Below are 142566 nucleotides of genomic sequence, written 5' to 3'. Positions count from 1 at the left end.
TAATAATTATATAATAATAACATAATATTGCAAGTTAATGACAGTAGACTAGACCATGTTTTTAAGTTCACTAAAAAAACACAATATCTTGTGAGAGCATCTATGTTGATTGGGCAAGTTGGAAAGAAGCGTTATTCGGCATAAATAGCGTATGCCTAACATTTGCCTTAATCTCTAGTTATGATATAACATCGACCAGTCTCTGTCTGCTTTGAAGAAGCGCACAGTCTAAATCTTGATATTTGTTGTTTAACATTTTTATAGGTATACGAGCTAAACATATTGCAGTACGCGAATTTCGTATTAACATTGTATAGACAAATAAAAACGATTGATTATTATGTGTCTGCAGCCAATTTTGGTAATCTCATACATGATTGAATCAAGCGTGATGAAATCTGAAACATTATGTTTTTCTTAAAAAGAATAATCCATGTTTAAATCAGGCTTATGTAGGTCAAACACTAGGGCTGCTGGTGCAATCTTTAAAAACTCTTCATATCACTTAAGGCCACATTCATGACTCAATCTTGCAGAAACTTCGTCTAAATGTTTATCTTCAATCTTGAAGTGATCTACGACGACTTTGAATCTGCATCATATACGTCAAAAGATCACCCGGTCAGTTCATATAAATCAATGGTACAATATAACAAGTGTATGACTCAATCTTGACGAGCATTGGTCGGGATGTGTATATTTTGACATTATCTTGGGTGTATTTAAATTTGTTTGAAGTTCGTCCATAACGAAGGTACACCAAATCATACTTAAGAAAAAAGATTGGTATCAATCTAGAAGCGACATTCATGGTTTGATTTGCATTAAAGTTCGTCAGAGTGCATAGCTTTGTGATTAAATGGTGAGTTCAAATCTGGGTGTGTCCAGCAATTACATAACTATGTCAAACCTTATAAACAATTGTAACCACTCGTAGAGCCATTAGTATGACCCAATCATGATGAAACATTGTCAGAATGTTTATCTTGGCGATTCTAAATGTAGGCCACATGCGTCGATACACTAGTTCGTCAGGTAAAATCTTGTGCCCACTCTATAAACAACAATAATATGAATGCCAAAGTGTATAAATGTGTATTTTGATAATACCCAGGTCAAATTTGAACCGCGTAACATTCATCCAAAAACTAGACCTAATGACATCATATTAGAACGACGTTGTTAAGACTCTTAAAGTCAACTTTATCAAAACATCGCGATTTATCTTGGTCAGAATGTATATCTTGATATTAAATACGCTAATTTCAAATAAAGACCACGTCTGTCAAGAATATAGTTTATCAATTTTAATCTAAGAATAACCGTGTTACCACTTAGAACCTAATTGAATGTCTAAATCTTGTTGAAAGTTGGTCAGAATATTTATCTTGTCAACATCTTGATCCAGGTCAGATCTTATGCACGTGCAACCAAAACACTGATTCCCCAGATTTCGAATAATACAACTCCTGGGAGCATATGTTTCACTCAATCATGATAAATAATCACCAATTGCTTATTTTACAGGGTCCATGGGATGTTTGACAATTGATCAAGTATTGTAAAAACAATATCGCCATGTCAAGTCCTTCATTTGGTTAACCATATACTTAGCTGAGCGGTTTAATGTCATCAAGGTTATCTTGATTTGTTTTGCAACATCTTAACTGCGATTCAAAACATGTCTCTTCGTTTACTTTGTGATTGTATTAGTGAATATACACGTAATCACGATCTATGAACTTGGACAGGGATGAACTTGTAAAAGCTATACAACTAAATAATTATTGTTCATAATAGAGTGAACATGAAAATTAATGTAAACATATTGAATCATATATTGTTTATCTATTGCTGTTTTAGCATTCGGAGTGGCATTGAACAAGACCTGTTACAATGACACAAACTGTACCGGGACACCCAATTCTAGCACGTGTGTTGACACGGATGGTAAAAATGGACCAGACACCTGCGTGTGCAGTACAGGATTTAGCCCAAATGCCCAAAACACTTCGTGCATAGGTGCTTTGTATTTTTAAACGTTATTATGCACAAATGTTTAAAAAAACATGAAATCGATGGCATTTGTTTAAAAGTTCGTTCCATGTATATTCGATCACACAATTAAAAGTGAAAATTAAAAAAAAGGATCAGATGCGGATAAAATAATTCATTTGTTGTTATAAAAGCTGTTTCTATCTTTTGTGTTTCATTCGTTCTCCTAATAGGTGCTTTGCGGACATGTTTGTTTACATCAAGTTGTGTTTCCATACATACTGGCCTAGATTTCAAACAATTAATTGTTTATTTAAATGAACAAGGTTAACGCAATTGAATCTTATATTTTTATTGCGATGAACTTGAACAGGCAGGCTTAATTCTACAAAACTATTGTATATTTTTTGCTGATTGTTGGCAGATAATTATTCACCAGAGACTTATAAATATATGAAGGCGAACGAATTCCAATGACATCGCTAAACGATATTCTTTTGAAAAGTTTTGCCTATGTTTTGTCTATAGCACACGGTTATCTCAACGGGGCGTGTGCAAGTCATGCCGATTGTGTCGGATCCGCGCACGCTGGCACATGCACATCCGGTACTTGTGAGTGTGACGTTGGGTATGCAGTAAAGACTGGCAGATCAACATGCGAAAGTATATAAGTGTCTATTAAAATAGTTATACTTTTAAACAATGTATATCGTGTTTGGTCTATTTTTGTTTTCTTTGTGAATTATAGTTTTCATATTATCATTTGTGTATTAAATGAATCAAAACATGTTATTAAAATAAACAAATTGAACTATTGGGAATAAAGTATGCAAGTGAAGAGTTTTGAGTTACTTTATATTTATGTTTTTCTTAGGAAATAAATGGCTACTCAGACAAAGACTCAAAGAGTAATACATTAATTAACATAAACCATTATTTACAAATTATCATCAAATAACAACACATATCAATGTAGTAACTGGAATCTCAGTTGCAGTTGGATATCTGGAAGGTGGATGCGCTTACAATACATCATGTACATATACAGAGAATGCTGATATGTGTGTAGACCACAAGTGTAAATGCAACCCTGGGTATACGGCTAGGGCTGGAAACACATCCTGCGTTGGTAATGTACTTGAAAACTGACGTGTGTTCTTTAAACATCCAAATCAAATTAATTGAATTGGTAATACGGTAAACAAAAAACATGTTACAAATAAACTGGTTATTTCTTATATAAACTTAATACGAACTTTCGCTAAATGGTCTCATAGCTTAAACTACGATTTGTTTGTGTGTTGTCTGTTAAGAGAACAGGAATAGTTGATCTCTCGTTGCACATCGCATTTTCATATATATAACGATTAACTTATACTATATTTGAATAAACATGTAAATAAAACAAATAAATTTTTGGTCCAATGCGTGTCTGGCGTTATGTTGTACAAGATAATTTATTGTATTATGATTATTACTCTTCAGTAGGATTACTTTTGTTAAAACCCTTGAAGGCCATCATCAATCGTGTTATTAAAAATTACATATAATATGTTTTCTTTTTAAGTGTTAACAAGTTGTTTCTGACTGATGCTAAAAATTTAAAAATAATTCTGGCTGTGTTTCATTGTGTTTTCTTAAAAACATAAACTTTTCATACCTTTTTTTTGAAAAGGGATTTAGCGCCATTAATAATTAAAAATGAGTTTATGTCATATTAAACTTGTTGCAGCTGACGGCGCTCTTGGCGGAGTTTGTGCGGACCATGCCAACTGCACAAAGACAGCTAAAGCAGGCATCTGCATGTGTGGGAAATGTGTTTGTAACCCTGGATACACCGTAAACGCCCACGAAACAGAATGCAATGCAGGTAAACGGTTGGATTGGTTAGATTTTTGTTAAACCAATGTATTTGGTATTAATTAATCAATAACCCATTTATTAATAAATGTTGATGTTATTTTTTGTAAATTGATTCTACCTTTTTTAAAAGACTGTCACGAGATTGTTTTTAATTTTGATTAAAACTAACCAATTTGTATCATATGCTCTATTTGCCTTGCAACAATACAAATATATCATATGGTTTAGGAAAATATTGTGATTTTTGTACTTTTTTATCTCACTTTAGCAACCGGGTCGTCTTTGATATTTTTTGCAATTTCATCAAGTCCTTAAAAAATTTAATACTGACATGTATAACTGTTTGTAGTTGGTTTGTTTTCATTTGCTTAAGTTTTATAATAACGAATATCCCTTATGTATTCCAAACATTCTTTTACAGGGGGAGTGGCTATGGCGTCAGCTTGGATAGTGCTGTTAACTGTGATGTTTGAAATATTCACTACTCTGTAATGCGTCAAGAAAGCAGCATAGACGATTCTTATGGGCTAACTTTTTTCTATAGACATATTTGTGCGTTGACTTTTTATTGTATCATTTATTAAATTGTAATGAAAACTGTTTGATATAAATTAATCAGCTGATTGATTTGAGTATTTATTGATTCAATCTTTGCTTTAGAAGTAGTTAAAAATCAACGCGTTTATTAAAACATCGTGGTTGTTTTTTGTATGATAGTATGCTTTGACTCATACTTAATTAACCATTTAAAAATCGGAAACCACTTGCTGGTTTGGAAAGTAATTTTCCAGATGTAAATGCTCCTTGTATCTGTTATCTGAATGTCCTTCGTATTTCCCATTTCTTTACTTTGTTTCCGACGCCTTGTTATCCTAGGGGATACCATGATTTATCCAAATAGATAAAAGGCGTACTGAATAGACCGAGCGTATTTCCTTTTGAAGTGTATGAGACCTCTACAGAAAAGAGGATGAACGAACGTGATTCAAATATAGGGTCAAACAAGATTTCAACATCTCTATACATATCGTAATTATAGCAAAGTCATGTGTGCTGACATTTTTTTAAAAATCGATAAATTTTTATTAAGGTGTAATGACATTGTATATGATAGAATTTAAGCGTTACTATTCTATGCCACGTTCTTTCATTGCAACCGCATTGATGAGTATTTGTAACAAGAGGACCAAAATGGCTTAGTTGAAAAATTAGTACTTTAGAGCATATTAGATTGGTTCTCTTCTGTTTACTTTGCAGTGTGAGCATAGGATTAATTCTTATTGAGTACTGTCCATTTGCATGGGTTTTTTGCAATGCAAACATTAGCAAGTAATGCTAATTCTACATGCATGTACAAGGTTTTTGTAAGATTTGGACCTTGTGACCAAGATTATGACCCCAAATGACCCAATGTTAAACTTTGCCTAGATATCATAAAGAAAAAAAATCCTGGTCAAGTATCATCATTATTTGACCAAAACTATGGCGTATGGAGTGTTTACGAGATTTTTTGTAAGATTTGACCTGGTGACCTATATTTTGACCCCTCATGACCAAACATCAAACTTTGCTTACGAAAATGAATATAATGACCAAGGTTCATAAAATCTGAAACAAACTTGTGACCTCGAGAGTGTTTACAAAGATTTTGTATAATATAATGAAAAAAGAGGGCAATTATTCTGGCATTTGGTATGCGAATTATCTCATTATCAAACTTGACTGAGATCTTGTGGCCATATAGCTTCTCAGCAACTTAGATAAAGAATGCTTGAGGAATGCGAATGTGAGTGTTTAAAAACAAAATGTGGACGGACGGACTACGGACAAAGACCGATCCTTAAACCTCACCTGAGCAATCAGGTGAGATAAAAAGTTTTTTTTTCACCGATCTGAGCCATTTTCCATCCGAGATATCAATAAAACCAATGTCTTGACTAAGTTTCACGATGATTAGGCAAAAAGTGACTTCTAGAGTGTTCACAAGGTTTCTCTATAGTCATATAAGGAAAACTGCAACGCCCCCAACCCTGTCGGCCATGTTTTTAGACAGATCGGGACCATTTTCAAACTCATCTGAGAAATAAATAAAACCAATGTTTAAACCAATGTTCTGACCAAATTTCATGACAATTGGGCCAAATATGTTACTTCAAGAGTGTTCACATGTTTTCACTATATACACATAGAGAAAACTGCCCCGCCCAATGGCGGCCATGTTTTTTCACTGATCTGGACCATTTTCGAACTCGTCCGAGATATCAATAAAACAAATGGTTTGAGCAAGTTTCATACTGATTGGACAAAAAGTGTGACCTCTTGACTGTTTACTAACTGTTTTACTATATCAATATAAAGAAAACAGCCCCGTCCCTCTGGCAGCCATTTTTTTGCAACAGACCGGAACCATTTTCAAAACTTAACTCACGTATCTAGCAAACAAATGTTCTGACCAAATTTTATGAAGATTTGACCAAAAATTTGACCTCAAGTGTTCACATATTCTCACTATATAGAGATAGAGAAAACCGCCCCGCCCCCTGGTGGCCATGTTTTTTCACCGATCTGGACCATTTTTGAACTCGTCCGAGATATCAATAAAACCAATGTTTTGACGAAGTTCCATGATGACTTGGCAAACATTGTGACTTCAAGAGTGTTCGCAGGGTTTTTCTATAGCTAAATATAAATGGCGGCCATGTTTTTTAACGGACCGGAACCACTTTTCAACTCAACCAACATATTATTAAGACAAACATTTTGACAAAGTTACATGAAGATAGGGCATAAAATGTGACATAGACAGTGTTTTCAAGGTTTTTCTTTTTTGACCTAGTGACCTAGTTTTGTAACCCAGCATGACCCAGTTTCAAACTCGATCGAGTTATCATTGGAACAAATCTTCTGACCAAGATTCATGAAGATCGGACAAGAAATGTGGCCTCTTGAGTGTTTACAAGGTTTCTCTATAGCAAAATAAAGACAACTGTCCCGCCCACAGGCGGCCATGTTTTTCAACGGACCAGAATTACTTTTGAACTCAACTTACATATCATTAAGCCAAACATTTTGACAAAGTTACATGAATAATGGGCATGAAATGTGACTTCTACAGTGTTTACAATGTGTTTTTTTGCCTAGTGACCTAGTTTTTGACCTAGCATGACCCAGTTTCGAAGTCTGTGGAGGAATCATTGCGAAAAATCTTCTGACTATGTTTCATGAAGATCGGACAAGAAATGTGGCCTCTAGAGTGTTTACAAGGTATCTCTATAGCCAAATAAAAACAACTCCCGCCCACTGCCGACCATGTTTTTCAACGGACCGGAACCACTTTTGAACTCAACCAACATATCATTAAGACATACATTTTGACAAAGTTGCATGAAGATTGGACATTAAATGTGCCTTTTACAGTGTTAACATTTTTTTCTTATTTTACCTAGTGACCTAGTTTTTGACCCAGCATGACCCAGTTTCAAACTCGATCGAGGTATCATTGCGACAAATCTTCTGACCAAGTTTCATGAAGGCCTACTGGCGGCCATGTTTTTCAATGGACCGGAACCACTTTTAAACTCAACCAACATATCATTAAGACAAACATTTTGAAAAAATGTACATGAAGATTGGGCATGAAATGTGACTTCTACAGTGTATACAAGGCTTTTCCTGATCTTTTGATCTAGTGACCTAGTGTTTGACCCAGCATAACCCAGTTTCGAACTCGATCGAGGTATCATTGGGACAAATCTTCTGACCAAGTTTCATGAAGATCAGACAAGAAATGTGGCCTCTAGAGTGTTTACAAACTAAAAGTGGACGACGGACAAAGACCGCTCATAAAGTCTCACCTGAGCAATCAGGTGAGCTAAAAATTAAAATTGTCGGCATTAGATGGAAAAGATCTCATGTATAACGTATTCAATTGTAAGACTCAAACGTTCGTGCGTTAGTCACAGAGTTGCGTATCTAGCTTTTTAAAATGCGCCGTAATGTGTACCTGTATACATGTGTGGGTTTTACAATTCACAACACAAACAATATGTACAAAATCAGATATAAATAAAATTATTCTCATACATAAATTTGCTTATGTTGATTTAAATTTAATATATTTTCAAATTTATTTTTTGGTCAAAGATTTGTTTTCCAGCTGATTAATCAATATTGATTTTAACAACGAAAATCTGTCCAATTATTGGATTTGGATGCATATATACTAATCTTGCAAAATGTATCGTCACTTATTGTATTACAATACAATGTATTACCTACTCACCCGGGATCAATAAAGTTGATACTTTGGGTCAATATGATCAAATGCCAGGTGGCATTACATTACTAACAATTAATCATTGACAGAGGAGTGATTAGTGAATGACACTAGGTTCATTATTAAAATGTATTAACGTACAAATTTGTTTTAAATGGAATTTACTTAAGTATCTTGTTCTTTTGTTTCTAGCGATGTATAGAAATATGAATTTAAAAAAAGAATACTAAATAATTATCTATTATTTAAACAATATATTAACTATATTTAATTCGTTCATTAATCATTCAGTTTATTTGCTACCCAATATATATTTTTTTTTTCCCTCAATACATTCAGTTATCATTTATGAATGTATTTATTTGTTGATTTATTCATGTTTGATCCGCATATTTGTTCACTCGAATATCCTTATTTATTTATGTTTCAATGTATTTATGTGTGTATAATATTGGTTTATATATGGCGTATTGAAATGAAGTTCCGAAAGAGTGCAAGAGAGCAGGTTAGTCTACTGAATATTAAAAGAAGAGAGAGAAAAAGAAGAATGGGATGAAGGCGCGATTAAGAATCGATAGAACGAGTGAATGAATTAAAAACTAGTACAGATAAACACTATAAATAAAATTTACATCCATGTCGGTTCGTTTATGACTCGCTTAATCAATTAAAATTGCATTTATTATCATACCCAAAATGAATTTTAGTGAATATCGATGGGAGAATGTAAAATTGTAGATTGTCTTTTAAATGAAATCAACTAAGAAACGAAGAAATGGTACCAGGAACAAAAAAAGACAAAGGAATCAAGAAGGTCAAGCTAGGTATACTTTGTAATGCTTTGTAACAATAATATAAATGCCATAGAGCGTACAATATGAAGCAATTGGTCTGCAATATAATAAGACAAAAATTCTCATACGTGCAATTAATTCGAACTATTTTTTTTCAACTTTTTATTATAACACAGTTTCCTACTTGCTTGACATTAATAATCGGTTTACAATGTTTTAATGATAGTAAGCATGAAAGAAAATATGCATTATAACGAATATTAAATTGGATAGGACGGTTGTGAATGACACTTCATGCCTTGTTTAATCCTTCGTTGAGTCGTGGACTTCATTTGTTTGGAACCCTGCCATAATTTAGTCCGTAATTTATGCAAACGTTACACGTTTCAACTATAGAGGAGATCTTTGATGAAATGGACCAGAACCATGATGTGCGAATCTCCGTGCACGCAGCTCGTCTACTTGGCCTTAACCCTACCCTCAAGGGGTGAGAACAGATGAGACTGCAACCCGCGCGGTATGTGCTTTCAGAGCCTTAGGAAGTTTTGTTGTGTTTATGTTTTGCTATACGCGTCGTTATCTTAATTGATTGTTGAATTTTGCCACTTTGTTTGCAGTGGCCCCTAGGTCAACATCATCGTCACATGAGGTGTGTATTCAAACTGTGCGTGTATATAGGCTTATTTAAAAAATGTAGTTCTTGATAACCTGGTATTAATAGTTTTCCCGAAAATTTCATACTTGTGTAGCACATACACAATTTAGTTGTTTAACTTCCAACAACAAACGCTGCAGACCATTTTCCTATTTAGACATAACAATTGCCATTTACCGTGATTTTTCACCTGTCTTATTAACCTAACATGCTTCCTTTAATGTTGTGTCGTTTCTTGGTACAGTTATTTCAAACGGTATAAGTTTCATATATATTTTGTTTTTCTGCCACAAATTAAGTCGGCCTCATTTGTTGCGACATATAGCAACGCACCAGGGACTTTTTCTGTTATCTGATTAAACTTCAAACATCCTACTCTACTGATACAAGTGTGGTATAAATACACCATAAGAAGATAATATATGTGTTCACCTTATCACCTGGGAAGTGGTACCTTTTTCAGAAAAGGGGTATGTGGCTCGCGCGGAGTTCCGGAAGCTGTTCGAAAGTTAAGAGAGGGACATGGGCATGTAGATCGAGCAGATAACGGCGAACTTCAAAGTCTTCAACAAAGATAACATGTACAAGATGTAGTGGTATTTAGAAATTAAAGAGTTTTTTTCTAATCCCGTATGATGGAGAAAATGTGTCCTATGGTTGAACAAATGTGCTTGTTGTAAAACTCTCTTAGATAAAATGAAACAAAATAAGTATTGTGTACACAGTAAGTAATACTTTAATCAATGTGTTTTACAATTGCGATGATTGAAAATTAATTCCTTCGTAGTTTTTTAGAATTATTTTCATGAGTCACTTTGTTAACCATGCAATCAACAAATACATTAAGTGTGGCAATTGTAGAGACTGTGAAGGCGTATGCACATTTCTCTTTGTTGTGTTAAGGAAATATTACTAAAATGGGAGATAACTATGTAAACTAATTTCAATTTTCATTTTACGTTCAGCTGAATACTTTTCATAGAATATCTTTCCTGCCTTTCTGTATGTAAATTAAAAAAATATCACCCATATAATTTTATTAACAAATTCGCAGTATGAAGAGTACCAGCATCATTACCAAAATTCTTCATCACAAATATCATCATCATTTACATTCGTCAACACCCATTCTGTCATTACAAATAATACTCTGCAACATCGATTTTCAATGTAATATCCATTATAGTATACTATACAATATACACCAAACTTGTTCCAGTGGAACACTCACCTGCGACGAAATGTTATCAGTGCTGATGCTAGCGGGGGACAAGGCAGATGACACCGAGTTTGATACTTTCATTGCTAGGATCGACGTGGATGGTGAAGGAAATAGCTCTATTAATGATGCGTAAGTGACGTCACAGACGTCTTTGTTTTAAATAGTTTAAAAAACCAATCATGGAAGTTATTTAAGGATTATCCTTTCTAAATGGTTTACCAGTACACATAACACACATGTTTTCCAATAGCTGACACGTGTCCTTCTTGAATCAGAGTTTGAAGAGAATAAGGCTGAGAAAATATCAAGCCTTTGTTTCTGACAACAATGCTTAATGCATGTGCGTAAAGTATATTCCGAGATAAGCTTGTTGAGTCCGCATCCGATATTTATTGATGACACTTTCGCCTAGACTGGACTTTCGGATGAAAGTTTCATTGAAATTGGCCAAATTTATGTATACAGTATACTTCTATTCTATCTCTATTTAAGGAATAAAATAGTTCTAGTATAACCATGTAAATGTCTTAAGTATATACGTAATCATGAGTAACAAACCCAAATGCTCATATGCTGTGTATTCTCGGTTGATTTTCTCACATATATATATATATATATATATATATATATATATATATATATATATATATATATATATATATATATATATATATATATGCGAAAAATGTCACAACAGTTGAATGACGACTTCAAGTCAAGCCACTTGTGTGTAGCGATTTGCAATAGCCAGTCAAGTGTCCGAAAACTTAGAATTACCTTTTGCTCATCTTTTGCTCATAAATAATTGCTGTTTGTCGCAAAACTTTTGCAACGCATTTATAGTATTATGTTTGCAATTACAAATAATCAATTCTAATTGTGTAGTATGTTAATCAATTCTTAAACTTATGTATACACTTGTATAACAACTTATTTAAATTACAACATTTACCACTGCTTATGTTGGTATTAAATATATAGTATATATGTATGTATATTTGCTGTATACTAGTATATATTCAGGCAAATATTTGGGTGTAATATAGCGTTTATGAAACATATAAATATGTATATGCTAACAATATAATAAGAGCTACATGTTTTGCTTAAAACATTTATCTATGCAAGTTGATATTAGCTATCTTGAGTTATTAATTTTGTCCGGATATTTTTTGTGTGATATACGTTATCTAATGGCCTTCTAATTGCTTGCATTTGAACTTTGTTGTTGTTGACGACTTGCTACCTACGTTATTAAATTTATGATGAAAATTAACAGGATGAGCATGAATACATCGCAAGTATTTTCTTTTGAACTAAATACTTGTTAAATACCGACAAGGGAATGAACGTAAAAGGCTTACACACAAATTATTTCAATATATATGTACAATGACGAAATGCTTTAATATATTTTATGACATAGACGATGATAAAATTTCATGGTTAAGGAACAAATATTTGTTGATGGTGCGTACGTGAGGGACAAAGGGATAAAATAACAGAAAATGGATGTGTATATCGTTGTAAATTTATTGTTATAAGCAATGGATTAAAGTTGTCATTAAGGTAAATACAATTTATTTTTTGTTTTGCTGCTGCATTTATTTTTTCATTTTAACCAAGAAAAATATCAGATTTTCGATTCGTTTTTTATTTCTTCTCATATTTTAAATAGGAAAGTACTAAAAGGAACAGTTTAAAGTGGAACATTTTTTTACGTGACACAATCGGTAGTTATTCGATCGTCAGGAATGTTGTGTACATGTAGGAGGCCTGACAAGAGTAATTATATTGTTATGTCAATTAATCATTTGTCTTTGATAGAGTGTGTCAACGGCATGAAGCAGGATAAATCAAATACATGGTTGGTGCCGAGATGGAGAAAGTTTATCCTTTTCGGCACGAAAAAGTAAAATAGGGCTCGCTACAGATCGACTATTTTCTTTTTCTAAGCCTCATCGGATAAACTAATAAATTGGTGATAATTCTTGATGGTCTGAAGTTTGATGGAGTGTTGGCTGATTTAAACAGTATTTAAGGCAAATCAAGGTAGTCTGTAAAATTTCCCCGGATACGCTGTAAGATGAGATATACATGATTTACCAGTACAAAAAAACACGTATTCAAATAAATGATGACTGCCATACTTATTACACAGGGTGTGGATATTAAGGTCAATAAAGGATAGTGTCATAGTCTATGTCCGCATCGTTAGTTAAGCTCTGTCCAATTAGAATGTCTGCAGATAACTGTATTCATGTCTTTGTGCAGAAACAATAGGTGTCGTAATAACGGTTGAGGATATACACATGGATATAACGCGAAAATATCACGTCTAGGGTTACATGTATATTGATGTAAGTATGCCATGCCTCAATCTTTTTTTGGCGTTAAAATTCGGGTGATAATGACTACATCACAGGTTTACATTGTACAAAGCCTTACTTTATTCATCATTATATGTTCCAGGAACGATAAATCTATTTGATTATGTACGTTAACAATGAGGGCGCTACACAAATGTTGAATCGGCTAAGCCCTCGTGTGTATTATACTCTCTTTTTAAGGCGTAGAATTCTAAGTATACCAGTGTCAATGTATCACTCGTAATTACTGGTTCATTTGGCCTATATTCTTGGTTATTATACCTCAAGAAACGAATTTTAGGGGGATATATAGGAGTGAACTTGTCTGTCGGTCGGTGTGTCTGTCTGTCTGACTTTCTGTCTGTCTGTCGGTCGGTCGGTCCGTATTAAGAGTCCGCTCTCTAATTCAAGTTGTTTTCATCTGATCTTCACCAAACGTGGTCAGATGTTGTACCTAGATGATATCTAGATCACGGTTGAATATGGGTCATGCCGGTTCATAAACTAGGTCATGGGGCCACTTAGTGCGTTTTTAACATTGATCATGTCGCCCGCTCTCTCATTCAAGTATTTTTCATCCGAGCTTAACCAAACTTGGTCAGAGGTTGTATCTAGATGATGTCCAGGCCAAGTTCGAACATGGGTCATGGCTGATCGAAAACTAAGTCACGGGGTCACTTAGTGCATTTAAACATTTTTGTGAAGACAACATGCACAATATTCTGTGTCAATGTAGCATGTGTGGGTATTCGTCACGTTTGTGAAAAAGCTCTAGTTATTATTTGGAAATAAATCCAATCTGATACCCACCCGAACTTACACACATTCAAACAACTGTCAAAACATTTGACATGTCACTTACTTTAAGAACACTTTCCCGATTCCTAGTTGCCGAATGTTATATCAATTCTTCTAGTGTATTTGGTATTGAAATGCACAAAAACAAGTAAACAAGCCTTCTTTGTTGCAATCTCTTCGAAGATGGTCATATATTTGACTCGAGTCATATGTTAACGATAAAGTCCGTGTGCGTACAATTCTACAATTGTTGTATGACAACATATGCTAAGCGATTTGTAATACAGTGTCTTCTATTTCTCAGATTTTACAGCAGAGATATATGATATATGAGGTATGAGAACTTAGAATACCGTCATGATCATGTGCAATCTCGCAATAATGGGAAACTAAATTAACATGTTATACTATGAAATACGATAAACGTGGGTACAATGTTGGGTTTATACAGCTGTTTTCAATCATTTTACATGCACATGCTAACAATATGATAAAATCTACATATTTCTTTGTTTTATACGTGTATGTATACAAGTTGATGTTAGCTATGTTGATTCAATCAAGTTGCCAAGATTTTAATGGTTCTTGTTCGACTTCCTTTATTTTGTGTCATTATTTATGCTTTTCTATGTACTTTGTTACCGACTTCATTAAACCTACGTCGTTGGATGTATGATAAATTATTAAGAGTATGAGAACTTAATAGATCACAAGTTTTTCCTTTCGAAATTAAACAAACTTAAATACAAGAAGGTGAGCGTTTGTAATTCCATTTGTAATTCTTTTGTAGGCTCAAACATGAGCATACATATGTGTTCAAGTAACAAAGTTTCGTAAGAAACCTATTAAAACGGACCTTCACACAGAAATCGGCAGGTATATTAATATCAAACGCAATAGTTACAATGTGTGCGAAGTGAAAGATGAATAAACATATTCTAGAATTTAAATCTGTGCGTTTTGTTAAATAAGTATGTTTTATAGTTTGTATCAACGCGTAAGTTATGTTGTCAATACGATCATTAAACATACATATGCTAATATGTATGTTATTTGGATTTTTGCATACATTTAACGCTTGCTATATGTACAAAAACGTATTGAAACTGTTCTACCGTGATCAATTAAGTATATACTACAGGGCCATAGGGTAATTTAAATCAAATGCCAGATGACATCACGAACTATAAATCAATCATTGACAGAGACGTGATCAGTGAATGACAATGGATACATTATTATAAATTAATCGCTTATACAAACAATCGCGTTTGCTATTTTGATTAAATCAATATTTTGGCTACGAGCTGATAAGTATTACGCACAGTCGAGTTTGTCATAAAAAACAGAACAGAACAAAACAGAACAGATAGGTGTTAAAGGTACACTGATAATCAAATGCATACAAAACAATAAGTTCGCACAGTCGAGTTTGTCATACAAAACAGAACAGAAACGAGTTTAAGGTACACTGATAATCAAATGCATGCATAACAATAAGTACGCACAGTCGAGTTTGTCATACAAAACAGAACAGAAACGTGTTAAAGGTACACTGATAATCAAACGCATACAGAATAATAAGTAAATATCAATACCATTTGATAAATGTATTTATAACATATGTTTTCGCCTAAACTTGATGTTCGGTAAGGAGGGACTTCCTTGAAACTAAACATACAAAAAAGCGGAAAGTGTCGTCCCTGATAAGCCTGTGCGGACTGCACCGGCTTATCTGGGATGACACTTTACGCACATGCATTAAGCCCAGTTTTCTCAGAACAAGGCTCATATTCATTTCAAATGACTTTCATATAACATATTTCATCTTTAATTCCGATGTCTTAACGTGCAAAATAAAAAACGACTTCATAATAATTATTGGTATAAAATGCCTAACAGTTGTCCTTTAGGTTTATTAACTTGAAGACATCGAAGACTAAAACAATAAAATATGTATATGTCAATCGTCATATATAGAGTGGAAAATTTATTCGGACACAGTTTGGATTTTTTTTATTGTTTAGTGTCTTTTTATGTGATAAGATTTGTTGAGTTTACATTCGTTTTATTTTGTTTAGTAAGATTTTATTGAGTATCCTGTTTTTCTTTGCTGGCGAATGCTAAATCGTGATCTCTTAAAGTATTTATGTATATATTACTGGATTCATTCATTCAGGTTATTAAATACCCTTTATGTTTATACATCAACCCATTTATTCAGTCATCATCTATATATGTATTCGTTCATTCATTTATTCGTTCGTTCGTTTATTCATTCATTTATTCATGTGTTTATGTATTAATGTATGCTTATATTTGTCTATAAAATGTATATAATGCGTGTTGAAATGAAGGTACAAGTAAGTGTTAAGGAGTGACCAAGTAAGTTGACTGATATGTATGTTGGTCCATCATTAGCTTAATAATTTAAATTTTATTTCTTTTCATACACGAATGGCATAAAAAGTTAATACGTGGATGAATCTTGATTGGTAGATAATCTTTAAAATGGCATCAACCGAGAAACGGAAAAATGTCACACGGAATAAAAAAGAAAAAGGAATACAGAAGGTCAAACCAGGTAAAATTGTTAAGTTATTGATTATAATCATGTCAATGCGCTGAAGTGTTAAAAGCATACCAATTGGTCTGCAGTTTAGTATTATAAAACATAAGAGTAGTTAATCAACACAAGTTCCGCTGTTTGTTATTACAATTCAACATTAAAGCAAAATGTACAAGAACTGAGTTGGATCGGATGTTTGAATGGCACAATATTTCTTGTTTAATTCATCTATGAGTTTTGTACTTAAATTGTTGAAATGTTAAATTGAACCCTGATATATCGACATTACTGCTGCAAATGACACGAATCATTTTGTCTGAAGTCGATTAAGTACTGCAGCAAAAACAGCTGCGAAATCGAATATAGATACATGTATAAGAGTGCATGATTAAAACATGCATAAAAAGGAATATACTCTCAAACATCGTATATAATGATGCGTGATGTCTTATGAAATATTTATAACTTTATTATATTGTTTCCCATTAAGAAGTCCACTAAATTAATTTCCTTTGATTTTTATGTATGTTACCTGATTTACTATTGCAAATAACTTTCACGACCAAAAATTTCCAAATGATTATACCTCGGATGGTGTTGCCGATCCTTGTTATACTGACAGTCGAATTGTGCTGGTTCATAGGAAAGATCAGATGCTTTTCTGGTGCTGTGAATAATTACCATGAGCATGCCATTCTGTTATTGTTAATGATTGTTGACCTTACTCAATCAATAATCGTGTTAAGATGATAATTTTGTTGATAAGAAGGAAATTATAGACAACTTCGACATTTACGATGGTGTTAATGATGACGATGGTTACGACGTCGATGAGAATAATATATCTACATATTGCTATTCATTATTAAGATGAAAAAAAAGGAGAAGAAAAAAGATGATGATGAATATGATTATGAAGATAACTATACCATTTATTTTGAGTACAAGTTCACTTAAGTTACGAATGATATGATGTTAATCTTGAGGCAATAACATGACAGAAATCTAAGTAAACATCCGTTTGTCTTATTTAATGTAATATATCCAATGGCCTAAAGGATACCGAGCAATTCCTATCCAATTAAAAAAAAAGATTTGGGCACCGTCTTTTATATAGATCTTCGTCCCAAAGGTCACGTTATAATATGCATGATAACCTGCATCATCATGTCGTCAAAGATTACAATGCACCTCTAAAGCAGTGATACATATTTAGATGCAGGTAAGATGTTAATGTGGGATGAATACAGTGCGCGAAATACCACAGAAAGTGACCACACTGTCTTTTATTATCCCTAAACGACGGTAACACTCAAAATATGACGCTCACGTTTCAGCTATAGATGAGATCTTTGATCAGATGGACCAGAACCATGATGGGCGGATCTCCGTGCACGAGCTCAAAAAGGCAGCTCGTCTACTTGGCTTAAACCCTACCCTCAAAGAAGCTGAGCAGATGATTGAAGACTGCAATCCGCGCGGTATGTGCTGGGCGTAGGAAGGTTGCTGTGTTTTGTTATACTCATCGTTATCCTGATTGCTGGCTGTCTTTTGTCGTCTTGTTTGCAGTTGTTGCTTGATTTCTCTGTAGTGATAGCCGCATGATATTTCTGTATACAGACTTTACCTAAAAATTACATTTTGTAATAACGTGTCGTTCTTGATTACTTGTAAGCGTTATTTTTACATGTGCGTATATGTGTACATAACAAACGTAATTGGGTTCCAAAATTCAAATAAAAACCGCTTAAAACCAGATTCCGATTCAGATTTAAGAATTAATTTATATTGCCATTGTTTGTTTACTTCTGTCGTTCCCCTGACGTGCTAAATATATTGTGGTGTAATTCCTTGGCAACAGATTTCCACACAGTATAGGTTAAATGATTTTCGGCCACTAATTTATTCTACAACATTTGTTGTGGCAAGAAGCATACTACCAGAGTCGTGCCTATTATCTGATTATATTTGAAACGTTTACTGATACACATTTTGAATAGTTGCACATACGAGGATAATTTTGTTTTTCCCCTTATTACCTGAGAAGTGGTACTGTTTTCAGAAAAGGGTTATGTGGCTCGCGCGGAGTTCCGGAAGCTGTTCGAAAGCAAAGAGAAGGACATGGGCATGCAGGTCGAGCAGATAAAGGCGGCATTCAAAGTCTTCGACAAGGATAATAGGTTTGATATACAGTTGCAATACGAACTTGTTGTGTTTTATTGTGAATGCAATATTATGTAGAACATGTATCCAGTTCGATTCACTATGACAGTATACAATGAATGTGTGCCGAAAATATTACTTTATATGCTACTTCAGAGTCTTTGACAATTACAACATATCAATGTTTTTTTTGGATATCAGCGATAATGTGTGTGTTGTAAAATACATTTAGCTAGATATGGTTTTAGTATTGAATGTTGAATATAAGTTAGTTGTGTTTACACTTTAAGAAACATATAACACTGTATTTTACATGTGCGATTATTAAAATTTAATCCCTTCGTCAATATGCCATTTTTAATACTGTTTTGTATGTCACTATGCTGATCATGAAATCAACAAATAGCTTCATTGTGGCAATCGGTTAGGCTGTGCATGTGTCATTTAAAAGAATACTCTGCAACGTGGATTTCTATTATAAACAGCATAGTATACTATACAATAATGCAAATATAATTGCCGTATGCATTTTTGTTGTTTTGAAAAATCAAACTTGTCCCATTTAATTGTATTACCGTTTTTCTGCGTATGTTTTTTCCTCAGTGGCGCACTTACCCGTGATGAGATCTTGTCTGTGCTGAGGCTAGCGGGGGACAAGGTAGATGACGCAGAGTTAGATGATATGATTTCAAGAGTGGACGTCGATGGGGACGGAAAGATCTCTATTGAAGGTGCGTTAGTGACGTCACTGACTTTATGGAGTTAACATGTTGTATTTGAAAAATATTTCCAACCGCGGTTAGGGTGTCAGCATATTGTATAGGATTTATTTCCAGTGAATGGTTTCTTATTACTTGAGTAGTGGAATACACAATTCTTGCGAGAATGGACTTATATAGTGACGTGTCAATCTTTCTTTATAAATGTATGTAATGTTGTTAGGGATATGACGTCATGTTTTATTGACTTCATTTCTTTCCAATAGCGGTTTTAACATCTTCATGATGCACGGGCTAGACATATGTTTGAAAATATGACGTGACATCATCATGAGGTACAGGGACAAATACATCGAAGCTAAGAATTGATATTACCATGTTGTATTAGGCTATATAGTGTTATTTGACAAACTAATGGTATGACGTAAAATGTTATATGAGAACAGTACTCACCGTTGTAATATTGTTCAGGGAAAATATAATCAAATAAGGTTATGAAGTTATTATGCTGTGTTGGGTAAATATGTTCAACCGAGATTATGTCGTTATTATTGTGTTTTATTGTGTATGGTGAATATTTCGATGAATATGTCCTGATATATTTCGAGGAGAGTACGTTCTTTTAGGGATAAAGAAGGATGTGCTGTGGCAGTTTATTATGTTTAAGTGATATGACGTCAGTGATGTAAATATATTAAACATTTACTGTGTTCCTTGATGGTCCTAAGTTCGAAAGGTTTTACATATTCCCGGGTGAGAATTTCATATCTACATTGATTACCAGTACAAAGTGCAAACACTTATTCCAATACCTGACAAATATTCCACGTTAATCAAAGTTAAAAGAGATAACGTTGGGGAAAATAATCAAGCCTGTGTCTTTGACAACCGGGCTTTATATATGTACGTAAGGTATCGTCCGAGATTAGCTTGTTGGGTCCGCATCCGATAGATCTTGACGGCTCGTTCGCCCAGACTGGAATTATGGGTCGCAAACATTTTATTGAAATTTGCAAATCTGTGTGCACAGCATACTATTGACCTCTCGATTCACGGGATGAAATTGTCTAGTATAACAGTGCCAATGTCATATAAACGTACTCATGGGTTACGCAATCAATTCAAAATCAAATGTGTATATGCTGTGGTTTTTTTCGGTTCGTTAAGATGTTCAATTAAATCTGCCTGATACCCACCCGTTTTTCGGACATTTAAACAATTGTCGAAACATTTTACAAATGTTCCTTATTTGTATCTCATTTTCTCAAGACCGAGTTGGTATCAGTAATGCTGTTAGAGCTCGTAGTTGAGCTGTCATTCCATACATATAAAATGTGTATATTTTGCATTATTGCAGACATGATCAGCACTAGGCCATATACTAACGGTAAAGATCATGCGCGGAAAATATCACACCTGTTTTATGAAAACTTGTGTTAAGCGATTTGAAATACAGTTTTTCTTACATTTCAGAATTTGCAGAGTTGGTGTGTAATACATGAGCCAGGCAAGACAATTGTACGAGAACTTATAACAACCTTTTGCTCAATATATAATTGTTGTTTGTCTCAAATTGTGCGGAACCCATTAAGTATGGTGCGTTTTTATGCAATTACCAATTACCAATACTAATTGTACAGTATTTAAATTATCATACTATGACTAGTGTAATTACCTATATATGTATTGCCTTCATTAACCACTGATTATGTTATTATTTAACAAAGTAATTAACATATATGTATGTAGTTTTGCAATTATTTAGGTTTGATATGGCGTGTATGAATATATACATTTCAATATGTAAATGCTAACAATATATAAAACAATCTTCATGTTGATTTGTTAAAAACATATATGTATTCAGGTTCATATTAACTTTGTTGAGTCATATATGTTGCTTGACCTAATTAAAAAATATATTGTGTGATTATCAGTTATCGTATGTCTTTTAAATTGCTTTGTTGAACTAAGATGTCCACAACTTGCTACGTATGTCGTTAAACATGTTACAAGTTAACGTGTTGAGCATTTAATACATCGCACGTATTTCCGTTTGAACTTGATGCATTTTGAATACCGACAAGAGGGTGAACGTACATGATGCATACAATATTTATATGCACAAGTGTTAATTATTTCCGACTCTTTTGTGTTTACATTTAAAATCAAAGCGCCGTGGGCGCTGAAGGGCTGGGGCTAGATTTAGGGTGCTTGGAAAGAAGTGTAGTGACTAAACTGAAGTAAATGTAAACGGATCCACGCTATTTTGCTGCCAGATACAGTGTACATGTATGCTGAGGTTATGAAGTTGAAGGTTTAATATGTTACTCGTGCTTAATATGTCTATCTAGTTTTAAACACTTCGACCTTTAAGCTAAGGTCATTCAATGGTCAAGGTCATCATAAAATAGGTCAGTGGGAAGGTCTTGTCCAAAGGGGAGTTATGGACAAAAATAAAGTAAATCCAATCATGAACCACAAAGTTATGGTGAATGTTAAGTTATTGGGTGCTTTGACTTTTGAATTCAAGGGCCAAGGTCATCAAGAAATATGTCCGTGGGAAGGTGTTGATCAAAGAAGAGTTATGTACAAATATCAAGTGAAAAAATTATTCTGTAGTATGGAAGTTATGGCAAAAGTATAATTTTTCGGACAGACAGTTCAGAAACCATATGCCTGCCTTTGGGGCATAAAAACAATGTATGTATGAACAGAACAAGTTTATTAGATTTATGGTTGTATTTAACAGACAAACATTTTCAAGAGATGAAGAGGAAGATTCATAAGTAAGGCTAGGTTTCTTTAACTGAAGTGTTAATCGGATGTCAAGCTTTTCATTTATACTCTGGACAAGCAGTATCAAGTGTTGACAAGAGCACTGCCAACAGGTGCAGGACGCTGGAATACAAGTGCTTGACACAGACTAAGTTTCAAATCCAACAAGATGTTTTTGTGAAACACAATGTCCCCCTATATGACGTTTGACCTTGAAGAATGACCTTGACCTTTTGAAGGATGACCTTGACCTTTCACCACTGAAAATGTGCAGCTCCATGAGATACACATGCATGCCAAATATCAAGTTTCTATCTTCAATATTGCAAAAGTATTAATAAAATAAGCGATTTGAGCCACATATATTTGACCTCTGACCTTGAAGGATGACATTGAACTTGGCCTTTCACCACTCAAAATGTGCAGCTCCATGAGATGCACATGCATGCCAAATAACAAGTTGCTATCTTCAATATTGCAAAAGTATTCATAAAATAAGCGATTTGGGCCACATATATTTGACCTCTGACCTTGAAGGATGACCTTGACCTTTCACCACTCAAAATGTGCAGCTTCATGAGATGCATATGCATGCCAAATATCAAGTTGCTATCTTCAATATTGCAAAAGTATTCATAAAATGAGCGATTTTGGCCACATATATTTGACCTCTGACCTTGAAGGATGACCTTGACCTTTCACCACTCAAAATGTGCAGCTTCACGAGATACACATGCATGCCAAATATGAAGTTGCAGCGTTTTTTTTTACCTGTTTGGTAACAGGTCCTGTCCCCTAGAAATTGGGAATTTTTGAGTCGCGAAATCCTTCAAATTGGGAATTTTCGCGTCGTGAAATCCATCAAATTGAGAAATATCAAAAATCATACAAATACATCAACTGGAATCTATTTTATGTAGTAAACAATGCTTTTATACACTATTAATGGCATTCTGGGATAGGGTAGATCATAAGTCTGTATAACAAATACCAGTTTATAAAAAAAAAATAAGAACTGGTTTTCCAGATAGAATTAATGGGTATTGCCGCAATATAACTGAAAATTGTTTAAAATGGCATAAAGCCCAATTAAACAATTACTTTGTGTGGCAATTTGAGATAACTTGTCTAAATTAAAAGGACCAGCAGATGACCATTGTTATAATGTCTTGATGTGCAAGGCGAGTCAATGTGATAACTAGCCGAGGGCAGTACCGCTTTACCAACTGGCTCGGCTGAAAATTCTTGAAGGGTAACATCATCGGACCTCACGGAGAATTTAATTTTCTTTGGTTCAGGACGAAACCCAAAGTCTTCAAGACTTTTATGCTTGGCTGATTTCGTTTTGTTCACTTTCTTCAAGTAGTATTTTGAATTGTGACTCATTTTCTTGCTATTTATATAAAAACCACGATGCGAGTGTGCAAAATCGTCGGAAGTAGTTGACAATTTAACTTCGCCGCGAGTATTTGAAGAGTAAAACGAGATTTCGGATTTCCATATTTGGGTTTGTTTACTACGTAAAGACGTCGCTACGAATAAAACCAAAACCCGGGAAAATATTTTGTCAAAGTCGGCATTTAGAAATATCTATCATTCTTTTCGGATAAGGGTTTTATTTTGTATATTGAATCTGTATTTAACGAAAACGTCTTGAGACAGACCAACAGACAGGGCAAAAACATTATGTCCCCCACTACTATAGTGGGGGACATAAAAAGAGGAATAGTTTCCTTATGTCAATAGAAGAAGGTCATCACATAATCATTCTACAAGAGTGTTGAATTTCAAGTTGAAAGCTTTTAATGATTGAGAAATTGAAGTCGGAAAAGGGGAATAACTCTTACAAAATGGTGAATAGTTGTCTTCTGTTGTCAGTAGATGAAGGTGTTGATATTCTACAAGTGCATAGACTTCGAAGTTGAAAGCTTCGATAGTGTTTGAGAAATTGTAAGTCGGTAATAACAAGGGCTGTTTGTAAAACATGCAAGCCCCCCATATGGGCTGTCCGTTGTAGTGGTAGCCATTGTGTGAATACTTTTTTTGTCACTGTGACCTTGACCTCTGACCAAGTGACCTCAAAATCAATAGGGGTCATCTGCGAGTCATGATCAATGTATCTATGAAGTGTCATGATCCTAGGCAAAAGCGTTCTTGAGTTATCATCCGGAAACAATTTTACTGTTTCGGGTCACCGTGACCTTGAACTTTGACCTAGTGACCTGAAAATCAATATGGGTCATCTGCGAGTCATGATCAATGTACCTATAAAGTTTCATGATCCTAGGCGTAAGTGTTCTTGAGTTATCATCCAGAAACCATTTTTACTATTTCGGGTCACTGTGACCTTGACCTCTGACCTAGTGACCTGAAAATCAAAATGGGTCATCTGCAAGTCATGATCAATCTACCTTTCAAGTTTCATGATCCTAGGCCTAAGCATTCTTGAGTTATCATCGGGAAACCATTTTACTATTACGGGTCACTGTGACCTTGACCTTTGACCTAGTGACCTCAAAATCAATAGGGGTCATCTGCGAGTCATGATCAATCTACCTATCAAGTTTCATGATCCTAGGCCTAAGAGTTCTTGATTTATCATCCGGAAACCATTTTACTATTTCGGGTCACCGTGACCTTGGCCTTTGACCTAGTGACCTCAAAATCAGAAGGGGTCATCTGCGAGTCATGATCAATGTACCTATGAAGCTTCATGATCCTAGGCCCAAACGTTCTTGAGTTATCATCCGGAAACCAGCTGGTGAACAGACCGACCGACAGACCGACCGACCGACATGTGCAAAGCAATATACCCCCTCTTCTTCAAAGGGGGGCATAATAAACAAGGGCTGTTTGTGTAGTGGCAGCCATTGTGTGAATACGATTTTTGTCACTGTGACCTTGACCTTTGACCTAGTGACCTGAAAATCAATATGGGTTATCTGCGAGTCACGATCAATGTACCTATGAAGTGTCATGATCCTAGGCAAAAGCGTTCTTGAGTTATCATCCGAAAATCATTTTACTATTTCGGGTCACTGTGACCATGACCTTTGACTTTGTGACCTCAAAATCAATAGGGGTCATTTGCGAGTCATGATCAATCTACCCATGAAGTTTCATGATCCTAGGCGTATGCGTTCTTGAGTTATCATCCGGAAACCATTTTACTATTTTGGGTCTCCGTGACCTTGACCTTTGACCTAGTGACCTCAAAATCAAAAGGGGTCATCTGCAAGTCATGATCAATCTACCCATTAAGTTTCATGATCCTAGGCGTATGCTTTCTTGAGTTATCATCCGGAAACCATTTTACTATTTCGGGTCACCGTGACCTTGTCCTTTGACCTAGTGACCTCAAAATCAATTTAATTTGACCTTGAGAGTCAAGGTCATTCAAAGGTCAAGGTAAAATTCAACTTGCCAGGTACAGTAACCTCATGATAGCATGAAAGTATTTGAAGTTTGAAAGCAATAGCCTTGATACTTAACAAGTAAAGTGGATCGAAACACAAAATTTAACCATATATTCAAAGTTACTAAGTCAAAAAAGGGCCATAATTCCGTAAAAATGACAACCAGAGTTATGCAACTTGTCCTTTTACTGTACCCATATGATAGTTTGCGAGTGTTCCAAGTATAAAAGCAATATATATGATACTTTAAGGGTAAAGTGGACCAAAACACAAAACTTAACCAAATTTTCAATTTTCTAAGTATAAAGGGCCCATAATTTCGCCCAAATGCCAGTCAGAGTTACATAACTTTGCCTGCACAGTCCCCTTATGATAGTTAATGAGTGTTGCAAGTATAAAAGCAATAGCTTTGATACTGTAGGAATAAAGTGGACCTAAACACAAAACTTAAACAAATTTTCAATTTTCTAAGTATAAAAAGGGCACATAATTCTGTCAAAATGCCAGTCAGAGTTACATTACTTTGCCTGCACAGTCCCCTTATCATAGTAAGTGTTGCAAGTATCAAAGCAATAGCTTTGCGGAATAAAATGGACCTAAACACAAAACTTAACCAAAATTTTCAATTTTCTAAGTATAAAAAGGGCACATAATTCTGTCAAAATGCACGCAAGAGTTATCTAACTTTGCCTGCCTAGTCCCCTCATGATAGTAAGTAAGTGTACCAAGTTTGAATGCAATAGCATTGATACTTTCTGAGAAAAGTGGATCTAAACGCAAAACTTAACCAACATTTTCAATTTTCTAAGTATAAAAAGGGCACATAATTCTGTCAAAATGCACGCCAAAGTTATCTAACTTTGCCTGCCCAGTCCTCTCATGATAGCAAGTAATTGTACCAAGTTTGAATGCAATAGCATTGATACTTTATGAGAAAAGTGGACATAAATGGAAAACTTAACCAGACGCCAACACCGACGCAGACGCCAAGGTGATGACAATAGCTCATAATTTTTTTTCAAAAAATAGATGAACTAATAATGATTGGCAGACAAGCAAGTATAGATATAACAAGCAAATTCGTTGAATTGATATCCCCCGCCAATATGCTGCTGGACACAAAAGTGTTATATTTGACACTCAAAAAGCATTTTTTCAAGATAAAAAGGGCCATAACTCCATTATTAACAGATAATGTACAATGCCATTTGGCGTGCATTATTATCTTATCAATATATATACTCATTCCAAGTTTCAATGAAATCCGCCAAAGCACTTTCAAGATATGGCTGCCGACACGCAAACAAATGCATTTTTTCAAGATACAAAGGGCCATAACTCCGTTATTAACAGATGGTGTACAATGCCAATTGGCGTGCATCATCCTCTTATCTATATATACACTCATACCAAGTTTCAATGAAATCCGCCGAAGCACTTCCAAGATATGGCTCTGGACACAAAAGTGTCTATAATAAAAAGCATTTTTTCAAGATACAAAGGGCCATTACTCTGTTTTTAACAGATGGTGTACGATGCCATTTGGCGTGCATCATCCTGTTATGCATATATATACACCCAAGTTTCAATGAAATCCGCCAAAGCACTTCTAAGATATGGCTCCGGACACAAAAGTGCCTATAGTAAAAAGCATTTTTTCAAGATACAAAGGGCCATAACTCTGTTTTTAACAGATGGTGTACAATGCCATTTGGCGTGCATCATCCTCTTATGCATATATATATACTCATACGAAGTTTCAATGAAATCCGCCAAAGCACTTCTAAGATATGGCTCCGGACACAAAAGTGCCGGACGGACAGCTGGACGGACGGACAACGCCTAAACAATATCCCTCCGCCTCTGGCGGGGGATAATAATACACGAAACACAATTTACATTAATAAACGTTTACGGCCTGATTATAGATGAATCCAAATTTTATGAAACATTACATTCCAATAAAATAAATAACAAAGATAAAAACATTTTAGTTGGAGGTGATTTCAATATTGTTCTTTATGCATAATTAGAGATAAAAATAATGGAAATCTTTATACTCACTCCAAAACTAGGAACATTTTGAATAACATAGTTGAAAACTACAATTTGATGGCATAATACTTCGTGCACGGGCACAGCATGTTGAACACAATGAAACAATACGAAATACTTTGCAAACAATGAAAAACTTACAAACGAACAAAAAACTATACAGAAACTAGTAGTTGATGGCAAAGACATTACAAATAGAAGTCAAATACTAGAAGAACGCATATTTTTTAAACGATCTATAAACAATAATGTAGAAAATATCACCCTCTTAAGAAATACACATCATGCTTTAATTGAAGAGGAACACACAATAATTTGATGTGCCTGCACTTCCAGCTTGTTAAGTGAACAATCAATCGTGTCACATGTTATCTCACATGATGACTCGAATAAACAGCCTCAAACAATGAACAGGAGCAAAATTTAAGTGTACAATTTCGAGTATTGAAAGTCTCATTCTTTAATCAACCATAATCTAATCTAGAAGTAAAAGTGCACTTTTGCCTTTCATAGATAAACTTTCAAAAGGACTTTTCGGCATTACAACAATGGATCAGGTCAATTTCCTTGCTGATCACATGAATAAACTAACCATTTATAAGAATGGACAACTGTATGTCAGGTATTAAATATAACATGCTACCAAACTAATTTATTGACTGTGGATTGCAATCATCATCCTCAAATATGCACCAAGTCATTGCTTATATTACAAGTATTCTTATGGATCAAATAAGAGAAACCAGTAGCATACATGATGAATTAGAAGAATTTAAGTTAGGAGTTCCAGATTTAATCAATGGAAAGACATGTACTCAATGAATGATTTTCTGTTTGCAAGAAATGAATCAAGCTTGTTTGTAACTTTAAAACTTCTAATTTTATAACTGAAAGATCCTTTGCATTTATACAAGGTCGAGTCTTTTCCTGTACCTATAAATGCTACATCTCATGATCTGTAGATGAAACTCAAATATTAAATCTCCCTGCTTTCTTATTGATAACTAATGAGTGGCTAGACCCAATTAAACTGAATGTGTAGGGTCCAGCCTCAAGTATTGTAAAAATAAGTTTGCCTAATTACTTCTTCATGTTGTATATTGGCAATCTTTGCAAATAACAAAATCAAGCAATTATATGCGTAATTTCAGGTATGTTAAAAATGCTATTATACCTACAGCAAACACAACTATATTTAAAACACTATGAATACATGTATACATATCCAGGTGACATCAAATTAACAAAACCAAATTATTTTTTTTGCCCATTAAAAGTTTTTAAGACTTGTTACTTGAAAAAGAACAAGGGCTGTTTGTAAAACATGCATGCCCCCCATATGGGCTGTCAGTTGTAGTGGCAGCCATTGTGTGAATACGTTTTTGTCATTGTGGTGGTAGTGGAGGTGGTGATGGTTTCATGATACCAGGCGTAAGCCTTCTTGAGTTATCATCCGGAAACCATTTTCCTATTTCCAGTCAACCATTTTACTGCCTTATTTCACTGTGACCTTTGACCTAGTGACCTGAAAATCAAGAGTCATCTGCCAGTCATGATCAATGCCCCTATGAAGTTTCATGATCCCAGGCGAAAGCGTTCTTGAGTTATCATCCGGAAACCATTTTCCTATTTCCAGTCAACCATTTTACTGTTAAAGGTCACTGTGACTTTGACCTTTGACCTATTGACCTGAAAATCAGTAGGGGTCATCTGCTGGTCATGACCAATGTCCCTATTAAGTTTCATGAACCAATGCGTAAGCATTCTTGAGCTATCATCCGGAAACTGTTCCAAGTCACTGTGGCCTTGACCTTTGACCTAGTGACCTTAAAATCAATCTGAGGGGTCATCTGCCAGTCATGATCAATGTACCTATGAAGTTTCATGATCCTAAGCGTAAGCATTATTGTGTTATCATCCTGAAACCATTTTACTGTTTCGTGTCACTGTGACATTGACCTTTGACCTAGTGACCTGAAAATCAATAGGGTTCTTCTGCTAGTTATGATCAATGTTCCAATTAAGTTTCATGATCCTAGGCCGAAGCATTCTTGACTTATCATCCGGAAACCATTTTACTATTTGGAGTCACTGTGACCTTGACCTTTGACCAAGTGACCTGAAAATCAATAGGGGTCATCTGCCAGTCATGATCAATGTACCTGTGAAGTTTCATGATCCTAGATCTAAGCGTTCTTGAGTTATCATCCGGAAACCATCTGGTGGACGGACCGACCGACATGTGCAAAACAATATACCCCCTCTTCTTCGAAGGGGGGCATACAAATTAACAAACAAGTGATGTCCTCATCCTTCGAAAACGAGAACAATTGCCATATCTAGTCACGAGTCTTTTTTTAAATACATTGTCAAACAAGAGCTGTCACCATAGAATGACATATGCCCCCTATAAACGGTTTGATAGAAGTTATAGCATTTGTCGAAACCTAAACGCAGATTGCGAAACCTAAACACGGACCCTAAGTTCAAGGTCAAGGCCACAGGGGTCAAAATGTTTGTGCGTATGGAAAGGCATTGTCCATATAAACATACACACCAAAATATGAAGGTTATATCTCAAGGGACATAGAAGTTATGAGCATTTTTCGAAACCTAAACGCAGATTTTGAAACCTAAACGCAGACCATAAGTTCAAGGTCAAGGCCACAGGGGTCAAAATTTGTGCGTGTATGGAAAGGCCTTGCCCATATACACATGCATACGAAATATGAAGGCATTATCTCAAGGGACATAGAAGTCATGAGCATTTTTCGAAACCTCAACGCAAAGTGTGACGGAAAGACGGACAGTCCGATCACTATATGCCCCCTTTTCTTCAAAAAGGGGCATAAAAAACATAGCAAAAGGAAATTACAGTCTTCGAACATAGAAATCATCTACAATGTATGCTTGAAAGAAAAATAAAGAAAACAAGAGCGTCAGAGGACAGCGCGCTCGACGATTCGAGTGCTTGACAGTATAACATAAGCCATCATGGGGAAATTAATCAAATTAATCAATAAGGTCAAGGTTATTGTTCAGGTATATTTTCAACAATCTATTGAGCATTTGTAAAGACATAAAACAAACTAATAAGATTTTTTTTTCAAGTTTGATAGCAAAAGCTTGGTTGAGATGTTTGGATGGTCCTTCAAAAATAAAGTAAATAAACATTTGTTTCTTTTTTTAAACCAGGTTTCAAAGAAAAGAAAAACAAGGGCTGTTTGTAAAACATGCATGCCCCCCTATATGGGCTATAAGTAGTAGTAGCAGCCATTGTGTGAATCCGTTTTTTGTCACTGTGAACGGTGGTGGTGGTGTAGTAGTAGTAGAAGTAGTAGTAGTAGTAGTAGTAGTAGTAGTAGTAATAGTGGCAGTAGTAGTAATAGTGGTGGTGGTGGTGGTGGTGGTGGTGGTGGTGGTGGTGGTGGTGGTGGTGGTGGTGGTGGTGGTGGTGGTGGTGGTGGTAATGGTGGTGGTTGTGGTAGTGGTGGTGGTGGTGGTGGTGGTGGTGGTGGTGGTGGTGGTGGTGGTGGTGGTGGTGGTGGTGGTGGTGGTGGTGGTGGTGGTGGTGGTGGTGGTGGTGGTGGTGGTGGTGGTGGTGGTGGTGGTGGTGGTGGTGGTGGTGGTGGTGGTGGTGGTGGTGGTGGTGGTGGTGGTGGTGGTGGCGGCGGCGGCGGCGGAGTCGGCGTCGTAGTAGTAGTAGTAGTAGTAGTAGTAGTAGTCGTAGTAGTAGTAGTAGTAGTAGTAGTAGTAGTAGTAGTAGGAGTAGGAGTAGAAGTAGTAGTAGTAGTAGTAGTAGAAGTAGTAGTAGTAGTAGTAGTAGTAGTAGTAGTAGTAGTAGTAGTAGTAGTAGTAGAAGTAGTAGTAGTAGAAGTAGTAGTAGTAGTAGTAGTAGTAGCAGTAGCAGTAGCAGCAGCAGTAGCAGCATTACAATACCAATACTTAAGAATGATCAAATGGGAAAAGGTAACCTAGCACTGGCAGTAAATATGGGGCTCATTTACAGGTCAGATTTGGAATCTCTGCTGTAAAATGAGATTTTGAATGAATTAAAGGGAGGCAAATCTGTAATAAAAAGAACATGCATAAACCGTAGTTGTTTCTCTTGTTTGAACCATGCTAAATCCTTATAATGCCTATTTCCAGTTTTTGTGACCTTCACCTGTGACCTTGACCTTTGACCTAGTGACCTCAAAATCAATAGGGGTCATCTGCAAATCATGATCAATGTACCTATGAAGTTTCATGATCCTAGCCCCAAGCGTTCTTGAGTTATCATCCGGAAACCACCTGGTGGACGGACCGACATACCGACCGACCGACCGACATGAGAAAAGCAATATACCCCCTCTTCTTCGAAGGGGGGCATAAAAATGACTTGGGTAGGGGGAGGGATAAGCGGGGGTATAATGTGGGGCGTGGTCATTTATTAGAAAGTCTTTCAAAAATATAAAAGGAAAACAAAATTTATTTAAAATAATTTTTTTTTGGGGGGGGGGGGGGCTGCAGGGATTCTGAGTTGGGGCTTGGGGTATTGTTTTGTTTGGGTGGAGTCCATTGTGGTATTCAGGTAAGTGTCGCATTGTCAAATTATGAATAAAATCTTATCATACATTAAGAAGTTATGGAAATTTAACTAAAATTTATTCTTGTGACCTTGAGAGTCAAGGCATTCAAAGGTTGAGGTACAATTTAATTTGCCAGGTACAGAACCCTCATGGTATTAAGAAAATATTTGAAGTTTGAAAGCAATAGCTTTGATACTTTAGAAGTCAAGTAGATCTAAACACAAAATTTAAGAACATATTCAGTTACTTAGACAAAAAAGGGCCATAATTCTTACACAATGCTTGATACAGTTGTCTGCTCTTGTTTATAGATTGGGGTAATGTTGGTAAAACAGTTTGCAAAATATGAAAGCAATATGTCAAAGGATATTGAAAATATTTGAGGTGGTACACAAACTTTAACATAGATTTATCAATAATATGCATATTCTAAATGGAGAAGGGCCATAATTTTACAAAATACTTCATACAGTTGTCTGTTATTGTTTATAGATTGGGGTCATGTTGTTAAAGAATTTTGCACAATATGAAAGCAATAGGTCAAGGGACATTAACAATATTTGAGTTGGTACGCAAACTTTAACATAGATTAAACAATAATATGCATATTCTAAGTGAAAAAGGGCCATAGTTTTTACAAAATGGTTGATACAGTTGTCTGCCCTTGTTTAAAGGTTGGGGTCATGTTGGTAAAGAAGTATGCAAAATATTAAAGCAATATGTCAAGGGACATAGGAAATATTTTGGGTTGTACGCAAACTTTAACATTAACAATATGCATATTCGAAGTGAATAAAGGGCCATAATTCGTACAAAATGCTTGATTCAGTTGTCTGCTCTTGTTTAAAGGTTTGGGTCATGTTGGTAAAGGAGTATGCAAAATATTAAAGCAATATGTCAATGGACATAGGAAATATTTGGGGTGGTACGCAAACTTTAACATTAATAGTATGCATAGTCTAAGTGTACAAAGGGCCATAATTCTACAAAATGCTTGATACAGTTATCTGCTCTTGTTTAAAGGTTGGGGTCATGTTGGTGAAGAAGTATGCAAAATATTTACCCCCTAAGCAATATGTCAAGGCACATAGGAAATATTTGGGTTGGTACGCAAACTTTAACATTTGTGCGCTCACGCTCACGCCGACGCTGGGGTGAGTAGGATAGCTCCACTATATATATTTCATATATAATAGGCTTTATAATAATAAGCTAAAAATGGGGGTCAACAGTGAAAACGAAAAGTTCCCGCTTTACAATCAAGGTTACCCCCCTTTTCCAGAAACGCCATACTGAATTTGAGATTTTTATATGTGAGCATTAAGATGAGCTAAATGTTCAAAAATTATTATAAATAGATAAAAAAAGAGGAAAAGCCTATAATAAACCCATAAACATATAAACATACATACATCTCATATATCATGTGTGAGATGGAACCTACTAAGTGCAGTAAGATTTGCTAACCTTGTTTGAAATTGCACGTGAAATGCGTTTTTCTATAAATAAGACTTGAAAATGTTACAGGGAAATAAGAACATTAATAATTAAGGAACAAGGCACATATAATCATTCAATCAAACAAGTTTAAAGGAAAATAGATTTATCAATGTATCAATGACTAGTGATACTAGTGATATTAAATATTAAACTTATTATGACAAACAAAACAAATACAAGATTGTCATGGTAGTTCTTTGAAGAACTTCGACAGCTTGGAATAAGTGTCTCCAAAAGACGCTTGGCATTGGTGACCCTGGGCTGACCGTCAAAGTTATTCATTATAAAAATGTTCTTGAGACCATTGCGTTCAAAGATCATTTTAAGATGCATAAGGTTGAGTCCAGAGCCAGCTATAATATTTATGTTGTTGCAGCATTGAACACATGACTGTAAACAAGAACACTCAGTGACTGCAAGTTCCTAGCTTTTTTACGGGTTGAATTTGAGTCCATAATCTGTCTGGTTTCATTTTCCTCCTGCACAGGTAATCGGCATACAATGTATCACTGAAATGTTGAAGTTGATATTTGACTTGTACATGTACTTATATTCAGACAGGTTCATAAGATCATCAATAACTTTCAGTCGAACAAAATTATGCACAATTACAAATTGTGTATGAATAATTTTAACCATTTGTTTTTATTAAAATAAAAATATTTGGTCTTTTCTTATTAATTTGGCTTCAATAAGCCTTCTCAAAGTTGTTTCGATAAATTGACAACATTTTCTTCAAGTTATTTAACAAAATAATTACATACCGATGTCAAATACACAAGCACTTGTATAGGAGTAAGAACTGATATTAGTGTTTCATGAGAAGTGTGAAATGATCCATTATGATATGCGTCATCGTTTTAATTTATTCAAACATTCACGACATAGCATGTCATTACTAGTATTTTATATGATAAACCCCTTTAAACTGGATTAATAAGTAAGTGTAAACACCACATATCCAGTAGGGATAATACATGTATTTGGTATTAACATTTGGATGAAGAATGTATATAGTAGGGATAATACATGTATTTGGTATTAACATTTGGATGAAGAATGTATATATACATTCTTCATCCAAATGTTAATACCAAATACATGTATTATCCCTACTGGTAATATGATTATTAGCGTATGATTAAGTAAATAAACATAAATTATGTAAATGAAACAGAGCGGTATATTTTAAATTGTGTGGAAATTGGCCTCAAAGAAAATGTTCAATTATAATAAATACATTAAGGTATAAGATTATTATTATTTAATTATATAAATATTAAAATGGTAAACAGCGCAACTTAAAGGCCAATTTCGTAAATTATGTAAACGGTCTCCAAACGGAGAGATAAAATGTCAACTTATATTATAAGCTTAGTCGATTTCGTCCGCCTTTTCAATTAAAAAGACCATTTATTTTATAAGCAAACCAAAAAGACCGATATATATGATAAATGACGTCTTCGGTGATAGGTTTCTCTTCCGCAATAAGGCCTATCATCAGGCCCGATGGAATGATGGTTTGCATTTCATATGCAAACAGTGTGAGGAAAGAAACTGGCCAGAAATCATCGACACTGATGCGCATGAAGATGAAAGAGCACTCACCAACACTGACCAACAATCGATGGGCAACTCAATTTACGAGAACGCTTCATTAATGATTATGAATTTCATAAAATGTGCTTAGCTATATTATACTCGATTGCCATGTAAGATAATACACATATTTCCAGAATGCTAACAAGAGTTCAACATTCTGGCGTTGTAGCGTGCGAAGTAAAAAAAATGCGTTGTCACGCGACAGTCCTACAGAAAGGCAGTGACTTCCGTCTATGCTCCAATGCGCACGTGCACCCAGCTGACCCGAAGCTTCTTCTTCAAGCGAAGTCTTCCACCATTGTAAGTTATTGTAAATGAAACGTAATGTTTTAACATATTTAAATTATTCATTAAAACATGGGACGACAATTTCAGCTTTTATGGAATTTTTCGTTTAAATGATGTCTCCAGTTAAGTTAAGGGGGAAAGTGTAGTCCCTGATTAGCCCGTGCATAATTCCCAGTAAAGCATTATCGTATTCATGTTTTGTTATAGGCCAAACAGCGTATCAAGGAACAGCCTCATGCCCGGGCAAAAAAGGTGTAACATAAAGTTTTCATTAATTTATATAATAAACAATTAGAGAAAATTACTGGCCTTTGACGGCTTTGTTACAAACACGCTTACACGTTAAAGAGCGCCGTCTTGATTTTTCACAAATGTTGGCAAGTTTGTAGCTTAAGTTGTCATTTATATATTAAAATGTTTAAAAGATAACAAATTTCGTTATATTTATTGCTTACCTGCTTTGATAATAAAATTTAGGGCGAACGGACCCAGGGCGAACAGGATTTAGGGCGAACAGAAATTAGGGCGAACGGACCCGGATTCCACATTTTCTTTTTCAAAATGAAAGCAAATATGAGCCGTTCACATGGCTACAGTCATCACACAAGCATAAATCCACTGTATCTCCTTTTACTTCTCACCAACAATATAAAATGTGTAAGTGACACGGGTTCTAAACGTTATTCTTCACAGTGGTCAAAATTTTCAAGCGTTTCCAGGAATCGTTTTTTTTTATATAAATATCAACACTGCCATGCATTAGTTGACGTTTATCATTAACTCCAGTCACATTAATATGAACAATAATAACACTTTTATTAATCTTTTTCTTTCAATATAGCAAATTGCTTTTTCTTTAAACGACCAATCTGTCAGGTACCCAATGTCGGCCATATTTGTTGCCTTTGTATTTAGCGGATCCTATATTTAGAATCTAGTATTTCATAGCGTATTTATAGAATATTAGTAGTTTTCAGCACATTCCCGGATAACGTTCGGATTGACGGATATGTACGAAAGAAGGAGATATTGCACGAAGTTCATAAGAGTGCTAATACCTTAAAAAAATGTATCAGAAAAAAAATTCTTCATACTGTCTTCGTAGACACTCGTATATTTTCGGCCAAGACCGTCAAGTGAGGAACTTATTCTCGCATGAATATGCAAACAATAATAAAAACTATGCCGTACCCAATGTTTAGGAATTTTGCTTGAATAATATTTTTTTTTACACGTTTTATGACACTGTCATGTTATATAGTGATGTTCTGTATTCACAATGCGGGTTATTGAGAACTTCTTTGCAGGGACCTATTTGTTTGTATAGGTCCCTCTTCTTTGATTGCGCATGAATGACCGCCAAGTGGTAAATCGGACTTATCCAAATTCATTCATTCGTGGTTGTTTTGGCAGCCAGCCAAGTCAGCTTACCTAAAAAAACGGTCTAAGTACTCTGGCCTAGGGGCTTCGCCCCAGGCCTAAAATGAGGTTAGTGTTTGATTTTGGTATAAAATATTTATGACATGAACCAAATATTACCACATTCCTCAATTGTATGTAGACACAGTTTGCTAAAGGTATAAAAGGAACAGCAAAGTTGTCGGCGTGAGATGACAAAATACAACAACATTTATTAATATCAATGTGTGAATAGTTCAATTATAGTAATCATAGTATGAGCGATTTTGTTAAAAAAATAATTTAGTAGCATATTAAAATGGAACCTTAACATGTTTGTAAAAAGTATAATTATTAATATGCTTGTTTTATTTTGTATATTTTAATATGATTGAATGTTGTTTAAATTCATGGGAAAGTTGGCCGGCTGATTGATAAACGGTTATTTTGTATACCAAAATCTATGCATAAATTGGATTATTTGATATACTTAGCTGGCTAACTATACACACATGTATTGGTAATTATAAGCATATTCTTCCGTGATCAAAACATTCGATAATTTGGGTTCATGCGGTTGTACGTATCAAATTGCAGATTCGATAACAAAAAAGAACAATTAAGCATTGACAGAGACAAGAGCGGTAAATGACAATGCGCTCATTATTAAAAATCAATATGGCATCACATATCTCATTTGATAGTTTAATTAGATCCATATTATGGCTAAGAGGTGGTACTCATAATGTGAAGTCGAGTTTTTAAAGGTACACTGAAAACTCAAATGTATACAAAACAGTACCGCAATGTCCAGTACGGAACATATTTGAGAAATGTACAGACAACACATAAATCCATTGTACATGAGTGCGAAATAATGACATTAGATAAGCTGGATATTTTTCGACATACTGCTTGGTTTTGAAATCTTTTCAAGACGAATTTATTTAGCTGATTTTTGTTTTTACTTCGTGTCTTACACGTTATAATTCGTTTACTTACGTTATCTTAAAAATATTGATAACATAAATTGCTTTAAATAACTATGCATTTTCTCGTTTGAGGTTCTAAATCTAACGTTTCATGTAAGAATCTTTTACACTAGATTGCTGTTAATTCTGGGCAAATTTTCGGTATTCCTTTCAACGTGTTAATTACCAAAACGGTTTGTGTTGACAGTTTCAAAGATGTTAGATAAGCTTAGATAGTTTAACGTTTAATGTTATATTATATGCAGTGTCATTTATTGTGTTTGTTATTGGCTACCAAACCACCACAAAAATTAGTTTGTTGACAACCAATTTCTTCCTTAAGTATTTTTCAGGAGTTTCATTAATCCTTCGTTTAATAATTGCGTAAAACATCGTTTTGTCAAATGCTATTAATTAAAATTGTTATTTATTCAACGTTCACAATAATAACTTGCTAATAAATATTGGACGAAAACACCGAACGGTAATCCTATAAGCTTTAATTAACTTGAAGACAAGTATTTGTAAACAGATGAGAATAGATAGGTGAATCATCGTATATGGATTGGAACAGTTATTTGGACACAGTTTGAAATTCGCTTAAGGTTCTGGAACGTTATTGTGAACCGTTTGTTTTGGAGAAAAGGTTTGTGATAAGGTTTTAACATTTAACATCAATTTTATTTTTAAAGTTAACATATCATTATGAGAATCTTAGTTTGTTTTGCTGTCAATGTATACACATTTCTTTAATTGATAAATCTTTTCACATAAATATATTCGTGTAATTATTTATTTATACATTGTATTTATTTAATAAACACGCAGACAATCAATTTTTATTAACATCTTCATCCGTTCATTCAGTCATCACTCATGTAGTAATTTTGTCATTCATGCGTTTGTTCGTTCGATCGTTCGTTCCTTCGGTCATTTGTTCGTTCGTTCATTTATGCTTTCATCCATTAGGTGCGTGAAGTTGGCACTGACATCGGCAATCGACATTCGACATTCGAATATCGAGCTGGGACGAATGTCGAGCAAACTCTGACATCGACATTTGGCAAAAAACCCAAATATCGAGCTGGGGCGAATGTCGAGCCAGCTCTGACAACGACATTCGGCAAAAAAAAATAATATCGAGCTGGGGCGAATGTCGAGCCAGCTCTGACATCGACATTCGGCAAAAAACCCGAATATCGAGCTGGGGCGAATCTCGAGCCAGCTCTGACATCGACATTCGGAAAAAAAAACGAATATTGAGCTGGAGCGAATGTCGAGCCAGCTCTGGCATCGACATTCGGCAAAAGTCCCGAATATCGAGCCGGGGCGAATGTCGAACCAGCTCTGACATCGACATTAAGCAAAAACCCGAATTTCGAAATGGGGCGAATGTCGAGCCAGCTCTGACATCGACATTCGACAAAAATCCCGAATATCGAGCCAATTCTGAAATCGACTTTCGGCAAAAAAAAACGAATATCAAGCTGGGGCGAATGTCAAGCCAGGTCTGACATCGATATTCGGCAAAAGTCCCGAATATTGAGCTGGGGCGAAGGTCGAGATGGCTCGACATTCGCCCCAGCTCGATATTCGGGATTTTTGTCGAATGTCGATATCAGAGCTGGCTCGACATTCGCCCCAGCTCGCTATTCGTTTTTTTTGCCGAATGTCGATGTCGGTGCTGAATTGACATTCGGCCTAGCTCGATATTCGGGTTTTTTGCAGGATGTCGATGTCAGAGCTGGCTCGACATTCGTCCCAGCTCGATATCCGAATGTCGAATGTCGATTGCCGATGTCAGTGCCAACATCACGCACCTTCATCCATTCATTTATGTACATTTACACTTAAAGTTTTTTACAGATGAATATATTTGTTTTAAAAAATGCGAGTTGAACTGAATCTGAAAGTGAGTGTAAGGAAGTTACCATGTAAGCGAATAGGAGACTGAGTATTTAAGAGAGAGAGAGCAATACATGGATCAGGAAGTCAACAAAAATCGACCAGGATGTTATAGATCAATTGAGAGAATGATTGATTGAGACCGCAAGCATCATGATTTTATTATGTATATTACATATTAATTTACAATTGGCAATCTCCCGTTTAATCGCGAGGACAATAAAAAAAACATGTGTTTCTTTCCACATTAAAATGCAATAAACCCATTCATGCCTAGCGTCTAGAAAAAAGCCTTTGCAAACAGCGTAGACCCATATGAGACGCCGCATGATGCGGCGTCTCATCTGGGTCTACGCTGTTTGCTGAAAGGAATTTCTGTAAGAAATATTCTAAATATAGAAATAAATTTACTACACATCCCTAATTTTGGAAATAAATTGATCCAATTTAGAAGGATGGGAGAGTCCACTAGGCATAAATGGGTTAAGTGTAAGTCAATGGGTGAATCTGTATTTGTAGATTGCCTTTATAATGACATCAACTGAGAAACGGAAGAGGGGTCCTAGGACCAAAAAAGACTCGAAAGAAAAAGAAAGAAAGGTTAATCCAGGTATAAATGTTAAATGATTTATTTGATTAATGTGAATTCGCTGCAGTGAACACAGCATTCTAATTGTTCTACAATGTTATTTGAGACAAAGCCACATTAGTTCAATAAGTTTGCACAAGTTCAACTGTTTATAATAAATAACACATGAAATAATCGCTTCACGGTGTTTTGTTTCATAATAACAAACATCAAAGAAGGATATGCACTAGAAGGTACATTGAATACGATATGATTTTTTCAAGACACCACCTGCATTCTTGACTCCGTCTTTGTGATTTGTACTTCAATGTTTTGGACCCCTTATAAAGTGTCAGTATTGCAGTCAATGTCGTGATCTAAAGCAGCTGGGGGCGATTCATTCTTTTATGCAATAAAAACATTTGAACCAATATATAAATCGGCTATATTATATTGCGGGCAGAAAGTTTTATAAAAAATATTGATGGCATATTTTGAAATCTTTTTCACATTTAAAAATCCACTTTCGTGTGATTTTAAATCTATTTATCTTGATGCCTCGTTGTTTGTGATATGTGACTTTTGCACTTAACTATACTTTAAACTAAACTGAGCATTTAAGATTGATTCTAACATTGCACATAACTTTCAATTATAGATGAGATATTTGACCAAATGGACCAGAACCATGATGGGCGGATCTCCGTGCATGAGCTGGTGAAGGCAGCTCGTTTGCTCGGTCTCAGTCCAACCCAAAAGGAGGCTGAACAGATGATTGAAGACTGCAACCCGCGCGGTACGTGCTGGGCCGTTGGAAGGTTTTGTTTTGTTATATGTGTCTTGTTCTGTGAAAATTGGGAAAAATGCATGTGCGTAGAGTGTCGTCTCAGATTAGCCTGTGCAGTTCGCACAGGCTAATCAGGGAAGACAATTTGCGCTTGAACTAGATTTTCGGTAAAAAGGGACTTTCTATAAACGAAAAATACCATTAGAGCGGAAAGTGTCGTCCTTGATAAGCCTGTGCGGACTGCACAGGCTAATATGGGACGACACTTTACGCACATGCATTATGCCCAGTTTTCTCAGACACATATTTTTTATATACCCGTCAACTCAACTGATTTTGTGTATGTTTCTTTATTGTTTGTAATTTTTGCTTGATCGACATACCGGCAAACGGCTCATGGTTTCTGAATAAGGACTGTGCTTGTGTATATGTTTTTGAAGTTACACGTCGTTCTATATTCTATTTATGGTTATTTATGCCGGCAAGTAGAGTACATAGTTGTATACTGAATGAATGGGGCACATCATGCTCCGATTCTCACGTAAAAATACATTCATTTTAATCCTGTGTTTTTTTTTCTTATGGCGTTCTCCTTACGTGCTAAAGCTAATATTGTCTCATTTCTTGGCAACATAATTCCAATTTTGTATTTTAACTGTAATGAATCAATCGTGTTTCTACCAAATTTTCTTCCGGTCTCATTAGTTGCGGCAAGTACCATCGTTCTCTGTGCCCGTTTCCGGATAAAGCTCCAAACATCGGATTCGAATGATAAAAGCTTTTACTGATACACCATACTAGGATATAATTGTATATTCCCTTCGTAACTCAAAAATTTATATTATTTCCAGAAAAGGGGTACGTGACTCGCGCTGAGTTCCGGAAGCTGTTCGAGAGCAAGGAGGTTGACGTGGACGCACAGATTGAGGAGATGACGTCGGCATTCAGAGTCTTCGACAAAGACAACAGGTATGAGTTGCAGTGGGCATTCATTCAATGTATAGGTGTGGTCGTGAATTATATATCTTTGACAAAGACAACAGGTATGAGTTGCAGTGGGCATTCATTCAATGTATAGGTGTGATCGTGAATTATATATCTTCGACAAAGACAACAGGTATGAGTTGCAGTGGGCATTCATTCAATGTATAGGTGTGATCGTGAATTATATATCTTCGACAAAGACAACAGGTATGAGTTGCAGTGGGCATTCATTCAATGTATAGGTGTGATCGTGAATTATATATCTTCGACAAAGACAACAGGTATGAGTTGCAGTGGGCATTCATTCAATGTATAGGTGTGATCGTGAATTATATATCTTCGACAAAGACAACAGGTATGAAACGCAGTGGGCAATCATTCAATGTATAGGTGTGATCGTGAATTATATATCTTCGACAAAGACAACAGGTATGAGTTGCAGTGGGCAATCATTCAAGGTATAGGTGTGATCGTGAATTATATATCTTCGACAAAGACAACAGGTATGAGTTGCAGTAGGCATTCATTCAATGTATAGGTGTGATCGTGAATTATATATCTTCGACAAAGACAACAGGTATGAGTTGCAGTGGGCAATCATTCAATGTATAGGTGTGATCGTGAATTATATATCTTCGACAAAGACAACAGGTATGAGTTGCAGTAGGCATTCATTCAATGTATAGGTGTGATCGTGAATTATAAATCTTCGACAAAGACAACAGGTATGAGTTGCAGTGGGCATTCATTCAATGTATAGGTGTGATCGTGAATTATATATCTTCGACAAAGACAACAGGTATGAGTTGCAGTGGGCATTCATTCAATTTATAGGTGTGATCGTGAATTATATATATTATAGAGGATATTTGTTGGATTCGATGGAATATCGATTTTATTTCACGAGTGATCACAATATGATTATAGGTGCTACCTAATGTACGGGCAAAAGCTTTTTAAGTTCTTTTTGATAACCATGTATTTTTAGAAATATATGGACATGATTGTGTTCAAAATATTATAATTGTTGCAATAGTTAAGTAATGCATCCAAAATAATTAATATTAAAACGAGTTACATGCTCCTAGCTTTAAGATCTAGCATCTTATTTTTTTGTTTTCTAGCAACAGGAATTTAAAGCTGGTTCGGTGGTTGTTGTATAGGGGATGGGGTGTCTGCTAACTGGTTTAGTCACTGGGAGGTCTCTGTATTGATCCCTTAAGTGGGAGCATTCTTTAGATAACCCTAAAGACATACTATGGCGTACCATTTGGATTGAAAGTCAAGAAGACCTACAAGGTCAACATAGAAATGTACGTCGAAGTACAAAAAAACACCACAGAAGTTTCAAGTAGTTAATTCATTGAAATATATTATATACAAAATTAAAGAATATTCAATTGTTACCTTTTTAAAATTTAAATTATTCAGCATATTGTGAGTATTTATTGATCATGCGGGGCGGAGTATCACGACCGTCCAGCGCATTACTGTGTAGGAAATTCCCAATGGTAACCAAACAGTTACCAAACATTAACGGGATAAATAATGTATAATAACCTCCCCGTTGGTCGTATTTTGTGATAACCATAACTTGCAAAAGTCAGAGGTTGATTCCGCCACGCCAGGTCAATAAATATGCACAATATCTATGAGTTAGCGGTCGATAGTCGCATAAGTTGGTATAAATTATAATAATAATAATGTTTAATAAACACGCACAATATCTATGAGTAAGCGGTCGATAGTCGCATAATTTGGTATAAATAATAATAATAATAATGTTCTATGTCAAATATCTCTTAGAGCAACAGATGTAAGGTGTCTACTGATTGGCTAATACTCAAGTGTCAGTGAAAATTGTACGTCGAAGTACATTTCTCGTTCTACCTAGTAGGTCTTGTAGACTTTCGACGTCATGGTACGTCATATAGACACTAAGTACTGGTCCTACCCAGGAAACAGTTTGTTTCATTAAATGTCTCAATTCAACTTGACAGCTTGCTAAAGCAGTTGCATTTAGCATACAGTACACTGATTTAACATAATAAAAATCATGTGATGTGTCAAATCAGTTTTGATTGACAAATTTGAAAGGATTTTTTTTAATTCAATAATTATTAGACTGTCAAATAACACACACTACGTATTGAAAGCCATACATGGAGCTTTCGTCTGTATACCACTGACTATAGAAGAATGATTTCTACGTTTGGGAAACGTTAACACCGCTAATAATTGTCTTCTTATTTATTATCAATGTATAATTATGTGTAACAGCATAACAACATACTTGTTTCGCAATTAAAATATTTTATAAATACAGGTATCTTGCAGGTTTCTAATTTTCTTTCGGAAACTATTGCTGAATAGTTTAAATTTTGTCGCCACTAAAAAACTAGTCATTTTGTAGCAATTCTTAAATCCCAGTCTTAACTGCACACACTTAGCTCTATAGTTACAATTTGAATACAAATATTAGAATGCATCATGTTATATCATCCATATTTTTTTATTTAAACATTTAAATAAAACATAACACAGTACATATATAAAAAGGTATTTGGTATTGTCTGGAGATACAAAACACTTCACATCATTTATTTGCACATAAATAGTTACAAAATAAGTAATACTAAAACACTGTCATCAACCTACAGTACAATAATATTTACGTATATGAAATTACAAAGTGGTGTTATTGTATTACCTTTTACAAAATTAACAATGCTGGTTTTGTACTAGCCATAAAACATTTATCGTGGATTAACAAGTAACAACCAATTTATTAATTACACAATAGAAAGGATATCATATTAATTGCATTATGCATTTACCAAACAAGCTATTTGCTACTGTTAAGTATTACACTATCTTACTAAAAAAGATCACAACAGGTACTTAGTGCTTTTACATACTTGTGGTAAGTTTTGTATTACTAGTTTGACATTTATTGGCAGACACTTGTCGATATACAGATTAAATATGCATGGGAACTTTCATATTTTTTCAGCTTTTTGCCTTCATATTGTTAATTTAACAACCCTTTGACATTGTTTGCACATCTGATCTTATTATACCATAGCTGATTTTTGTTTATAGATAGACAGATTTAGACTTTTGAAAGTTCTATAAAAGTTCACACATGTTCCATCCAAGTAAACCACGATCACCACAGATAATAACTGTGTGTATAGCTTGGAAATTTTGATAGTTCAGGAATCCCTCCTTTGTTGATTTCTGTAAACCAAAACTGTCAGTTTTGCTGGATAGAATGGCTTGTGTGATGCCCAGCTCTTGCCTTGGCAGAACAGCCTCTAAAAACGGAAAACCAACAAATATCTTAAAACTTGATCAATAATGCAGACAATTTATAAATGTCTTGTTTTTTTGTTGATTTCTAATCTGGAAGATTTTTTACGTAAGATTGTGGTACGAAAATCCAACGGTATCGGATTTTGTGGTTTTAGGCTAAAAACTTATTATAGTGAAATGTAACCTTTCGGGATATCGGTAAAGTGCGAGCAGACGAGGTGTAAATACGTTACAAATTAAAGCTAAAAGACTAAAAAGTTAGATCGGAATATCTTTAAATTTTGTTAATAACTGTGTTTCTGATGGATAAAACGACAACTTACCAGAATATTGCTAATGATCACATGTTAAACTTCTTTCTGAAAGCGAATGGAAAATGCGTCACGAATTCTGACAAATAAACAGTAGGGTGTCGTTATTGAAATACCGCGAGAATACTGGAAGAATAGAGATGCCAACTATAATGTTTAAAACAAATACTTTTTAACAAGCGTTTGCGATTTGTCAGGATAATAATAACAATAAGATATCGAAAAAATCGAAGCAAATAAATCGACAGAAATCTGAGATTCGGCAATGTATTTAAGACGGGTTATGTTCACGTAAATTGTGTTTGGTAAAGATTGTCACTAAATGGCTGCACACCACACTTTTTAGCCACCAATGCGCATTGGCCCCGGTCAAATTTCAAAATAAAGAGAACAATGGTCAAGTAAGCACCATTTTGAGTGTCTAAATAATAATGAATGTCAGGTTTGAGTTGTGGTGATTTTGCTTGGATGTATGTAAGTTACCAAAACATACGTATTGTAACTATAGCTGCATACAGGAAATAGAATTAATGCAATTCGAAAACAGGTGTAATTCTGGCTCCGGTCAGTATTTCTGTTGGAAATTTGAAAGGGCGTACGGACATTGTACTATTACAAAAAATCTAATCCTTTGACCCCCAATTTTCTCCTTTGCTTATAAGTACTTGGTAAGTTACCAATGTAAAAAGGCACCTTGCTTCCGCAGGAAAGTGGCAGTTTGTTGTTGAAACTGGCTTAAAAAGTCTCGGAAACACACATAATTTTGATGTTTTGATTTGAAATAATCAATACTAAAACATTTTGCCCCAACTCATTTGATTTGAATGTTACTGATTTTTTAGATGGCACACCCTCAACCATTCTGGAAATGTGCTTAGTTTATTTTTAGATATGCGAGGTGACCAGTTTACGGACAGTGGTTAAATCCTGCTTGTGTACGAGATTGGCCGAGACTAAAAAAACTGTATATTGCCACCTATGTAGTGAACCAGTCTTCGGCTTATACCCACTGAAGATGAGTATTCAGGGGAGATAATTGAGTTATGACTTAATTCTGGAACGGTTGCGAAGAAAAACAAATAATGCGAGAATATTTAGTGCGATTCGCTACACAATTATGATGTCATTGATATAATTTTTCTTGAGGTATGTATTTACATGTGAATTAGCATATGTCATGTCAAAGTGTTTTTGATTTGTTCAAGGTCATAAATAGCATCGCGAAAATATATGTCGCGTGGCAATTTTTTTTTAAAACCCATCCATATGTGGTATTCTTATGTAATTTTATGTCTAAATTTCCATATGTATGAGGTGTCAAAGCCCGCTTCGCGGGCTTTTGCCAGTATTAAATAATATTTTTACGAGTGGCGCAATCACGAGTGAAAATATTATCTTTATGATCACGAGTGAATTAAAATCGATATTCCATCGAATCCAACATAATTCTTTTTCATTATGCTTTTTATACCGTTTATTTAGATTGTTAATAGGTATTGCGGCAGTTTATTTAACCGAGAATATATTTATTGCAACACCGATGATGCTATTATCACAACTCAATATTAATGTTATCAGTATCATCAGAAATGACAGAGTTGGTTCATAATTCAATTGTCAGTGGCTCGATCCCACTTTTTTTTTCTTTTATTTTATCCTTGTTTTATACTGGAGCTTTTTAGTCATGTCGTTTAAATTTATCAATTTAAAGCATATAATCACAAATTTCTAAACAAGCCGAAATCTGTGGACACGTACGTGTAAGTTATTAATGATTAAGGTCGAGTTTGATACTGTATGGTATTATGTTTGTGATTAAATATTGTTTTTTATTAATGTCTTTTTGTAAGCTTTTGTGATCCCAGTTACGATTGTAAACAATTTCTAATGTTTATACATATTTCTTACAACATATGTACCGGTACCACGGTTTTGCCTAATTGATGTATTTTTTTATAAAATTTGACGTAGACGGTAGGGATAGTTAAAACAAACAATCTCGTTTAAAAGTGCGGTGACCCCCTTTTTTATTTGAGCAGTTTTGCTCAGTTTTGCAGATGTATATTTGACAGAAAAAAAAATAATTACATTTTGATGTTAAAAATAGTAAAAAAAGAAGTTTTTGGGGGGTTACATTAAAATTAAAATAAAAAATATTCTTTTTTTTTAATTTAACTTGTGTTCTCCATTTTTTGGAATTGTGTTGTTTAATTTAATGGTATTTTATGTATCTAAGCTTATATAATATCTATATGTTGTGTATTTCATAGGTTATTAATTGGGTTGAGGCAATTCGAGGTTTTCCAGTTTAAATGAAAACGAACATCTTATAAAATGGTGAATAAAATCAAAACAAGGCCGCTGATCCTATATTTTTATTTCATTTTATATAGTTTTTGTATATAGTACTTGAATATGAACAAAATCTATTTGGTGGAAAAAAATCAGCAAAACTGCAGCAACACCCCTTAAAGAGTTTAACTCGATACTTTCTCTGGATTTATGACGTCATTTCGTCGAAAAATGACGTCATTTCACAGTAAACCAGTGAAAAATATCGATATTTTTCATTGTTATTTTTCACTGTGTAAAACAGTGAAATACCAGTCTTATTTAACTGATATTTCTATAAACCACCGAAAAGCATAAAATAAAATGTATTCAGTTAAATTGACAGTGTGAGTTGTAATAATTTATGTGTGTACACACATATTATGCTAAGCGTAATTTCAGAGTCTTTAAAAGGACAAAATGTCCGCGTTTCGGTCTGTTTGTAGTGAACGCATTTATATAAATATAGTTGCAACATGGAAAGAATGTATAAAAATAGTATTATTTTCATTGAATACACTGTTTATAACATTTGCGGTTACTGAAAATTAACATCTCTTGGTGGATATAAAATGGACTTCGCAAGCATATGGTGAGAATCGAGTGTATTTGGTAATAGGAAACGTAGGCTGTTTATTTTGTTGGAAGGCATTTTGCTAAGAAGGGAGATAGCAACGTAGACTTCTTCATATATCAATTTAAATGTGGCCATATTTTGTTTAAGAAAGCCTCCCTCCTGCCACACATCATGGCCAATACTACCAATATCATAAACATCATCGTCAACACAAGTACCATCACTTTTTTCCATTTCATCAAGATTTACGCTGTCAGTTGAAAGACCGCACTCTTCAACACATAACTTCTATATAACTAATGTTATCCAAATTGAATGGTACCCCTACAATCATACTCATAAAATTCCCGTATGGTTTCTTTTCCTGTGAGTCCCAGTGGCTCAAACAGATTGTACAACACAAATATCACATATAATACCCCTTTTTTTCCAAGTGGTACAATCACCCGAGACGAGATAATCTCTGTGCTAAAACTGTCAGGGGAGAAGGTAGATGAAGCCGAGTTAGAGGAAATAATGGCCAGTGTGGACGTCGATGGTGACGGAAAAATCTCTATCGAGGGTACGTAAGTGACGTCACTGAAGAATATGATGTCAAAATGGTGTACAATAGCAATAGTACCAACCGATGTTAAGGTGTCAGCTGATTACATATATGATATTCCCAATGAAAAAATGAAAGAATGCTTAATTATTGCGGAGAAAGTTACATTCTACCGAGACTAGACGTCAATGGTAACGGAAACATCTTTATTAAAGATGCTTATATATTGTTACTGAGTTTATGAGGTCATGATTGGTTTGGAAGAAATTTGTCCATTTGTATTTATGAAGTCATCATTCAATATGGGGCAAATATTGCCAACTGATGTTCAAACGACGTAATGTTGTGTGTTGGTTATATTTCGAACATAGGATTTTACGTCATCATGTTGTGTGTTGCAATATTTATAACATAAGTTATGACAGCATTATACTATATGAAAATAAGCGATGATAAGAATATATATACATACATAACTTCCATATTGTATACATTAGAGGGTAACTTAGCAATATCTAAACGATAAAAGTGCTTGCTCTTAAAATACCACAACTATTTGATTACAAAACATGCAAAGCGCATTTCATTATAGTGTTTGTTTGATTTCAGAATTTGCAGCTGTGATGTGTGATATTTGAGCAATTGAACGAGAACTCAGAATACCCCTTTTCTCCTGTGTAAATGGCGATTAACTCGTGACCATGTGATTAGTATTCCACCGACAGTGCATTGAATTGTTATACTAACCCTTGTATAAATACGTATCTATAGAATAACTTATATCGTTGAATATGTTGCTATAGAATGTAATAATATTTATGTATACCGGTACATGAATACAACATATATTCGAATAAATATTTCGTTTGTGCTTAATTATATATATATATAACAATTTAATACAACCGACATGTTTCTTTGTTTAATACACGTATGTACACAAATTGGTATCAAATATGTTGAGTCAATTAAGTTGCCATATTAAATATACCATAACTGTTGCGACATATTTTAGTAACTCAGCAAACGTTTGATATCAGCTTAGACCGACAACACCATACAATCAATGTGGTTGGTAACCGCGCTTCTTACCTTGGCGACCCGGGAGCAATACAGTTTGGTTACCACCCCAACCTACCCCACAAACACACATATAGCATAACACCATGACAATATTTCGTTATGCGCAAGGTCACGCGATAATTAACATATCTTTGAGAAAAACACAACAGCTAAAAGCTGCAGTTTTTATTCGCGTTTCCTCCCAACTATCGTGAATCTAGTATTTTTAGTTATGCAAGTAGGAGTGGTGGGACACACTCCGGGTCCTCACATAATGCAGCCGTAAGCGCGGGAGGACATCGAGTATATCCGAAATACACCCAACCAAGCAAAGGACCGTTAACGACGCCGAAGAAATAATGTCGTTAGTGACGTGGTTTTGAAAGTCAAGTATGTTCGTAACACTAAACGTAGTAAATAGTAGAAACATCCTTTAACGTCAAACTGTAATAATGTTTGTTATTGGTTCAAAAAATAAACGTTGTTTTAAAGTTTCGATACTATATTCGATGTTAATTCTGTTAAAAAAAAACGTATTTTGAAACACTATAAAATGAACATATTATATTTGTTATGTGTATAATCTATATATATATCTATGTAATCATTTGAGAACATGTACTTTGAAGAAATGTAAGCGACTGGTACATTTAATATTTATATAAGACTCAAAATACTCATAGAAGAGGTATAGAGTTACGTCCAATATCCCAATGAAAAACGAAATTCGCAAAAACCAATTTGCAAAAAAAAATTAAACACAATACAGCAAATGCTCTCGTTCAATTGTTTAACCCATGTATGCCTAGCGTCTAGAAAAAAAGGCATTGGCAAACAGCGTAGATCCAGATGAGACGCCGCATGATGCGGCGTCTCATCAGTGTCTGCGCTGTTTGGTAAAAGGAATTCCTGAAAGAAATATTCTAAATATAGAAATAAATATACTAGACATTCCTAATTTTGGAAATAAATTGTACAATTTAGAAGGATGGGAGAGTCCACTAGGCATAAATGGGTTAATGATATCAGTCACAGCAATTAAAAAAACATACAAACGCCTAAGGCTGCTTGACATAATCGCAATAAAACATCCAATCCCGTATCCGTAAGTTCATCACGATATGACCAGGTATGTAGGTACTCAACCAGTAATTTCAAGTACATGAACCCATGTTGGCTGTCTCCTATCCCATTATTGCTATAAAATATAGAAAGTATTACAACAAGACAAATTGACATTAATATGATGAAAAGAGTTTTGTATTAATATGATTATTAAGAACATTTTTTTCAAGAAACTATTTGTTGGAAATTAAACCATTTTTCAAAAAACATTTATGCATATGCACATTTAAACAACAAACCAGACCAAAACTTAACAGACACTGAAAAATGTGTCTTTTAAACGATAACTTCATATTTTATAATAAGTTATTAAAAGGTTTTTCTCGGTCTAGCCTTTAACATTGTTGTATGTTATTCCTGGAGTAAATTTGATGTATTATGCAAAACTCGTGTATTATTGTAAATATGCAAATGTTATAACTAGAAACAATAAGATAAATATAAAACAGCTTTTTTACGCACGTGATGGTTGCTATCATTTATATACTAGATATATGTTTAAGCACTATAATAAAGTAGCTTAACATATACAAGTAGTAGTGTAAATACTTCCGTAAACCTTTTAATTGTGTCAATGCTACCAAATATGGTAATGTTTAAACTCATTTCAATAATAACGATTTAAATGTTTTCACATTTTGTTGACTTCATTACTCATCCAAACGCGTGCATCTATTAACATTTTAACGTAAACAATCTATAGTGGGATTTCCCATAGTATGCAAAGAATTTTTATTACGCGTACAGCATTAAAATTAAACCCTTTCTGAACAAATACGACCGCAACTACCTGTACAAATGATATGCTCCTTGATCGATAACTATCTGCCCGTAAAGCGTCATGATGAGTTTGATTTAAGCAGGACCGTAGGACTATGGGGTTTTATTGTGAAATTATTGTAACTCCGTATCGCTGTTCATATTTTTGAAACAGAGACAGCGGATGTCTAAACCTGTTCACCTGTAAAAAAAATAATAGAGAAATCGTCTAAAATACTAGTAACGCATTCGTGTACAACCGCCCAGTGCAGTAAAGATAAAATTCCTATAATGGTCTTATGATTATTGTACTAGTAAATGAGTCAAATTGGTGTTCAAATACGCCAGTCGAGCCCATGCAAGTATACTTCCAGCAAGCGAAACGTCCATGAGGCGTTATATAAACGGGAATATGTCATTGACCTAACTTAAGATTTGCGTTGTATGCACGGTCCCGTAAAGTGCTCATGATGAATTATTTACGAGCGGTTGGTAACAAACATTACATACGCTTTACACTATGAACGCATATAATTTATAAACTTGTTAATTATACATGCCTGCGGAATGCGTTACATCGTTTCAGCACAAAACAGTATGTGTATTTCCCGTTCCCATTTCCAACGACCCGCCGACATTTCCACGGATATAAAGGTGTTCAGTTTCTTTCTGATTTGATTAAGAAATGGTACGAACATTTTTTCCGAATCTACCGTATCGTGTTTCGTGGAACGTATGCGTGTCCGTGAGGGAAAACAATACGGTCCAAGGCTACTTATGTCGGAAGGTTACATTTGGTTTCCATATGCATTTTGGTTAAAATTCATATTCAAGTAAATAAACATGTATGTTCACTTCAACAACTTATTCTTTATATCTTTAATATAAACATAAATATCCGCAGGTATTACTTCAATTTCGATCGATATCGTGTTATTAAATGCCACATAATAGTATTTAGAAATAATATTTTCGTAGTGTGGACGAATGAAGCATACGTTGAATTTACAGAGCTGGTTCAGGTATTTTACATCTTCAACTATGGTCATGTAAGTACAAGGTAGTTGTACATATACCGTCATATGTTTATAAATAGTGTGTTATTATGACAGTGTTGTAATTGTATCAATATAATGCGTTTGTTTTAGAGTCATTCAGAAATGTAAATATAACTTATTTAAAATTCTCTAAAAACACATCTTTCCACATATATATTTTCCTGTGCGCACAAATCTCAAACTTTAACCCATTTATGCCTAGCGTCTAGAAAAAAAGGCCTTGGCAAACAGCGTAGACCCAGATGAGACGCCGCATGATGCGGCGTCTCATCAGGGTCTGCGCTTTTTGCTTAAAGAAATTTCTGTAAGAAATATTCTAAATATAGAAATAAATATACTAGACATTCCTCATTTTGGAAATAAATTTATCCAATTTAGAAGGATGGGAGAGTCCACCAGGCATTAATGGGTTAAGTGTCTTTAATTCTTCCGTCAATATATTTAACTTTCTTAAATAATTGCTCAGTTGATTTCGTTATATAGCTTCCACTCTGAATTATATGTTTATAATGCGAGACTTAAGATTGCTTTTAAACCTTTAACACTTTAGCTGAATTTATCATACACTGTTATTTCAAAAATTTCTCTTTAATGGAAAGCTCGTTTCAAAATAGTCCGGCTACGCACATGACCATGTTACGCTTGGTAGCTCATTTAAAAGATAATATTAATACTTAACGCGAGACGTACTTAAAATACACTACTTATTTAACCTGATCTATGAGAAAGTGTTATTATGTAAATATACGTGAACTAAAAACGTTTGATTACATAAACCGAAAATAGACTCGTCTCTTAATGTAAGACACAGGAATAACTGATAAATAATAATACTAGAATTATCAATAGTTATCTCAATCAAGTAATTTAAAATCCTTATGGAGAAAATATACGAAGTGTGTGAACTGACTCTATTCTAATGTTTATTATGAAAATACATTAGTGATCTTATAAAGTGATTAATAAGATAGTTTGCTCTTAAGTATGTTGTCGTTAGAGGATGTGAACTCAAAGGGAAAGGTGAGTAGATTAATTAGGCTTTAACATATCATTGGAAATATAAGATGCATAAAACAACTTCGGCCATCATCATCATCTTCTTCATAATCGTCATAATCTTTTCAATTGGTATTTTAAGTACAACAACAATATAGACAAATCCTCCTCCTGCTGCTCCTTCTTCTGCTCCTCCTTATCATCATCATCATCATCATCATCATCATCATCATCATCATCATCATCATCATCATCATCATCATCATCATCATCATCATCATCATCATCATCATCATCATCATCATCATCATCATCATCATCAGCAGCAGCAGCAGCAGCAGCAGCAGCGACATCATCATCATCAGCAGCAGCAGCAGCAGCATCATCATCATCATCATCAGCAGCAGCAGCATCATCATCATCATCATCATCATCATCATCATCATCATCATCATCATCATCATCATCATCATCATCATCATCATCATCATCATCACCATCATCACCATCATCACCATCATCACCACCATCTTCATCATCATCATTATCATCATCATCATCATCATCATCATAATCATAATCATCATCTTCATAATCCGAAGCAGCAGCACAATCATCATCATTATCACCATCAACAGCATTATAAGATTTATCAGCATTATCAGCATTTAATATTATCATTATCAACAACATTTACATAAACCTTATCATTATCAACATCATCATCCGAATCATGATCATCTTCATTGCCAACATCATTACCGTCATCAACGTTCTGTACGTTGGTGTTATATTATATATTCCCAAAACAATTGTCACTTAATTAAATATACACATCCTTTCAAACGAATAGTCTGTATTAATTCAACGATAACACAACGTTGCTAACCACAATGTCCTCATTCTTTACTGCAGTAGATAAAGTTACCTGTTTGGATAATCTTCTCAGATTGTGTTTTCTTAAAGGGGCCTTTTCACAGATTTTAGCATGTTTCGAAGTTTGTCAATAAATGCTTTATATTGATAAATGTTAACATTGGATCTAAAAAGCTCCAGTAAAAAATCAAGAATTATATTTAAAAAATGAAAAAAGTACCCTCAGCAGGGCTCGAACCACTGACCCCTGGAGTCCTGGAGTAAAAATTCTACTACTTACACCACTCGGCCATCCTACCTCATGCAATGACAGCGGTATTTTATACTTAATATAAGCAATCCTCGTAGTTTCACCAAATATAACGACAACAACAAAACTCTCCAAATTATTCAATCGTTTCGCGTTTCAATGCTTCATAATTTTCAGGTTTTAAAGTTGTCAAAACATGCATATAATGGATATTTTAGAGCATGGTAAATATTCAGTATTACTGTTTCCTCACAAATATCATAACTACAACGAAAATTTGCGAATCTGAAACAATTTTTTTTATTTTGTCAATTTACCGAAACGTGATAAGGCCACTTTAAACGAATGTTAACCCAGTCTTACCTGACATCCTTGAATGATGTGGACTGTTATCTGACCCTCTCGTGGTAATCTATCAAGTCGGTAAAACATTCTAGAAATGGAATCAGCTTAATAATAAATAATGTATGATTATGTAAAATTATGTATTTATTCACTCATTTGTTTGACAATAAGGGTTCGTTTATTCGTTCCCTTATTTTGAGGTATAGCGTTTGCTCATTTTATAGCTCAGGCATGCATGCATTCGCTCATTTTATCATGTTAAATAATCCTCCGATTAAGCTGTCCCTTTCCATTTTTTATAATCTGTATTTTTCTGTGAAAATAAAAATCAACCGAAGTTAGTTTTGAATTTGTTTAAACTTTCAAGTGAGCCGCATATACAAATAATTTATAATATTACGAAAACTGAGTACAAAACAACCGTCTGAAAAACGACTATTGATTTTCTTCAAGTATCTGCGCACTCACTTACAAACATCTTTTAAAAACCTAATCCTTATAAAGAAATTGTAGCTCTTTCAAATTAAACTTTACGATATCGCAACGAAAATGATTTTTTTTGTCTCAAGATATATAGTAAAGAGTTTAACAACCTTTTAATCGCCTGCAACATCACGCTGGGTATGCGGATACTTTGATAACAGATGGCACTTCGGTACCATATAACAACAAAAGCCACGCGCGAGAGATAACTTCATCAGTTTTTTTTTAAGTTTTATCATAAAGATTAGTTTTTTAGACAAGGCGCATGGACGAGTTTATAAATGATGTATCCTTTTCTATTGCAAAGAAAAACATCACGAAAGAATGGTAGATTTTTCCAAAAAAATAGAAAATTCGGTCAGAAAACAGCATAAACTGGATGCACAGTAAAAATTTCAACAAAATAAAACTACTTAGAAATATTGCAAGAAATTGTTTGATATTCTAGCATGTAGGGTAATCACTGTGCTTCAAATATAAACTGATATTTTGATAGTATTCAAGTATAGCATGTTTTAATAGGTGGTATTCATGAAGTTGCGGATACTTTGATTCCCGATATAGGGCACTTCGGATAACAGAGACTTTCAACAAATTGGGCACTCTGATAACCGAGTTTTATCTTCTACCTGAAATGCATTTATGTATAATATGGCTATTTTACCAAACATTTTGAAGTACGAATCAATATGCATTGTCAAGCCCGACACATTGGGAATCGATGCATAACGTTATAACATTACACATGTAAAATATAACCAATGGCGTTGTTCGTTTTCAAAAATCTTATTACTATTAATTTATATAATTAATATTATAAGTGCAAATTTTAAATAAGATTCAAATGCTTATTTCTAAAGTAATATATTTTAAGTGACGATCAAAAATAATTGTCTAAATAATAAACTTGTTTTTAAGTGGTAAATTGAGATAAAGAGAATTGAAAATACAACGGATCATGTGGATCAACACGACTGTGTTCAATTGAACTTATAGCAGGACTTTAGATAAGGTGAGAAATGGTTCTTAAAGCGGCCAATACACCTCATAAAATCCTTTGTCATTGGTGCTCATTAGAATCGCATCATGAAGACGATTCTAATGCGTAGCCACACAATTTCAAAGAGATTGGAAAACTCCCTTTATATTGAGCTCTACTTATAGGAAGCACTTCCCTTTATACTTCCCTTTCCCTTTTATTATCATATTCCAAAGGGATAAGAACATGTTTCGGTAATTCGTTTTTAATTTACGTCAGTACATACATTTTTATTTATTTTCTGCTTACTATAGCAGTATTCCACAGCGAATTCTGCATTTCTGATTCACTAAATAGAGTGTTTTATATCGTAAAAAGTGTCGAGTTATCTGACATCGAAGTGCCATTGTCTTTGAGATGATCGGTAATAGAAGTGTCCATGAAAATTTGGCATCCGACTCTTAAAACATTTGAATTTCCTCAAATTCCTAATTCAACTAAAATTTAACATGTTGTAACATGAATGGACATATTGATCTTTTATTTCGATTAGTTGGCACGTTCTTGATTTATTTACAAGTATTTTTGTTTTGTTGAAATACGTACTGATCATCGAATTCATGACGATTATCGATGAAATTTTATTTCATTTTTGTATAATCCACTGTTTTATTCACAGCTCCGCAATACGAAGTACTATACCATTAATCGACCAAACAATAGTACGTGTCTGAAAACCAAATGAACAGACCATAAATGCAAAAAAGCCAAAGAACTTAACTCTCGCGCGTGGTTTTTGTTGTTATCTGGTATCGAAGTGCCATCTGTTATCAAAGTATCCGCATACCCGGCGTGAACATGAAAATATTTGATTAGTGGAATTTTTGGGGAAAAAAGGTCAATGAAGGAAGTGGTATTTATACCCAGTAGCTTTGTTTATTCACAATTAATGTGATTTTCACAACTATCAATCTCTGCCTTTCACTTCATACCTTTATAAGCAAGACATGTCAATTTGTGAGTGAGAGCGGTCCATAAAGCGCTATGTACTAAATCGGATATTGAAATAAGTCATCTATTCAACAATTCACCTACTAGAATTCGAATGATAATGCTATTTCCTCTTAATTTGTCTTAATTTGTCAAAATTCATTGTTATGTTGTTTTGTAATACCATTTTGTTTCTTAAAATATAATCAAAGACCATCTCCTATCATGAAACCTTTATTGACAATTACACCGCGATATATCCATTCAATTGTCATGTGTATGATTTACAGTTTCTTTTACGGGAAACTAGGATACATACTTTCAATATTTAACTGAAAACAAAATTATTCCCATTCCATGCATTAAAATAAAAATTTAGGAACACTTTAAGCTTTAAATTTTTTGTCTGTTAAATCTTGGGTTAAACTATTGACGTGCTATTTTCTTTTCCTCGTCTTTTGTCTGCCTTTCAGTGGATAATGCAATCATGCGTGGTCCAACTTCCTGAATACATTATTGACAAAGCGTTTAGGATATACATTAAAAACAACTCATTCGCGTGATTCTTTCTTATGCCGTTACAATGCATTTTACAAAACTAAATAAATGTACACACTTTTAATCAAAGTGATGATAGCATTTCGAATATGCGCAATGATGGAAGAATCAAAATCAAGGGAAAATGAACGCATGAGTCTTTAAAACGATTTTTTTTTAGATTGATCGTTTCAGTGTGTTTGTACATGTGTTAAACAACTGCACTACTCCGTGCCCTGGTGTCCATATACTGGTTAATTATTGTATGATATGTATGCAACTCGATAAATACATACGAGTCGCGCTCTGCGAAAATGGGGTTTAATGCATGTGCGTAAATGGTCGTCCAAGATTAAACTGAGCAGTCCGCATAGACTAATTAGGTACGATACTTTCCGCCGAAAATGGATTTTCGTCAAGAAGAGTCTTTCTTGAAACGAAAACTTCAATTAAAGCGTTAAGTGTTATTCTTGATAAGCGTGTTGTGACTTCCCACACCAATCTGGGACGACATTTTACGTGTTGTGACTTCCCACACCAATCTGGGACGACATTTTACGTGTTGTGACTTCCCACACCAATCTGGGACGACATTTTACGCTCATGCAGTAAACCTCATTTTGACAGAGCACGGCTCATAAACAGGTATTATTCTATGCTTTTATTGTACTTGTATTTTTTTATACGAAAAGAGTAATTCTGAATGGCACAAGAAACGCCAATAAAGCGCAAACATGTCGTTCTATCCATGTGTATTGTTTTAATGTCTGCGATGTAAAAAGTACGTCACGTTTCAATAAAATACATATAATGTAATTACTCGCTGTAGTAGAGAATCCAACTGTATGCCATATGATTCGCGTCATGAGAAAATGGATCTAATGCCATATGCGACTAGCGTAGCTCCAGACTATCTCGCGCAATCTACCGGTCTTATCTGGAGCTACGCTGCTCGCTATTAAGTCATTCATGATATCGCAGTTTCATTCGCGAACAGAGCAGCTCCTGGGCACCACAAAATGCATAGGATAATTGTTTGATTGACGCGGATCATATAGTTTAAAAAAAAGAATATAAATAAATAAAATAATGACAAAAGCGTTCTTTGGATAATAACCGATTAACTGGCTTTATTTTAGATTTCATTTTACCTAAGTACAATAATAAAACGAGCACATCGTTTATTTCAGGTGTTTATTATACTTTGTTTACATAAGAAAACATACTTCTTTCAATTCGACAGTATACATGTATTAAAGGGATCTTTTCACGCTTTGGTAAATTGACAAAATTGAAAAAAGTTGTTTCAGATTCGCAAATTTTCGTTTTAGTTATGATATTTGTGAGGAAACAGTAATACTGAACATTTACCATGGTCTAATATAGCCATTATATGCATCTTTTGACGATTTTAAAACCTAAAAATTATAAAGCGTTGCAACGCGAAACGATTGAATAATTTGGAGAGTTCAGTTTTTGTCGTTAAATTTTGTGAAACTACGAAGATTGCTTATATAAGGTATAAAATACGTCAACTAAGTGTACTCGGCGGAATAGCTCAGTAGGCTAAAGCGTTTTTACTTCAGGACTCTGGCAGGACTCCAGGGGTCACTGGTTCGAAACCTGCTCCGGGCAATGTTCTTTTCCTTTTTTTAATTTATATTCTTGATTTTTTACTTGAGCTTTTACGATCCAATGTTTACATTTATCAATATAAAACGTTTAATGAATAAGTTAAAAAAATGCCAAAATCTGTGAAAAGGCCCCTTTTAATTCCGGAACAAAAAAAATATTTACGGTAAATTAAATAACTAATTCATTTACACATTATGCATGCTTTTTATGACACGATTTATTATCCTCTGCAATCTTGCCTCTCACTTTAATGTGCATTTCGCACAGAATGACATTATTTGTACGTGAACGTTCTTCAACTTGTCACCTAAGATGTGAAATTATAAAAACAAGAATTTAACTCGTTGACGCTTGCCGCATTTTGACAACATGTTTCTTGCTTGAAATATCGCGTATACATATCAGATGTGCATGCACCTTGTATTTTAAAGTTTTACTAAAAACGAAACGTTTTATGTATCATTCTATTTGATACCATAAACCATAACGACTTACGACAACAGTTATGTATACTTGAACATTATTCTAAGTCAGGAAAATGCGTTTTGCCAGTAGACAGCCCAACTTGATTACTGTTATTGGGTTTGTGACTATGCACATTTTGGTTTTATTCAGTTCGTTTCATTTAATTAGTTTGATTATTTGAAGAGAAAACCATTGTATAACGTTGATAAATTTAGCAAATTAATCAAGTAGAAACACTTTTTTACCAATATGCAAACCATTTCAGAGAACCAGTACTTTTCCTTCGCAAATCTTCGGTATTTTTACAGTTTAATGACCATTTAGGGATACATTCATACGAACCGCGTCCTTGAAAAACCAGGCTTTATGCACGTACAATACGTTGTGTCTATACGGTGTTTTCGATTAAAATAAACTTCCTTTTAACAAATAATTGCATAAAAGTTCTTCCCCTTATTAACCTTTCCGGACTGGGGCGATTATTTGTGCAAATGCATTAAACCCGGTTTTCACAGATCGCAGATCAGATTGTTCATGAACATTTTGTATCTGACCTGGTCAAGTCGACTAACATGACGGTCTTGGTCGTTATGCTTATTACCAGGGTCAGCATAAACGCCAGCACATTACTGTTCAGTAACGCGGCACATGAGAATGTCGCTTGATTGCATACTCTGATACCAATTATTAAGCATCGATGAGCATAACGGTGGCTTTTATATTCGGATGACAGTTTAAACACTCTGTCGACTTTTTGCCGATTTATTTATCAAAAGCATTATTGAAGCACGATTTGTTCGATGGCGATTTATGATGATCCATAAACGAACATTTATTTTTATAGTCTTTTTAGTCTTTTTAGTCAGGAGTATTATTTTCCTCGTGTGAATATATTTTATACGTTATTTTTGTAATCGAGGACAATTATTTTGAAAATTGCCTTTGTGCCAAACTGTTAACAAGTCCATATAATTCCGATGTCTTCCTTATTTCAGAAAGGAAAGGTGGCGATAACTCCGCCATCGTCTCCCCTGGAATTCAGCTCGTTCGGTGCCGCCAACCCCAATGGTTACAATAACGACGCGTACGCCCCGTCGCCCCGCCCAGTATCGACCGCAAGCGGGAGAGACGTGGATACCGAAATCGAAGGACATTTTAAATTCTTAGAAAACGTGAGTCCTGATAACAAATACGTGTTTACAATAGCTTCTCCAAACAGAGAAAGTGTAGCTAGTGGGAAATCAAGTACTATTCGCTCAAACGCCAGTGGCGCCAAATCGCCAACTTCGACTTTAAATACCCGAGGAAGTTCCTTTCCGGAGGATAAATATAAATGGAACGAGTCCGGAGATTTTGCAGACGGTGCAGCGAGATCATCTGTCAAGTCGGTGCCGAAAACAAACTCTCGCAAGACATGTGTTATTGTGGCTGTGATACTTCTTATATGTGCTATTGTTGCCGCGGTTATTGTGATATTACTACTGGTCGTCTTCGACGTGGATGGTAAGAACATTCTTTATTTATTTGTATTATGCATATTATTGAATCATAGATTCTGACATTTTGTATTATGCAGGTCATTTATTGAAAATAATTATATGTTTAAACGTCGAAAATAACGCGTTCACTTTCTAAAACACTCAAACAAGACACGACTTAACGAAAAATAAAACGAAAACAAAGACCCAAACAGTGAACTGAAACTTGGTTGAGAGGCGTTCAGAAAGACTGTAAATTTGAATATAAACGATTCACGTGTGAGCACATATTATGGAGCCATTTTTAATTGTAAGCGCTTTATTATTAAATACATGTAGATATTTACTTCTGTAAAAAGACCTTAAGTTTTATTTCACTTCCAGTTGTAAAGACTTTTTTGTTTAGAATAGGAAACATAAAAAAGCAAAATGTGTCATCTCAAACGTCAGTTAACGAGTCCTTTTTTAATTGTTAACTGTTTTGTATTTTGTGGACTTTTAATGTCATAATTTAAGAGTACTCACATCATGACTAGAGTTGTTATAAAACTTCAATTAGCAGTGGGTTAACTTAATATAAAATCTTTTCTATTGCAAAAGCGAACACTTAAACACGCATTATTGTTTCTCTTATATTAAACACATAATTGAACGTTAACATTGATAATGAAAGTATTTTGATTCAAGTTTTTTCTATTGTTACCACATTAATTTAATTTAAATATGCTACATCATGCGTGCGTGCGGTATTATTATAAGCGGGCTGAAGGGTGTAATTCGAGATTGGTTATACTACTATTCAGTGAGGTGTATTTTCTATAGGGACATGTAAGCCTTTGTAGTTGAGAGGGTCTTAAAACATGCAATCCCTCACCCAACGGGGAGTTTTCGGTGTTATTTCCTACGATATGATGTGATTCTTCATAGTTAACATCTAGCACGTTCTTAATCCATAAAACAGCATTGTTAACGTGATACCATGGAACAGTCGAAGTTCTGACATAGTGGACATGCGCAAAACGCAGACCTATATGTGTGACAATCTTTCATATTTTGTATTTCGAAACGCTCTTCTATTTGCTTTCAAGTTCCTTAATTTCTATAATATTACTTTGAACTTCTTGCAACGATATTTAATATAAAGAAGTGTTTAATGTAATGCTTTGTAATATATGGTTATTGTGTCGTAATGTTTGGTTTTCCTGGCGAAAATTTAACTTGGGATCTGTGGGACTGGGGGATATTGACCATTTTATTGAAATAGCGATTAACATCTTAACAGAATAGAATAGCCCAACACTTTCTTACAGGCAGGTACGCATAATACAACTTTACATTTAGACTTTGGTCTGCTTAGTTGAAATTTTGTTAACCGATCCTTAAGACGTATTGCATGCCAAGTTAAAGTGTTTCTGAATACACTTTGTATAAAGGTTATCTTTTGTTTATTTATTAAGAAAGCGAATATTTCAACTACTTAGATCACAACAGTAAAAACAATTCGTACAGCAAGTAATTTTCAAACATTAGAAACAATTAAATTGAAAGAACAAAGAAATTCAATAATTACGAACATTGCTGAATGTTGAGGACTAGATCGTAAAGTGTTTTTTTGTTGTTTCGTTATAATATGTCTCGAATTAGATTCATGTGTAACAAAAAGATCAATACTAATACCGGAAGTAACAATGCAAACAGTTTTTTTGTTCCCTATGGCATTTTATTGATATACACACAGGCGAAAATATTTTCATTCAATATTCATACTTAATTTTACAATGTTAAGAATTTTTAGAATTCAGCAACTGAACCAGATTTTGATTAAAACATTTCCGTGGTAAGCATCGCTGATAAGTGTAATCTTTTCAGGTTCGGATAAAGATGGACCCACCACGACGTCACCGCGTAAGTATAACATTTAACGTTTGTGGTCTTATAATAAGTATGCGCCTCGTTCTGGGAAAACGGGGCGTACTGCATGTGCGTAAAGTCTCGTCCCAGATTAGTCTGTTCAAAAGCTTATCAGGGACGACACTTTCCCGATGTTATCATATTTATTCGTTCAAAGGAAGGTCTCTTTGAGCAAAAATCAATTCAAGTTTTGGCGAAAAGTGTCGTCCTCGGCTAGCCTGTTAACGATTGCGTTCTTGATATGACAAACAAAGAATAAATTTGTACGATTGATGCTTTATCGTCTAAATTAGCATTATTAGTTATGCTATTCATGCATGCTGTCTATTTACCATAATTTTATATTGGTAAAATAATCTACTGATATTTTTTTTAAACAGGGCAACATAGATATTTCTGACAAATAGTCCTTAATTAAATAAACATGTTTGGAAAGATTGGCTGACATTAAACAAATGCATAAAACGAAATCAAGGAGTTATAAATTTTTTGCAAGACAGCATTCACGCAATGGTTTCGAATCCCAATCCAAACATAACTTAAAACTCACGTTAAGGTGCTTGAAGAATTGAGAAGTTTAACATTTACTGTATGAATGACAAACAGTAATGTACGGCATTGTTCGCTAATTAAAACGAACTTGATTAATTACTGATTATTTATACACATTATGTACAGAGTGATCATCATATGTGCACACATACAGAATGATACGAATTATTGTTAATTAGCAATCGTTGAGAGTTATGTAAATTGATTTTAAAAGCTCTTAAACGTGCATTCTTGTACAAGTAATCTAAACATTTGCATATACGCATGTTTTCGTACTAATTACTCAGCGACCACTGTGGTACATTCCCCCTAGTTACAGGGCAATCTCTTACGACGTCATATGCTATCAGATTGCAATGCACCTATACAATATAGCTTTAGGAATCAATGGTGTGATTTTTAATGCTATCGTGTATATCTGCACTTACGAACGTTGATGTCACTTAGTTTTATAAGATCAGACATTGTAATTATTGTGAATTTAGTTTTTCACATTTTTATTATATTAGTTTATGACTTTTACATGGCTTATTAGACCTATATCAAAACTTTAAGGTAACAAAAGAGTACGAAGCCAATGCAGTTGGTGACACAGTAAATCATATTTGCATGACTCAAGAAATACCGAGCTTAATGCATGTGCGAAAAGTGTCGTCCCAGATAAACCGTGCTCATCAGGGACGACACTTTCCGCTTTTATGAACTTGTTTATTTTAAAACGAAAGTCTATTTCAATCGGAAATGACAGTCCCCGATAAGCCTGTGCGCACTGCACAAGCATTAAGTCCCGTGTACCCTGAGTAGGGCTTATAAAACTACGAGTAAATATAATTAGTATCACATGCCATTAGGAAGATCTTGAATGTAATCTTTATCTGAACAAATGCAAATGACGAATAATATCAATATGCATCAGATAAAATATGCATCAGATACAAACCTTATATTGTATATTATTGCCCGTACAAATACATTTAAGAACGTTTTGCCTATTTAATATCGAGCGACGTTTAATACATTCCATAAAGGTATTAAGATTGTATCACCACTAATTTACATGATAAAAACACGATTTCTTCAAGTGTTAATCACGCTTGACTTGTGGTTTATAATACGCGTATTTGCGGTGGATGTGTGAAAAGGTTCGGTATGAAATGCCTCTTCTTTACGCAATCACAATTATTCTTTTCAAATGAAGATGTTATGTATTGATTTAGAAATTTAGCTGCAACGATGCTAGTTAAAAATGCCATTAAGCGACGGCGTTGCTATCAAAATAATGCTGCATAATTATCATCATATTCAAACAATTCAGCTTCAAATAAACTATTTTTAACTTTAACTTTTGTTAACAGCTTCACATTTGTTATCTTCCTTTAAATGAAAGGAACTTATATCAATATTTTGTTTATTATAAACAAAGGTAAACATTGCGAATATATTCACATATAAAAATGTAAAATGCCCCTACTTTACGCAATCAAAATTATTCATTTAAAATGAAAATGATATGTAGTGGCTTTTTGAAGTCGGCTTAATCAAGGCTAATAAAAATTGCTGTTACGCGACGACGTTGCTAGTAAAATCATGATCCATAATTATGTAATATCCTATTTAAACATAACAGCATCAAAACAACTATTATTAAGGAATGGAAATATTGTAATCAGTTTCACATTTTTTAATCTTCCTTTGATCCATTTTAAGTGATTGAAAATTCACTTTAATTACACGTCAGTAAAACGTAGCCTTGATGTTTGTGTTTTGTATGCTTTTCTTGTAGAATCAGTCACAACTGTTTTGGAATAAAGAGAATATGCCCCTCAAAAATCTTTATTTTTGTGAATTTAAAACAAATGAGTCTAAAATAGTAACATATCAACAGTTTATTCTCGTCAAACGAAATAATAAAAAAATATGAACGTGTGGAATTATGAAAAATAAATTAACAATATTTACATGACATGATCAATGAAATATGTTTAACTTCAATGAACCTTATAATTAAGAAGTTCACTGTTAATTCTTACAGAACCAAAATTATTTCCATTTGTAGTATTAACGAATATGCACATATTCATCGGGATTTCCCATCAGTTTACAATGTCTTCTTAACATGGAGCAGTGACCTACTGTACAGCAAACAATTGTATACAAATAACTGCAGTTTCGTTTATTTTATGTCCTTCTTCTGAACTTTTATACTAGGGTTTATTTACAGCGTTTTATATGTTTTAATATGTTTATCAAAAAAGTATAATATCGAATACAGTCAAAAACGTCCAAATTGGAACATGACACGCGTAGTGATGTAATTTATATATTAAGAACCTACATATTGCATACTTAAACTAAAACACACCAACAATCCATGCCATTTCAATTTGGAAGAAAAAATAGGTCCATGCCTTCTTCCAAGCAAAAAAAGTTTATTCCGTAACATTTCAGTGAAGTGAGGATTATTACAAGCCGATTCGAGACTAAATAGGCCACATAAGACATAAACACCTCTCTAAATGAATAATTATGTGCACATTGTGTCATATATATTCAAATTAAGGGCATGGGATATTTAGACTCGACTATTCAATTCTATGTTTCATACAAAATATTCCAATATTTGAATATTGTAACATATTATCTTCATAATATCTGAAATTTAGCCGCATATGTTAACAGGTGGCAACAATAATTGACCCACCGCAGACATTGAGATTGCAATACAGAAAACACAAACCGTCGCATATTTATTGAATAATTGTATGCAAAGATCTTGGTCGCATTCGATTTGTTCATTCGATATCTTTAAGTAAATATACTACCTCTTTGTTTGTTTTCAGTTTCTTCTCACTCTTTTTCCTCTTCTTCCTCTTCTTCTTCTTCTTCTTCTTCTTCTTCTTCTTCTTCTTCTTCTTCTTCTTCTTCTTCTTCTTATCTTCTTCTTCTTCTTCTTCTTCTACTCCTCCTTCTTCTTCTTCTTCTTCGTCTTTTTCTTCTTCTTCTTCTTCTTCTTCTTCTTCTTCTTCTTCTGCTGCTGCTGCTGCTGCTTTCTTCGTCTTCTTCTTCTGCACATTCATTTGCTCCACACAATGTATTATATACGCGTAAATATTATGAATAAGATTCTTATTATCACCGGCTGTCATTGTAAATAACTAACTGAATACTTTAATCAAACAACACACACACACGTAATAAGGAATTGAATTAAACTGTCGCCGTGTGTGAATATTTTTTCGAAAACTAGAGTCATGAAAATTTTAGCTTAAAATGTTATTATCGACGCCTTCTCTGTTTCCGGAACGCAGAGCTGCTCGCGCTAGAAGGGACGCTAGCAATCAACCGGACCTGGATGGAGGATCTGGCGGACCGGATGTCTCCGATTTACCAAGAAACGGCCGCAAATTTCACCGCCGAGGTGGGTCCTACAAAACTATCTTTATGCACATTTTTTGTGGGTTATCTAAAATGATGAGAGACAGAGCTCGTAGCTTTTTTGGACGCATGATCATAACGTCATGCCATGCAATGTAACCTCGTTTTTATTTCGGCTAAAATTACGACGGACGAATTAATTATGATAAGTTCAAGTGATTATGCAGCGACGAGGCTGGGTAAAGTAGGTTGTTTCGATTATTTCGTCAAATTAAGTATTCACAAAATCTTATATTGACATCAACAAATGAATACGTATTGATCTATTAATTCTTATTTCAATTAGTGTAGAAAAAACGTGGACTCAGAACCGAAATATTAACATTTACTCACTGGCCAAAATTTACGTTGATGCTTATTTTGCAACATAGAACTAAAGTATAAGCATGAATAAACGTTCCTGTCTTTGGTTAGAACATAGCCGAACGTAATAGGTAAGTAAACTGCGCATATTCCGTATTATAATTAATTTAATTAAGTATTATAAAACTTTGTACATGTTATAATTTTATTTAAGTTGAGATCAATTGAGCCTCGTCATGCGAATATGGGTCTTATTGCAAATGCTACCGACGTAGCTCCAGGGCAAAGCAGCCCGCATATGAAATAAAAATCTTGCATACGTTAAAGCACACAGTGTAGCCCCTGAACAGACATTTGCGCAGGCTGGTCAAAAGCCTCGATGGCCGAATATGGGATCAGAACAAATGTTCGCATGGCGATTATCATTTTGTATTACAGATGGATATACTCTTGAAAAACAGTTCGTTTAGAGACGCGTACGAACGGACGGAAGTCATCGGGTTCAGGTAGGTTTTATTTTGTATAAACTCACCTTTTTTGTTTTAACATATAATTATGACCAAGATTTTTTGAAATTCTATTTATCAGTAAAATTGTCAAAAATTTACGTTCTTTGAACATTTTAAGACTTTTGTTTTTTTTATGAAAATAATTTGTTTGCGAGTGCGACTGTTATTAAGTTTCAATAGCTGTAATTTTAAACGAACTACTGGAGCGTTTCAGATTTATGAGTAGTCAAACATTGTTAAACCAAATGCATCAGTGCATTTAACGGATTTTTACACCAGCAATAGCAATAAACGTGTTTCATTTATGCAAAATATTGTATAAATTATAATAATATGTTTAAAAAACTCTTTTTCGAATATTAATTCAAATATTAACAGCAAATTAGCAGCAAATGGCAAACGGTTGAAGCGTCGATTTGTCGATTTATTAAATAAATACTCCTGACATGTTCATACAAACAAACCATATCGCATGCATTACTGTTAGTGCATATGGGTTAATATTGATATGCGATATTTAGATCGTATTCGTTCGGCATATCATAACAGGTTGTTGTTTGTTTCGCGTCTGAATGCTATTCAAGTCTTACTTTTACATACGAAGAAATGGATCAATACAAATGAAATCATATCTATAAAAAACAACCCGCAATTTACCTTCCCATTCTGAACACATGCACATTGTGTAATTGTAATTTAGTCTATTGTGTATTTGTCGTCATGAAACGTGAAACGTACGTGTAGTTCATATCTAATGTTTTTGTGATAAACAAAACCTATCCTAAAAGTTTGTTTATACCCATGTTGCAAAATACTTATTCCTTCACCTCTACCACCCGGGTTCGCAATCTATTTATAACATTACATCATGTTACGGAGCATCCCGTGGATAGGCGACGCATGACGATCCATATGAGCCGCGATCTGGGAAAACGGAGCTTAATGCATGTGCGTAAAGTATCTGTGCAGTCCGCGCAGGCTTATCAAGGACAACACTGTCCGCCTAAATTAAAACTTTGCTATCTTTTAATCGAAAAATACATTTACAGCGGAATGTGTCGTCATGTATAGGCTTGTGCGGATTGCTTAACGCACATGCATTAAACCAGTTTAAAATAGCGCGGCTCATAGAAATTACATCACGTTTAAGGTCAGGCAGCGTCATAGTTGATTTCCGGATCATCAGCAACAGTCGCTACAGAGCGGTAGCAGATACTTCCGCCGAGTACGCGACCTTGGTGGAGAGGCACATCAAGCAGTCAATCAATTTGACGTCACTTCCTGTCATCAATGGCTCCATTACCTTGAAAGGTGAGTCCAACAGTGCAATGTTTCAAATGATTAAAGATTCGGTCAATGATTTTGTTAAAAGAGTATGATAACGATCCCTACAATGTTATCAAATGTTCTTAAGCAAACTTTATAATTTAAAGAATTATTACAATCAAGGGAGGCGACATACATAGCAAATGTATTAATATAACATGATTGGATATATCACTCAAATTGTTATATACAAACTCCATTTGTCATCACATATAAATTTACTAGGTTATCCACACATTATGATGATTTAGAAAAGGAGTTCACAAGATGTAAATACAATATTATATTTCATGGTATTAGATTACCGTCTGTCTTCTTAAATACAAATTAAAACAACCATTTATAAAACCAGCTTGATACTGTAAGAGTCGATATCAGGTTATCCCTGTAAAACATATTTTATTTGTTAACTCAATTACGTTTTGTGTAGCTGGGGTGTGCCTATACATTATTTTTCCATAATTATTGAAATGTTATCCTGTACACAATAATTCCATTCATTTTTAAAATGCGAGTCATTTTCTTAAATCGGGTTCATTGGCCGCTTTAGATGAGACCAGCAAAAATATCGATGTCGTTAATCCGATTTTTAAACACATATTTTACTGAAACTACTTTATTCAGCTGTCGATGCATCATCCACTGTGCTATCCACGCCATCGTCATCCTTGTCAACAACAGCGGCAACTACGACTACAGTAATACGTTCTACTACAATGTCGGTATCGTCAACTATTACGCCGACCCATACATCGTTAACATCGTCAGCATATTCAATATCCACGGACATAATACAATCATCGTTTACAGATCCAGTTGCATCCACAACAGCATCAACAATATATTCTGTCTCATCATCATTATCACCATCTGAATCATCGACGCCGTTACCAACAACACTGACAACATCATCCTATTCATCATTGCAAACACCAACAACGGTAACATCCTCGGTTTCTATGTCATCGACATCGACCATAACGTCACTTATTTCTACGATGACATCAACCACTATTTCCCCGGCGTCTACTTTAACAACTAGTACAACGTCAACGGTCACTACTCCACAACCAACAACAGAAGGTACGCAATAGAGATCAACATTCAAATTCTTTTTAACGTAATACTATGTAGGATTTCGTTTATTGTTTTATTAGTTGTCAGTTCCAGTATAAGTAGAATGCATTCAAACATTAAATTGAAGGAAATGTTCGGTGGAATTTTGGGTTATTTAGTTGCATATTTTGTTAGCGTTGCAATCACGTCAAAAATATGTACCGCAGGGCCGTACCCAGGATTTTTTTTACAGGGGGGGGGGGGGGGGGGGGCCCAACCGGGGAGGGTTTTGGAGGAGTCCTTCCTCCCTGTATATATACTTTTTTTATTTGGCACTTTGCAAGGTGAATTTTAATGCTTATAAAAAACGTATTTCGTGATATTAATTAATGGAATATAACAAGTATATCAGCACATGACGGAAGTCTTAAGCTTTAAACATTGGTGTGAATTCACAACAGTATTAAAAGCTTTAGATTTCCGAAACTTACAGGTTTAAACTGACGATTAACCACATCAACTCACGTATTGCTTCCACCATTTTTTTCACAAATCAATAACGTCACAGGTTTTTTTAAATCTGATTTTTTGGGAAAGACCTTGCCATTTTTGAGGGAAAAAAAATTGCGCGAAACGCCTAATTTTTGGGGGAAATAATGAAAGTCTTAAATAATCAATTTAACATATTTTACTGTTTTCAAACAAATTCAAGGAAAGAGATAATTTAATTATACAATATTTTTCTACACTGGATCAGGTTAACTTATATAATGAGATCGATTTGTTGTTTCAATTTTCATTTTTTTACCAATGAGCCATTAATAGGTTGATATTACTCAATTCTCGGTACTCAATTATTTTAAATCCTGAATTCTGCCAAATTCTTATCTGTTGCTCGGCAAATTTATGAATCTGTTTGTTTTTTTTTAAACAAACATGTTAAACTATCTCATCATAGTCTTTTTCAGTGATTGCCTTTCAAAAATAATAAATACTCACTTTTAATACCGTTGTCAGTATTTTTGTTCCGGTTCAAATTTAGGACCCTATTTTCAATGCAAAAAGTATATATTAGGATCTAAAAATTCCCAATAAAAGGTAAAAAAAAAAACACAATTAAACATTAAAGAGGGAAAAATACGTCTAGGGCCTTCTCACAGAAGGAAAAAAACTTGCGTCAGCAATTATCAGACCATAGTCTACGAACTCCTGTAGCAGTTGCTTCCATTCGCTGCACGCATCAAAATACATGTTACATCAACCATCGATAGATGAAGCATTCATTATCACAATGGGGGACTGATCGGGGATGTGTGTACAAGGCGATAAGAAAACATTGCCTAGAGGCTTATCTCGATTGGCGAGCGTTAATCCCCTTGTTTATCAGGGACAATAAAACATAGCTGCTCTTTTGTTTTGAGGGAAAGTGTACTGTGGGCCCTTGCACGAGAGAAAAAAAATGCAGTGGGCCGATTATTAAAAAAATCATACTTCGACAGCCAGCTGGGGGGGGGGGGCCGGGCCCCTGGGCCCATGGCCTGGGTACAGGCCTGGTACCGTCTCCTTGTCATAGTGGTGATGGTTTTCGCTTACAGACAGGGAGATCAAAAGTTCAAGTTTCACACGGGGTATCTCTGACATTATACGTTGTCTACTCAGCAGCAGCTTAGTTAAGGGCACATATTGCCTTTCTAGCAAGAGCTAAGAATAAATTATAGGAATCGGATTTTAAGATGTGTATAAGTCAAGGTTTCTCAAATATAAGAAGAATACCCTTAGCCTCTAGGATTCAATATATTATACACAAACATATGTCTATGTACTCATACATTATTTACAAGTCGAAATATAAAATTGTTTTTTTTATACACATAGCTTTCTGTTTTCAGCACCGGATTTTCCACCAAACGCCGATGCCGGACCAAACGTTACGATTCAACTTCCTTTAGATTCACTGGCTTTAAACGGCAGCAACAGTAGCGACGATCGTGCTATCGTATCCTACAAATGGCGTTTGGTATTTCCTATGTCGTCAAACGTTGTCCTAAGTAACGACAAATCTCCAGTTGCCAAGGTGTCCAATTTAAGTGCCGGGGATTTCGTGTTTGAACTGACAGTGACTGATTCGAAGCTTCAATCCTCGAGTGACAACGTGACGATCACAATTTTACCTGGTAAGTTTACATTCAGAACATAGTTTAGGTACTGTTAATATCAAAACGATAACAAATCATACTTTTAACAGTATATGATCCGTGAATAGTCCGTTCGAATGGCATAATCAAACACAGAGAGCTTAATAGTATAATGCATGAGACTTTGTTTCTACATATTTGAAAATATGATTTGTGAATGAAGGTCGTGATAAATAAACATCAAAATGGTTAGCCGTAAAAAATTGCAGTATCAAAACAGAAAATGTCATTTTCCTCTAGTTGGTCTCAAACAACCTGGTACCTATATGAGCCGTGCTATGTTAAATAGAGAATAATAGGTTAGTGTTGATTATAGATCAGGTTTATCATGCGAGGCTTAGAAAACAAAAAGCACGAGCCTTGGCGAGTGCTTTTTCGTTTTCGTGCCGAGCATGATAAACCTGATCTATAATCAACACTGACCTATTATTCTATTTATCCCACTTTTTATTCAGTAAACTTTTTTTATTTAAACAAAATAAGTTTTCATGAGTGTTTGTCGTACTTTGATAATGACTGTAGTGTAACCAAGGCGAGTGTATTACTCCGCGTTCAAAAAATAACCGCTGATCAAATAATCTTTTTTTAAATCAGAATATCGTTCTGAAACAAAGTGTCGAGGGTTATTAATTACAATTTTAATCATATTGAATTGCAAATCTTAAAGTTTTATGATATCAATATGACATTAAGTTGTTTTATACAAGGAACTACATTTGTTTACAACGTAGCCTAACACCACACACAATTCACTTTCGATAACAAACCATCAAGTCGATCACGAGGTGCACAATATTTGCTTCTTTGTTATAATATTGGTTATTTCGTGACGAAATAACAAAGATTACTTGGATTTAAGCTAATTATATATATTTGAATGTTGAAAGTGGCACCAAAGAATTGTGAGGCAAAGTTGTTCGAACTAGAGAAAGACATTTGCTGGTGAAGTGACTGGGTGGGGCGAACATCAAGATCAACTTGTTCGACGGTAGACAGTGGTTGTCTAGGCTGCATTTCGGCCATAGTTTCGGTGCATGAAGGTGAACAAGAGGTATCTGTTGGATTGTTACATTTACTGGACTGAGCAAGAATGAACACTTTTGCTGCTGTTCAACAGATATGTTGGAATAATTGGTTATGGACTGGACATTTTTTGCCCTGTTATGGCCATGGTTTCAGTGGGTGGAATGTTTGGATTTCGAAGTTTTTTGACCAGGAATTTGCGAACTGAGTGGTTCGTTATTCTCTTGTGCTTGAGAAAGCCGGCGTCTTTTGCCATGGCCTTCAGCATCTGACCTAGCTTGTTGACACCCAATTGTTGACGCAAGAACCACTGGGATGCAGTGTCATTTGTGCGTATTGCCAGGTTGGAAAGATGCTTTGAAGAAAAATCAGTTGGACACATATCCGAGTACAGCTTGTAAATTAACACAGGATTTCTTGGTCCAAACGATTGTTTTCTACGGTCAAAGGGGAGCAACTAGAACTGACTTTTTCAAAGGGGAGCTACAACAACAGAACCTATTTGCATAGTGTTAAATTTACCTAATACTAGAGGTTTTAATAAAAATAAATGACAACAAAAAACACGTTTTTTTGCTACTTTTTTTTTGTTTTAAGGTCATTAAGATTGACAAACTTTTGAGTGTTTTTATTATTGATGCACTTGGCAAATACAGGTGACGAGGTGCGTGGGAAAAAGTAGTCCCGGTTCGGCAGTTGATGACGTCATTTCGTGCCATTGATTATAGCCTTGCCGTTGATTATAGATGAAATTTAATCAACGGGGCTTTAATCAACCGAATTCGCTGTAAAAGTGGGATAAAAGGGGTTTAAGGCATGGACGTAGAATGTCGTCCCAGATTAGCCTGTGCAATCCGCACAGGCTTATAAGGGACGACACTTCCGCTTGTTAGTATTTTTCGTTTACAGAGTGTCTATTTTGTAAAAAATGCAGTGTTGGCGGAAAGTGTCGTCCCTGATAAGCCTGTGCGAACTACACAGGCTAATCTGGGACAACACTTTACTCACATGCATTTAAGCCCCTTATCACAGGGACACTGGCTGTGGGTTGTCGGGTAACCTGTATGAAGATAAGAAGACCCCAGTTATCAAAGCTGACGACACTGTCAGTTGCGGGGTTATACTATGCACTTATTTTGTATCAATCAGTGACAACATGACGCTTTGTGAAAACTGGGCCTAATGCATGTTCCTAAACTGACATTCTATAAAATCCTTTGCAGAAGGCTTAATTTGAAATTCGCTAGTACGAAACATTTTATAAATTCGAAAGCTGTTGTACCTGATTATTTTGTTCGTTCTGTGCAGGGTTATATGGAATGACAATGCATGCACATGAATTAACCTATGTTTTCTCAGTACAGGTCCCAACTATGAAAACAAGTCGAGTGTACGCATTGCCGAGATATTTTTATTTGACAATTCTTCTATCTCGTCTGCATTATCGAAAAGGAAATCAAATATTTTTAATTTTATTTGCTATTGCGCTCGCTCGTCCGAGTTGTTGATGCCACCGAACTATTATTGCCTCAGTCATGATGGGATGTTATTTGATTACAGGAAGTTGACCGTTAGCTCTTTGCGAAAAATACGTTTTTGTTAATTAGTATGTGAAAACAAAATATACATTTTTTTCAGTTCAGCCGAAATTTAATTCATTCATTCACGCGCAAACAACTCAAATGCCTGTATACACTTTTTAATTACATACCCGTTTAATAGTTGTAAGAATATGTCGACCTATCACATATGGGGTTCGTTCCGTCAAAGCGAGAGGACTTCACGTGCCTTGGGCTACGGAAATAATGATTGATTTAATATCATTTGACGCTGATCTGTGTTTACTGATTTTTCCTTTCCTTTAGAATTATGTGAGCAAGTTTCCTTTACCGAATGTCGCTCTCGCGGTTTCACGAGTACAACGTTTCCCAACTTTGTCTACCAATACAACGCCACCGCAGCAGCAACGTCATTCAACGTAATGGCGCGTGACGTCATCAGCCAGGTATGCAGGGAGGCGACGCTGACGTACCTGTGTTCGCTCTACTTCCCAAAGTGTGACCCAAGCACTGGAAACATTTCATTTCCCTGTGCAAGTTTGTGCAATGGTAACCAATTATGTTCTTCTATGTTTAGAAAATAACTTGTTATATTGGATAACTCGAAAGATCATTCTACCATTATGTTTGGTATAATACTAAAGAAATTATGCTCAGCGTTTTATAAAAGAGCGGCGCTTTGGGATCTCCGTTCTTAATGCATATGCGTAAAATATTGCCCTTGATTAGCCTGTGCAGTCCGCACAGTCTCAAATGGGAAGACACTTTACGCCTAGATTGGCTTTTCGTTTAAGAATTAATTTTTGAACGGAATAATCGATAAAAGCGGAAAGTTTGTCCCTGATTAGCCTGCGCGGACTACACTTAACGCACATGCAGTAAGCATGGTGTTCACTTTAGCGCGACTCAATGTATGTAATTGTTGAACAACTGTGATTTTATTATAAATTCCCGAAACATGCACTGTAAGATATTCTCGGATAATTTAAGTGTATTTGAATTTACAGTCGGTCTATTTTTAAGCAGTATTGAATGCAGTTTGTGAAAGATGACGAAATTTATGGAGCTAATATTTATGAGTTGTGTCTCCGTACCTTATGTTATCAACTCAACATAAACTTGTGTAAACCGCATTCGGAACTGCTTATTGCAAGCTGTGTGAATTTGGAATGAACCAACATGTATCAAATGACTATATAATATTGTTTATGTGTGTTTATATTATAATATTCCTCCTAAATATGTTTTATTACATGACCTTATTAATAGCAAATTTCATGTGTTGTAGCATGATAATATTAACCATTGCGTATTGATTATTTAGACCAAATACAACTGTAAGGATATGGCATGTTCAAGCAATAGGAATAACTTGGAGAACAAAACTGTACCATGTAACTATGAAAATGGTATTTTAAGCGTTTTTATAATCATAATATTTCTTCTGAAACATGTCGGCTTACCTTTTATGAATACCTCAGTTTTCAGCAAATGAATAAGATTCAGTCACTCATTCCTTATTCAAACCAAATAAGGAACGGGTATTTTCAAACTTAAGAAATAACTTCGCCTTTACCAAACTGTAACACATTGCTATCAAAATTAACCCATTTATGCCTAGCGTCGAGAAAAAAGGACTTGGCAAACAGCATCTCATCAGGGTCTGCGCTGTTTGCTTAAAGTAGTTTGCATAAAGGAATTTCTGTAAGAAATAATCTAAATATACAAATAAATATACAAGACATCCCTAGTTTTGGAAATAAATTGAACCATTTTAGAATGATGGGAGAGTCCACTAGGAATAAATGGGTTAAATTCATGAATGTTTACATGAATTTCAGAGGCCGTGTCCACATGTGGTGCCCACTTTGTCAACCCATTGTCCTGCGGAAAGTTTCAAGATACGGATTGTGTGGGCCTGCCGAGTACCACAACCGCCCCTGTCACTACACAAATACCAGGTTAGAATCTTAACATTGCGTTTGCATGCGGCGAATTTATATCCGATGACCTCTATGTCGGAGACAGATCCCGGAACATTTCTCCGTTGTGGCTTTAACGTTTAAAAGCGGGGTTATACGGTTAGTTGAATTAATGCGGGACAATATTTGCGCGGCTTAATTACAAAATTATTTATTGTCTCAAGGAAAATATTTATAAATCCGATGTTACTTATCTGACACCTGGGTACATTGCCATGTCCTTTTAGTCATGTTCTTGGAGGCGATACAGTTGAAAACAACCCAGCCTCAGCCCCAGCCCTATAGATAAAACGATGTCACCACTGTAACTCAAAACGTTTTTTCGGCGGGACCAGAAAAAAACAACGTTTTCTTTATATTTCAAGTTCAATTTGGTTAAAAAACACTATTAAAATGATAACCTTGTAAGTTTATTGTTTTTGAAGGCTAACGTTGTGTTGTGTTGTTCTTTTTGTTGTTGAATGCGTTACTGTTGATGTACATATTATACGTATTATTTCAGATAAGTGCGAATCCACTCAGGTCGAAGAATGCAAAGTATTGGGTTTTAACAAGACAGCTTTCCCGAATCATTTTGGTGAAAATCAAACATCAGCTTTAGAGTCTTTTGAGATGATTCGGTCAACCGTGAACATGTCTTGTCATGTCGACGTCCTGTTTCTAGTCTGCAGTCTTCATATCCCAGTTTGCGTGAATAACAAGATTGTACCACCGTGTCGAAGATTCTGTGAAGGTGAGATAATAATGCTGATGAAAACTTGGCTCAATGTATTTGCGCAAAATGACGTCTCGGATAAGCCTGTGAAAATTGAACATACTTAGATGGGATGACACTTTCCCATTAAACTGAATTTTTGTTTAGAATAGACTTCTTTCAAATGAAAAATTTTATTGAAAAGGAAAGTGGCATCCGTGATAAACCTGTGCGGACTGCACAGGCTAAATTTAGACAACATTTTCCGTCCATGCAATCTCAATTTTCCTTGTAGATTTACGTAAAAGAGTGTATACAAATGCAAGTTTATGTGTCCTCAAAACGGATGGACTATTATAAATGAAATTGGTTTCAGTATAAGAGACTAATGCATGTGATTCATTTTAAGTGAATTTTTTAATAAATATACTTAAACAGTTTTAAATATACATTATGCTAAGAATACATGTTAGTGATTAAGTGAAAATTTCGCTTATCGAAATCAGGGTTAGTATTGACAACTATATTACGGGTAATCATAGCGTAACAAACACTTTAGTACCTTATGGTATTTTTCTATATAAATTTAGTGGTTTTTACTTACTTAGGCAAAACGCACATGCATAATGCCCAGTTTCGACAGATCGATTCTCAATTGTTTGCAGACGTGAGGAGTCATTGTACCGAGCTGGAGGCGTTTTACGACTGCTCGTCCTATCCCGACATTGACTGCTCCCTCCCACCGCAACCTGCAGCCAGTAAGTACATGTGTGCAGTCGCACACAGATAAAACACTATGTCCCGATTTATTGAAATTAATCAAATTAATAAGTAATAAATAAACATTGAGATTGAAGTCAACAAATATAACAGCCAAACTAGAGTGCTTACGTGTACAGGAGTTTTATTAATAAATCATGTTTCAAAACAACAGATCCGAGTATACATACATGTACATGTAGTATTAAACTTTCCCTCTTTTTTATCTTGAACACATTATAATATATATGGAAAATCTAGACTAGTAAACACGTCGGCTATAATACTTATATACATTCCTACAAACACTAACAACACACTTTTCTAAATGACAGCCGTGGTAATTGTTGCTGGTTGTAATAGTTATAATTATTTTTCAGACTCCACATATCACAAGTAGCTGTAAATTAACATGAATATATTAAAACTGCGAATTGTGGGTAAAATATTGATAGCTGTATTGTATTGTTGAACAATTCTGATAGAAAATTGCATTTAATAATTCGAAACATGAAAAGGAGGAATGTATAAAACTTAACCTTGCATTAAATTAGATGTATTTTAATTGCATTACTAAGTAATTAACGATATAAAGACACATATGTCTAGTTCAAATATTTATAGATTTAAAACATGTATATATTTTAGAAACAAAAACATCGAAATACCATTGTAGATGTTTATCCATATTCAATGACATGTTTAGGACATTGATAAACGAACGTTCGCATTTGTTTTTGTTTTTTCTTAAACTGAGTAAAATCAAAAATGATCATTTGGTCCCTATAGTGTTGTGATACCACGATGAGTTGCATATGTAAGCAAAGTTTATTGCAACTTGACATGTTCTTTGCACTTTTCAATACATGACACTTCATCCGGTCTAAGTATTGACATACGAAAGATGTTCTTTCCTATGAGTCCTTACGTACATCACTTTGTTGTTTTACAGATTGCCCAGCGGACAAGTTTTCATGTGGTAAAGTACAGAAATGCGTCCTCCGCAACCTGCTGTGCGATGGGCAGAATGACTGTGGTGATTGGTCGGACGAAATGGACTGCAGTACGTATTGAGTTTAAACCTATTTATTTAACCCTTTGCATGCTGGGAAATTTGTCGTCTGCTAAAATGTCGTCTGCTTAATTTCTAAAATTAGCATTTTCTTCGATTGTTTTCAAAGAATATTATCAGAAAAGCAAACAGTTTGGATCTTGCTGAGACGCCACGTTCTGTGGCGTCTCATCTGGATCCAAACTGTTTGCAAAGGCCTTCAAAATTCGGTTCCCGCACTGAAAGGGTTAAGTTCGATTGCATCGAAAGCCTATGGCTTATAAAAACGAGCTCGAGTCCTATTGGTATCTTAAAGAGATATCTTGTTAACGCTCAAACAGTTTGAATCGAACCCGTGACCTTCATATTGCAAGGCGGACACCATATCCATTACGCCGCGGCGTCTTCGTTGGTCGCAGTAGTATTTAGAGATGGAACATCACAAACTAAAATTTAATGACAGACGCCTTAATGAGAACTCTTCTTATGAAGATAAAGTTTAAATGTGTCTTGTTCTGAGAAATTTGGCTTAATGAAGTGCGTATAGTGTCGTCCCAGATTAGCCTGTGCAGTTCGCACAGGCTAATCAGGGACGACTCTTTCCTCTTTTATGGTATTTTTAGTTTCAAGGAAGTCCCTCCTTGCCGAAAAACAAGTTCAGGCGGAAAGTGTCGTCCCTGATTAGCCTGTGCGGACTGCACAGGCTAATCTGGGATGACACTTTACGCACATGCATTATGTCCAATTTTGACAGAACAAGACACATAAATGTGTAGTAACTTGAAGGATGTAAACTGATATAACATGCACTCAACAAATACAACTAGGCACCAGTAAATTCTATGTTAACCGTTTAAAACGCAAGCGCAGAAAAATTGATGTTGGCCAGCGCCATCTATAGAAACGTTTTGACAAAGTTTACATTTGAGAATAGAGAATACTAGACTAGTAAATTGCACAACTCACTGTTCTCTGTTGTTATTCACTAAATTACTGGTTTATGATGGATATTGCAACTGTATTCCAACTGTAAGCATAGAGTTAAAATCATCCATTCACGTTAATATATCCGTTTTGAGAAATTTTTAGCGAGTTCAATTTACTTTAATTTTTAATTTGTAAAATTAAAAATAAACTTAAAAAAATATAATTAAAGCAGAAGACCGTACATGGTAACTTTTTTGTAAATTAAATATACTTTAATCAGACATTTTCTTTAAGCGTGGTCCTTTTCTATACGTGACATTATATTGGTTTGTTTAAATAAAGGACCAACAAATTGTATATAATAGAAATGCATAACTGCTCCAGCAGCTGGAGTTTCACTTCTTTATATTGTATTTGTCGGTCTGAAAGTAATTAAATACGTCTGTTGACAGTTTCGTTTCCGAAAGATATGTACAGCACGTTGTAGACTTATATTTTAAGTTTGTATGTTAGCTACGTGCAAAGACGCGTAATGAAGTATTAGTGTGAATGTGTTTGAATCAGAGGACAAGGTTACACGGGGCCTGTGACATAAAGTCCGTTTTCTTACGATACCTTTTGAAATATTTACCTACGATAACCCATTTGAAGTGTTTTTTATGTATTAAACCATTTCTTGTTTTGTTTCTGAGGTTAGTGAATGCTTAAAATAGTTGACCCCAAATTCACTTATTAAATGCACCGTACATACGTTTCACTTATGTTTATTTTAATTTATTAAATGCTAAACATGTTTCGGCCGTATTAGTCCGTATCATTAGTATAAATAAGCACGAAAACAATGAATCCTCTCGTCCTTTGACCACTCTCTGTTGCAGCATGTAACGAGCACCAGTTCCAATGCCGCATGGGGATGTGTATCAAGTCATACCAGCGTTGTGACAACACCACCCAGTGTCCGGACGGCAGCGATGAAGAGAACTGCAGTAAGTGGCGAGCGACCTATAGGCCGCGTTCTGGGAAAACTTGACTTTTTCCTATGGATGGTCTTGTTCAATGTCGGGAATACCCTATTTCAGATTGCACACTGTTGTGGTGCAGGTATTATGCCGTTGTAACGTTGTGTAGGTCCCGTGGTTCGTGTTCAGAAAAGCAGTGTCACATCTTTGTAGGACAGGCAATTTGACATTTAGTTTGCGTATTAGAGCTGTAAATGGGTCATGTACTAGTGGTGGTTGAGTTCGCTCTGACTTTCAAGTTTCGTGTTTATTTTTATGTCATGTGTTTTTTTTGTTTATGTATTGATAATTATCGGATGCTGAGTCTCACCTGGTACATGCATTATGCCGTTTTTGTTTAATGCAAAAAGTTGCTTTGCTTCTTTAATATTTCATGTTTCATTACCTATATTCACGTTTTACCAACGGGTACACACATGTCAAGTGGAAAGTCCCATAAAGTCGGAGTGGTCAATTTTAAATTTCATCTGTTATCTTTAGTGAAACAATACCCTATTTTGTGTTAAATTTTAAGGCAAACGTTTTCACACTCAAATTACGTGTCAGAGTGTTACAGTGCTATTGGTTGCGTTTGCTATTCATGTTCAATGATTATGGTTTTCCAGAAGGTTGCACCAATGGTCAAGTTGCATGCCCTAGCGGTACATGTATCATGTCCGAATGGTTGTGTGACGGGGAGGCCGAGTGCGAAGATGGTTGGGACGAGATCAATTGTGGTAGGCTACATTCAACTAACATAGGAATCGTATGAACAAAATATGGTTCTGCATTTCGCTCGAATTTTCACTTGAGAATTAGTGCACAATACATTAAAAACACCATAATATAATGCTTAGCAATTTTAAAACATATAATATTTACAACTGTGTATATGCAGTCAGAGCTCCACATAATGTTTTGTGAAATTCTTAACGTTACTACCAGATTTTCAAAAATAATTCTTAACTATAACATTTTATTCTTAACGTTACTACTAAGTTTTGTGGTTATTTTCATGCAAAAAATCAAAATAAACATACTAGCAACTTAATTTAAACGAGTTCAATAGTGTCTATTCAGTATTATACAATTTTGTTTTTCAAATACCTTCATATGCCCAAACTGTGCTTAGAGTGCATGCCTTCGATGAATTTTTACATATTTCACAATTAAAACGGGTCTCCCCTTCAATCAGTTCAACGATTGGCCACGGGAATTGTCCCTTCCACTTGTTCAATGTTTTTTTGTTTAAGTTTGGACCCGTCGTGTCGCGTTTTTTTTTAGCTTTTCCGATTGTTTCGGCAACTGAACATACAACATCGTATAAGATCTTTTCTATAATGTCTTTCAACATTCAACTTCTGCACACTTTACGTACAATATGTTAAAAGCGTGTTTTTGCACGCTTTGCAGTTTTTTAGGACGCTCTCTGGACGCCGCCATTGTTTTTTGACAGCTAGACTGTACTCGCCGCTTTTATTGCAAAAAAATGCGCTTTGTTAAACAAACCAGATAACCATTTTATATAAGCACCGAAAAGATCTTTAATACGCGAAAAGAACTCAATAAAAATCGATACAAACCGATGTAAAAATAATATTCGTAACTTTATTTTGTAATTCTTAATGGTACGACAAGATTTAAAAAAAACGTAACGGACTTGAAAATAATTTGTAATTACGAAAATACGACCTTTATCTGGGGCTCTGATATTGCATATGCACGTTTTTATTTTCTGTTATTATAGGGTAATAAACGGCAAAAAAAGATCATCTCGAAGCTGCATTATTAATTCCTTCATTATCAAAGTTTAACGCATTAAGTTTGCGATACAAATAATTGTGGACGATAACTTATAATCGTAACACAGTAAGCATCATTATTCCATAAAAATGTATGATGACATTCATTTGTTGTAATGCTAGACAATTTTCAGACGCATGCTTACAAAACCAGTTTAACTGCGCAGACCGGAACAGGACGTGTATAGATCTGAGCCTGCGCTGTAATGGCAATCCAGATTGCCCGAATGCATTTGATGAATTCCAATGCAGTATGTTGTTATTAAGTTCACGTCCAGAAATGGTTGCTTAAATGTTTTTGCAGTAATAGCTACAAATAAAATTTCAACCGGCTAAATTGTGAAACGAATTGAAAAATGAAAACTTACAACGTTTACGTAAATCTTTTTTCATTCTGCTCATGCCTCAAATTCCATTCAGAAAGTACTTATCTGTAAAACTTAATTTTCATGTTTATTAATAATTTGCCTTAGTAAATGATGTCGGTTTACAAATTGTAATTCTTTAGTTAGTGACAAGTATGGAATGTTGCAACTGCCGATTCGCAAGACGTCACTTCCGGTGTGCGCATACACGTGGGATGACTCATACGGTGACCACACTTGTCGTCTGCTAGGACACGGGTTAGTAGATACGTGCACTAGTAAATAATATGTATCGTCTTTAGAAATAATTTCAGCAACTAAATGCTTGCTTACATAAAATTTTAAAAAGTGTTCATAGAAAAATAACAATTGCACAAACACGCAAACCGGAACAATAAAAGGTACATAACAAAAAATAAATAAATAAAACATAACAAACGTTTGTTTCATTATTATTTATACTTGATTTTTTATAACTGTATTATTGTGTGTAATATTTTAAAAGTAATGTATTACTTTTAGAAAGTAGATCTACACACTTTTGTTTAAGTATTTATTTCGTAATCTTGTCCAGACGCTGATTCGACAAAACTAAAGAAAAAAAACGTTAAATCAACATAAGTATTGAAGAAAATTAAATTCAGATTGCGATGTTGTTCATCATTTAATTCAAGCATCAGATATGATGATATTGTTTCTCAGATCGTACATCAACAAGACGGATATCGTTTCGAATTTGGCTGTTTTGCTAAACATGACGCAACAGACGCATGGGGGTTCGCTACCGTCTGTACTAGGTCCAGTAGAGCTTACGTGAGTGTAATTATGACATCATCCATGCTTACGTCATGATAAATTATGAAAACCTGTATAATTCAGTGATTGTAATATAGTGTTTTTCGGTAAATAGAAAACTCAAATAACATGTGATCTAAGAATTTTAATATCCCCAATTTAATAAATGATTTATATGTGCACTTATGTTTCTCGAAAATTGGTTTTATATGAAAACGGGACTTGATTCTTCTTAATAGCCATCGATGTATGCGAAAACGACACAAAAATAAAACAGTTTGTAACATGTTAAAATACGAAAATATGAAAAAACATATCACTAGAAAACGAGTCACATATTGCTCCCAACTCTGAAGATTGATTATGTTGCAGGTCTACATGCCCATACAACACAGCCGTAAAATTAAATTGTCAGCCGAGAGGTAAAGTTTTACAGACGGTCATTTTGGTATAATTAAAAAATGGACTGATTTGAAACCAACAATTACATTAAAATTTAATCTTTTTATGATTGCAAGTCAGAATTCTGACAAAAAAGAAAGCACGTTATTAAAATTGGTTATCTTCCGACTGAACGCCAGCATCTAGTTGCAATACATATTGCATATATTTGGTTGATGAAAATCAATCTCATCAAATTTCACATCTCAGTTCATTGATTGTTGTTGTATGTTCAGAATGCGGTAAACGGCAGGTGACCACGCAGAGTTTCATCGTGGGTGGAGAGGACGCCGCTCCAGGGGCCTGGCCGTGGCAGGTGGCGCTGCACTTCTTCGGGAGCTACTTCTGCGGGGGGTCTCTTATCACCCCGGAGTTTGTGTTGACAGCTGCGCACTGCGTCGAGTAGGTGGACGATAAAGATCTTTCAATAAACTTGTAAGTTGCGGTCTTAGAAAACTGGGCATAATGCATGTGCGTATAGTGTCGTCATAGATTAGACTGAGCAGTTCGCACAGGCTTATCAGGGACTACACTTTCCGTCTAAACTTGATTTTCAGTAAGGAGGGACTTTCTTCAAAAAATACCATAAAAGCGGAAAGTGCCATCCCTGATAAGCCTGTGCGAATTGCAAAGGCTAATCTGGAATGACACTTTACGCACATGCATTTAGCCCAGTTTTCTCAGAACACGACTCATGTTGATTGATAGATCGTGGGTGTAAACTGATGTTTCGCATTAGCCGATGTGTATATTACATTAAACTAGTTTCAATCGATTTTACTGAATTATACAAATGTTAATGAAAAGCAACTGCGACTTCAGCGTCATAACACAATTATAATTGTAACTACATAAAATATACACTCACAAAGATCAGCATTACCGCTATCATTTGCGCAAGTTTATTTCCTAAAATCTACATTTACAGACATCATCATTTTATCTCATTTGCATGTTCAAAATACATTTGATAACTTTGTTTTATATTATGAATAAAATACATAGTGTTAACGGTGTTCCTGCTTCAACGTCCATTCAATTTAAGATACGTAGTGCACCCAGGATTTTCTGTAATTAAAACAACCGTTATGCTTTTTGATTTTATATCATATCCAATATGTTAGCAAAAAGGGCCTAATTAAATGTTCGCACCAAAATTGACCTGCGCAGTTTTCTAAAAACATCGACTAGATATGAATTTAGGATCTTAGTGCCTTGATTGAAGTTGATTCTATTTTGCCAAGTATGAACGAATGCCGTTTTGTTTTGTCCCCAGGAAGTACCGAAACCAGCCCGGGGATCTCACGGTGTGGCTGGGAGCCAATAACCGCGCAATAGCGGAAGTGACGCGAAAAGTCATATCAGTGAAGGAGGTCCAGTCACATGAACATCATGTGTGGTTTGAAAGCAATGACATCGCAATTTTACAAGTGCGTAAAATCTAAAATGTTCATACCTAATTTGAAAATCTCTATCACAGAGCAAATGCTGAATTTAAAAATCGAACAGATTTCCACCTTATCATCCGTCATTGTATGTAAACAGTTTGTGTCATAATGCGTATTCTTTGATATCATTAACCCATTTATGCCTAGCGTCTAGAAAAAGGCATTGGCAAACAGCGTAGACCCAGATGAGACGCCGCATGATGCTTAAATGAATTTCTGTAATAAAAATTCTAAATATAGAAATATATATACTAGGCATCCCTTATTTTGGAAATAAATTGATCAAATTTAGAAGGATGGGAGAGTCCACTAGGCATAAATGGGTTAAACATAATTAGGCCACTTTACGCACATTAATTTGGCCCATCAATCACACGTCGTTCCAATGTTTTCCTTAGCTTGACAAACCTGTGACGTACACGCCCTACATCCAGCCAATATGTCTACCGGAAGCTGAAGAGCACGTGCCCTTGTATTCCACGTGCTTTACTGTTGGATGGGGATGGGAGAAATGGGAGGGTAAGGTTTCATGTTCTCATCTTATCGTTAAACTCATCTATAGTCACATCGTACGCAGCTTTTTACGTCAATGTATGTTTAAGAAACCGTTATTTTTTGCTACCAAGTATGTGCTAATAATTGTCTCATTACCTCGATGCAAATACTTTAAGGCCATGTCGTAATATCCTCTTTGGACAGCTCCCCAATGTTTTATGTGTTAGGGATTTCCAGTTTAGACGTTTTCCGCACAGCAAGTTCATTTTGGTAATGCGTCTAATGAAACAATTAACTATGAAACTGAAAACGCACAATCGAAATTATTTGCTGTAAAAGAACATCGATATGAGAACTATTTTGTAAAAGGCCTTATTTAACAAATAAAAATATATCCAACGTTTCTAAAAAACATTTAACCGAACAAAATATAATGAAAACAGCAGCTTTGGATGCAGACATATAAGGATTTACAAAGTATTTTCTTATTTGTTTTAGTTAATTAAACTTTATATTCTTAAATGAGACCTGATGTAATGTTATAATCGAATATGTATGGTGGTCAAGGGCTTTAAAGTCTCGGTTTTCGAAAACGGGGCTAAATGCTTTACGCCCATACATTATGCCTCGGTTTTACAAGAGCGTATACTATATCGGATAATTGATAGGCTGTGTTCCCATTCTAATCCCAGGTAAGTTCCGACAGGTCCTGCAGCAGTTGAAGATGACGTTGTGGGACCAGGAAAAGTGTAATAGCTCGCTGGCCTGGGCAGGCAAGGTGTCCGGCACGACCATATGTGCCGGGTACTACTCGGGCGTAAAGAGTATATGCAGGGTAAGTGTAAGGTTCAGATACCAATCTTTGCACTCTGTACTTCGCCAATACGCTACGTTGGATAAGGTAATGGTTTTACAAGGTGAAGGTTTTATTGTATAATAATATATGAGTGTCGCTCTGTGAAAATGGCACTGAATGCTTGAGCGTGAGTTGTCTTCCCAGATTAGCCTGCCCATATAGAATAATGTGAAACGGCACTGTACGCAAATGCATTAAGACATATGCATTAAAACCCGTATTCTCAGAACGATACTCTTTTATTATAATGTACATATGGTTGATTGACAAGGTAAACCAATAAGTATTTTTTTCTCATCCGCTTTTCGTGAATATGCTAAAAGCGTTTACAAAGACAACTAGTGTGCAGTTCAATGAAGACATTCTTAACTTGTTTGACATTAAATCTTAAAATCAATGTTCAATAACTTATTGATCAATTAACGGATACAATGACGTTATAAATAGCGTTTGAACATTCTGGCGTAATGGATAATCACTTGGGCATTGCCGATCTCAAATCGTTGCACACAATAATTAAGTGCCTTTTTTCTTCGAATGATTTTTTTCTAACCATTTTCCAAGATTATGAATAACCTGACGTCACGGATAAGTATTTGCGCATAGTCCATCTCGGAAAGTCGCATACAAACATTAAGTGCGGTTTTCCCTACGAACAACCTTTAATACACAGATGTAATCATATTAGTTTTTGCCGTTGCAGGGTGACTCAGGCGGGCCACTGATGTGCCTCGACAACACGGGCACATGGAAGCTGCACGGGATCGCGAGCTACGTGGCAAACAACTGCAACATGACCGAGCGGCCCAACATATACACGGACGTTAAACAGTATCTTCCGTGGATCGATGACAAGACATGTATACCTTTTATATAATACCTCTTTCGTTTACATCTCTTTTTATTACTGAGTTTCGTAAGCATATCGTAGATAGTTAAAGGGGCCTTTTCACAGATTTTGGCATTTTTTAACTTATTCATTAAATGCTTTATATTGATAAATGTAAACATTGGATCGTAAAAGCTCCAGTAAAAAATCAAGAATAAAATTAAAAAAAGGAAAAGAACATTGCCCGGAGCAGGTTTTGAACCAGTGACTCCTGGAGTCCTGCCAGAGTCCTGAAGTAAAAACGCTTTAGCCTACTGAGCTATTCCGCCGAATACACATACTTGAAGTATTTTATACCTTATATAAGCAATCTTCGTAGTTTCACAAAATTTAACGACAAAAACAGAACTCTCCAAATTATTCAATCGTTTCGCGTTGCAACGCTTTATAATTTTTAGGTTTTAAAATCGTCAAAAGATGCATATAATGGCTATATTAGACCATGGTGAATGTTCAGTTTTACTGTTTCCTCACAAATATCATTACTATAACGAAAATTTGCGAATCTGAAACAACTTTTTTCAATTTTGTCAATTTACCAAAGCGTGAAAAGATCCCTTTAAATACTTTCGTGTCCATATATTTTGTGTCTTCGGTTCGTGGGATTTACGTAAAATAAAAAAAAGTTGATAACTCCAGTTGTTAAACAAGTTTATAGTTTAATGAAAACCATAGCTACTTTTCTAACGAACGTACAGTAGATAATTGAAGTAAGTACATGACATGCGCATCGAAGAATAAATGTCGACAAGCAATTTCCACGTGTGTCGTGTTTACACGCGATAATGTAATACAATGTGACAGAATTTACTATATACCTTGTAAATGATGCAGGATCGACGGGATTAAGGAGGGTTAACACACGGGCTGGGCAGAATGTGAACACACTGTTAAGAACTTTATTTTTGCAAATATCACAAGTTATTGAAATATATTTGCAAAAATCTAAAGTGTCTTAGTGTGTTTCTTGCATTGTGATGATATCCTAAGCTTTAAGAATAAATTATTGAATACGTCTGAAATCGGTGCCAAAATTTGACGTTGCTTGCAGCATAATCGTACACATGATTTCGTCACACATCGAATGTTTGGCCAAGATCACAGGCTTAATTTAAAAAGTTATTTTGATGTACTTCACATTGCCATAAGCAACATAAAAAAACTGTCGTTTAAGCACTAGTTGAAATTCTTTAGAAATGTTGTTTTAAAAAGTTATTTGAAGAAAAGCACCACATACAATTCACCGATGTGTTTACATCCATTAACGTTAAATTGTGAACCCCACAATGTCACGAGATCCTTAACCCTGTTTGATTAATCATGATTTGTTTACCGATGACGAGAATTTATTTATAGTGATGCCTTTGTCGTGTTACCCCGGTAACCTTTCTATTTTTGTTTGATTGCATAGACAGCTTATGGTTCCCAGAGATAATGTTGAGTTCATGTTCTGGATATTGAAATGACTGGGTGTCTTCACGGGTGGAGGTGGGTATTGAGTACGCTTTAAATATTAAAAATAAAAGACTGGGTTTCCGGAACATTAAACACTTTTAGGAACTCAACACAAAAATATTGCAAAAACAAGGACAGGCATCAGTATGAGCTATATACAAACAGTATGTGTAAAACTTATGCAGGCAACAGTGGTTACATGTTAGTTTATAGCCCTAGTGTATAGTTCACTGTGATATAACAATATAAATTACCATTTGTGTGCTTACAAATCCTTGTTTGTAACTGATATGTTGTTTTCAGCCTGCAAGTTTGTGTGTGACAACAAGGTATGTCTGTACAGCAAAGAGTTCCTGTGTAACAGGGTGGACAACTGCGGGGATAACTCGGACGAGATCAGGCCTTGCAGTGAGTTACTGTCGTATTATAATTACACTGCTGAAATACATGTCCGTTGGTAACAATACCATTTTATAATTGTTCTTTATTTTCTCAAGCACTAGCTTGTCTCAGTCTTATTTCGACATCACGTGATGTAGCTGAATAATTCATTCTATTTGTTAACGTAAACTGGTTAAAGTTTTTAACTACAATTCTTATGATTTAATATGGAATGTATTAGAAACCATGTTTACCAGACTAGCTGTTTAACCAACTTTTGTTACACGGAGTACACTTTATATTTTTTCAAAAAATACATAATCTAGTCCATATTTTGTTTCATATCAAAAGACAAGTCTACAGTGTATAATGTAAGGATGTCGCGGTAATACATAGAATGTAAATTACAAAACAAATTGTAGATTATGTAATATGACATCAATTTGAATCTGTCATCAGTGATCACCAGTAAATTAACACTTTATGCTATACTTTTGAGTTGTCTGTTGCCTGTAGTTGACATTGTATAGCATTGCAATAAATTTTGAGGATTTATTCTATTTCTTTATAAGTAAATTGTTTTAGCCTTGTTCTAGACAAACTTGGCTTAATGAATGTGCCGTCTCAATACACTTGTTCAGTCCGCATCAGGGACAACACTTTCCGCCTGAACACGATTTTTGCTTAGAACAAAAAACATAAAATCTAAAAGTGTCGCCACTGATTAGCCTGTGCGGACTTCACAGATTAATCTGAGACGACAATTGGGACGACATGCATTTAACCCAGTTTGCCCAAAACTATGCGTATTTAATAAAAACAACTCCCCCCCACAGACTTGACGGTTGCCTGTGACTTTGAGGACAAGTTCCTGTGCGGGTACCAGTACAAGGGATGGGCGCTGGGGCAGGACAACAAGCTATCCATCAAGGCGGGCCTTGGGCCACAGGCCTATACCCAGTCTAGCGTACCGCAGTATGACCACACACTCGGGCGATATCCGGGTAAGATAGTCCGATATCTAACAGATACAAAATAGCCTAACTCTGTGAACATCGGACTTAATGCGTGTGCATAAAGTATCTTTACAGATTAGCCTGCGCAGTCCGAACAGGCTAAACAGGCACGACACTTACCGCTTTTAATGTATTTTGTGTTTAAAGGAAGTTTCTTCTCAGCGAAAATCCAGTCTATGCGCATAGTGTTATCTCTGATAAGCCTTTGCGGACTTCACAGGCGTATCTTTGACAACACTTTCCGCAAATGGATTAAGCCCCTTTTCCTTAAGCGAGGCTGAAATATGTTCATATCAAGGGTCTCGGACCTTAGTCTGTTCATATCAAGGGTCTCGGACCTTAGTCTGTTCATATCAAGGGTCTCGGACCTTAGTCTGTTCATATCAAGGGTCTCGGACCTTAGTCTGTTCATATCAAGGGTCTCGGACCTGAATCTGTTCATATCAAGGGTCTCGGACCGCATTCTGTTCATATCACGGGGCTCGGATCTCATTCTGTTCATATCAAGGGGCTCTGACCGTAGTCTCTTCATATCAAGGGACTCGGACCGCATTCTGTTCATATCAAGGGGCTTTGACCGCATTCTGTTCAAATCAAGGGGCTCGGACCGCAGTGTGTTTATATCAAGGGGCTTGGACCGAAGTCTGTTTATATCAAGGGACTCGGACCGCATTCTGTTCATATCAAGGGTCTCGGACCTTAGTCTCTTCAAATCAAGGGGCTCCGACCGCAGTCTGTTCATATCAAGGGGCTATGACCGCAGTCTGTTCATATCAATGGGCTCGGACCACAGTATATTCATATCAAGGGACTCAGACCGCATTCTGTTCATATTAAGGGGCTCTGACCGCAGTCTGTTCATATCAAGGGGCTCGGAACACAGTATAGTCATATCAAGGGACTCAAACCGCAGTATATTCATATCAAGGGGCTCGGACCGCAGTCTGTTCATATCAAAGGGCTCGGACCGCAGTCTGTTCATATCAAGGGACTCGGACCGCATTCTATTCATATCAAGGGGCTCGGACCACAGTATATTCATATCAAGTGGCTCGGACCGCAGTATGTTCATATCAAGGGACTCGGACCGCATACCGTTCATATCAAGGGGCTCGGACCGCAGTCTGTTCATATCAAGGGGCTCGGTCCACAGCATATTCATATCAAGGGGCCCGGACTGCAGTATATTCATATTAATGGACTCGGACCGCAGTATATTCTTATCAAGGGGCTCGGACCGTTGTACATTCATATCAAGGGACTCGGACCGCAGTCTGTTCATATCAAGGGGCTCGGACCGCAGCCTGTTCATATCAAGGGGCTCGGACCGCAGTATATTCATATCAATGGGCTCGGACCGCAGTATATTCATATCAAGGGGCTCGGACTGCAGTCTGTTCATATTAAGGGGCTCGGACCGCAGTCTGTTCATATCAAGGGGCCCGGACCGCAGTCTTTTTATATCAAGGGGCTCGGACCGCAGTCCGTTCATATCAAGGGGCTCGGACCACAGTATATTCATATCAAGGGACTCGGACCACAGTATATTCATATCAAGGACTCGGACCACAGTATATTCCTATCAAAGGGCTCGGACCGCAGTATATTCATATCAAAGGACTCGGACCGCAGTCTGTTCATATCAAAGGACTCGGACCGCATTCTGTTCATATCAAGGGGCTCGGACCGCAGTCTGTTCATATCAAGGGGCTCGGACCGCAGTCTGTTTATATCAAGGGACTCGGACCACAGTCTGTTCATATCAAGGGACTCGGACCACAGTATATTCATATCAAGGGACTCGGACCACATTCTGTTCATAACAAGGGGCTCGGACCGCAGTCTGTTCATATCATGGTGCTCGAACCGCAGGGCAATGAAACAGTTGGGTGCCCCGCAGTTTGATCATGCCATACGATGATATCGGGGTACAGAATATCCGCATAAACATGTACCAATTCATTGTTTACCAATAATGTGACATTTTGAATGATGTTACCCTTTATTTTAGATCATTTGGTGTTAACATCTACCTTTACACAATTGAAAGATGGAAACTGTGTGTTTTTGACATGGAGGTTTTTCCAATATTGTCCGTATTAAAGCCATTTATACAAATAAAAATTTTCTTCCAGTAACGCATATATTGATTGTCTTGACTTCTGGTGAAATGTAAACACAAGGAGGGGAAAACATGTGTGTATTGAATACAAGGCTAAACATAGTCTTATATCGATATAACACATACCTTAATTTGAGCCACGTTCTTGGCTTAATGCATATGCATAAATCATCATCACATATGATATTGTGCAGTCCGCACGGGCTAATCACGGACGACACTTTCCGCTTTATAGTATTTTTCGTTAAAATAAAAAAAATCTGTGCACAATTCAATTTAGACAGAAAGTGTCCCAGATAAGCCGGTGCGACATGCACAGGCTCATCTGTGAAGACACTTTTCACACATGCGATAAATCCCGTTCTGTTAGAGCGAGGCTTATATGGCTGCAATCATGGCCTCAATCGCAAAAGAGAAAAGAACAAGCTAAACCGGTTTCGAAATTAAAAGAATGTGTACTCATGGCTGTTTGTTCGTACAGGTCATTTCTTCTACGGGAAGCTGGCTGGGTTCACGGACGGGGAGCTGCTCTCCCCGCGGTTCCAGGTGGCTCTACAGAACTGTATCCGGTTCTCGTTCTACCTGAGAAACGAGATCTTGGTTGGACTGAGGGTCTACACGTTTGCATATTTAAAGTAAGCATCACGTTATGTTCTGTTGCAATATTATTCTACATATGTCATCCATACACGCTTACTCCGGAATATAGCTAGATATTGGAAACGCCCACTTATCTGAGAGTACAAACAATGTTTTCCCGTTTAATGTCATTTCCAAGTCAAATCAACAATAAACTGTATTGTCACATGTTATATCCTGTTTCCCATGTAATATAACCATAACAATTTTTTTATATTACACATGTGTAATACAACATTTTGAAGCGTTTTTATTGGCTTAGTTTTCGTTTATTGATCAATCGCATTTTGCTATTTTGCTGAAATGACGTTGCAACGTCAAATGACGTCAGTAAATGTAAACAACATTCGGGATTTATCATTATGCAAGCGTAAATATTTATTTAATTTGCTCATTTAAAAGCATGTGATAGAATAAGATCTGACACTCGTTGTCATATCATACCATATTTAATTAAACTCGTCCAGGAAATTCCTGAACTCGTTTAATAAAATATGGTATAATATGACAACTCGTGCCAGATCCTATATATAGATTCGACTATTTTTTTCTCAAAAATGTGTTGGCGTTGTTTGTACCCACGGTAAAGATGTTTTTGCAAATATATGGAGATATTTGAATTAGTCATGCTAGTTTATATTAATATAACTTTATATGAACATCTTAGTTAGACATCACTTAATTTGCGGTAAAACGTGGCGCGAGATACAAAAAGGGGGAATAATACCATACGTGAAACAATGCTAAAGATTTCAATCGAATGTTCATGATCAATAATACAACTAAACGCTGATTTGTAGAATAAACTGCGGACAAAGTTAACAATAAATATGTGTTGCAGGGGCAGCACAAACTACACGTATTCTCGGAAGTGGCCCGTGTCGCCCATATCTCGGGTCGGTCGGGACGAGTGGCGGACGGGCTATTTCGATCTGTCTCTAGGGGAATACCAGCTGCAGTTCCTGGCGGGCGACATCTTGCGGACCGCCATTGATGACGTTCAGATACTTCCGGGCGCATGTAGCCAGTCACGTGAGTAGTTGGAAAGTTTCAGTTGGTCGGCTTTGCCAATGATAATTCGAGGAGCGCTGCTCTTATTTGCACACATGATCAAATTAGGAACTTCATAGTGTGGCTTTTACCCATATGTTATAAAACGCCCAAAGGCAAATTTAGCTAACGATAGTATTATAATTATATAGTATTGCATCTGCAAATGTGCATATGAAAAAAAGCACGTAATTTATTAAATAGAAATGTTTTGAGGCAATTCTAATAGTCTGTATATTCATTTCATTTAATCATGTGCGTTGCCCATTGCACGACAATTTTAGGCCAGACACTGGCAGTATGAAATGCTGTGGGAACAATATAAAACCTCGATGCTCTCTGCAAATATCGTGTAAATAATAAATAAACCAATAAACAAAGGACTGTTTAGGTACCTGTTTGTATTTTCTTAGTATGTGGAGCGGACGAGTTCCGGTGTGTGAGCTCCGAACCCGGACTTGACACGTGTATTCCCCGCGCCTCCAGGTGTAACAAAGTGTTAGATTGCTTCCTGGGACAAGACGAAGACGGTTGTACTGGTATGTGTCGTTGACTGCTTTATACACTTTATACGCATGCGCCTCGCATGTGTGTGAAGTTTCGTCGGACTGAACAGGCTAATCAATAACCACACTCCCCGCTTGTACGGTATTTTCGATAAAAAAAGTCTCTTCTTATCAAAAATCCAGGTTAGTTGGAGAGTGTCGTCCTTGATAAGCCTGTGCACGCTGCACAGGCTAGTTTTGGGCAAGACTTTGCACACATACATTTAACCATGTTTTCATTAACTGCTTAAGACATACTTGTAGATAGGTTTTTGTACTGGATATTGTAAGGTTTGTTTACATTTATGTATATTGTTGTTACAGTTAGGCATACGTTTTAAATGTCTTGTTTGCATAATGTAATGAAAAATACCAACGAATTAAAGTAATGAACAATGTCATGAATATCATATGTTAACATATGCATATAAGAGACACTATTCACACTCAAATTTCGAATACTGTATTTAACCAAATTGAAATAGACTTGAGATTATTTGCACAATTGTACCAAGGCTCCGTCACCAACTACACGTGCACGTTTGAGAACGGAAACCAGTGCGGACTTCGACAGGAAGTAGAGGACGGGACGGACTGGTGGCTGGTCCCCGCTTCCTTCGTACGGCAGGACGTGGACAGCAGTAATTTTACGGACCTTACGTCGGGAACCAGAGATGGTAAGACTGTATCAAATGTGGTTCTATTTCACGACTTATTACTTCGTATCGTGTTTGTACTATCAGAATGACAAAACTTGGAATACAAAAAGTCTTAGAGTTTATAAACTCTTTTACTATTTTAGAGTTGCCTACAAAACATCAGTTTTTAATCATACACACATTGATATTGAGAACGAGGGATTATAAGCTTGTATTTAGATTATACATTCTGTTTTAGTGTAAATTAAAATCGTCACCAGTCTGTAATCCAGGTTTATCTGTAGAAAATACAAGTAGCCAAAACGTGTATTCCATTGAAAAGTTTAGATTGTCATCATTAGGAGCTCTATCAATCTACCTGCATGTAATTTTTGTTGTGGGTTGTTGGTTTTTAAAACTGCCCTTTACGAAGCTCTCTGTGCGCACATGCGCAAGCAAAGTTTTCCTTGAACCAGGCTCATATTTATATATTTAAGTATCTACTTTGCATTTGCAATTTAATATTTTTCTGACCAATGAAAAAACTGATTGTATTTTAAGTGGTCCGCCTTCTATTAACCAATACGATTTTACGTCACATATTCCTTTAATTATTTCCGGTCAATATCCATTTCAGGTAACGTGTTTTACATGAACAACTACGGTATCCAATCCGGCGAGAGTGTGGTGATGAGACAGAGGTTCCGGCTCGCAAACCAGTCCCACTGCTTTAACTTCCGGTATCAGATGGAGGTCAACGCGGAGTTCAGAGTTCAGGCATGTAGAATAAACTTTACGAGGTTAGAAAAACAACAACACGCATTCCGCATTAGGCTCGAGATGAAATTTATATAACAATGTCACATACCGTACGCATGAGTTTAATTAAAATAACTCTGTTATTCTTTATTCTTTTATTTTAATTCCCGCGTTTAAATTTAACATATCATTTGCATATATTAAGCGTTATTCAAAAGGTTATTCAAAGAAAAACTAGTCTAAAAATTAAACTTTCAGTTAATATAAAAGGTCGGCTTTTAATTTGTTAACCAAGTAAGTCATGTTAATTCAATGTAAAGAGTTTCAACTTTACAATTTTTTGCAAAAAATAACCATTAAATATTTAATTCTATGTAGATCGAGTGTGACGGATGTAGCAGTACAACTCACACCGTGTACCAGTCCTTCGAGGGCGTATGGGCCTTGTTTCAAGCGTCTATTCCGGGTTCAGATTACGTCAACGTCACTTATGACGTCAGAGGCATTGACCAAGGGTACCTAAGCAAAAAGTTCATCGCAATGGATGACGTCACACTGAGACTAGGATCATGTCCAGAATATAGTACATATTATGTTATTATTTTATTGATTAAAATCAAATTGTAACACATGTAATTTTAACAAACGGCATTGTACGTTAACTTTGCGCTTCCTGCTTTCTTTTTTTGTTCCATAAATACACAACAAAATATTGCAAATAAACTGAAGCATAAAATAAAAATAAGCATAGACAAAAACAAAACTGGGGTTACCGCCCATCATCTGTCGATGCAAAGCAAGACTTTTGTCTTACGTTTGTTTCTATATCGTCTCAGATTGCCCTTCAAACTACGTCAAATGCAGGACAACGGACGCCTGTTTCCCGAAACCGGCGGTGTGTGACAGGACTGTGCACTGTGCCGACGAATACGACGAGGAAAATTGTAGTAAGACTTTATGAATAGTGTGTATCGTTGGCAGAACACGTATGTGTTTTAGGTGATTCATGGTGCAAAAATCCTTTAAAATTGCACGATTTGTTTCGTCCATTGATGATATTGCTATGTGGTTTTTAATTGTTAATTAGGTTGGTAAGTACTGCCTAAACACGACATTTTCATAATAATAATAATAATAATAATAATAATAATAATAATAATAATAATAATAATAATAATGATAATAATAATAATAATTATTATTATTATTATTATAGACACAGTAACTTGTAGAGTGCCTTTTCTTCACCATTCACAAACCTATACTCTCCATGAATGCTAATGAACAATTGAACATCTTTCAGAAACTACGTGTATTTTGGTCTGCTTTTCTGGTTTGATTACAAATATGCGATATAACTGCAAAATATCGCTCTAAAATAAGAAAATTTAGTTTCTTTTGACAAACGCAATACCGGATGCAAAGTTCCATTTCCCTTTCAGCGTGCACCAGGACGGAGTTCCGGTGCGACAGTGGCCGGTGTCTGCCTCTCTCCCAGCAGTGTGACGGAACACCCCAATGCATGGACCGATCTGACGAGGACGAGCGCTGTGGTCAGTTAGTTGTTGTTTATTTGTTTGTTTGAAATCCCCGTGATGTTTCGTATAATCTATTCATATTTATTTTTATTGAATTAATTTTGTTTTTGGTGGTGGGTCGGGGTTGAGGGGGGGGGGGTTGCCTACTTGAACGTTACTTGTGCGAGTCTATCGAGCAAAGCAACTGTCAGTTTAGCACAGTGGCCGTACAAAGGCGATCCTGGTTCAAAATACGCTCATATTTGCATGTGCGAATGACTGCCGCTGGCGATTATACCAGGGCGGTCTCGGATTAATGCAGACATTAGCTACATTATACGTTATGCTTTCATGATATTTTTCGTTTACATGAAGTCGCTTCGTACCGAAAATCCCATTTAAGGCGGAAAGTGTCGTCCTTGATTAGCCTGTGCGGACTGCACATGCTTATATGGGACCGCACTTTACGCACATGCATTAGGTCCCGTGTTCCCTGACGAAGCTCATATACAATTAAACGTTCCCTTTTCAGACGCCCTGGCTACCGTTAGTTGCACGTTTGAGCATCAGTTCATGTGCGGGTACGAGTTCGTTCAGCATACGGCGTACAAGTGGGGCGTGAACAGTGGGCCAACTCCCTCCGCCACCACCGGGCCGATAAACGACCACACCTTCAAAAACCGGACGGGTAATGGTGTTAATTTATTGAATAGCGTCAGTGTAAAGCCACCAATACAAAGAGCTGAACACGCGTCGGCCGATTACATACTGACAACTGGTGAGATCGCAGGTTCGATCCTCAACTCAAACCAAATATACTTTTTTGTTTTGTGCACGCAACTGTAAACCTGCTTGCATTGTACTAAATACTGAGAACCGGGCTCTACAACACGGTCACCCATATCGGCTCAATCTACCATGCTTTAGGTGGGGGGGGGGGGGGGGGCGGGGGGCGATGGGCGGGGGGCGGGGGTAGGGCGATTGTCGTTTTGAAGAATTGAAGTTCACTCGATAAAAAATGAACTACACAATGTTACATATCGTTACAATCAATCGTAAAAATGATGTCACGAGCGGGTCGTTAATTGTATCCGCCGGACTTGTATGATCATGTGAACAGTTTTCATACTGGGAAAGAAACCAATCGCGCGATTTCCCGTTCAACCTCTATCTAATGCAACTGTGATATACTTAATTTAGCCACAAATCAATGAAACAAATCGAAAATAAACATAGCGCAAAATTTGAATTCTTAAAATATCCATTACATCTGAAAGTGTAGATACTATTGATGACACTATTTAAAATAACAATGAGTCGTCAGACAAAATAATAAACCACACGCTTACCGCAATGACAATTTTAATCCGCTTCATATACAATAACATTACGATATTCTCTTCCATTGTTTGTTATTTCATCCATAAATCTCAATTTTCCTTAAAATGAAGTATATTTTCGGGAATGTGCATCACTTGCTCAACATTGACCAAAAACATAATGGTCGGGGTAGTTTATTTTATTTCCATTTAAAACTTTGCATGACAAGCACACAATCCAGAATATTGTTCGGGATTCATTTGATTCTTATCTTCTTGTTTTATTGATTCGAATGTGAAAAAAACATTAATTGTAATACAGAGAGTCTAGCCTGTTTTCGACAAAGAAATTACATCACACGAGATACGTCATCGATTGCGAAATCAGTTGAACGAAAACAAAAGTATGGGAAGCTGGTTCGGAAATATATGATAGTGAAGTAACAAAATATGATGAGCTGTTATATGAACGATATCATACTTCTCTCTGACGTTGAGATGTTGAACCCATCCTTTAGTACAAGAAACACAAGCCTGACTTTGTCATTACATCAACCGTTCCCATCTTTTTAGGTCGTTACCTTTACGCTGAGGCGGGGCTAGGATCCCGTGGTGACAACGCCTCTGTTGTGTCCCCTTTGTTCAACACCACATCGGATCAGAGTATAAGATTTTACTATCACATCTACTCCGAGGACCCACTGCTTACACAGGCGGGGGTATTGCTTGTAAGTGTTGCTGCTGTTTCTGTGCGTGGCTGTAACGGTAATGTATCAGATACAACACTACTAATTTTGAGTCGGATATATCATACCGAATAGTTTACCTCGAATTATCATTTACCGCCATTAAACATTTATATATCAGTATTTATCTTAACACAGAAAAGAACACGGAACCACTTTATTGTTCTCATTATTTAATCTCGAAAGGTTTATTTATCTAAAATATGCCTTATAGACAATGTGTTTTGCACATCACAACGTGTCTATTCGAATACACATACCAATCAAATTTATAACAAGATACTTTGAATGGCATCTTCTTTTTATAGTAGTAAACGCAATTGTTATAAAGAGACCGAATATGATTATAACCATTGATTACTAACCTTTAACATTCTGATTTCTCTTTGATGCATCTCAATAGCCGTATACGATTGTACAATATAACAACAACGACAATAGAAACATAAAATCTTTTCTCAAATCTACGTACAATTGTGTGAAGATATTTCATGAAAACATACGATTTCTTTCAGGTCTCTATAATTTTAAATACAACGGGGGAAAATGTAACCTCTTGGCAGAGTGACCCACTTGACCTTAATAAGGAACAGTGGCGATTGGCCTGTTTAGATCTTCCGAGAAATACGTCACTGAAAGTTGTGTTTACGTCACTGCGGACGGAAGTGGGTATTACTGGCACAAGCGTCAATGGTGTGGATATCGCTATTGATGATGTTCAGTTAACGAATTATTCATGTCAAGGTATGCTTTGAACTGGTATAAAACTACATGTTTAGTAATAACAGATACAGCATTAATTCAAAATTACATGATGCATTAAATTTACACCATAATTTGCAACTGATATGGTAGGTTTTAGTTGAGTCGTGGGTTGTTGTCGTGGTTATAGAGATCGCGTGAAATTTCATGATGGAACGTTCGAACCCGCTGCAGTTCGTTCCGGTTAAAAAAAATTGACATCGTCGGCGATCGTTTTACAGCTCGAAAATCCGACAAAAACAGGTAAATATGGCAATTTACCATTATCCGATGCTCTTTTTCACACATAAACACTATTTCTACCCATATATTGTTTCTAAGTAACACAAAATCCTTTTTTATGAGTATATTCCATGTTACAGCGCCTGTTTACATTTTTTGAACAAATGGCGGACTGCGCATGCGCACAGCATGCTGTAAACACACTAACAGATAGCACTCTAGTAAATGGTTTTTTCCGTTCATTAATTGTTAGAAATATGAAGAGAGGAACAATTTCATCAATTATAAATAAATGTTGTGTTTTATCATATTTTTCAGAAAAAAACTGTCAGAATGAAGAACCTGAAGCAGTATACCCATGACATGATGATGACAGCCTATAAAGCAGTTAAGGAAAACCATATGAAAGTTGACAGAGCTGCTGTGACATTTGGTTTTCCGAAACAAACATTAAGGACAGGGTTTTAAACAAAGTGAAAGTAAATGCAAAGTTGGAAAAGGATTCCTTGTTTGCATTAGACGAAGAGGAGCTGCTGGTAAACCATCTTGAATCACTGGCACAGGTGGGGTATGGTCTAAATCGCGCACAGTTGAATGTTCTAGCCAGCGAACTTGCAGTGAAGCTTGGCAAGCGCAATTCAGATCACAAGCTGAGTGGTTACTGGTACTACAACGGCCTGCAAAGATGGGATCATAGACTTAAGATAATTAAACCAAGGGCCCTTTCATCAATCCGTGCAGCAGCAGTGACCCAAGAAAACATTGACAATTACCATTGTGAGTTGAATGCGGTCCTTGAAAATTATGGTCTCAAATCAAAACCACATCTCATCTACAACCTTGACGAGACGGGAATTCAACCGGAGCACAGGCCATCAAAAGTTATAACTGGTATTTCTGCAACTAAAACGCAAGCAGTTACCTCACCAAGCACAGACACCACTACCATAGTAGCCTGTGTAAAAGCAGCAGGTATTGCTATACCACCCTACTATATATTCAAAGGGAAACGGCCAAACAACACGTTAATGACAAATGCAACAGCTGGGGTAGCCTACACCATGTCAGACTCTAGGTGGGTGAATGGTGAAGTTCTCATGAAGTACCTCAATGAACACTTCTTGAAATTTGTGCAAGAGGATCTGGCGACAACATTGAACCCATCTTGTCGATGTATGATGGTCATTCATCTCATGTGTCTCTTGACATTGTAAAGTGGGCCAGACAGCACCATGTGATCCTTTTTGTTCTCCTACCACACAGTTCGCATACCCTCCAACCATTAGACAAAGCATGCTTTGGTCCATCCAAGGCCACATTCCATAATGAATGCAACTTATACATGGCTAAGGAAAGGGGTAGAATAATAACGAAGTATGAAATCGCAGAGTTGTCAGAAAAGGCTTACTCGAAGTCAATGACACCACTCACAATCCAGGCTGGATTTAGAAACGCTGGAATATTGCCTTTTGATGCAACAAAAGTGCCTATTGAGATGATTGTGCCATCACAATCATTCCCCCCCCCCAAAAAAAAAATAAAATAAAAAAGGTAACACAGAAACACCGAGCATGACAATGAAAGAACTATTAGACAAAAAGCTAATTGAAACCGCGCCAAAACCGAGACAAGAAAAACCAAAACCCAATGAAAACAAGACAAAATAAACCAAAAAGAAACCAAAATTGGGAGGCAAACCAATGACATAGGACAGAGTGTTCAACCAGCTATTAGAATATGACATTGAAAGATCAGTGGTGAACAAAAAAGAGAAACCAAAAAAAAACAGGATTAACAAAATAATTGATGACCAAAAACCTTCCTGCAGCAAAGACCACAAAATGAAAACAAGAAGTTTCATCAGATAGTGAGAGTGACTTTGCAGAAGATGACCCAGCAAATAACTGTTGTGTTTGCAATAAGGTTTCACCTCCAGGAATTGGCCAATGCGATGGTTTAGTGTTTGTAAAGTGGGCACAATGTACAGCATGTGGCCATTGGTTCCACCTCAGGTTCTGCTCAGAAATCAGAGTTGTACGAAGGCTGTCAGATTTCTTCTGTCCGTGAATGTTGAGTATAAGGCTTATTGGCCATGCCATTCTCTACTTTGTGACTTTCTAAACTTTCCATCAATTAGATTTGGGTTGAAGTTATTATTATCTGTTCCAGTGATCAATGTTATTAAGTTAAGAAAATAAAAAAAAATGAACAGTGTTTAAGATAATGTTTGTAGTGTTATAATGATTTTAAAATATAAATGAAATTATTTACATGTATTATTAAAGTTGTGCAATTGATTAAACTGTTTACATGCATATTGAATGTGATGCTAAATAGTTGTTTACTTAAAAAACACAAAGTTGATTATAATTGTTTATATGCATATTGAATGTGATGCTAAATAAAATACAGATGTTTACTTACAAACACAGAGTTGATTACAGATCTAAAGTGTTTAAAAAAACACGATAAACTTGTCACTGTTGTTTTCTGCTAGTAATGTCAATCACCAAGGTGTAACCTCCTTTGTTAATAATGTTTACAGCATGCAAGTCTTGATATTGGAACAATCAAAACCCACGACTCATCCAGCAACTTACTTTCAATTTACCGGTTTGACACAGTGAACACATTTGATTATTTTCATGTAAACAGACGATAAACATTTGGAAAAAAGGCATGAAATCAAAAGACAAAAGGTTAATTATTATTTTCGTAATGATTCATGGTTATATATTTATGAAATATTTTAGATGTAACATATTTATGAAAAATACCCACGAGTCAACCAACATATAGCATTTAATTCGTAATTAGAAACACTGAAACAATGAAAAGTACAGAAACAACTTCAAATGTATATTTGTAAATAAAAGATTTAATGCCATCACGCCCGTGCAAACTTGATCTCGATAATATGTTTTTCAAAGATAATGTTTAGAGATAAGTCGCATTTTATGAAATGATCATGTGTTCTATTCAACAGAGAATGCTTGTTTATTTTGTTAGATTATTCATAAGAAATTTGAGAAAAAGCATTAGTATGTCATTCTTTGCTTTTCCACCGTTCAAAAACGAAAAGTTACCTGAGAATTTGCTATGGAATCATTACCTCTATTTTTAGAGGGTTAATTAACCTTTACGAATTCTTTAACTTTCGAAGTAAGACAATAACACACACTTCTTATTTTCTGCAGTCATGTTTTAAAATAAGCCTGGATGTTTGTCTGCAAGGATATACATATTTTCTAAAACTGGTGCATCGGGCTTAATTTTAAAGTTTAAAATGCATGCGAAGGGAATTAGTGAAATCAGAATGGCCGAAGACGAAGCCTTATATTGTATGCCCCACCCTTTAACAATATATGGTCCCCCTTTTATTTTAACGTCTCACCCTTTTAATGCCATCCTTTATCAATATCTGGTCCCCCTTTTATTTTAACGTCTCACCCTTTTAAAATAGAGCCCATCCGTTTTTGTCCCTCTTTCATTTGTCAATTTGCTCGTAAAATAGACACTTGTTAATTGTTTTATTGGCTATTGATAATATACAGTATTACATAGTATTAGCAACACATTGATGCACAAAAGATCGTATCCCAAGGAATATGTGATAGAGGGGTGCTTGAATATAAGTACTTCTGTGGACACATAACCATTAAGTTAGTGTACCACACAACGGAAGAGGTTACTGTGCCCATTTTAGGGCAAAATCCTGCGATTTTTTAGTCTGTCCAAATCCCATGAATTAATATAATTGCTCTTCTTCAAAGGCAGCCGAAATTTCCAATAAAGATAACACGCATTTTGTATGTGTTAAAGCCTCATTCAAATAATATTATGTTGGCAATCGGCTGAATAAAAATAATCCATATAACATAATAAAGCCTAATCAACTAGTTGCAAAAAGTAAAGGAAATCTTATCTCTCCATGTAATTGTCGTGTACATTATACATTTTATGAATTTTACTTATTTATTTTCAGTTGTCATGAGAAGTTTCTTAAATGTAGGTCATGATCCCAAACTAGTAGATAACACAAAATTAAAACACAACATCGCGGCCTTCTATGTGTGGCTTGTCGTGAGACAGCCTGCTTGTGTAACATGTGTTGAGACCAGTGTTATTTTTTTTACCCTCGTTCTTGTTAAACTTTCCGCTTTTATGGAGTTTTTCTTTTGAAAACGGTCTATTCTCTCCAATAATCTAGTTTATGCAAAATGTGTCGTTCATGATTAGCCTGTGCGGACTGCCCGGACTAATATTGAATGGCACTTTACGCGCATGCGTTAAGACAAGTTTTCACAGAACACTGCATATATTTTCTGTTTACAGTTACATGCAATCCTACAACCGAGTTTCAATGTAACAGCGGGCAGTGCGTGCCTAAGAGCTATAGATGTGATCGTGAATCAGACTGTAGGGATGGATCTGACGAAGTCGGCTGTTAATTTTTGGAAAGTGACTTCACCACGTGAATCATGATTACGCAATATGAGGTCACAAATCGAACTAATACTATTTCGACTAAAGCATAGATGGATAGCGTTTATTACAGTTATCAATAGTTATTATATGTTTTATCTCTTAGAAGCATTGAATGCAAACCAGCCAATATAAAAGTTTGCATTACATTCCACGATTATTTTCTATATGTATATGCATTGATTTTTTATCAATGATTTATATGAAAAATAAATTATCTATGGTGCTAATATGTGGCATTTATTAGTGCCAAGGGTGAATGTATAGGACGTGTCCATTTTGCATTACCATGATTTAAATTTGTTTTTGTCTGTGTTAATTGCTCCGTTATTGTTCTGTGTTATTTGGGTTTATAAAGCGAAAGGATGAAGTGATAAATGCATCTTATGATAGATCGCTTAATATCTTTTTATTCAGACTTGCCATTTTAACAAGCTTTGTATATGTGTGTTTTAGCCAACATTCATTTAGAATGGGCATTCTAGTATAATATTGAAATGATAATGTATTTGCTCAATTTATATGTATGTAGTTGTAATAAATACATACATTAACCCATTTATGCCAAGTGGACTCTCCCATCCTTCTAAATTGGATCAATTTATTTCCTTAACTAGGGATGTCTAGTATATTTAATTCTATATTTAGAATAGTTCTAATAGAAATTCCTTTGAGCAAACAGCGCAGATCCAGATGAGACGCCGCATCATGCGGCGTCTCATATGGGTTTACGCTGTTTGCAAAGGCCTTATTTCTAGACCTTAGGCATAAATGGGTTAAATCTTTTACAACATTCTTCAACAGTTCAATACCGCTTCATCATGTTTATATGTGGCATAAATAAATACTAACCACGTTTACCATAAGCTGTTGTTATATTTTTCTAACACCCGCCATTGTTATATCTTCTTAGAGTGTGTATAAACGATTTAAAGGGGCCTTTTCACAGATTTTGGCATTTTTTAACTTATTCATTAAATGCTTTATATCGAAAATTGTAAACATTGGATCGTAAAAGCTCCAGTAAAAAATCAAGAATAAAATTTAAAAAAGAAAAAGAACATTGCCCGGACCAGGTTTCGAACCAGTGACCCCTGGAGTCCTGCCAGAGTCCTGAAGTAAAAATGCTTTAGCCTACTGAGCAATTCCGCCGAGTACATATTCTTGAAGTATTTTATACCTTATATAAGCAATCTTCGTAGTTTCACAAAATTTAACGACAAAAACAGAACTCTCCAAATTATTCAATCGTTTCGCGTTGCAACGCTTTATAATTTTTAGGTTTTAAAATCGTCAAAAGATGCATATAATGGCTATATTAGATCATGGTAAATGTTCAGTATTACTGTTTCCTCACAAATATCATAACTAAAACGAAAATTTGCGAATCTGAAACAACTTTTTTCAATTTTGTCAATTTACCAAAGCGTGAAAAGATCCCTTTAAATGTCAGTAATTAATTTTCATGATCGTACACTTGAAAACAGATTAGGAAATCTTCACATCATATACCTATTTCCTTTAAATAGTACAATTATCAAGTATTCTTCACTTCAATGAAATTCATAATGACTAAGTTATTCTTAGCGCTTCGCCGATACAAACACGTTCATCGCTTTTTTAAAGCAAACGACTGTGTCTATGTGAGGTATGAACTAATTTTCCTTGAGAAGCTCGCTTTGTGTTCCTTTTTGGATATTGTATACAAGTTTGTTTTCATCAATGTCTTCACTACTTTAAAAAGACCAATATTTTGTATGCGCTCTTTATTGGTATGGCGTTTACATTGTAAAACATTTCACATGATTACAGTAAAGAACGGGCAAACTGCATATTATTGTTCAAGAATCTCTCTAGTGTGTTGACCAATCCATAATTGCATGTGTTATTACAAATAGTATGAAATGTAATAAAACTGTGCACTTGTTTGTTTATACAAATGAGTTCTTTTTTTGTATATACACGATTTACGATGGCTACGTAAAGCATGTGTCTGTTCCAGGTTTAATTATGTAAGTAACACGTTGAACTAATGGAATTTAATATATCAAATCAATTTACTGGTTGTATTATCATTTAAAACATGCAGCCGTCTGAAATGTATTTGTACAATTTTACGCGACTTCAACTTAGCAAACAAATAATATATTTATTGTGTTCTATGTATGTTCTTCAATGCGTGATTCATCCGTTGTACGATGGTTTTGAAATATAATCGAAAGCTACGGAAAATAGAAGATTTAACTTCATCACATGCCTTTTTTATTAACCAGCGCTTGAGAAAACACTACCAAGACTGAACAGTTTTGAATGTGGTCTTGTTGTGACTTTATCAATTTTTCAGCATAACATTCGCCAATGTTTAACATTCACCGATGTTGAATGTTCCTGTTAGCAAAGTTTGTCTGCTTAATTTACGACACACATTCATTGATGGCTAGAAATCATCCAATTATTATAAAAGACTATTAAAGGGGCCTTTTCACAGATTTTGGCATTTTTTAACTTATTCATTAAATGCTTTATATTGATAAATATAAACATTGGATCGTAAAAGCTTCAGTAAAAAATCAAGAATAAAATCAAAAACAGGAAAAGAACATTGCCCGGAGCAGGTTTCGAACCAGTGACCCCTGGAGTTCTGCCAGAGTCCTGAAGTAAAAACGCTTTTGCCTACTGAGCTATTCCGCCGAGTACACATTCTTGACGTATTTTATACCTTATATAAGCAATCTTCGTAGTTTCACAAAATTTAACGACACAAACAGAACTCTCCGAATTATTCAATCGTTTCGCGTTGCAACGCTTTATAATTTTAAGGTTTTAAAATCGTCAAAAGATGCATATAATGGCTATATTAGACCATGGTAAATGTTCAGTATTACTGTTTCCTCACAAATATCATAACTAAAACGAAAATTTGCGAATCTGAAACAACTTTTTTCAATTTTGTCAATTTACCAAAGCGTGAAAAGATCCCTTTAAATCTACATAAACAATGTAAGGAGATCATTTCATTTAACCATCCGATAGTTATTCTCATGCATGACCCATAACGGTACTAGCGTAATAGATTACATTCTTACGCATCGTAATAATTTCATTGATTATTGATGAGTTTTCACCGTTTCAAAACCATGCTCCACTATCCTTCACCATGAAAGTGAATACTGTGAGTCGGAACACCACTGGACATATTGAATCAAATAAGTATCAATTTTATAACATCTATAAAGACTTATCTATATGCAATATAACACATTATTTAGATGCCTTAAACATAGCCCGCCGTCGTAAAATAAATGATTTAAGGCGAATGTCACCGAACGAATTACGAGTTTAAGAGACAATAGCCGTGTTAACGGCAGTCTTCTATTGTCATTTTCCTGCTCTTCATGGCAAAGGTACAGTTAATCAGATAGTGACGCACCTAAGGACATTAAAGTATTGATATTTCAATAAATACGCCGTTGAAGAAGATATAGACCTTCTAATATGTTTGAAAAGCACATCATTTTTAGTCTATTTGCAACGCAAATATGCTTTTGTAATACCGCATTTCAAAATCACAGGGGAAACGGTTGTCCTTTTCCAAGCCTTCCCTGATTTTGGGCAGACGAAATAGATATTTAATATAGTTTTTCGTAATTCTTACAATTTTTCATTTAGAATCTTTTTCCTATAATTTTCTACCAAGAACATTGCCTACACCATTTTAGTGAACTTTTCTAAGACCGTTTAACGTGAAAAAACGTTCTTAGAAACTAAAACCAATTTCGTTCGAAAATAATTCTGTTATTGGCAAAAGCGAGTTATTTTAAGTAAATTACCATCTACAAGGCAAACTTAAAAGAATTACGTCCCTTGAAAACAAAGAGAGACAATAATATTACTGCTTCATGCGAGGTTGGGGACTTTTGTTGCTTGGCAATAGTCTTGTTCTTCATAAAAAATTCTTGTTGATACCCTTTTATATTTTCATTCAGACAAATAATCCTTTAACATTTACTTCAGCAGAAACTTCCCTGTATCTTGCAAATAGACTTTCAACGTCATCGGCGCTCTCGTTCAAGTAATATCACTTCAAACATTACACAATTTGAGAAGTGAAGTTTGAATTTCTGCAGAATATTATGATTGCGCATTTGGCGTAGAATGGATTAATTTATTACATTATTTTGAGTATATTATTATTTCTAAATATATTGATTCTGAGTTTAAAACAAAGTTAAAATACTATAAGGGGGCCTATGATAATACAGTAGACAAAATAACTGCGCATGAATAAAATAACTTTTTGTCCCCTACCGGTGAAACCGGAGGGGACTTATGGTTTGCGCTCTGTGCGTCAGTCTGTCTGTCAATCGGTCAGTCTGTCTGTCAGTCCGTCACACTTTTCTGGATCCTGCTAAAACTTTAAAAGTTCTTCATATTTTTTTCATGAAACTTTAAACATGGGCAGATGGCAATATGAAGATTATGCACGTCAATTCATTGTGTTCCTACGTCAAGAATTCTGGTAGCTATTGCAACAAATATATATATATATATATAAAAGTTACTGACAATGGTAAAGTTTTACCGGTAGGGGACCATATCGCTTGGCAATCTCTTGTTTATATATAATTTCAGCTGAACATTGATATGCTTGTTTGCCCAGCAAGATACTTACTTGCTAGCACGGTCTATAACTATCTGTGCAGCTTGATGAATACATCAAGCGCGATGTCTCATTCTGGGATCATCAGTTAAAGACACAATTTAAGCAATTCCAAAATGACCACAATACAGTGCTGCGCCTAATTAAATAAACACAATAACATTTCATGAGTCATTTTTTAACATTTATTTGTTTTGTTTTTTTGCATATCTTCATTCAAACTAACAATTTTTACTATATACATGAATTTACCTGCATAAAAAATATGTGACACTAAATAAAACATATAAAACACACGTTGTAGTCGAAAGTTGTACTCTTTCAATGCTGACACTTTTAAATTGTTGTGTTTGTCAAAAGACTACAAACCAGTCATAAAAAATCGAACATTATTATTATATGATAAGCTAGTGTGCATTATTTGGAATTTTAATTTGTTAAATGCCAAAACATATATGTGGGCCACCAACATTAATGTTTCGGTTTCATAAGGTATTATGATGCATTTCTGTTTTTTAAATCTGAATAGAATTGCTGAATGATTAAAACGCTGAATTATTCTCATCAAGCAAATTACTGACTGTTGTTAACGCAGAACTCTAAAAACTGTTGCCCTCAATTTCGCCTTAGATAATAGTATTTTCTCGGATTGACAAAAAGACTCGCTTACCAATTATGTGATATAAGTATTGTTAAAATTATTATATGTTGTGTTATTAATTTTAAGATTTTAAGAGTTTATAGTTATATTCCATATATATAAATAGTATATAATTGAAATTAGAAATAAAGAATGGTTTAAACATATTTAATTTCACGATCAAACATGGTATACGTGTGCATAGCATATAAAAAAAACAAATGAGTCACGTTGTTCCAAAAAAGGATTAGAACGAAAGATTAAGATCTTATAGGGTTCTTCTCCATACGCAGTAATTACAAGCTTGTGTGTTGAATGTCTTTAGGTAGCAGACGTGTATTTTAACAATACAGTATATACCAAAAATAGTTACACAATTTGCGTAGATGTATGTTATATAAAAGGAAAGAGTAGGTTAATCAAGGTTGATGAGATAGATGTGAAGACACATCAGACAGAAAAAAAGACAAATCCAAACTGTTTAAAAGAACAATACAAGGAAGTTGTTTGCCTTGACAGACAGCTAGGTATCAAATCGTTGACTGCATTTTATGTATACATGAACTGCATCAAAGATAAGCGTGTTTTTCTCCAAATCAAGATTTCCATCGCCAAATAATAAAGTGTTATGGTTTGAGAGGTATAATGAGCGACTCTACTTAAAAGGACTTCTCTTTGGTTTGTAAATCGTTGACATTTTAAGAAATAATGAGAAACTGTTTTAATTGCACCACAAGTGCTTAAAGGTGCAAGTGCAATATAGAACTTAAATAGATGTTGATTTAGTTAACTTCACTCAGTTCTGAGTCGTGAGTGAAGCATTTGTTGGCACCTTTCACCATAATAGTATAATACATTCGGTTTTGTAACATTTATATTTAGAAGATGCTTAAAAGTCGTAAGAAAATAAGCATTTCTATTATCTAGAGGAAGTTTGTTCCATTCAGTATATTGTTGTGCGGGTCGTAACATTTCTGATGTTGTCTCCGTTTCGTATGGGGTAGGAATTATTAGCTAAGACTGTTTCCGGTACAATCGATTTTTGATAAGCCGGCGTAAGATATTTTTTGTGATTTTAAACATGAGAACAAGTTTATGTTTAGTGGCGCTGAGTATCTAATGTTTCTCACCCAACTTCTTTGTAGAACTCAGTAATCGAGACAAGTTTGGTACAACCCGAAACAATTCGTACTGATTCTATTTTTTCTATGTCGTCTTATTCATATTTATAGCAATTATAAAAAATTACGTCGGAATATTCCATTTTTGGTCTTATAAACGAACAATATATAATATCTAATGCTTTCCGCTGGAGAGTATGTTTGAGGCGGCGCATAATATTTATTCGCTCCATGCTTTGTCCTTGATGCGTGCTATATGTTCGTGCAATGAGAAGTCATTGGCTATAAATATTCCTAAATGTTTATGAAATTTGACTTCTGGAATGGGTGTGTTTTGCATATTCAAAATTGGGTGGTTTGGTCTGTTTTCTTTTCGAGAATTAAAAATGTCTCTGACTTTGCTGGATTAAATTTGACTAACCATTGTTCGGCCCAGGAATCGATGTGTTCAATATCAGTTTGAATAGGAGCCGCTGTTTCAACAAAAGAGTTTACAATCATGTACAGACTTGTACCATCTGCATAGTGGTTAAAACGCGGACTATATTATACACAATGTCATTTATGTAAATTGGAAACATCAATGGACCGAGAATTGAACCTTGGGGGGACTCCAGCCGATATATTACAAAAATGTGACTCGGCGCATGGAAGTACAACCTTATGTTTTATATTTGATAGGTTATTATTTATCCGATCAATAAGTTGCCTCTGATACCAGCAGAGTAGAGATTATATATTAATCCTTTATGTCAGACCTTATCAAAGGCCATACTTATGTCATCTGGAGTCCGTTATCCAAGGCTTTACAAAATGTGTTATATAAATACGTTAGTTGATTCACGGCTGAATCACCTTTAGATACAGCCAGACTGACATTGTGTGAAAAACGATTTACTTAAAAAAAAGGTTTATTGACACATGTAACATAAAACCAGGATTTATGACTGATCACTCTCTAGTTGAACTTAAACTGCATAATATACAACCTGAAAGAGGCCCAGGATACTTTAAAATTAACAACAGCATCTTATTGGATACACAATATCAAACACAAATAAAACAGGAAATATTAAATACAGTTCAAAATAATAAAGATGCAAACCCAAACACCTTATGGGAAGTAATTAAAAGAAATATACGTAACACAACAATTAGATACACATCATTTAAACAAAAAGAAACACACAAACTTGAAACTGAAACCATCAAAACCATTGAAACACTTGAAAAACAATTGCATCAAACAAACACAAATGATACCACCGACATTGAAAATGAAATAACATTAAAAAAACAAATATTAGATGGAATCTATCATACATGTCTCAATGGAATAATACTAAGAGCGCGTGCACAGCATGTTGAACACAATGAAAAAAATACAAAATACTTCGCAAACATTGAAAAAAATAGAAGTGAACAAAAAACTGTACACAAATTAGTAGTCAATGTCAAAGATATAACAAACATGACTCAAATACTAGAAGAACAACGTTTATTTTTCGAAACCCTCTATAAACGAAAAAATGTTGAAAATAACACCCTTTTTAAAAATACACATCACGCTTTAAACGAAGAGGAAAAACAACTGTGCGACGGATTGCTTAATGAATATGAATGTGGATTAGCCCTAAAAGATATGCAAAATAACAAAAGCCCAGGATCTGATGGCATCACAATCGAATTTTATAAAATATTCTGGAATGATATAAAAACACATCTAATTAATTCACTAAACTATTCATTTAACAACGAAAACTTAACTACGCTACAAAAACAAGGTATTATATCACTTATTCCAAAACCTGGAAAAAACTTAGAATCCTTATCAAACTGGCGCCCGATTAGTTTACTAAACAATGATTATAAAATTGCAACTAAAAGTATAGCAAACAGAATAAAAAATATTACCAGCAATCATTTCAAGATCTCAATCTGGTTTCATAAAAGGACGTTACATTGGTGAAAACGTTCGTCTTATCCAAGAATGCATAAACTATTTCAACAATTCAAATAATCCTGGTCTAATATTCTTTACAGACTTCGAAAAGGCATTCGATTCGCTTGATCATTCATTTATGTTCTCTTGCTTAGAAAATATGAACTTTGGTGAAAGTCTCATTCAATGGGTCAAACTATTCTATACCGATATTAACAGTTTAATCATTAACAATGGCTTCTTTTCAAACAGTTTTAACATCGAACGAGGGGTTCGACAAGGATGTCCACTCTCATCATCGGTATTTATTATCTGCATCGAGTATCTATTACATCACATCCAATCAAATAAACACATAAAAGGCATATCACTAGAACCTGACGAAGAAATCAAACAGTCCCTATTTGCTGACGATGCAACTTATTTTTTAAACGACAATTACGATTCTTTCCATAACCTAATAGAATCGCTAACCCTTTACGGAATGACATCGGGTCTGAAACTAAACAAAAGTAAATGTACTGTGCTACGAGTAGGTAAATTAAAACAAAGTAATGTCCAATATAAAAAAGAAATGAAATTTAATTGGACATCCGATGAAGCCACAACGTTAGGAATTACTTTCACAAATAATGAAAAAGATACAGTTCTTAAAAACATACTACCTAAATTACAGAATTTTAAAAACTGCTTAAAATCATGGCATCACCGTAAACTTACACTTATCGGAAAAAAACACAGTATTGAAAACGTTTGCACTTCCTAAATTAATTTATGTATTAACAGTCCTCCCAAATCCACCAAATGATATTATTGACGATATAAAATCAGCAATATTTAATTTCATATGGGACGGTAAGCCTGATAAAATAAAACGAACTCAGTTAATTCAATCTGTAGAAAATGGAGGTATCCAATTAACGAACATTGACTCATTCTTGAATGCAATCAAATGCAGCTGGGTTAAAAGATACCTAGATAATGCCAATACAAGTAAATGGAAATTATTCTATCAGAAAATCCTAAAAAAATATGGTGACTCCTTACTCTTTGAATGTAACATCAGCAATACTATCTTACATGAAATTGCAAACGAAAACATATTTCTGTCTGATGTTCTATCAGCATGGAGTGATGTCACTCATAACCTAGAAACCCAAACAAGCAGTAAAACTATTCTATGGAACAATAAAGACAAAACTTCAAACAATAAGACGTTTTTCTATAAAGATTGGTTTGAACGAAGCATTAAATATGTCGACCAATTATATGACTACAGAATTAAGGATTTTGACTCTTTTAATGATATATGCTACATATACGGAATACCTTCAAATAATTTTCTGAAGTACTACACATTAATCAAAAGCATACCCATACATATTAAATCTGAAATCAAATAATACACCATGTACTCAAACAACATTCGTAGAAAATATACTTGGAAGAAAAAACAAAACAAATAAAATATTTTACACACTACAAATTAAAAACCCTACAGAAAACTCAAAAACCCAAAATAAATGGCAAGTCCTTTTCGGAGTACATGAACTTAATTGGAAACACATATTTACCATGCCATATAAAGCAACTATTGAAAGCACTCTGAGAAATTTTCAATATAAATACATCCATAGAATTATAGCTACAAATACATATCTCTTTAAATGCAAATTATCTAACTCAAATCTGTGTGACTTCTGCAGTGAAAACATCGAAACTATAGAACACCTGTTTTGGGATCGAAAACACATCCAGCCTATTTGGAATCATTTAACATCTTTTCTTGAACAACAGCAACTAAACGTAAAACTATGTTTCGTAAATGTAAGTTTCGGAATTTACTCATTGAAATCAAAAGATTGTAATAATATTGTGAATTTTATTCTTATAATGATGGAATTGTTCATCTTTAACATGAAGTTCAAAAAACAAGTACCAAATTTTAATTGTTTTATCCATAGTCTTAAACTTAAAGTCCAGATTGAGAAAGAAATAGCCCTCAGTAATGACACATTACAAAACTTTGAACAAAAATGGAATCGGATTAAATTCTCATGATGTTTGTCCACTTATATACATTTCACTCTAATGTAAGTTTATCTTTCTAAAATATTTTTGTATGTTTTTTTTTCAATCTTATAAGATCATTTTGAATATACAACGAAACACACAAGTCCAGTATGCTTTCTTCCGACTTTATACAACTCATCATTTTTCATAACAATTCTTCTATTATTTTTTTCTTTTCTCTTTAAAAAAAATACATATTAGCATATCTTGTATAACATGTCTGAACTTTATTGCTTTGTACAATCACTATGTTGTATATATTCATGTATACATTGTATGTATTATATTGAATTAAAAAAAAAAAAAAAAGGTTTATAAATGATCCTTTTGAAAACCATTTCAAGAGTGTTTAGTAAATATATTGGTCGGTAGTAAGACGCTAATGACGCGTCGCCCTGTTTAAATACTGCACACAGGTTGCAATTTTCCAAGCATCTGGCATTTTACATTGAGTCAAACTTGCATTTAAGAGATTGCAAATTGATATTTTTAACTGGTGCGTAGCTTCACGTAAGATTCTATTGTCAATCCCATCAGGACCAGAAGCTTTACCCAATTTTAGGGTTTTAAAGGTGTCAACTACTTCGTCGGGCGTTATGGAAATTGACTGATTAGTATTGTAACAAGGGTTATGGCTTTCTGGAACGTTTGCATTGGAGTCGTCAATATCTGACTGCATAGCGAAGTACGCATTCAGTATGTTTGCCTTGTCAGAATCATCTGTCAAAAGATCGTCAGTTATGTCGTCACGTAAGGGCGGTATTGATCTATGTTCCATAGGTGAAATAAAATTACGCAAATTTCTCCACCGGTCTTTTGATGAATTTTGATGAGTTTATATTTGATGAATTTAATTTATCGCTAAGATTTAAAAAATGCTGCAATTTTGCACCGCGGATAACTGAGACAACTTGATTTCGAATAACGCGAAAGTTGGTCGAGTGAGTTATTGAGCCTGAACAGTTGGTCGAGTGAGTAATTGAGCCTGAACATTTGGTCGAGTGAGTAATTGAGCCTGAACAGTTTGGTCGAGTGAGTAATTGAGCCTGAACAGTTTGGTCGAGTGAGTAATTGAGCCTGAACAGTTGGTCGAGTGAGTAATTGAGCCTGAACAGTTGGTCGAGTGAGTAATTGAGCCTGAACAGTTTGCTTTTTTATAAATGAGCTTACGTTTACGTGTTTCAGATTTTATAACATTATTCATCCACGTGGCATCTCCTGTCCTAATGCAGACCTTTTTGTTCGGTATTGACCTTTTTGCAGCATCGCATATAACGTTGGTTACATTTTGTTTATAGATATTTATATCATCATGGGTTAATTGGTTTCACTGTACATTTGAGAGAAGTGTTCGTAATTTTTTATAGTCACCTAATTCGTATCGCCATATATGTCGGTAACAACTTTTGCGAACAAGCTTGTTGTATTTTTATAATGGCAAATACTGAGAAAAAAAGATTATATCACATCCAACCCCCAAGTGTTGATAGTGGACACACTTTAAGGGTACCTGACTCAAAAGTAACGTAAACAAAAAACATATAACACATAATGTGCAGTAAATCTTCAACATACTCAAGAAATATGTATTTTTTCAGGTTGATACATGGACTTTAAATATACTTTTTACACACGATACGACAAATTTAACATAAGAACTTTCAACTTCAGCGAATGTAGCATTACTATTGGCTGTTTTGCCTTCTAATGTGTAGGAAACAAACGAATGAGGCATACTCTGTTGATTATCTTCTTTTTCTTCCCATTAAGAGCAGGGCTCCTCTGGGACAGCCGCGCACTGTGGCTTTACAATGAGTCTTTGGCCTGGGAAGAACCATAACCTGGCGTCTTTGGGGGAGATCTAAAGATCGATCCCACAGTGGCGATCGAATCCTTGACGATGGTATTTTCTATCGAATCATTTCATAAATATTTGTGCAATTGAAATGAAAACTATAAGTTATTATGAAGTGATATGATTCTTTAAACATTTTTATAAATAAAGCTGTAATTTACTATGAAGTAGCACTGCTCGAAGCTACATTCTTTGAGGTTGAAAATTATGTTTAGCACTTAGTTTGTTCTCAGTAAACAAATCTGCGAGTATCATGCTAGTCGGGAACGTGTATGAAGCAACTCACACCAAATAAAGATATCGTATCATATATAATGCTGTCATAGAATTTGGTACACCCCAGTAATATGGTCATTCCGGATAAGTTTATATCGTCTTTCTGTGAAATAACATTGATTGTCGTCATAGTGTTATAGGTTTTTCCCTCTTAATTTTACTCGCCATAACGACATTAAGTTGAAGTCTCGACGTAAATGTTTCCGGCTTTTCCCCGAAAAAAATATTTGGTCGACATGATCTAAGTCCACAAATCAACATAATTTTTTTGCTTCATGCTCTTGTGATAATGATTTGCCATCATAGTAATAGTCGACACGATGAGTTATTTTTTACGCCATGACACCTTTTTCATATCATGCCGCCATAGAATGTTGACATCATTACAGCATCAGGGTTCAAGTTGATAGAAAAATCCCTTTACAATGAGACTATTTGTGTTAGCTCCCTTGCATTTAACTCATAAATCATGGACTTAAACGTTTAAGGGTAGATAACTTTCAAATAGAGCAATGCCCTTTTATAATATATCTCTAGTAATTTCCCTTACAAATTAGAAACAAAATAGAGCATTACTGAAAATCCAGTATGTCTTAACAATTCTGGGTTTTTACCGAAGGCATGCATGTTGTTCGGATTGACAAAGAAAACCAGTTTCGTAAGTTCGCTTTCTTCGAAGCGGGCCAGTAATTCTTCTTTTAAACAATTAAGCCATATCGATAGCTCTTTTCAGAGAAAAAAAACTAAATCCTCCTTCTCGTTTAAATGAATTTTGTTATGGACATTGGCCTAATCAACACCCTTGCAACCCTTTGAATCACCATCCCCGGTTAATTAGACTATTTTCCTATGTGTGTTTATTTTCCGCGTTTTTTTTTTTTTGTTTGCGAAAATCTCAGCTTCACACTCGTTTTCCGTAAATAATCCGTCATGATTAAGACATTCCTCAGTTACAATTACGGCTAGCAACCATGTATTTTTTGTTTTAGATGTGACCACTATTGATCCCTTCAGACCGGGTTTAATTGTCCCACATGGTTGCTGCAATCGTCCCACTTTGGAATGGTATGTGTTCATAGTTGAACAGTAGTTTATTATAGCATGGTTTTATTTTGACACACACTTTGGGTTAGTCTTTAGACTCACATAGCCTTATTTCTTGCATTATATTTTAAATTGTGTCATAGATAATGTTCTTCATTAGGGCTACCATAACCTCAGACACTCCACTGGCAGTACTACACGTTGTTGGTACATTTTCGGGCAGGTTATTATAAGCGTGTGCCAGAGTGCGACTCATGTCAGTATTGACTATGGGAGTGGTAATACAACCTGTTTATAAGCCTATTTTATTTTCTGCACCTTGCGAGATTTCAACTACTCACACAGCTTTTAATAAGGGCTAACATACGAGTATACGTCACATTGAAGCCACCCAAGTCCCCAGTCCATCCAGTATGCCGTTTAGCTTTAAATTTCATTTGTTTTGAGGTCTTGATCAACCTTGCATGTTTCTGGGTTTGCGTACTTCTCAATCCGACTCAACGTCCAGGACCGTGGTCGCAGAGATGCAGCGTTAGTGAAATATCATTCCACGTCCACGAAGGTCAACACTTAATCAAGCTGAGATATTCGATCCTGATAGTCATCTGCAGACAGTCGAACGAATATATGCTGAACTGCAGAGGAATCATACCAAGATGACTTTTTCATGACACTAGTTTGGGCATTGGCATGCATAGGCAAACAGGCCTTTACTTTACAGACATTGAGCTTACATTACCAGGTTTCACTGAGACCACAGGTATAAAAGGTAGATAACAGGACTTATATATACGACAAAGATTTGAGTGCTACTACAAACTACTACTACTACTACTACTACTACTTCGACTACTACTACTACTACTACGACTACTACTACTACTACTACTACGACTACTACGACTTCTACTACGACTACGACTACTACTACGACTACTTCTACGGCCCTAAACTACTACGACTACTACTACTACTACGACGACTACGACGACGACGACGACGACGACGACGACGACTACTACTACGGCGACGACGACGGCGACTACGACGACTACTAGACTACTTCTACTACGATTACTACGACGACTACGACGACGACTACGACTACTACGACGACGACTACTACGACTACTAGGACGACGACGACCCGGCGACGACTACTACGACGACAACAACATCAACGAGTACGACTACGACGACGACTACGACTACTACGACGAGACGACGACTACGACTACGACGACGACGACTACGACGACGACGACGACGACGACGACGACGACTACGACTACTACTACGGGGAGGAGGAGGATTAGGAGGACTACTACTACTACAACGACAACGGCTACGACGACTACTACGACGACGACTACGACTACGACGACGACGACGACGACTACGACGACTACGGCTACGACGATTATTACTACGACGACTACGAGGACTACGACTACGACTACTACGACTACTACTACTACGACGACGACTACTACTACTACGACGACTACGACTACGACGGCTACTACGACGACTACTACGACGACTACTACTACTACGACTACTACGACTACTACGACTACGACTACTACGACTACTACACTACGCGACGACTACGCCTACTACTACTACTATTACTACTACTACGACTACGACTACGACGACTACTACTACTACTACTACGACGACGACTACGACTACTAGACTACGACTACTACGACTACTACTCCGACTACGACTACTTCTACTACGACTACGACTACTACTACTACTACTACTACGACTACTACTACTACTACGACTACTACTACCACGACTACTACGACTATTACGACTACGACTACTACGACTACGACGACGACTACGACGACGACGACGACTACGACGAGGACTACTACTACCCGGCTACTACTACGACGACTACAACAACAGCAACGAGGACGACTACGACGACGACTACGACGACGACTACGACGACGACGACGACGACTACGACTACGACTACTACGGCGACTACGACTACGAGGACTACGACGACTACGACGACTACCACGACGACGACGACTACGACGACGACGACGACGACGACGACTACGACTACTACGAGGACTACTACGACCACGACTACTACGACGAGGACTACTACTACTTCTACTACTACGACTACGACGACGACTACGACTACGACTACTACTACTACGACTACGACTACGACTACGACTACGACTACTACTACTACTACTACTACTACTACTACTATACTACTACTACTAGACTACTACTACTACTACTACTACTACGACTACTACTATTACTACTACTACTTCTACTACTACTCCTACTACGACTACTTCTACTTCTACTACTACTACTACTACTACTACTACTACTACTACTACTACTACTACTACTACTACTACTACTACTACTACTACTACTACTACTACTACTACTACTACTACTACTACTACTATCACTACTACTACTACTACTACTACTACTACTACTACTACTACTACTACTACTACTACTACTATTACTACCTAGGTCTTTGAATGACCTTTTTAATTCTATATAGGCCACTTTTATGAGTCGATCGTGACGAATGGTGAGAACGTTAATCTTTAAATATCAGGGATGAGTTAAATCATCCTTAAATGCGTAACAAAAATAAGGCCCCATGGTTAAATGTTTAAAGCCCTGTAATTTCTGGATTTGCCATAGTTATTTATCAGTTTCCACAAAGCCTGGTATGAATATTTATCGTGGAAATTTCGATGCTGATTTCGAATATAGAAGCGAATAAAAACTAAGTAAAAAATATCAAGTCTGAAAACAAAAAATGTAACAATTTTAAAAGCCGCTTTTATAATGTAATCGTGATGAAACTTTGCAATTGTCAAAATGTTAGAATCTGCGACAATTACGACCAAATACAAGGTCGCCAGTTAAAATGTATATCTGTCTTCAGATAACATTTTGATATATTACATTATTCAGTTCTAAAGATATATTGGAGGACTGAGTGCTGTCCTTAAAACATGCGTGCGGATTGTGAGACTTGATATATTAACTCTACTAGAGTTTTATGCAAATACTGATTTAAGTTTTTGGAATGTTCTAATCGTGCTCCAAAGAAAACAGTGTTTACATTAACCAATTGATTATTGCATTTTCGTGCGATTTAGTAGGCATATATCGTTAAAATGACCTATGACTGATTGTAAATTTTGCACTTGTTTCAGTTTAAGTGTTTGGAAAATATTTACATTAAGTTTACAGCTCCTTGTGTTGATCAAAATCTTTGAGTTTTTTAGTTAAATCTACTCGCTTAATTTCGCGATCCAACAAACCGTGGTTTGTAAATAATGTCTCAAATTAAAACTTAACCACAAGTTATGTCTTAAAGAAATCTTGAGCAAAGTTATTGAAAGCGTGATTTAAGCTCCTATTTTACATAACAATCCCTTTGAATTTTTGGATTCATTTCCTTATTATGAGAGTTGTTCCTATAAAATCTTGTTAATGCACTATAAATATGCATGAAATAAACGCTTTGGATACTGTATTTTATCTGCATTAAATGCGATCTTGATGGCCCAATCTTCATGACACTACTACACACACATGAACATTCGTCAAATAATTTGCAGGCCGAGTTCGAACTGGATCCTGTGGGGTTTAAACTATTTCACAAAGTTACATAAACAAAATGCGTTGAAACACTTGAGTTGCCACATAAAGTGCCCAATCGTCACACTAGCTGAGCAAAGTTGTCCCAATGAAATATCGGCCTAGTTCTAAACTTGGAGTACAAAACTAGGCAATACGGTCGAATTAACTTTAAAACTTTTAAACATTTTAGAGACTACAATTATCGCCCGATTGTCCTCAAACTTGGTAAGGACATTTGTCCTAATACTACCTCGGAAGATTGGTTAAATGAGTCAAGGTAACCAAACCAATGACACTAAAAACGTTATCAACCCAGTCAAATTCAGAAACGACAAGTGTTAATACTGATTTTCAAAATAATATAAACAATTTCATCACAATAACTTGTTTACTGGACAAAATATAGCATACACCGTCTGGACATATCAAAAAGAATATTTAAATAGTTTAGACATATTTATTATATCTTAATTGCAACTTTAGCCGATGCAGAAGAAATATGACCTTGCTAAGTGGGTAGCCGTCATTTACAACGCGTGTGGCGAACCTCGCATGGTGAAAAATGTGACGGAACATGGTATGACATAAATTAATGGATTTATAATAACTCAACTGACTAAAAATGCCCTCGTTCAAATTAATTGGATTTCATATTTGCATACACTGAGTGCTGAATGGCGACATAACTCTTCGTCGTGACATGTCAAATATTTAAGAAGCAGCATATATTGCATTTTGTAATAATTGTAATTGACTCGAACTAACGTATTGAAATATTTTAATAAACATATGTGCGTTAAATTTTATAGCGAATTATAATTGCATTTAAGTAACTTAATGATTGTTTCGGCACTTGAGCTCGTGTCTTCTACTATGAGCGTGAACAAAACTGAACATGCTTTCTGAAATAACATATGTGTTTTTAGATGCTATGCACGAACTTTAAATAACAGATTTTGACTCGCCATGTAGAAGTGTACATAGTTATTAATGTAGTGTTTAACAATTACATTGACTTAAAAAGTCGATGGCAACAGCAGTTAACCAATTCTTTAACATGTGTTACATCGTGTTATAACGCTTAAACATTACTATACACATTCAGTTAAATTAAAACATAACAATAGATTAAAAGGAAGTGTTCTGTACTTATGAATGAGAATTACATTAAACTGCAACTTAATTATTACATAAAAATAACCACACACATTAAATAAGTATTTAGTGTATTTATTTGAAATTATTTTTTTTTATAAAAAGCAATTAATTGCAACGGTAATTGTCAACGTTAAGCATACTGTTTGAAAATTTATAAGTCGACATATAAATATATCGCTTTTTACATAAAACACTTTTTTCGTTAGTGCGACCGGTTTGTTTGTTGGACCATGTGATGTCGATGCACCATATCTGATTTCTAAATCCGTTAGGTTGATGGACAACTGGCGCTTGATTATTTGCCCATCTCATTAACAATTACACTTGTAACTGTCATTTACAACAGATACTTGAATATGTACGAATACACATGCCCAACATACTTTACCAAAGTAAACTGAAAGCTTAACTAAATATCTGTTAAAATATATTAGTTTGTCACCAGTTCTTTCCTTGCCAAATGGATATTCATTAGATTTATAGGTTGCTTATGGATAAATATTCCTTAGATTTGTCTTATACAAAATTATGTATGACAATATTGTCACTTTTACTGAACTTGAATAGCTTTCTTCGTAATGTTTTCTAGTATCTCGTAGAAGCATCCTGAAAACCACAAAGGCCTACACTAACTTTCGGTATATAAACGTTGCGAAATTGGTCCCAGCGTATATTTTAAAAGATAAGATTGCATATTATCATTTCAAATTATGTCTAGGGATTGCAGTGAAGCTAGGAACCTTTTACATTGGATGTGTGACATTTATCAACATCATTACTGCCTTATGTTGATATTTTCAGTACGAAAAATAAAGTTTGTAATGTTTACACGACATATACATCCTTTCGGAAGTCTTCTTAAAGTTGATTTTAAACGAACCAGCAAGCAGTATGGCACATGCACGATTTGCATCCCATAGACTTAAATATTTTGATAAAAATTCATTGTGACATTGTGACATACCCAACGATTGCAATACACAAGTTCAAACTCGGTGTAATCGATTAGTTTGCAGGTATGCGCACAGTTTTTAGCGCGATATATTCTCTCTCTATAAATTATATAAATTATTTTTTGTCATTATACATGTATTCGATAAGACTGTATAGTGTTGTTTAGTAATGCGCACTGTGCAGACGATGATTAAAACAAAACCAGGTAACTAAATACGCTTTTTATTTTAAAATATGTTCATCAGTATGACATAAGTCATTACTTCATAATTTTGTATAACACACACATAAAGCACTAACGTCACAACTGGTATTTCAATAAGTTATCAGTTGATGCTCATTATTGTTCCGTATTATTATTTGTCCATGGATCATTTCTGTCATTGACTGACAACATCACCATTGACTTATTTAAATATTAATTTAATTAAACATACTAGTTATACCATTAATTTTACAATAATACAAAAGATCATATAGACCCAACACTGACGTTAAGTCATCACAACATTTAAATTAAATCACTTTAAATAACAAATAGTTCTGATGTCTGTTTGAATATCAGTCATGTGTTCTGTGTTCCGTCTACAGCTTGCTCAGAGAGGTTGTAATGACCATCATAAGTACCATCCATATTGAGACCAAGGTCCTCACACATACAACAAATATTGTATTGTTTTCATAATTTTGAAATTAATATTGGCTATTGTTCCCCTACTTTGATAGTAAGAATTGTTCACATCAAAATACCTACATAATATGTGAAATCACGCGCTGCAAATCCGAATAGTACCAAAGTAGTTAATATATTAACACAAGGCACCCTATTACATGATTGCATGGCGTTGTTGATGTAATACCAATGAAATGTATTGCAAACATATCTATTACATTGAACTGGCTATTTAACTCCTTACATTAAAATGTTTTCTAGAAGTAATCATCCGAGTGATCTCTCCTGACATGCGAAATGATCATTTAACAATCAGACAGTTTACAGATATTCGACTAGTAGATGCTTGTCAATCCTGGATTGAGAAGATTAGCATTGTGTTCTTATTGAGTCGTCAATACTAGAGAAAACGTTGCAATTAATGTTGCACACAGCTTGATAAAACCTTTAAGGCGATGCGAACTATAACTATATACTAACTTACTGATTTATAACTATAAGACCTTTTAGTGGCGCTTTCATAGGTTGTCAAAACATGACCATCATTTAAGCATAGTTTTCAAATAAGCATACGTGATTATTAAGGGAACTTCGTGCGACCGTCCGCTATCCGTTTAGTTATCATACTGAATAAAAAAAATAATATTACCAGAACTGCATGCCGTTTCGTCTGCGTCGGCTGTATATCCGGAGTCGCATTCACACTTCAGTGATGTGCAGGTACCAGCGTTAGCAGTGACGATACAGTCGGTGTTGGCAGAACCTAGTCCTTTTAGAGCACCGTTCGCTATGTATGATAAATTGGTTTAGATTGTTTACAATTAATAATTTTTAAACAGTTATGAAAAGTGCAGTCTCTTTGTCACATATAATTTTAATGACCTACAACGCGGAGTATGAGTGGAGTTGGCTGAAGATCACGATGAAATTGTTTGACATAACAATGTACTATGGTCTAGTAACCTTGTCTTTAACATTAATATGTATGTTTATTTTATCAATGCATTGGGAGATCCTTTCCTCCAAGTTTAGATACGTTAGATTTATGTTTCACGTCTTAACTAAGGTTTCAATAAAGCCTGCAAAAAGATGCATTATTGATTTTAAATACTCGAGGTGTTTGAAGACGTTATCAGATTGAGCCATGTATAATTAATTACAACAAGTAGCTTAAATAAGGCCATACATACCTATGCATGCTGTTTCCGCGGTATTTGCTGTATAGGTGGATTTACACTCGCACTTGGAGGCCGTGCAAAGATTAGCATTGGTAGTTCCAGTACAATCACCAGCAACAGAACATGTCCCCTTCAGAGCACCGGCGGCTGTTAAAAGAATTATTTGATTTCAAACATGACACTCTATCTGTGGTAAATTTAACTTAAATACAGACATAAATCAATACTATTATTCACGGCACTAACCTATACAAGCTGTTCCAGCGGTGTTTGCTGTATACGTGGATTTACACACGCCCTTGGTGGCCGTGCAAACGTCAGCGTTTGTAGTCCCCGTGCAATCGGCATTAGCAGCACTTGTTCCTCCCAAGGCACCATTAGCTGAATAAGCAATTATTGCTTTTTGTCGATATCTCTCAAGTAAAAAATAATACAACGACGAGTGTAAAATCTTTGTTTAGCTACATTTGATCATAAATGATTTTGATCGCAAATTTAAAATTTACATAGCAAGACAGATATGATGTACAGAGAATTTGAAGTGTTCTGACAAGATCAAAGTTGAAAATATATTGAGAATGTTACAGAAGAATGCAATGATGGTCCTGGAGCTTTCATATTGGTTAAAATATGCCGGTTTCTAACCAGTTGTATGAATTGTAAAGAATTTGTAGAGGACTACACTTTGCTGTGACAACCCGACATTTAATTGAAAACATTTCAATTCAAATCCTCAGCAATGACCTTTTTAAAACCCAGGGGCATGCTCCTGAATTAGAAAATGCTAACTTTACACAATATTGGAATTCTGTTCTTGTTTTCATATGTAACTTTACAAGTCTGTTTGCGGGAGCGTTCTTTAGATCTCCCCCAAAGACACCAAGTACTGGTTCTAGGCCCAGGAAACGGACTCGAGAGCGTTTATATAAGCCTTAGGCTTTCGATGCAATCGAGCTAAAATAAATAGGTTTAAATTAAACTAAGTCTGTTTAATTATAAACTATATAAACAAGTCTCTATTATCTTACCTTGAAGTTTTGCCAGTTTTGACCACATGGTTATGATTTAAACAATATCTATAAAGGACTACAACACGAAGCAACACACCAAAATTGTATCACTGACCCTTGCGGTATCAGATTTTGAAGTTTATAATTGTATACTTCTTTATAAACTCTGGGGCGTGGCCAGTTTGTATTCCAGTGGTATGATTCAAATAATCTTAGTAAAAGATTCTTTAAAATAATGTTCAATGTTACTTTAAATGAATTATGTGACCACTGGGGCGTAGCCCGTTTTGACCCCAGTGCAATGGTTTGTACAAAGTTCGTAAAAGAAAACAATATTATAATACACACCGCATTTTAAAGCGGATATATACGATTTTTATATGTGCTGAATTGTAAAATATTGATACAAATATGTTATAATAACACACAATATGCAAGAAAAATGATACATTTAAGACGAATTTCATAAAATACAGCAAATACAAATTAGCGCCCCGAGCCGATTGTGACGAAGATAATTCGTAATTATTTTCCTACAACAACCAATGCATTCGTCTTTTTAGTAAGTGTTCATGTGTCGTATGAATCGATATCGCTGCAGGAATTTCAAATGAACCGTTAAACTAAATTTAGATTCACATCGTACATGCATGATATACATGCTGGCGAATTCGGCTGTACAGCCTTTTTCGATTTCAGAATTAAATATCTGGCTTATTTAGCATTTTTCGACACATGTTCTTCTTAACTTTTATTTTAGTTTATATTGAAATATATATATAATGAGTTTTTTACACATTTTTTATAAATTCATAAATATTTGACAAAATCGTATATACCCGCTTTAAATCCAAGATCCCTTCGGTTTTAGAGGAGACGATTTACAAAAGTATTATATACGACATTATAAATCTTTGAATCCTTGGGCAGGATCATTCCAGGGGCATGATTTGAACAATATTTGCAGAAGAACTTAAGATGATGTAACGCAAAAAAATAAATATCTGAGCCTTGTAGATTGAGAAATAATTGTATAAATTGTTTTCAATATAAATTGATATAAATCATGTTGTGAACCCTTGATCACAGGAGCATATTTTGAACAAATTTAGTCAAGAACAAGTACACATAAATTAACTTCAAATATTAAACCCATTATAATTGTGGTATAAGAGAAGAAGACTTTAAAAGTAATTTACTATATATATTTTTTATATATAATATTTACTCTGGGCGTGGCATGTTTGCTCCAAGTTGTATGTTTCAAACAATCGTTGCAGAAGACTACTAGATGAGTTTACACACTAAACATTAAACAATTGAGAAATGCGGCAGCAGAGGAGAATTTTTGTACCTTTCCACTATTTAAATTGATGAGTAGCTCTGATGACTATCGTATGCAATAAATCCAAACGATATGAACTAGATTGAAAGATATTTACAAACTAATTATTTCTTGTGAAAATCCGCCAAACTGTTAAGTAGGAGATGTCGTTGGAAGCAAATTGCTGTCAACAAACGATACATACACGACATAGGACACACTGCGCCATTCGCCGGATGACCACCTACCAGAATACAACCAAGTAATTTGAATGTTAGCTTTATCCAATAATCTCTATTGACATGACGTAGCTTGTGGTAGCCGTTCGCGACTTTAAAGCAATGAACTTAATTTTACAGTGCTACGTAAACAGCACATACTTGCAGTAAATAATCCTAAAAATACGAACATGATTTAATTCCCTTTTAATTTGCTCTCAATGATTGAATATCATTCAATTGTTTAGCATACTATCAAACATATTTTCTATTTGCAGTCTGATAAATGTTCTTAATAAGTAATAATAAAACTTCATAGCTATATGTTATACAGTTTTGTTTTTATCACAAATTATTTTTTTGTATAAACAAATTGTTTGCAAAATAAATTGTCGCATTTAATTGACATGTAATAGCAAGACATATTTTTATAGTCATATGCGTTAAAAGTCTTATTTATTTGGCAACATAACTTGGGCGATGTAGTTACATTTATCATTGGAGTGCATCGAGTTGATCTGATTATCGGTGGGGACCTAACTTGAATGATATTTTATGATCTTAAGCAATCGGATCGATTGAGTCAGTATCATCAAATGCGATCATTTGAACGCCTTTTGTTTGTAGCGTAAGTCATATACATGTATTGCATAAATCGTGTGACGGTCGCTTAATTTTAACAAAGGTGAAACTAATTTTTTAGATGAAGTCCTATTGAATCGGGCTTGGTCAGTCATGGTTTAAGAATACATTAAGGCTTGATCGTTGAAAATGAAGACTATCAGATGTGCAATTTTGAGGCATTTTAACAATGTTCACCGAAGCTGAGTAGAGAAAAATATGCTTATTTATGAATCTACGTGTACGCATCGTTGTGCTTTCAATAGGTCCAGTTTGAATTGTTTTGTGTATCCTGATACTTTAAAAGCTTATAAGCAAGGGCAAATAACACATTGTGTATTGTAAGGCGCATTTGGTCTTATTTAAATCTGTATCGATCCCAGATATCACGACATGTTTATGAAGCATAACGTTTAACACTTTTTCCGTGTGTCGTGCTTTATGTCATATTTAAGTTCCCCATGTCCGTTTAATTATCACAGGTGAAACATGTGTCTGCGTGTGCGCGTGTGTGTGCGTGCGTGCGTGTGTGAATGCGCAATTACTAGTTTAAAAGAAAACACATTGAAGCAATATTCAATGAAACAATAGTTAAGCTATGCCACTTAATGGTGTGGTTTGATCAGACGATATAAAAAGGGAAGTTACGTTTACTACACTATAACTCTACAATTAAACTGAACCGGATACTACCGTAAAATTAGTACAGCCTATGCTAGATTTTTAAAATGATAAACTTGTTTTGCAAATAAACGCATACTTACCAAAATATACACATTACACATAACAATTGCTTAATGATTAGAAGTCATCTTATAATTATGTTTAATAAATATAATATATCATACTTGTAATATGTCCTAGTTATATTACCTGTTTGTCTGTTGATATTATATTAATAATGGTGTGGTGATTTGTGATCATATAACAGAGGGGAAGGTTTATATTTTACATGAAATGGTCTCAATCCCTCCTGATTACAAATGTGGAATATACTAGAACGTGTGACGAGGTAACGAAATTAAGTAGTATATGACGTAAATCGCCAATTAAAAACAACACAAAACAGCATTGACAAATTTGCACAGTTTTCAGCAACAGTAATCGACCATTATGAATTGATATGTTGACTTTTGAAGGGGTATATTCTAATAGTCATAGACCATCTTAAATATGTATATTGACATGAAGATATACAGGGACTTAAACATCTAATAGTTATAGACCATCTTAAATATGTATATTGACATGAAAATATACAGGGACTTAAACATCTAATAGTCATAGACCATCTTAAATATGTATATTGACATGAAAATATACAGGGACTTAAACATCTAATAGTCATAGACCATCTTAAATATGTATATTGACATGAAAATATACAGGGACTTAAACATTTTCGGTGTTTGAGTTGATGTCCTAATACATCGAACTACTTTTCCGTTTGTAGCAGATACATCGAACTACTTGTCCGTTTGTAGCAGATACATCAAACTACTTGTCCGTTTGTAGCGGTAGCACATATTTTACATGTATATACGTTTAATTATGCAGTTACTAATACTTATAAGTCGTTGGAACGGAATAAATAACTTTTGGTAACAGATTTGTGTCGTGGGAACGAATTAGTCATAATGTGGACGACTTATTAAGTCGTTATAATAAAATTTACATAACGAGAACGTTATATGTAAGTCATGAACACGACATACTAACACATATTGTTTAATGCATGTTTCAATATTTATAATACTATGGAGGAAGGCATTATATCGTATGATATACAGATACAGATTTTAAATGTTAATGTGGATTCTGTCATTACATGTTTATTGTTTCCACGTCTTTAACTGTTGATCCCATTAGTTATTCAATCTTTCTTACGATACAAGTATGTATGTAGAACACCTCGATGTTTTTTTTTATATCATTGCATTGTATTAATATTCAAATTATCCATTTGTGTTATGCTGTTGATGATAGTATTGTAAGTGTATTGCAAGGTTGCACATAGTTATATTAGAAAAACTATGAGATCTATATGTTCAGGAAACAGAAAGGTATATGCAGTAGTATGCTTATCAAAATAATTTTACTTATAAAATAGGTACAGCGACATAATTGATAACGCATTCCCTCTCGCAATATACAACACTTTAAAACGTCATCTAGTGTAACTGAACGAGGTTATGCAGTATTACCGGTAGTTTGGTTGTGTCATCGCCAATCATATTTACGTTTCATTTACGCAACATGGTCTTCTTTTAATCGTTTATTTTAGCTCACCTGATTTCAGCTTGCTCATGGTGAGCTTTTCTGATTGCCTGTATTAGTCGTCGACCTTGTAGGCGCACTATTTCAACGCGTGGATCCCTGATAACATTCGTGTTCTGGTTGCGTATTTGGGTGTTAAGCACATGTGGTTTGTGTCACTCAATCTGGTTTCCTTGCAAGAGGTAATGTCTAAAGAGTCGCATGCTGTTATAAGGTTTCTGTCCTGCTGATGCAGCTGTATATTCACGTTATTTATAGTTATGCATTTTCCTTGTCAATACTCTAGAGGTCATAATCTTCATGGAACTTGACCAGTACAGTTTGCCCAACGATATATCGACTGAGTTAGAAATTAGGTTATATGGGGAAAAACCAGGACACTTGAACATATAGATGAACACGCTTGTTACAAGCATAGAGGTCACAATTATTTCTTAATCTACATGTATTTTGGTCATAATAAGCATACTAATAATAATATCGAAATCTAATTTGAAATATGGACACTTGGGTTACGAATGTTAACCATGCTAAATTGAAGAAATAAATTGCTAACACTCTAACAGGTGACACGCATTTCTCAATTTGTGACATACTATCTCGATCAAGTTTTGGGTAATGTCGGGTCAACAAGTAGTAATAATGTTAATTAGAAGCTCGCAACACAAATCATACCATATATTCATGTTTAATGTCACACCGCTATATCAATTATTTATATGAGTGTCTGTGATACCTTGTTTTAAAATTAATAACATGGAGCCATGGAAATACATTTAGAAGAAAACGCTCAAACGCTAAAGCTCAATATATCTAACGTATTGTTTCAATAAAAATCCAACATGCTACGAACATCTATCCTTCTGATATCTTTGTTAGATGTAAGAGTATGGTTATTAATAGCTAAGTGACAATGTACTATTTAATAGCATGCCTTTTAAGATTCATTAAGTGACATATTTTGCACAGTCTCCACGTAACTAGCGGAGACAATATCGGCAACATACACAAGTTGTTATCAAATGACGACTCATTTCCTGCACAGGAACAATACATGGACAAAACATACCAAAACACAGGTCGAAACATGGATTGAATGGTTAATTCAAATCACTTGGTTTAAATTACTTTAGAAGACTGCTTAACATCACACTTAGCCCAGCTATTACCACTTTAGAGGGAAGGAACACGATATAATACATATTGGCCTAGTTCGAGTGTCGGTACAGATGAAGACAATAGTGTTTAAGTGTCCACATGGCTAGATAATTGTGCGGTAAAACCGGGCCCCTAAAACCCTCGCTATAATGGCGTGTTTTCTCCCGACTGAGCAAATCGGTGTGAAATGAAAGGAAGCCCTTTATGCAAATGTGTTCTTGCCGTGACACATTTTTAACAGGTATGGTGTAATCTATATTAAAGAAAGTCAGTATATGTCACGTTGGGTCAAGAACTAGGTCAAACTGAGCAAAGAGCTGTTATCATTCTGTGAGTCTTATCAATGACTATATCCTTATAAAAATTAATAAGAAATAGCCCTTGTATATATTGGCCAAGTTCGAAACTGTTTCAGGAGGTTCAATAACAACTTGGTCGACTTTTCCTTTTTGTGACGTTGACCTGTGTTACCTATACCGCAGGGTAAATGTTCACGTATGCTTTGTTTCTTATTAGGTAAAGAATGCTCAAACACATGACAGCAATAGTCATTATGCCTGCTAGGGTCAGTATCAACCCCCACATATTGCGTTTGATATGCGTTATACGTTCATTGTTATCAAATATGGCGCTTGAATGTTGATAGTTTAACCAAATTACTAATTGTATATTAAAAAATAAGTACGAATATAAAATGTCTTAAAAACTACTTATATAAAAAGAATACTGAAAAGCGTCTATATCGAGAGTATTTTAGCAATAATGTGAAATAAATTATATAGATCTCGTGAAAATATTTAGTTTTTAACTTAACTGAAACAAATATTTCACACCGAAACAAAACAATTTTCTGCTATACTTGTTATATATTAACTATATCAGGGCTTTATATGAAATATTTGCGATTCTTAAATAAGAAGATAAGTAATTTGTTATACGCCCTTTAACAATTTCTTAACATGGCAATAATTACTTTAGAATGAAGCAATTATATGTAAAATATAGCCTCTAGCAACTTTTCATTGAGTGTTGTGCTGTATTTATTGTACGCGGTTGTCAGTGCTTTTACTAATAGCGGATGGGGAAGCGGGTATGTGTAAGTTTGCAATCGTATGGGAATGTATCGCTATCGTCTCCTCTTAATGTGGTTCTCGGTGTAATTATTGTATGGCTATCGTCTCCTCTTAATGTGGGTCTCAGTGTAATTATTGTATGGCTGTCGTCTCCTCTTAATGTGGGTCTCAGTGTAATTATTGCTGTCAAAAGCTTTCTTTTAGAAAATTGAACTAAATTTGCATTTGGACGACTTACTCATGTCCGATGTGACGTCGTTGACTTGTGTTTCCTTTTACCTTTCAATAATAGCAGAATGGTTGATGAGGATAGGGCCAAGAATTATATTTCGTTTTCTTAGGAAATAACTTTCTTAAATATGCATACGATAATTACTGTAATTAATTTAGGATTGTTGCTTTTTAATTTCAGTTGTTATGAAACACGTAATAAACAGGGTGAGATAGATTAAGGTGATCAGCAATAAGGGAGTTCGAAGCGTAATGGGTCATCTACTGAGTTGTTATTGTCTACATGACTCTTCTGTTATCAATATATGATTTAACTAAGTTTCACTTCCTTTTATGGTGACGCATTCTGATAATGCTATAGTAAGACCACATGATACTTTATTATTATATGGAAGTAAACCACATCGTGTGTTGTGTTGTTTATTCTAAGAGATAAACGAGAACTAGTTTGTGTATTAGTGTGTACATAATAATGACACGTTCCACACTAAACATGCACAATTCCTAAAAAATATAATACTGATCGAATGAGATGCTACAGGGATGGCATATGCAAAGGATTGGTTATTAATTATTGGAAATGTTCGTGGTCAATCCAAGGTGATTGTTACATTTAAATGACACATATAGAAAATCAAACAAAAACTTTTTTTCTGAACTTACTTTGCCGAACATATATATAGTCTAAACCTATTTGACTAAAGTGTTACAATTGTGCGATGAAGTGTCGCGCGTAAGCAACATGTATAGAGCCACTTTTTAAGGTTATTCTTCAAGGTCACTGAACTTTGACATAATGCCTATAAAAAGAATAATACCGAAATAAGTGTTCAAGGATTTACAAATCATTTTTCAATATATTGGTTTTCTATTGTTGGTGAATGGTCCCATAAATTAACAAAAATAACACGCATACTCAGGTCTAGTATATCATGCAGTTTTGTTGGATTCTGATGGTATTGTGAAGTTCAGCTAGCCCTAAAACCGGTTCAAACTCCCTTCGCATTGAATGTCCCAATTTGAATCAATTTATGCTTATATCAGTTGGTGTTTTGCCATTAAAGTAGTGGATAAGAACAAGAATGTCTTCCCTGATAGAGTTTACGTTTTACATATGTTTTGCTTTATTGAATACCATTATCACAATTCATGATAGAATGTCGTAAATAAAAAAATCAATCCTTTGAGATTTTGACCAACCATGTATCAAAATGCTTTATCGCTGGAATTCTTGTGTTACACTGGGACTCTAAATGGTAAAAATACCATTGTATTTTTCTTACCTATGTTTCATATACAAGTTTCATTTATGTTTCACGAAATAATATTTAGGGAAATGCCTTTCAATTACGTTTGCATCCTTCTTCAGATGTTTTTGTAATCTCAACACACGACATTAAGTTTAGGCACATTGCCATCGAGTATTTAATGTTTCATTTAGTGTTTTCACCCATGTCCAGTGAGGGAAGTAACGTGCGTAGACAATTACACAAACATGTATCTTACATTCAGTTTTTTTTTCTCCCATGTCCACGCGCGACATTTTGCTCAGGGAAATAAGCTGCATTAACTATCTCATGTAGTATACGGAATTTTCTTTTATTTTCATGCACAACATTGTTTTGAGGGAACGAACGTGCATATACTATTTTATGTATTAGGTAGAGTTTTATCCCTTGATATTTTAATCCCGTATCCACGCACGACAATGTGTTTACAGAAATAACCTGCATTGACTATTTCGTATACAACGCAGAGTTTTCTCCCATGTCCACCTGTGATAGTATGTTGAGGGAAATAACCCGCATTCACAAGATACTGTTTCTTACGCAGTTTTGTTCCTATGACTTTGTTCGAGTGGCGTGTTATATGATTAAATTACATTACGTTGAATGAACACAATAGATACGGACAGCACAATTGTGAATTGCTGAAACGTAATTTGTTTCCTTTACATTGGACAAATTGTTCCATTGTTTATTTACGGTCAGTAAAACAGAAATGTTTGGTAATTTGATCAAATGTAGCACTTTGTGAAGATTCTTGTTTTAAACTCTAAACTATGCCGAATCTGATTCACTCATTCAGGCAACATTACTGTCAAAATTGTCATAAAATTTCATCATAACTTGGCCACGGGGAGAAAATAAATAACTATGTCGAGCAAAAGTAAAGGCTTATGAACACTCTAGAGTTCGCATATATTGTCTTAGTTTCATGAAACGTAGTATGACCATGTGTCTAAGTTGTATCTTAAAAAGTTATAAACATTGTAACGTGGGTCAAAAACTTGTTACGGAATGACATAAAAGAAAAATCGCGTGAACACTATGGTTGCAATTTTTTTTTTCAAATGATCATTAAGTTCATTTAACTTTGTCAGATCATTATATTATCAATCGTATCTCATCCTAGTTGTCAACTGAGTCAGTTGGTGTCTCAGCTAAAGCTTTAGCTTTATGTTATATATATAAGAAATAGCTTGTGAACAATCTACATGCCATAGTCCCCAATGTTCATGAAAAGTAGTCACAGCATATGTGATTATGCAATGGCGATTTCCAAACTAGGTTAACATGGGGAAAAAAGGTAAACATATTAACTTTTAAGATTAAAGCTGGTGAATGCTAAATTCTACGTTTATTTCCCGAACGTTATGTACTGGATCAGAGCATTGTCTCAATATCATCTCATCATAGTTTGAAACTGTTTCATGTGTGTAAAAATTAGGTAAAAATGTAAATTAAACACAAATCTTGTGACAACTCAAGAGGCACATTTATTGCCAATTCGTTTTAAACTTGGTCATGCAAGATTCCCAAATGATACCTCAGCAGGGTCATGATAGATCAAATCAAGGTCATTATGAGAAATTAAAGAAAATCCCTGTGAACATTCTCGATTACATACTTAATTAAACTTGGTTAGAGCGTTTGTCCCAACAGCACGTGTAATGATGATGTATTGATTTGTGCTACATACTCTACTTTTTTTTACAAGGTCGACTACTACTTCGCATTTTACTTCTACTGATGCTGCTGACAAACACTAAATTGTTAACGAAGAAGCAACACTTACCAAACATGCACTTAACCTCTATTTTAAAGTTGTTTAATCATAACTATTTGTGCGCATCCCTAGGCAAAATTAAATGCGACACATTTAGCCTGTTCTTAATTGAATAATCTGTAGAATTAAGATATAAGCATTGTATTCTTATCACATTGCGTTATATTTCGTTTGTACACATGTCTTTGCATCGGGCTGATTATAGTTATTATTTCGCCATGATAATATATGTCTATCATCCTGTACATCTTTGCTCTTTGTGTTGTATTACTTTAACATACGTCAAATGCTACGAAACTAATTCGATGTGCTTTATCATTAATGATTGAATGACGCTATAAATCGCGAATGTGTCGGAAGGAAAGAAATAACTTTATTAAAATGATGATTTATTTTACACCGTTCTCAATCTTTGGAATTTAACAGAGGCGAACAGACATGTTTGCATTTTATCAATTTTACAAACGAAAATCGCCTTAAAACATTTTACTCAAAAGTTTGCGCCTGAATTGTGTGTTCGTTGCGTTTCATTTAATATAAACACGCTTCATGTCATGACAAGATCCTCATAATTTAAAGAAAACTTTCCGAATATGTTGAATAATCATTATAGAATTTCATAGCACAATAAATAATATTGACAACAGATCATACAGCAATAATATATATATAGTATCACAGTAATAACTGTTCAGATAAAAGTGGAACATTACACACATACACTTGGAGACTTTCCTAACGCGACACGTATTCAAATCAATATAGCTCCCTTACTTGAGAACGGATTTTGTTGAAATTTGAACTATTTCAACACATATCTTATACTTTCAATTAAATTGAAATTGATCATCATTAAAATATCGAACATAACACATTTAAAAAATCACTTAAAACGTAAAATTCTCAAATCGATCATCGTAAAATAATAATGTGAAAAGTGAAACGCATTAACTTACATGTCTTAATGACCAACCGGCTTGCAAAATTGCGCTCATGCATATTCATACGAGGCATATTGTTTTTCTTATTTATTGAATGTTTTCCTGGTGTCAAAACCCACCGAGAATGATAAAATTGAAATTAAATTGGAAGAATTATATTTTGTTGTATTTCACTTTGTGACTTTTCGAACGCATTATTTTTCAAACTTAAATATCTCAGTTATGAGTACATATTTTGGTTTATAATTGTACGTGTGATCATTTGACTACAGTTTGTGCAAGCAAAAGATAAAATCATTCATCCGTGATGATCGGATGCTTCAGGAAGTGGGGCAATTTTATACGAGGCATATTGATTTATTATACTAGACGTATTGATTTTTAAATTAATTTTGTGTTTTTCTGGTGTATCTTCTCACCTAAACTGAAGACATTTAAATGAACTTAGAATCATATCGCGTTTCACCATGTTCACAACCTAAGACATGAAACCACACCTTCCCCAAGTGCAATAGCGCCCTATTGTCACGGATGAATGATAATCATGTATTGTAATAATGCACATCATATAGTCAATAGATCACACGTGCAATTTTAAATCGAAATCTTAACTCATAACTGAGATATTCAAGTTTGAAAAGTGTTGCCTTATAAAAGTCTTCAAGAGTAGTAGTCGTAAATACAAAGTTCAGGTTTAAAGTATATTAAAAAGCAGATAATATATTGGCATATATTACACCGTCTCCTTCTCCCGCTTGGTTGATTCAAGTGCAACGTTTTCATATCACGAACCATAGTATTAGTTATGTTACATTAATGTTGCTTGTTAAGTAATAAACCACTCTCGTCTTTTCATATAAAAAGAAATATTACCGTGCTAAGTGGATATGCGTCATTAACAACACGTGTGGTAAACATCGCATGATTAAACCGGTGAGAGAGCATTGTATGAAATGCACATAAATATGTTGGTATAGAATTACACAACAAAGAAAATTGTCATTGTGCGAACAGGCTATGATGTTTAATTTACATGCACTGAATGCACAATGGCAATATGAATCGTCGTCGTGACATGCCGATACCAAACTAGAACCAAAACAACCATTTTCTTGCTTTCATCAAAATTTTAATTAACACGAAACTCACGTATATTTAAATTCAGAAAAAACTTAACGTAACGAATACACATGTGTGTATTTTATCTATTCATCAAATACAAATTACATTTAAATTCTTTACTTACATTATCGCTTTGGTACTTTTGCACGAATCGTCCATTTTTAGCGTGGGTTCGCTCTTTGTAATGACGTATGTGTTCTTACGGGAAATGAACCACATTGAAAAGAAAGATTGCGACTCACGGTTTAAGTTTACATGGTAATTTATGCAGTTTTTGACACTGACATGGGCATAATTAAGTTTACACTGTGATTTATGCAGTGTTTGACAATGACATGCCCTTAAAAAGTATATTGCAAGAGCAGATAACGAAATCTTTCTTATGTGTTAGAGAGTGCCTTAACGTTAAACCATTAATATAAACGTTCAGTCAAATTAATTCATCATTACAGATGAAAATAACACTTGTCTCAAATTATCACTAAGTGTTACATTAAATTGCTTCTAAACTGGGAACTGAAATAAACACGCAAATTAATTAAGAATCAGTGGTTACTTATTTTATTTCATCGCAAAAATACAATTTAATTATGACAATCATTTGGAACTTATTTGTAATTAAAAATTTACTCCATCTTTATGCAATGACAATAAATAATGGTTTGTATTTTAAATCCTCGAACAGTTAAATTATCGTAATTACTGTAAATATTCGGAGTCTGATTTTGTTTTCGGTGTCGCAAATTTGAATATACAGAAGTGTTTCCAAAATAAATTGCGCGGAAACTTAAGAGAGACCCCGTGCCAATATTCAAGTCCATTGCATTGTTTTAGCATCACCAACCTTAATTGTATGGCGGATGTTTGTGAATATATTGCGTAAAGTA

The 142566-nt window shown here is 35.0% G+C and overlaps 4 protein-coding genes across 4 annotated transcripts; all 4 read left to right on the top strand.

The window, feature by feature from the left end:
- Nucleotides 1-1010: 1010 nt before the first annotated feature.
- LOC127839974 (tenascin-like) lies at nt 1011-4485 on the top strand. The gene is made up of 6 exons (XM_052368364.1): nt 1011-1035; nt 1864-2022; nt 2524-2658; nt 2987-3124; nt 3728-3865; nt 4280-4485. The coding sequence occupies exons 1-6, from the start codon at nt 1011-1013 to the stop codon at nt 4348-4350; spliced, it is 666 nt and encodes a 221-aa protein (XP_052224324.1). The 3' UTR covers nt 4351-4485.
- Nucleotides 4486-16475: 11990 nt separating this feature from the next.
- Nucleotides 16476-18782, top strand: LOC127839973 (uncharacterized). The gene is made up of 3 exons (XM_052368363.1): nt 16476-16556; nt 17879-18022; nt 18604-18782. Exons 1-3 carry the CDS (start codon nt 16484-16486, stop codon nt 18780-18782), a joined length of 396 nt encoding a protein of 131 aa, XP_052224323.1. The 5' UTR covers nt 16476-16483.
- Nucleotides 18783-38559: 19777 nt separating this feature from the next.
- On the top strand, nt 38560-50080 carry LOC127837000 (neo-calmodulin-like). Its single transcript, XM_052363692.1, has 6 exons — nt 38560-38648; nt 40427-40517; nt 41134-41271; nt 42114-42231; nt 49215-49342; nt 49934-50080. Exons 2-6 carry the CDS (start codon nt 40439-40441, stop codon nt 49960-49962), a joined length of 492 nt encoding a protein of 163 aa, XP_052219652.1. The 5' UTR covers nt 38560-38648; nt 40427-40438; the 3' UTR covers nt 49963-50080.
- A 3923-nt stretch (nt 50081-54003) lies between these two features.
- On the top strand, nt 54004-108231 carry LOC127839971 (uncharacterized). Its single transcript, XM_052368362.1, has 38 exons — nt 54004-54348; nt 61880-62387; nt 64232-64267; nt 68134-68243; nt 69002-69069; nt 70223-70383; nt 71023-71481; nt 73344-73628; nt 76538-76780; nt 78073-78192; nt 78716-78946; nt 79573-79665; nt 80619-80729; nt 82523-82630; nt 83269-83379; nt 84579-84695; nt 84953-85067; nt 85512-85622; nt 85977-86026; nt 86282-86447; nt 87322-87475; nt 87892-88012; nt 88681-88823; nt 89548-89704; nt 91492-91596; nt 92406-92573; nt 95189-95342; nt 96188-96378; nt 96810-96935; nt 97457-97618; nt 98217-98356; nt 98717-98921; nt 99175-99285; nt 99781-99891; nt 100388-100543; nt 101748-101902; nt 102436-102664; nt 107240-108231. The coding sequence occupies exons 1-38, from the start codon at nt 54313-54315 to the stop codon at nt 107353-107355; spliced, it is 5943 nt and encodes a 1980-aa protein (XP_052224322.1). The 5' UTR covers nt 54004-54312; the 3' UTR covers nt 107356-108231.
- Nucleotides 108232-142566: the final 34335 nt, after the last annotated feature.

The sequence above is a fragment of the Dreissena polymorpha genome, chromosome 7 (assembly GCF_020536995.1).
Source record: "Dreissena polymorpha isolate Duluth1 chromosome 7, UMN_Dpol_1.0, whole genome shotgun sequence".
Classification (NCBI taxonomy): Eukaryota; Metazoa; Mollusca; class Bivalvia; order Myida; family Dreissenidae; genus Dreissena; species Dreissena polymorpha.
This window is presented reverse-complemented; position numbering and strand designations above follow the sequence as displayed.

Bases quoted from the DNA above. Each gene is read 5' to 3' on its own strand.
- LOC127837000 (XM_052363692.1), top strand. From the start codon at position 40,439: ATGACATCAACTGAGAAACGGAAGAGGGGTCCTAGGACCAAAAAAGAC. The intron at 40,518-41,133 runs GTATAAATGTTA...TTTCAATTATAG, and splicing joins AGAAAGAAAGGTTAATCCAG to ATGAGATATTTGACCAAATG. The intron at 49,343-49,933 runs GTACGTAAGTGA...GTTTGATTTCAG, and splicing joins CGGAAAAATCTCTATCGAGG to AATTTGCAGCTGTGATGTGT.
- LOC127839973 (XM_052368363.1), top strand. From the start codon at position 16,484: ATGGCATCAACCGAGAAACGGAAAAATGTCACACGGAATAAAAAAGAA. The intron at 16,557-17,878 runs GTAAAATTGTTA...CTCACGTTTCAG, and splicing joins AATACAGAAGGTCAAACCAG to CTATAGATGAGATCTTTGAT. The intron at 18,023-18,603 runs GTATGTGCTGGG...TACTGTTTTCAG, and splicing joins TGAAGACTGCAATCCGCGCG to AAAAGGGTTATGTGGCTCGC.
- LOC127839974 (XM_052368364.1), top strand. From the start codon at position 1,011: ATGCGTCGATACACTAGTTCGTCAG. The intron at 2,023-2,523 runs GTGCTTTGTATT...TTTTGTCTATAG, and splicing joins CCAAAACACTTCGTGCATAG to CACACGGTTATCTCAACGGG. The intron at 3,866-4,279 runs GTAAACGGTTGG...ATTCTTTTACAG, and splicing joins CGAAACAGAATGCAATGCAG to GGGGAGTGGCTATGGCGTCA.
- LOC127839971 (XM_052368362.1), top strand. From the start codon at position 54,313: ATGTTGTCGTTAGAGGATGTGAACTCAAAGGGAAAG. The intron at 82,631-83,268 runs GTAAGTGGCGAG...ATGGTTTTCCAG, and splicing joins CAGCGATGAAGAGAACTGCA to AAGGTTGCACCAATGGTCAA. The intron at 99,892-100,387 runs GTCAGTTAGTTG...TTCCCTTTTCAG, and splicing joins TGACGAGGACGAGCGCTGTG to ACGCCCTGGCTACCGTTAGT.